Genomic DNA, 120,964 nt, shown 5'->3' with positions numbered 1-120,964 from the left:
AAAATATAATAAAATAAAAGCAAAACTAATAGAATAATAAATCACTAACACATTAAATCAATGATACTAAAATAATACAGACCTTAAACACAGATAGAAAATCGTAACATAAACAAGAAATAAAATAAATAAATAAAAAGTTTAAAAAATAACACATTCAACTAAAACAATTACAACAACTAAAACAAGATAATTAGAAAGTATGTTCGTAAGAAATTGGAGGCAGTAGTTCTGTTCCTCAATCAAACCTCTGAATGCACATATTCTATAGTGAATATTTTTATAGTAATTTCCAGTGTAGTTTCAGGTAGTGATGAGTAATGACTCCTGTGTGTGGTAGCACTGCCGGGTAAACGGCACCTCAGAAAACAAGGCTTTAAAGGAACTGAATGGGAAACCCACTGCTGTTTCATGCTACCTAAACTGTGGTGACATGCATGTAAAGTGCATGTACTTCTCTGAAACTCATAGGTGCATTCCACCTGCCCCGTGCTTTCCTGTGAAGTGGTCTAGACAAAGAATTCTGCCATTTTATAGGAGATCTGGATCCTCAGGGAATGACAACATTCCATTCGAAAGGAAAAAGGCCTAACCGCAAACTGGACAGTTATCTAAGTGTACAGATTAATTATTGTATGTCTCGTCAAGATTTTTCTGGTGAGTTTAGTTGGTCATTGGAGAGCAACAAATAAACAGGCAAATGTTCACTTAAGTGTGTGAGTGCTATTCATATTTCATAAAGTTTCGCTAAATATTATCACTAATGTAAAAGTAAACTTTTCAGAAAGGTTTCCAAATCTGCCAGAAAATATCTTGTTAACTTTTAGGCCTACTTAGTTATCCAGAGGTAAATATTGCCTGCAGAAAAGGTTTTTAGAGACATCAACCTATGGAAGCCCATTACCGCCTTTTGAAGAAGAAAGAAAAGGCAATTCAGTATGTCATAATTATGACTTATAATTATGACTCACTGTCTGATTATTATTATTATCTCATAATTATGACTCACTGTCTCATAATTATTTATTATCTCATAATTATGTCTTATTATTTTGTAATTATGACTCACTGTCTGATAATTATGGCTTATTTTTCATAGTTATGACTCACTGTCTGATAATTATGACTTATCTCATAATTATGACTCATTGTCTGATAATTATGACTTATTATTTTATAATTGTCTCACTGTCTTATAATTTTGACATATTTTATAATTATGACTCACTGTCTCATAATTACTATTTATTATCTCATAATTATGACTCACTGTCTCATCATTTTGACATTCTGTATGACATTCTGTATGACATTCACAATTAAATCACTTTAATCCAAGCTAAATCCACCCCTTTAATGTAAATCATGGAATGTTCCAGCGCGCTTTCTAAGGCTCGGGCTCTTCCAAAGCCTAGCTGCGGAGGGGGTGACGTTAGTACATATTGACCAGTTTGCCGGCTGACTGGTAGTCATTTGTGTTGATCAGACAAGGTAGGTTGTCTTTTATCAGTATATCGGCCACAGATCCGTTTTATCTGTTACTCTGTTGCCAGCAGCTATTTTAAGCATTCACGTTAAGATAGCTAGCTAGAGAGTTGGCGGTGGCTCGCGAAGCTAAATAGCTCGCGCGCTGACAGCTGCGCAGATCTGTAACGCGCTGCGTGCCGGAAGTGCTTCTTGTGTATGATATAGCGATCGCATTGTTTTTAGCATGGCTACTGTTTTGCTTGACTCCTTTATTTAGTTGCATTATTTTTCCAGCAAATAGTTTTTCAACTCCTCAATAAATCGGCCTCGGGCGTTATAAGCTTACACCTCCTTCTGTTAAAGACTAGTTTATAAGCGCGATAGGACCGTGTTATATAGTTAGCTTGATGAGTTTACATGTTAGCTCGATAGCTAACACTGCCACACCAGACACAGAACGCACACAAACGTAGTCCTCCTTTAATAAACACATTTAAAACTACTAACATCTAAGTTTGGTAAATCCTGTCTTGTTATGTTTGATTCGCTAACAGAAGATGTTGTGTATTGCTACCTCTTCCCCTCAGCGTTTACATCTGCCTGCCAACATGTCCAGCAAGCGGGCCAAGGGCAAGACGACTAAGAAGCGCCCTCAGAGGGCCACGTCCAACGTGTTTGCCATGTTTGACCAGTCACAGATTCAAGAATTCAAGGAAGCCTTTAATATGATTGACCAAAATCGTGACGGCTTTATTGATAAGGAGGATCTGCACGACATGCTGGCGTCGTTAGGTAAGATTGTTCCTTGGAAATGTGTTCACTGCAGTGATACAGAATGTTTGGTTTGGTTTTGTGGTTGCGTAGCTGGAAGCTGAGAGTGCCAACTCCATCGCCTTTTTGTTGTCAGGTAAGAACCCCACAGAAGAGTACCTTGAAGCCATGATGAATGAGGCACCAGGACCCATCAACTTCACAATGTTCCTCACAATGTTTGGAGAGAAACTGAATGGCACAGACCCCGAGGACGTCATCAGAAACGCTTTTGCTTGTTTTGATGAAGAGGGCACAGGTAGCTCTTTAAAAGACCATTGAGCCTGCTGACAAAAAAAAAACAAAAAAAACAATTATCAGCTTTAATGGGTTTTTAACTCTCTTGTATTGATCTAACACTACATTACATTTGGCTTTAATGCAATTTGTTTTTATTCTAAATGCATTATACAGTTGTCTGGTGTTGGTCCCTGTAGGTTTTATACAAGAGGAGTATCTCAGAGAACTCTTGAGCACCATGGGAGACAGGTTTACAGATGAAGAGGTCGATGAGCTCTTCAGAGAAGCCCCCATCGACAAGAAGGGCAACTTCAATTATGTGGCGTTCACACGTATCTTGAAGCATGGTGCCAAAGACAAGGATGACCAGGAAACGGACGCAGTTTGACATTACGCACATGCGCACCATGCTTATGTTGTTCAGAAAGGTCATACACGTGGGCAGTAAGAAGCACACGTGCAATTACAAGGCCAGATTAAGGTAGTTAGATGCTACCCGTTGACTTCTCTTGTATTAATATACTTGTATATAAATAACTAAGTATATATATGAGTATTTATGGGCTACCCTGGAGTGAAACTGAACTGTGTCAGCGTTTGGAAAAGTTTAGGAAATAAACTCTTGATTGATGGCATTCTTCATTATAGCAGTTATGGAGTTATGTTTTATTGCAGACTGGTTCCTTGGTTTTGAGTACATACCTGGAGTGCCTTTAGGCCTGGATAATGATCAATTAAGTGTCAACTGTATGATACTGGTGTGAGTTCACTGTCTGTCATGTTAAGTTTAATTTTGCTTTTGTAATTGTTTAATCAGTTGGCTTAATGTCACAAAGCCAAAGGAAACATGAGAATGTTGAGACAATAGTTACATGTTATACAATCTAAAGAGAAGACAGCATGGACATGCTCACATAAAAATCATCTGTCAAAGAGAACTTTGACTTTTTTTACCCAAGCTGTAAGGAGTAGACACTTGAGAAGCAGGGGGTGTCAATGACGAACTAGAAAACTACAGCAAGTACTATTTTCTTAGTTCAACTGTCATTACAAATTAATAGCAAGCTCTGCAAATGTGAATGGAGATAATTATTCTTAATTAAAAAGTCTTAATGACATAGCCAAAAAGGAAATTGAAAACCCGAGTACTGGACTGTGACATTACTGATAAAACCATATCAGTTTACTTTAACATAATTCAACCAAGCAATTTTTAAACCATGCATTTTTTAAATGTTTAGGAGTGCTCAGTGCACAATATTAATAGTATACTGTGCATCACCATAAAATATACTCATGAGTATCTTACTTTATGTAGTGCTTCCAACCAGTCACTATTAGTTTTGAGTTAATGATATAATTGGGGTGTAAATTTACTTCTGCATAGTCCAATGTCTATGCAAATAGAGGCCATTATGTTTCTTTGTTTTGGGAAAGAAATACACCACTATGAGACCCCTTGCCACTTCCTGTCATGTGTGGCTTTCTGAACCAATCTCTGAGGTAGAGAACAACTTCTTCCTAAATTGAACATTTTGTACTCCAGTATCTACGACCCTTGGTGTTTGTAAAAAGATCAATAAATCAATGAAAAACTGCATGTAAATGTATGAGAGAACTGAGATCACAGCGTGTTATGGGACCTCTCCACACCCACACCTGCAAGGCTGATTGTAAATCAGAATTTTGCAGCCATTTCATATTATATACAAATAAAATAATCAAAAACGTCTGAGTCAGGCATGAAATGTAAATATTTTCTAAACAATAGGTTATGGTGTGTGCGTGTGCATGTGTGAAAGACGTGTCACCGTGTACTTATGAAATTTTATGTGGGTCTCCCCCATAGCACCACAGTGACAAAAAGGGTGCAGATCACATTGTCAACGGCTCTGTGACCACAGATCTATTACTTTCACTGTGACTGAGAGCAAGAGCTTCGCACGAAACACTTTACATATAAACAAATGCACTGTGTGCGTCACTACAGGAACAAAAAGTTGAACTTACAGCCACCTGTTCTCTGATGTATGTGTGTGTGTGAGTGTGTGGCAGATCGACACTGCTTCAAAAATATAAAAAAGATATATTTTAACTGGAATTTAATTCATTCTGTTGGTACAAAAACAGCAGCATGTGCATGTCACAGTTGGCTCAGTTTGGTCCTGAACTCATTCGCACTGAACGCACTGAGCATACAGCAGCATAAAAACAGTAAACACATACAGATGTACAAATACAACATTCTTGCACCAAATTTACGAAATGGGCAAAAAAGCAATGAGTCCAGAATATTTTGCTTAGAGAAAGAAATGGAAGCTTTTCATTCATAGCTTTTAGAACTCAGTGTAAACAGAAGAAATATAATGCTAAAAAAGACAAATTCAATATCCTTTGAATTGAAAGGATTTAACTTAACAGTCCATCTTTAGAAAGGTGTCTGGATTTACCCAACATGTCTCACTGAGCTCGGCATTACCAGTCTTCAGAGGGAGGTGAACATTCCTTCTCAGCTTTCTGGGCTTCGCCGTCTCAATGTGCCCCATCCCACTTTTTCTAGAATGTTTGATTATCAGGTGTCACTCGGCATTGTTATTGAGCCCCGCCAGAACAGCAGGCGGCAAGTCCCTTGTTAAGATGGAGTTCGTCCTTTGAACGTGGAACACTGACTCTCCGTGCCCCAAAATCTTCCTGCGTGGGCCTTCACAGTGAGAAAGCCGTGGTGCTCTCCATATCGAACATCATGGAGGTGCGGTGCTTTCCTTTCTTGCTGCTGCCTGGCAGGCAGGCCTGGAACAGTCTTCTGAGGTCGTTCCTGAAACGAACGCCAACAAAGACGTACAGGAAAGGGTTGAGGCAGCAGTGTGTGTAAGCCACACTCTTCAGCACCTGGGTGGCGACGTCGAAGCTCTGCGCTTGGTTGCAGTTCGTGATGGTGGTGTTCACTGCCTGGGTAGCCGCCACCACCAGCATGGTGTTGTACGGCAGCTGAGAGAGGACAAAAACTGCCACGACCGCCAGGACAACACGCAGGGCTTTGTGCTTCTCAAAGTTCTTAGCCTTCAGCAAGGTGTGGGCAATATGGGCGTAGCAGTAGACCATCACCAGGAGAGGAATGCAGAACCCCACGCAGATCTGGAGAACGAGCACCAGTATCTTTGTGCGGTTATTTTCATTGTTCCAATAGACCATGGCACAGAAGCGGTTGCCTTCCATGTCCACTTTAGAGCGCGCAAAGAGGAATTCGGGTATGGCCAGCACCACAGCCAGCAACCAGATGACCACACATGTCATCTTGCTGCACTTCAGCAGGCTGCTCTTGAAGTTGTGTGCTCTGGTGTTCAGCACGATCATGATGTAGCGGTCCACGCTGATGCAGGTGAGCAGGACCATACTGCTGAAGAAGTTAATCTTGTAGACCGCCGACACGGCTATGCACAGAACTGTTCCGAAGGTCCAGCCGTTGACAGCGTCCGCAGCCCAGAAGGGCAGCGTGCACAAGAAGAGCAGGTCCGCCACGGCCAGGTTCAGCAGGTACACGTCCGTCATGGTTTTCAGGCGGTTCTTGAACTGGGTGTAGATCCAGATGACCAGAAAGTTGCCCATGGAGCCCAGGATGACGATGAGCCAGTAGAGCGGAGGCTCGTAATGTTTGCGAAAGGTTCGCACATCACTCTTGTCACATGGGGACTCCAAAGTGTTGTAATAGTCGGTCATAGACCCTTCATCATAATCGTTCTGTGGAGGAGCAAACGAGCCCACATCATTCAACAATACCACAGATTTGATCAGACAGAAACGAGCATGTTTGTATGATGCTCATTTGTGCGCTGCTTACATAGGTTATGACTGATTGCATGATCGTTGTTGCTAAAGTGTCTGTCACGTTTTTCATTCTTCCCTTTGAAATCTGAAAGACAAAAAACACTTCAAGCATACATTTTTTGCAGAGAAACATCAGAGATTTTAAAGAAATGTAGAAAGTAATAAAAACTTAAATGCATGTAATTTAAAATTGTTCTTACAAAATTCGGTTAACTGCCAAAAAACCAAGTCACTCGTACTGCGCAGTCAGTGTCTATGTCTGAAATGTTTTGTTGCGCTGAAGCTTTATACTCTCGGTTTAACCACAGTGACGTGCGCCTTTTTTCTTCTTCTTTTTCTTCTTCTTTTTTCTACAACAGCAAGACTGCAGACTACAACAACGTTGTCAATGCGTTAATGATGAACACATAGATACTAACCAATACATTCAGTTACGGATGTCCTTCACTCTAAAATAGATGTAAAGATGATGTTTCCAAGCAGTTCAATAGCGTGAGTAGATAACAGTAAGCGATATGACTAAAGTGAGCGATATGACTAGTGTTGTCTTGTTATTACTATACTGAAGGGTTTTCTTTTCATTTTTATGATGCAAGATTACAAGTTTGCTTTTGCAATGCAGTGGCAACAAATGGTGCATACAAGTTACAGTAGACTGTACTGTTCACAGGATTTATTGGTTAAAGACTGATGAGCTCTGTATTACTCTTGAGCCTTATGTGAAGGAAAAAGTTCCTCTCTCAGGTGTTCTGCTGAGGCCCAGTTCCCCCCATAAGTCCTTTTGGTTCACGAGGGTGAAACACTCTTCCAGGCGCAGCATGTAGTCTTTGGTTACTGCATCTTATTGTAGGAGCAGAAACCTCCTTCTTCCTGACCTCTGTTGCTTGGGGATGCAACTCTAGTCCATCCGGTGTTATTATCTGCTGATGTGGAAAATGAGATTTACATGCTATAGATTCCTGTTTAAGTTACTTCAGCCTGTTTGCATCCAGAAAAGCCTACAGTATGAAACTACCTACAGTATGAAACTGTCCATCAAAGCCAGAAGTAAGGGGGGACGTATAAACAGGCAGGAACAATTACGGCCTGAAGAGCATGACCCAAGAAACCACACGACTCAAAGTCCATGTGAGAAAGAAATGTTGACGTCAGTCTCTGGGTCAGGGGAGTGAGGTTGGACCCAACCTAACACATTATATGAGTAGTGTGAGGGGACATCACTCACACTACCCAACCTCATACATTATGAGAACTGTGAGCAGGAATTATTTGGGGGGGACATGTTCCATCCATCTGTCCCCAGCTACACCTATGGGTGTTACCCCAACATGTTCCATCCATCTGTCCCCGGCTACACCTATGGGTGTTACCCCAACATGTTCCATCCATCTGTCCCCGGCTACACCTATGGGTGTTACCCTAACATGTTCCATCCATCTGTCCCCAGCTACACCTATGGGTGTTACCCCAACATGTTCCATCCATCTGTCCCCAGCTACACCTATGGGTGTTACCCTAACATGTTCCATCCATCTGTCCCCGGCTACACCTATGGGTGTTATCCCAACATGTTCCATCCATCTGTCCCCGGCTACACCTATGGGTGTTACCCCAACATGTTCCATCCATCTGTCCCCGGCTACACCTATGGGTGTTACCCCAACGTTTCATGAAGCCCTCAGCTGATCAGGGTGGACAGAATGAGTAGTATGACCAAACCTTTGACCTCCCAGTGTCTCAGACCTCTGAGTGCCTCTTGCCTTTAGGCTGTGAAGGTTCAAGGGAAAAGGGCTGACCTTTAATGTGATGCTGGTTAGAACCAGACAAACAGGAAACCGGCAGCAGTATGCAACGCTTAATAGTTTCATCACCTTCTTCTTTTTCTGTGTTGCTTCGGCAGTTTTTTAAATGTTTATCTCAGTGGTCAGTCACGCATGTAATGGTGAAGAAACTCTGCGAAGGAAGCAGACATGTGGTCATAGGAAAGTGAGTTGTTCACCCTGAAAAGACCACAGGGTGAGTCGGCCACAGGCCATGTCCAGAGACGTGCTATACTGGTAGCATCTAGTTTCTCTGTGGTTTAGTGCTCGTGTGTTTCAGACGTTTTTTGTGGTTTTTGTTGTCACCAGTACTGATGTCTGCCCAAACGCTTTCCCATGTCACTCGCTTATGTCTGTTAGCATTATACCACGTTTCATGCTATTAGTTCCTCCTTTCACAGTTTTGATGCACCTCTCCATCTACAATTATGCAAAACCAACCAGACGTCTACTTTCCCTTATCAGCCAACACGAGCCTCAGCCCGTCCATGTCCCGACCAACCACACACTGTTCACTTCTGCTGACAACACTTACAAAGACACTAATGAAAATACATGTACATGTACATTTAGTTTATAGCACATTACCATATAGCCAAAGATTAGACATGGTACGACCTGGATTCAAGGAGCATGATCGGAGACCCTGCTCTGCTCTGGGGCTACAGAGAAACATGCAACCTGCACTCAATGTGATTCAGTTTCATTTAGAGATGAAACTTGATTTAAGGGAGATTCTGAACAATGACGCATGTTTATGTGACTAACAGGTGCTGTGCAATTCCAGCTCTGAGGAGCTTTGAAATGAAACATCAGTGTAGTCCTTCTGAACCAAACCTGCTCATTCTGGAACATCCTGTGGTGAATTTTTGCACGAGGGACATCGTGAGAGGAGACCACATTCAGAAAGGGCATTTCTGAGGACACTTCTGGGGACACTTCTGGGGACACTTCTGGGGACACTTCTGAGGCGCTGTTGCTCAATCACTCACCCTTTATATACACACACACACACACACACTAATATACATATTTATATATTTTTTTATTTTTCTATAATATATATATTGATAAATATATATATATATAAGAGAGAGAGAGAGAGAGAGAGAGAGAGAGAGAGAGAGAGATTCAGAATTGTAGTGAAGTACACAAGGTTTTGAGAGAAACATTGTATTGTACTGAGATATTTTTCTGGAAAGTCTGTGTACTTTCATACAATTTAGAATATGTATACATCTCTTACCACAGTACACTGCAGCCACGTAGAATCTGAATAATATGACATAAAAGACTTGAGATGTCAAAGTTCCCTTTATTCTGGGTGTGAAGCAAAAACATCACATGGTGTTTTGTGTTGAGTGAGGTCATAGTGGTTTGGTACGAGACAAACACAAAATAGCATGATCAAGGCAGAGGTGTCTGAAGCTTCCTCTGTGCTCGCTCTCAGTTGACAGAAAAAGGCAAGCAAAGATTAACATCTTAACAGACCATGTTTCACAAGTAAACAAATGCACTGTGTGCATCACTACAGACACAAAAGTTGAACTTACAGCCACCTGTTCTCTCATGTATGTGTGTGTGTGTGTGTGTGAGTGTGTGTGTGTGTGTGTGTGTGTGTGTGTGTATGTGTGAGTGTGTGTGTGTGTATGTGTGAGTGTGTGTGTGTGTGTGTGTGTGTGTGTGTGTGTGTGTGTGTGTGTGTGTGAGAGTGTGTGTGTGTGTGTGTATGTATGTGTGTGTGTGTGTGTGTGTATGTGTGTGTGTGTGTGTGTGTGTGTGTGTGTGTGTGTGTGTGAGTGTGAGTGTGTGTGTCTGTGTGTGTGTGTGTGTGTGTGTGTGTGTGTGTGTGTGTGTGTGTGTGTGTGTGGCAGATCGACACTGCTTCACAAATGGAATTATAAAAAGATCTTTTCTTATCAGACCATGGCCAAAGAAAACACTGGCTTCCTGAGACGAAAAAAAAACAGATCCTGACAGTGACGGACAGACAGTCAGACAGTCAGACAGTCAGAGAATGTGAACGTTAGCAGTGGCCTGTCTGATAGTCGTAACCCCGGCTGTCGTGTAAAGATACATGTAAGACAAGTGAAGGCTCTATTTCATGACCAAGACCTTGTTTGTACCTCACCATCAGTACATGGAAACTCATACCTGTAAACCACTTCCTCTTTTTAATACTAAAAAAAGTGTCAAATCTGCAGAACTGAAATATGATAGCAGAGTGTACGTCACAGCAGCATATACAGAGTTTAGTATAGTGTAATAGCAAAGAACATGTGTTGTGCTTTGTTGTGTTGTGTTGTGCTGCCTTTGAACTGTACAGTATAGAATCAAATGGACAAAAACAGAACTTGGGTTAAATCTGGAATGCAGACTTATTGAAATAAGGACAACTCCCAGGGGACCATCGTCATAACTCCTCAGGAGGACTCGGTGTCGTCTCCGTCACTAATGACTGAAGTTTCTGTGTGTGGAGGGACAGAAAGATAAGAGTGACATATTGGCTTCACACAAATGTGAAGGAGACATGATGACTAAGAGAAAAGTCTGGAGACATTCAGGGCGTCAGACACCAAGCTTCCCCCATAGGCAGGCATCTCTGAGTCATAGAGCATCCACATGAACAGTGAAGGCATCGCTAAAATGTACCTGTGATGATCTCCTTGATCTGTATTCCTCCTCTGCCACCTGAAGAGAGAGAGAGAGAAGGATAGAGAGGAGACAGAAAGATGACGAGAAGAGAGGAGCAAAAGATAAGAAAGAGATGGTATCTCTCAGCTTCACGTAGCTCATCACAGCTCAGTAAGAAACTCAACATGCGTTTCATTACTCGATTCCCCGGAAACGGACACTGACATATCCCTACAGGTGGGCTACAGGTGGGCTACAGGTGGGAGTCTGCCTGCGCTGCGCTGAGGCCCTAGTGCTCCAGTAGGACTTGCCTTTGCAGATCCATCTAATGTGTGTTTCCATGGGGACAGAGGCATGGGGTGAATCCTGAGGGGTGCTGGTTTGGGGCAGGGCACTCCCTGTGAGACGGAAAAGCGCGGATGAGACAGGCCCCGCCCACCACCACACCACAGGGCTCAGTCCCTTACCTGGAAGAAGTAACTACAAACACCTGTTGACCTTGTGTGTGTATGGGTCATCATATATGGTGTATACACTTACAACTTAATTAGAAACACCAGCCTTGCACATACACTTACAGGCCTCTTTATTTGGCACACCTTCTTATAGGTACACCTGTCCTACAGGTACAGCTGTCTTACAGGTACAGCTGTCTCACAGGTACAGCTGTCTCACAGGTACACCAGTCTCACAGGTACAGCTGTCTCACAGGTACACCAGTCTCACAGGTACAGCTGTCTCACAGGTACAGCTGTCTCACAGGTACACCAGTCTCACAGGTACAGCTGTCTTACAGGTACACCAGTCTCACAGGTACAGCTGTCTTACAGGTACAGCTGTCTCACAGGTACACCAGTCTCACAGGTACAGCTGTCTCACAGGTACACCAGTCTCACAGGTACAGCTGTCTTACAGGTACAGCTGTCTCACAGGTACACCAGTCTCACAGGTACAGCTGTCTTACAGGTACACCAGTCTCACATGTACACCAGAATTACAGGGACATCTGTTTTACAGGTACACCGGTCATCTGCCTCCATTAGTGGCAGGTAGTCATTTTGAGTGGTGTCAACACAATCTTTCCAGTGTATCTGTGGATAATTCCCCTGTGACTGAGAGACTTGTGGTGACATGTCACAAACAAAGTTTTTCCATATGATAACGAGACAGGGAAAGGCAGTTCAGCTTAAATTTACACCGTATTTGTCACTGGAGCTGGACAGTGGTTGCACATAGTTTCACTTCATGTTTGGTCGGGGGAGCAGCTGAAGGTGAAACTGTAATGGATGAGAGTCATTTGGGAGGTAAACCAGATATTTAATGAGGTCACCTACCATATCTGCTTAAACAAGGACAGTGTGGGGGATTATACATGCAGGCAGGTTGCAAGGTTATAGTCACAAAGTAAACACACGCTATGTTTGCTAATTTCACTAAGGATCGACCGTTGTTTCTAACCATGCTGTTGCCCGTTGCCATGGTAGCCAGAATCTCCCTGAAAGCCCATCTGCAGCCTGACAGGGGCTGCATGTCTTTGCTGAGATTGGTACCCTGCTTGTGGGTTTCTGATAGTTGCTGTGCACACCAGCTTCTCTTACCTGAGAAAGTGTAGGACGTCTCTGTGAATTCTGGCAGTCTGAAAACCAGAGAATGAGAGAGAGAGTGTCAGGGGGAGGTTTGGAGAATGTCAGGCCTTAGGTTTCTGTTAACAAAAGAGCAAATAATATAAAAGTTGCACAATCCCTTCATGCCAGTCTAAATGAAACATGAGCTGTGGCTCGTGTCTGTGGGTCCTGAGAGGTTATCTGAGGCTCACTTGAAGTCGTCTCCTTCCAGGAGCTTCTTGTAGGTGGCAATCTCTACATCCAGGGCAAGTTTCACATCCAGCAGTTCTTGGTAGGCTAGGATCTGTTTGTGAAGATCAGCTTTGGCAGCCTCGATGGCCGAAGTCAGCCTGGTGATCTGGGCCTGGTACTCTGCCACGCCCACGCTCGCCAGGGTGCTGGCCTCAGTCAAAGCTTGCTCCAGGGTCATGTTCTGGGAGAGCAACCCCAAATCAACCATGGGTCAGCATGCAATCAAAAAATGTTGTCGAATTTCTTCAGAACACAGTTAGTCAGCTTTGAAATGCTGCCGGATAAACATTGTATGAGCAGCACCTCATAAACTCCTTTCCTGTTGCAGTAACCCTCTGAAAAGTACCTACATTCTAAGCATCGCTCAAATCCCCTAAGTCTAGTAATGAAGTCAGACCATGTTTATGACTTATGGATGCGTCTGCAATGAGCAGCGCTTCACCTTGTGTCAAACCACTTCCTTTCTCACATGACTCATGTTTCCTGTACCAGGTAGCTGTGATTTATTGTGAAAAATATAACGCGATGGCTGCTAGGCTATGGTGCTTTTCATGCCAGCCAGACTCATGCTGACGTTGGGAAAAGCAACGTGTTGTCCTGAGCACCCTCACCCCAGCTCAGCTTCCTCACACAGCTTTTACTTCCTATTTTCCAGTTTATTTATTTATTCTAGCTAAAATTCCCCAGGAATCCCCAACTGGAAAAAAATGTTTATGAGGCACTGATAGGGAATAACCAGTAAGCCATTCTGTAGAACCAGAGTTAAACATTAAAAACGAATGATCGTCATATAGGTGCATAACAAAGTCAGTAGTGTAGCCACCAATGACACACATCTACTCTATCTTGATCAAAACACCCATTACGCACAAAAAGGGGAAGAAAGTCTATCAGTGTATGAAAGCTGCAAGCTGTTACTGTGCAAGATTCCAGAGTTTTGATGGGTAAGAAGTTAAGCCTGTATTGTGAGAATATAATACGTATGAATACGTACAGGTATGTGTAAATATATATATATATATTTGTAGACTATGTAGACCCTCACCTGGGTGACAATCCCCTCACCTGGGGAGCGAGCGCCTCAAGTAGTAGGTAGTGAGCCACTCACCTGGGTGATGAGCCACTCACCTGGGTGATGAGCCCCTGAAGCTCTATGCCCAGTGCCTGCAGTTCCTTCCTGGCTGCTGTGATTTCAGCTTTGGTTTGAGCCACGGCCTCTGTGCTCTTAGCATTAGCAGTGTGTATCTCATCCATCTGAGGAAAGAGGACAAAACATCTCTCGTATTCTAGGGACCAAACCAGTTTAACACTAACAATCAAATTCAGAAGTAATACCACACATACAGAGCATGTCATTAAATATTAAACTTGATGATTTTATGTCTTAAAGTAATCTTTCCACCTTAAGTTTGTAGTAGGCTTCCGCCTCCTCTCGATTCTGCTGCACAGACTTCTCATACTCCACGCGCATCTTGTGGAGCGCAGTGGAGATATCGAAGGATTTGCCAGTGTCCACTTCGATCATGGAGACAGAGGTGTCCATGGTGGTGGTGCCCAGTTTGGACTGCAGAGCAGACAGTTCCTGTGGAGCAGCAGTGCAACAAGGCAACACCGCCCATTTTCAGTACATTTTCAGTACATTTTAATCACATTATTGCATGTCTGTGTCATGTTAGGTACCTCTTCCTGGGTCTTGGTGACAAACGCTAATTCACTCCTGAGGCTAGAGAACTTTGCATCTAAATCGATTCGGAGGTCAGATGCTGCTTCAATGTCCTAAAGATGGAAAGGCCGAGGTCAAAGGTCAAATATGCTTTTAGTACCTTATGAACTTGTCAGGTAACCACAGCTACTAGAGCGTTACGAGGGTGACCTTTTTCATAGCAGCATTATCAGACTCAAGCTGGAACTTGACGCCTTGCTCAAAGTCGAACCTTAAAAAAACAAAAGGTTAAAAATGTAAAAATACAGCGTCATAAGTAACATATATCATTTTAATTAAATCACATTACTGTAGTTTATATGTTTAACTTAAGATAACGACTTTTTTAAAGCAGCTTGACTCACTTGGCCTTGAGCTCGTGGGCAGTGCCCCGGACGTTATCCAGCTCGATCTCCAGCTTGATGGTGTCCAGGGTCAGTGTCTGCAGAGTGCTGCGGTACTCGCTCAGCTGGGCCTCGTACTCCCCTATGTTGGTGCTGGATGCCTCGGGGGACGTGTCTGCCCCTCCGGTCAGCTGAGACAGCTTGGCCTCCAGCGCGGCATTCTCCTGCTGCAGAGTCCGGACTTTGGCCATGTAGGTGGAGAAGCGGTCATTCAGGCTGGACAGCGTGGTCTTCTCAGCCTGGCGGGACAGGATGGGCACCACAGCAGGTCTCGGGCCTCCAGCAGCAGCGAGAGCCGACCCTGCGCTCAGCCCCCCCGCGGCGATGGTCCGGCCCATGGCGAACGCTGGGCTGGCAGCTAGAGCACCCAGACCCGAGCCCGATCCCAACGCGAGCCCCGCTGCGGTTCCTCCGCCAAGACCCAAACCGAACCCAAAGCCCAGGCCGGCTCCGGCGCCTCCCCCAAACCCCAGACCCAGCCTGCCGCCAGAGCCGCCTCCGGCCCCGCCCAGTCCCCCGGAGAAGCCGGACAACCTGGAAGAGGATAAGGACAAAGACATGGACATGGCAGACAGCTGTGGGCTAATGCTGCAGCTGGAGAGAGCAGTGAGGGACAGATGCTGGAGGAGCTCCGTGGAGGCTTATAAAGACCCAGCTTCAGGGAGGGAGGGCAAAGAAATTAGCCAGGACTTGATGCTAAACTTTCTATGCCCCCTCCACATTCCACGGGTGCTAAGACCAGGGGCCCACTCACCCTGAGGGAAGGCCCTGTTTCTGGATGAGTAATAGTGTGAAAGCTCTCTGTCAGCTCACTATCAGTCTACTCGCACGCACACTCACTCAGTGTTGCCATCAGCACTGACTTCTCTGTCCTACTGTGACATATGTCCACTCTGTCTCTGTCCTACTGTGACATATGTCCACTCTGTCTCTGTCCTACTGTGACATATGTCCACTCTGTCTCTGTCCTACTGTGACATATGTCCACTCTGTCTCTGTCCTACTGTTACATATGTCCACTCTGTCTCTGTCCTACTGTTATATATCTGTATCGATCCTACTATATGAATGACCGATGGCATTAGTTCTGTGGCTGATCTGCTGATGGAGATCCATGTGGGACCTGCCATCCCAGAAGACCAGAGAAATGTAGACAAACCGACATCTGCTGCACATATCATAGGACGTATCTTACTACTGAGGAGACATGAGTTCTCCCTAAAGCTTATTTTTGTTACCGTTGTTCATAAGATGTGGAATTTGACAGGCTCTGCCTGGTCTTGAAGCCCTTGAGGAGTTTAAGCAGCTGTGTAACAGATCCCTACCACCTGCCTGCTTCTCTGACAGGTGAATGGTGGCATCTGTCTGCCCAAGGCTCCGCCCACCTTTACACAACTACAGCCTGCACCTGCCTGTCTGGTTGGAACTGGATAAACAGAACATTAAATACAGTACCGCTAACCATCAGAGTCTGTAGAGCAATGCAGGAATTCAGTGCCAACAGCGAATGAGGCTGCATTTACACTCATTAAAACCCAACCTGTCTATACACGGAGTGATTCTGCTAAAGTCTCTATTGCATGTGGCAGCATTAGCGCAGACACACATGTCTTACCTCTATAGCTTTACTTCTGAAGCATATTCAGACCTCCATATTTACACAAAATGTGGCGTACATGTTTGTCAGGGCAGGTGTCCATCACTAATGGCTTCGGCACTTCTCAGTCTAGCACAAGAGTAGCAGCTGTAGACCAAAATCTTCAGGGTGAGGTGACATCAGGGCCACTCGGCCGGCGGGGAGGTGGCGTAGCACTTTCAGGCCTGCTGTGCTTTCTGTTGCTTCACAAACAGATCCTTCTGCAGAACAGAAGCAACCGTGCATTCATGTCTCTTCATCTCTTCATGTCATAGATAGAGGCTAGATAAAGGCTTGCACATGAACATGCTTAAGCAGATCTCGCCAGCTGCTGGAAATAGACTCTACACGCCGTTCACACATGAGATTAATGTTCTGCATTTACAAGAAAAGGTCTGAAACCCTTTTAAATTTACTTGGTTTTCTGCATGAACGGCTGTTAAACTGTGATCAGTCGGGTATGGCAGTTCCAATGATAAAGATATATTATAAATATAATATAAATGATAAAGATATGGTATAAAGTATAAAATAATAAAATATAATTTGAGTTTGCTGTTATAAGACTTTGAAGCAAAAAGCAAATATCTTTAAAATGCTGAGGGTTCATTTGTGAAGACTCATAAAAGTGCCATGTGCACCTGAGATTAACGCTTGCGCAGAGTGTTGAAACCACAGTTCCAACGTAAGTGGTACTAAATGCAATGCAGCTTCCCTTCAAGTAAGAAAGGTTTGTGTTTCATGTCCTGGCCAGATCTTATCTGATCTGCATGTGTACATTTATTTTCACATCTTATAGGGTGTTATAGACCTGTACAACCATATCACTCCAGGCCTAACTTACAGTTGGATAACCAGCAGACTACATACAGTGGCAACAACCATCAGACTCTGCAAATAATATTACGTGTTTGTGTCTATTGATCTGTTGATCTGTTCACATTACCCTGTTTGCACTTTGTGATTACTTCCATCTTCCCACAACACCTCTGTGGACGACACTCAAAGACATGTTCGAAAGACAAAGGTCCCAGATGTCCTAACAGAGATTCCACCAGCCAATTGTCCACTTTCTTAATGGAGCTTAGTGTCCTGTCCCTCATCATATAGAACCAGCCTTTATGTCTTCGTCGGGTTGATCTACTCAGTCCTAAAGCTAAACATTTCAACAGACCTGTGTGAATGGCACCAACCTCTTGGTACAGCTGTAACATGCACTTCTAGCCTGAAGCTTTGATTTGGATGGCCTGTAATCAGATGTATGAAGTTTTGGCATAATGTATAATGTCTTTCTGTAATGTGATTACTTTTCATTTTAAGGACATTTTTACTAACTTATTTAGTAACTGTGGGGCAATTTTAGAGACAGGAAACATTAAGACTTCTGTACCCAAGTATGAAACAACTGCACCAATGTCTAATCAACTTAATATCTGACTATTGGTTGTTATCTTTAGTTTGAGTAACAGAGTAATGAGTAATATGATTAGTAGTATGAATAGTATCATTTCCATAAAATATTTTGAAAGCCATTACAGTTTGATAAAAGTAATCATTAATTAACAGATTACATTCCTTGAGTAACGCTGGATGTTAGATTTATAAAAAGGTCTTACTGGAAAAATTAACATCAAACAGTCGTGACAGGCCACAGTGAACTATATTAAGACGATGTGGAAATGGTACCGTCTACGTGCTTTCTGAAGACAGGCTCAGGTGGGTTTGCGTTGTACTGTACGTAAAACCAAGAATGAGCGCCAAGCACTGCAGGACTGTTACCGACTGCGTTTGTGAACACTTTCGGAGACAATTCATTTTTATTAGAGCCTGCTGCAAAAATACAACTCACTTCTTATAGGAGAGTTAGGGAGGAAAGACTGGCAGAGAGACAGCCATCTACCTACTAAAGTAAATCTACCGAATTTGACTACATCCATTCATTCCGTCACAAAATTGTATAACGTCTTCTACAACGGACGTGTGGTTTCTATTAGATGACACGCATAACTACTCTAGTGTTGAAATTACAATTACTTCAAATCCCCACACCTAGTGGTAGCCGTCATGAACCAGTTAACGTCTGTTAGAAGGGACCCAACGCGTTTGCTGGGGGAGTTTCTAACATTAATCCGTCTGATCCACGTCGTTTGGGTGCGTCCATACCTGACCGCCCAGTTTGTTTCGTATCTGGCAGCCCAGAATCCAAATGGTACTGGGAAATGACCAGTGAGCGCAACCACAGGCCAAAACACAAACAGTCAAACTAAGAAAAGAAGACCTGCTGAGTGTAGCACTCTGGTCAGAGAAACCTGCATTTCAACCTAGCGCGATTCCTTAGACTCTGTTGACATATGGTCATTTTATTATTTATTGTAGTCGATATATTGCATATTGTTCCTTTATTTACATTTCAGAACAGGTTTTCTCTTCCGTAAATCCACTCAAACAGATTCAAAGAGGCTGTGCTTTCACTGTTGACCGAGTAAAATGACATGCAGAGTATTATAATCTTGTACACGGCGGGTAGGAGCGTTCCGGGGGAGGAGAGGAACTGCTCAGTCAACCCTCGTGGAGGAGCCGCCTCCGCGTGATCGACTGCGTGACGTTTTCCCGTGTTGTTACGAAAGCGAATTTCTAGAGAACACCACGTGGGATTACTGCGTAGTATCAGATGAAATTTTTTTAAAATGTATTCAGGATTTTCTTTACTGAATAATATACAATGACCTCCGACCTTTCTGCTAACTGAGATGGGCTTTGTATTTGAGGGATGGGTTTCAAAACTGGGCAAAAAATGGATCATTTAACAATATTTTTGATCTGAGGTGCATTGTTACTGGTGACTTTTCACTTAGCATGTGAATATTAGTCATATGTTTAAACACAGTCTTAAAGTGAAATCTATAACGCTATCGCTTCCCTATTATTTAGCTAGTCTGTCGATTTGCAACAGTGACCACAAGAAAACCTCTCGTGACAGTTTCTACTGTGGTCATATACTGTCATATAAACCCTTCAGTAGTAGTGAAGTGAACTCAGATGAGAGGATTAGGTTTAGGGTTAGTCTGAGTCTCAGTCTGAGACCTGCATGAAAACATAATGATTCGAATAGGCCTTGATTCCATAATGAAACTCACTGTTGAAAGTTGACCTTAAAACTCACCCTAGTTTTCAACTATGTTCGCATGATCAACAGTTCTGAAGCCAAATCTCACTACCTCTGAAAAGCTTAATGTTTCCCAGATCGCGCTGATGTTATTTATACAGGCCATTTCTCAAGGGGCTTTTCATTTCTCAAGCAACTTGGCAGAGGTTTGACTTTTCTGACGTCAGCAAGACAGGACCATCACTGTAAAATTACAACATTCCCAAGAATAAGGAACAAATCTTGATTATAACCAAACCCCAAATGGGGAAAACGGCTTCTGCTGTCTGACACCAAGTAGCAGAATATTCTGAAATTGCATTTTAAAAAAGGAAAATTAGACTCGCAGCCAAATGAGACCGTGACCCATAACTGAGCAGAACAAGCCTAGTAGGCCTATATTGGTTCAGACTTGGTATGAATTTGTTACATAATTTCTACACAAATTCTACACAAATCTTTCCCGTGCTCTGTGTAGATAAGAGGTTAACTTATTGCATGAACTTTGGTACAATTTGTTTACTTTGAATGCAGTGTTATGCTCGGACGGAATGACTTTTACACGGGGAGCTGGGCTAATCTACTTATTAGCAGCACCTCTCCGTGCGGCGCCATGCCCGTCATCTGCGCACTCCCACGTCAATAAAGACATTTTCCGCAGTTTTTCCCCCAAAGTGCTCGAGGAGGCATTTAGTTCTGTCATGCATGGCACAAATCCCTCGGGTGTAAATTAGTCACAGGTGATAATCATGTCGATGCCCTTTCTGGGAGGCAGACTGGTACCTGAACTGTAGGACGGCACAAGCAGCGTTTTCTGGCTGTGAACAGCGCGGGGTCACGTTTTGAAGCCAGCAGCACCACGGTGCTCCGGGGTGTAATTGTTTCCACGCCTCCCATGGGCAGAGAACTCCTCTCGTAACACACATTCCATCGTCAGGCTGTAGTCTTAACACACCGCTGTTGTCCGCTAGATCAGTGAAGCCATCCTGGACAAAGCTCGACTTACACTGCAGACAGAAAATGTACAGGCCAGCACTGAAGACCTTTGAAACAGGTACATGAGGCCCGGAGAGGCAGAAAGGCTGGGACATGCTGCCTGATGACAGATTATTTCATGTGTTACTGGAATGACAACTGGTGCAATGAGTGCTTCTCAAAGAAATACCTGTAACATGAAATAACGGTCAGTACTCACAGCTGCTGGGGTGGTGTGGGGGGTCAAAACTTTAAAAGTCTTACAGCTGTGACAGAATGGGGACTTTTGAATAAGCACTTCCCAACGTCTCCATCTGTGTGAGTGTGTAATTATGCAAGTTAGAGAATCACACAGCTTTCCTGAAAGCAATAGAAGAGGACATTGGCTGACTCTATAAAGTGACTGAGGACGATCCAGAGTTGAAATCCACACTGATGTATGTAGCGCACTGGGTCAGAACGCACGTTCCCAACCTTGAGATAAGTCTGCAGAGTTTAGTTTGAACTCCAGTGTGTTTGCTAGACCTGATTGCACTACTTCAGCTCTTCAGAAGATTCAGATTAGCTGAACCAGGTGTGATAATATAGGCTGGGTTTGAAAGTGTGCATCTTCAGGAGGCTTCAGCAGCTTTAAGACCAGGGACGTGTACCTGGATCTTCTCAGGTAGTACACTTACACCAGAGACACTGAACCTTACCACAGGAACACGGTTGGACCCTTCCTCTCTCATACAGATTTATCCATGTAGAGTTTGTAGCATTTGCCACTGATTTTGTCTTGGCTGCATCAGTATGTTGTAAGAAAACTGTGTGTAAAGGTGTGCGTGATCACTAGGTTGAGAGGGTAAGCAGTAAGGGGTGTGAGAGAGACTATTAGGTTGAGAGTGTAAGCAGTAACGTGTATGTGTGTGTGTGTGTGTGTGTGCGTGATCACTAGGTTGAGAGTGTAAGCAGTAACGTGTGTGTGTGATCACTAGGTCGAGAGTGTAAGCAGTAACGTGTGTGTGTGATCACTAGGTCGAGAGTGTAAGCAGTAACGTGTGTGTGTGATCACTAGGTCGAGAGTGTAAGCAGTAACGTGTGTGTGTGATCACTAGGTCGAGAGTGTAAGCAGTAACGTGTGTGTGTGATCACTAGGTCGAGAGTGTAAGCAGTAACGTGTGTGTGTGATCACTAGGTCGAGAGTGTAAGCAGTAACGTGTGTGTGTGATCACTAGGTCGAGAGTGTAAGCAGTAACGTGTGTGTGCGTGTGTGTGATCACTAGGTTGAGAGTGTAAGCAGTAACGTGTGCGCGTGTGTGATCACTAGGTTGAGAGTGTAAGCAGTAACGCGTGTGTGTGTGATCACTAGGTTGAGAGTGTAAGCAGTAACGTGTGTGTGTGTATGTGATCACTAGGTTGAGAGTGTAAGCAGTAACGTGTGTGTGTGTGTGTGCGTGTGTGATCACTAGGTTGAGAGTGTAAGCAGTAACGTGTGTGTGTGTGTGTGTGTGTGTGTGTGATCACTAGGTTGAGAGCGGTAAGTTCACTCAAGTGGACTGTGAGTTGATGAGTTTGAAGGTCAAACACAGCGAGGCCAGAACAGATCCACAGATCTGGAGACACTGAGAGCCCTGGTAAAAAAGTTCAGTGCATGTCATCAGACTGGAGGAGTCCTCATGATGCTGAGAGCTTTGCACCAGTAATCAACAATCCAGAATCACATGAAGTCCTCATACATGTTGTTGTATTTGTACGTGACAAGACTCTCCGATCTGCTCTCAGATGGCTGGCTTCACGTGTCCAGCTGTGTCCCTGTGGTGCAGAAACGTGGCCTGGAGAATCTGAGTGACGCCAAGCACCGACATCGAAAACCAGAACATCAGCTCCGTGACCGGGAAGCTGAGCTTGCAGCATGTGTGCCGAAATCATGCAGCAGCAGCACGACTGCTAGATCCGGCTCAACAGCGAGGTGATTTTGGAGCTAGAGATCCTGGACGCTGAGGAGGACAGATACCAGCCTTCATAGTGAGGCAGTGAGCTGTTACTAACCCCCCGTCTAATGTCAAAGACATAACCCCCCCTCACTGAAAGAGAAGGTTTGCCATTATTGCTCTAACTGTTGTTCCTGAAATTGCTTTTCAAAACTTGCCATTTTTTAGCTGATTAAAAATCTTGTGAAATTATAATGAACCAAGAGTCAGGCTGTGACTCCAATGCCAGCAGCTGAAAGCAATAAAATTGACATTTCTACCAAATTGCTGCGTCCTCAACCTCCTGAATTTAAAAACCTTTTTCATTGCCAACATCAAAATTTAGTCACGCTTTGATCTCACCCAACTGGCTCTAAATTGAATCGACTCAATTAATGACCGTTGCTTTGTCGCCCTCTACAGGCGCCCAGGTGTATTCGCAGAGCAAGGAGGAACAGCTGCTCCTCCACCGCGTTTTAAGCAGCCGAGCACCGTACCGCCTGAAGGTACCACAGCTTCGCTCCCTTACAGACGCGTAAAAGGGGAATAAAGTTGTCATTCTCTTATACTGCCTCAGTTTGGCTTCCACCTGTGATTACCAAGGTAATTTTAATTTCTTCCCTCAGGTTCTAAACAGAAACACAAGTCTGACTCGTCCTACACCGCAACTGCACACATTTCTAAAGCTCGTTTTGCACTTCTTTACTCTATTGAGTGTAGACTGCATAGATACAAGAGTTTACAAGTTTAGAAACTAATAAAACTCTTTAAATTGAATACTTGTAATTTAAATAAAAGCATATTGTGTAAATAGAGTGTGAGTGAGTGTGTGTGTGTGTCACTGGAAGAAATTATTTATTTATTTATTTATTTATTTTTTGAGCAGGGTTACTGAAATTTTCTCTTCGTGCAGCAGACTATTTTGGTATTTGGTCTCATTCATCCCATTGTGTGAGAAAAACAGACCAAAATGAGAAGCAACTGGTAGGCTTAGGTGGGCTGGGAGAATAATGGACTTTAGTCCGGTGCTGCACCCAGACACACCATAATAACACTCCACACCTCTAATGACCCACCTGTGTGCCACGCTCGCACGTCATCCCATAATCCATGTCATCATTCAACCATTTAGGAAGTCCCCAAATTACAGTGCAGTAACGTTTGAGGTGCACTGAAAAACACGGTTCTTTCACAAAAACTGAAATAGGCAAGTTTATTCATCAAAGCTGAAACCAAGCAGGATGAGGGCCTACATATGTATAAAACAGGTAAAAAAAAAAAAAAAAAAAAAAAAGTCAGTCAACATACATTTCCCCAATTTAGTTTAAAAAATGAAATAAATACAATAAGTGTTATGGCTGTGGTCTAGTTGGGTCTCCTATGATGGAGAAGCAACCAGCACAGAAGCGGACAGGGACCTTTGGGATGACAGAGACCTCTCTCCTGAGCCGTGGGCTCTCGGACGGCGCTCTCCTGAGCCGTGGGCTCTCGGACGGCGCTCTCCTGAGCCGTGGGCTCTCGGACGGCTTGCTCCCACTCTGTAGGGGAGCAGGTGCAGCGTTAGGGACAAATCCCTGTGCCAACCCCAACACTTCACATCTCTCAGCACGCAATTAGCACTGACCCCTGCATCATCGTCTAGAGAGGCCCACCAAGGAGAAGGTTCCTACAGTATTTCAGCTGTAACGTATCCTCAGGGTGAGGGCTAAATATGTTTTGAAGAATAATTTCTTTCCTGATAAAAATTCTATCTTGATGAACATTTTATATCGTCTTCCACACTTACCTGAATGTCATCTTCAGGTCCTCTCTCCATGCAGTCTGACTGGACTCCTGCCTGAGACGACTGGAACATGTGGAGTGCAAGAAATCAGATAATTTCACCATTTTTTTTAATTTTTTTTTTTAAATAAAACCCATCATTTTAAGAAAATCTAAATAACTAAAGTAATGAACCTACCAGCTGCAGCCGGTCGACTGGGCCAGCAAGTGCAGAGCAGGTGAACACACAGAGAAGAAGGACAAACACCGCCGCCTTCATGCTGATGGGTTTCTGTCCGGTCAGTGGTAGCGTTGTGCCTGCGGCAGCCAAGTCCACCCCATAAAACCACCAGCTCTGGACAGGGGGCGGAGCCCAGCACTGATGTCATTTTTGCACCTCTCTGTCTCAAAGGCCACGAATAAGCCAGCAAATCACATAGCCAAACACGTTTGTCTCCTCCTCAAAAATAAGAAAGGCACTCGTGTCCATTAAACAAACAAACAAATCCCAAGATTTATTTAAAGACATTTAGGAATGATTTGTGAAGCGAATAAGTCCATTACAAGATTTCAGTCACAAGCCTAAAGATCCTTCAATTTAAACAGGAGAGCAGACACCATCTCGGAGCCCAACCCTGCCGGAGCGCGAGCAACCCAGAGGTAGATGAAGACAGGAAAGAGCAGAGACCCACAACCATGTGATCCTCTGTTCACAGATCACACATCTACAAAGTGTTCCACTTGATTATTAATTGACACAATTTTGAGAATTATCAAACTATTATGTACAATGCTATAAAAAAGACCAAAAAAACAACTGAAAATAAATAAAAACTCTGTGGTCTAGAAATCATAAGTAATAATAAAAAATACTGCACGATGACTGAATGTTACAACACATACCGTTATAAAACATCTGGAGGAGCAGAGACTCTCACCAAAGTCAACGTTCACAGTCAGAAATCCCAACGTTTACATCGGTTACTTGCAGTCAGACAGTTTTGCAGAGGGACGTGACCAGTGCTGGACAATCGTCCCCCACTACCACCACAGGACTCACGGCACACTGAACAGAGAGACTACTCTAATTATACTGGTCTTCACATGCCCTCAGTTTTATCTCTTTTTGGTATCAATGTTTTGATTTCTATCCATGTGGCCAACGAACAGAAACGTAGCGCGCGGTCTATGAGGTAAGTCCGGCCAATCATCGGTCAGAACGCTTCTCCCCCACTAGGGGGCACCGGAGCGTCTGTGTGCAAGCTGCAGGATCTCATGGGAACCCAAGGCTGGTGGCAGCAGGCACCAAACAGACATGGCCTGGACAAGGAGTCCCGCATCCTAAACCGAGTCGAGTCAGAACTTTATCCACGTGACTGCTGCTCGGGCTATGGCACGTGCAGTGCAAGCGCTCACGCAGTTGCATGGCAGTTACGTCGCAACGTTCAGTACACAAAACATCCTAAACATGTACACAACACATTAGAAAACAGAGAAAATTAAAATGGTCACGTATCTAAAATATGAGATTGTTATACTACACATCATTAGATCCTCCCAATTCAAATATATAAATTTGCTCATCGTAAACTTTCAGTGGTTAACTTTCATTTTCTTCTAAATACTAAATAAGATTCCAGTTTAGGAGTTAATTTTATCCCCCAAAAATTAGACTTTCTTCCATCATCACTTATATGTCTCGATCTCTCACACACACACACGCACGCACCCACACCAGAAGAAGTATATACAGCAGCACACACTACACATGTTTAACAGAATTAAAGTGGTCCATATCCCAGCTGTGTACGCAACACTCTTAGCACAAAGGCTCCAATACAAAAAAGTGTCAGTCAGTCATGTTTGACACAGCAAGCTGCTTTCCAGATGTAAAAAAACTTTAACCGTTTTTCAATTCTGTATTTTTTTCCTTCCAAACACACCTTCCCTCCTTCGTTCTTCTCTGCCTCCCTCTCCGTGATCACGATAACTCTGCCAACGACTGCAGTGGGCACCCACACACGCCCACGCCCTAAAGGAAAGGGTCTGATGTTTTTACTTTGACATTTTGGTTTTAAATAAGAGCAGTAGTACACGGACATTGGCTTGGCTTTCCTGTTTTTAAGGCTTTTCTGTAACAACAGAGCCAAGAACGTAACATCTCAAACAAAAACGCTCGGACCTAGGGCGAGACATGGTGACGATGAGCCCGCCACCAAACGTCGCCACACGGCGAGAACGTAAAACCTCAAACATTTCCCAGGCTATGCGGGCTGGAGAGGCACACAGCCCACCCCAACACCTCCCTCGTGGCAGCTCATAGGTGCCATGAATGTCCAGCGGCTGATCTCAGGGTCATACACCTCCACCGAGTTGAGGTTGGACTGTCCGTCGTAGCCTCCCACGGCGTACAGGCGGCCGCGAGCGGCCACCAGGGAGACGCGGCTGCGCCGTGTGTTCATGGCCACCAGCTGACTCCACTGGTCCGTCATGGAGCTGTAGATCTCGGCGCCACTCAGGAAGGCGGAGCCGTCGTAGCCGCCCACCACGTAGAGCTGGCTGCCCAGGGAGGACGCGCCGTGACGACAGCGCTTGTTCATCATGGGAGTTGAGGGGTGCCACAGGGCTGTGTGCTGGTTGTAGTACTCCACCTGGTGGACGGCAGCAGCAAACACAGCTACAAAGCGTTAAAATATTCCAACCTCTTCCAAACAAGCTGAACATTTGAGAAAGTAAAAATCAAACTTCTGTTACCGACATGGACAATTTAACAACCTCCACATTTCACCTGCAGCGTTCTGCTGTAGTGTGATGTTCTCTCACTAACCGTGTTGAAGATCTGTAGACCGTCATGGCCACCGGAAACAAATATCCTTCCCTCGAAAACAGTCACACCTGCAGCGCTGCGACTCGCGCTCATCTCTGTCACAATAGTCCACCTGGGCCAGGACAACACACACACAGTCAAATTATGGCACATTTATTCCAGTGTTATAAAACCTCCATACAGATGACATAACCCACCTGTCGGTTTCGGGGGAGTAACACTCCACGGAACAGAGTGAGGATTTGCCATCATAACCGCCGCACACGTATATGTGCCCATCCACTACCACGGTGCCCATCGCACTGCACACACAGGAAGGAGGAGGGTAGTGATGGAGTTAGTGTACAGACGCATCATTGTACAGTCCTAGAACGGAAACCTCTCCCCAATAACACCATACTGTTCTTAAATACATCACAAAATCAACAAATGTTTGGGCTTTTGGTCCAACATGAGGCAACACACCACCTATTCCTGCACTTTCACCTTTCTGTGGATGCCTTGCAGACAGACATCAGGCTAAAGTCGGCAACACACCACAGCCACTTCGCAGGCAGGCAATCCAGCGAAATGTCCGCTGAAGTGTTGAATTCTGATCAGCGGTTTGGACAAGGACACTCACTGTGTCTCTTTGAAAGGACTCAGACATGGAGGTTTGACAATGTCTCCCCTGAACAACACAACCTGCCCCAATTACAGCTACAGCTTTGAGCTGAACTACATCCAGCAAAGTCTGGGTGAAAGACCTCTGTCCATCATGTGAATCTGATATTCAAATGAGTTATATTCAAAGCTTAAAAGGGTTATGCAAATTAGGAAGGCTTTTGGACCACGGCTCTGCACTCTTTTGTAATTTCTGAATAATAAACCATTCAATATCTTTGATGATCAAAATTTGTTTTTAAAGCTTCCGGAGCGGCTACACTGCGCGGGATTGAACTCTAACAGGAAGAGGATGGTCTGAAGTTCCACCTGCGCTGGCTGTTCATGCTGGCGACTCTGTTCCACGCGTCTGTCTCTGGATTGTAGACCTCGACCGTGCTGAGCCGAGACTGCCCATCATAGCCGCCAATGGCGTAAAGCAGCCCGTTGACCACAGCCACGCCCACTCGGCTCCGGGCCGTGCTCATTGGTTGACAGCGCTCCCAGCAGTTACCAACTGGGTCAAAAACTTCTACGACGTTTAACGAATCACCTGGGTGTTGTGCGGCAGATCAGAAAAAGAAATTCACTCTATGAAATTCAACTGTGTGATCGGTAAACACCACAAGGGTCAGTTAGCTGATGCTCTGGGACATCCTTTGTAGAGTAACATTTACAGAGAGCCCTAAAGTAAAATCTGTTTTCTTTGTTTATTAAAGTCTCTCACCAGAGATGCGTTACTCAACCTGTATGTATTTAACTCTAAAGACATTCAGGTATGTGTTGGGGTGCGGAGTGCAGGGGTCGCACCGGCTCCGTTGAGGCCTCCGACGGCGTAGATGAGCCCTGTGATGGACGTGCAGCACCTCTGCCGGGTCTTGTAGGCGGGAAGGCGAGGCCGCCTCTCTGGCATTAGATGGTAATCCTTCGCTTCATCCACCAAATCCCTGTTCAGAGAGAAACACAAACAGCTGGAACCACACACACGCTGGGTCACGCCACCTGTGTGTGTGTGTGTGTGTGACATCAGCTTACAGCTACAGAACACATCCAGCTGTTCAACCAGCATCAGTACCATCTGATATAGAGTTACACACACATACAAAGGCCCTGTCATGTGGTGATGCATTTATTTAAAGTATATAGTCCATCACATCTCCCAGACCTTGATGCCACACACACACACACACACAGACTAAACAGTCCGCAAAGCACTTCTAGTCTTTTATACTATGTTTATTTCATGTTCTTTTTCATTTAAGTAGTTTATTCCCTATTCTGTGTGCTGTGTATCTGTAAATAGTCCGGTGTGTCTGTCGGATATGTTACACAGCCGGGCTGTGGGTGGGTGGGCAGCGCAAGCCTGTAGGGCTGTGGGTGGGTGGCAGCAGACCTGCATTTGTGGCAGCAGCGCACCAGCTCATCCTGCTGCACGCGGTCGGCCAGGAACTGGGGGCGGCACAGGGGCAGCCGGGTTTTAGAGAGCAGCTCAGGCAGGCAGGACTGGCGGTCTTCCCGCTGGTGCCGCACCCACGCCAGCACGGACTCAAACACCTGCACAGCAGACCAGAGGAAAAGACGCCCTGCCCTGAAAACGCTGCCCTCATCCGACAGTCTGGATCTAGAGCGCTCAAGACAGGCCGCGAGAAGCACGTGAGGACCATTTTGACATGACACTGCGTGGAGTCGGGGAGAAGGAGCCTAAAGCATAATCATAAACTCATCAGACATGAGACAGCATGTGCTGCACGACGAACATACATGGAGAGAAATATAAACGAATGTATGATCTACCGCTCAGAGGTACGAAGGCAGAGAATTAAAGACATGGCCCTGTCAGACACACATGCAAGCGCGCTCCTCCACACTCGCACATCAGATTGCAGAGAGCAAACCATAGCGGACCCCCAGACCTGCTCCTCGGCCTTGACGTTGAGCTCATCGCAGCCCACCAGCTCCAGCACCTCCTCGGGACGCAGGCTCAGGAACTCCTCCGACACGGACACCTCCATGAAGTGCTGGTGCACGAAGCTGTTGGCAGCGTCGTACAGCGTGGTGCACATCATGGTCTCTGCAAACTGCCGCACGCCCAGACAGTTCTTCGGGTGTAGCCTGCGGCAAGAAACACGAGGCCAAGGGGTTAAACGTGCGCATTTGCGTCTGGCAGTGTCATCACGGCGGAGGAGGAAAAGGAGCGTACCTCTCTTGGAGAAAGGAGCAGCAGGCATCCTTGACGTTCTGGAGCTGCAGGAAGCTGGCCCCGATCAGAAGGCCCTGCACGTTCTGCTGGTCTATGGCTATGTGTCCATTGTAGGCAAAATTGATCAGAGCTTCAAGTGCGCTTTGAAAGGGAATAAAGCAGAGCAGAAACAGGTCGATACACTGCCACTGATACCAAAACCCGACACTGCTGTGTGTCTAATCTACAGACGCAGAATAAAACACACTGGAGAAAATTCCTTTCTCCATTCAGTGGCACATGGAGTTTATTCCCGCTCTGGGAAGCCTAAGCGAGGCATCAAGAGCGTTACCTGGGATCCATGCCCTGCATGACGATCTCATCCTGTTTACATTCCACCATGTCGTTGGTGAACATGGCATGGAAGTACGGAATAGATGCAGCCAGAACTATCCTGTGGGCACTGAACTTGTGCTCGCCCACCTGCAACACACACACACACACTATTTACTCTTCCCCTCCAAGCATTCATCAAGCCCAGAAATGTACTGATAATAAAAGATTTAAAGCAATTGTGCTTTAGGTCACCAGAAACCTCAAAATGCAAATCAAAATGCAAAACAGACACACTGCTGCTTTGAACTGTGGAGAACTTGTGCGACGCTGTTCAACTGAATGCACATGTTGAGAACTGTACTGAGGGGATATTGAGGGCAGTTTTAGAAGCCACCAGTCAATAGTACTGGACTGGAATATCTACCTTTCCAATACCAGACTGTAAACCCAGTAAAGGTTATTTACAGCACAGAGAACCATTCACAGAAAGAGACTGACAAAAATAAAACTACACTTACCATTCAAATCTTACAAATCATGTATTTAGTACTCGTAAAGAAGCTTTGTGCCAATGTCTGTTGTAAAATGACTATAAATAAATAGAACTTTATGCTTTGACTCTCTGAAATCTCTCCTGCACAAAACATGGACTTGTCAACCTGCCCCGGTATACAAACGCTGTACACACAGCACTCCCTCGCCTTCTGAGTCCAGTCCGATCCTCGGCGATTAATGGCGATGTTACTCCTCTCCCTGAAATAGCGCGAGGGTCCAGACGGCTGCAGCACAGGTGAGCTGAGCTCGAGCGAGACGGGCCTCAGGATGAATCACGCGCTTGGCCCACACATGGGGCTCGTGAGTACAGCAGCTGTAGCACGCAGGGGCGGAGGAGAGAGTGGCTTATCACCATTCCCCTCGGCACTGGGGGCACTGGGAGCACTGGGAGCAAGCTATGAGTTGGAAACCTGGCAACTAAAACCTGTCAGGCGCCCCGGGGAACGGAGCTGTAACCGAGCTGACCGGGGGACGACGGCTCCTCATGCCCGTTAGACACTTGGCCACTTAACTGTTAGCGTTATGTTTTTAACTAACTAAATAAAACTGCTCAGCTATCTGACAATACCAGATTACAACGTCGTGTATAGATATACACTCAAGAGGGTTAACCTTGTTAGTAAGCACGTTAGAGTTGCGTTAGCTTAGCTAGGCTAGCTGGTTAGTTTGAGCACTCGGATCACCTCAAATAAGTGAGTATTAGTTAAATGTCACTGTCAGTGCTATTTATCACCTTTTCATGAGCTACCCTTGAAAGATATCGATCTATAACACTGACAACCGTTTACCAGATGTTTATTTATTCACTACAGAGCAGATGAGGAGGACCTGCTGCGCTAGTTAGCTGTTAGCATAGCTAAACTACCTTAGCTGGCAGGTTAGCAAGTAGTCAAACCTCCGGAAAACTGTTTCGGACAGACTATTAGTACCTTTAGGGTGACATCGCAAAGTTTCCCCTGTCGTCGGATCTCCTCCATGACCGAATATCCACGAGTTGGTAAATCGTGGACAGAAAAATGCATCAAGTCTTCTAGTTCTTCGAATATCATGTCACCCATCGTTACTGAGGGAAGGGAAACTAATTAGAAAACGCGGTATAACACAGACGTTTGAGCTACGACGGACTCCATATCCGGAGTAACGATAGAGTAACCGGCAAAAACCAAACGAGCGAAGCGTGGCGCTGCCTCTCCCGCCAGAGTGAAACATTACATTAATAATGACTTTGCAGTGAAAGTCCCAAATATCCTATGTTGTCGCACATCTTTAGTTCCCTGTCTAATAGGATAGTCACGTCGGATTAACGCTGCATTTGTGCTGAGACATTAAACTGCGCGACCCAGTTGTTGGGGATTAGGCTATATCAGAGGGATTATTTCAGAGCTAGAGGGAGAAGTGGATGTTTTATTGCCCCCACACTTGATTATGAAAATATACCCTAAATAAGAATTACATAGATGATAACTAGTTGCCATTAATTAATTAAAGTACATCTCTCTTAATTGTAATCACACATGAGGTTGAATGCACATATGTTTGCAGACTTGCTCTATGTAGAAAGACAATTGCATAAGTAAATAAAGACACAAATACATGGGACCTGAGAGGCCTGAGTCTGGCTGTGTGAGAGTACGAATGGGTGTGAGGACAGATCAGAAATTGCCAAAGAACTTCAGTTATAGTCAGCCTCTAACTCACATTTTAGTTAAAAAAGCTCTTATATGTCCCTGTGACATGGCAGACTGCTGAAGAATTCTGCACTAATGTGTTTCAGTGGTTAGAAGTGTTTGGATACAGATGATTTTCATTTGGCATCAATGCACCTTCCTGCTGCTTCTAAATCTGACTGATTCTCTCATGGATGTAACAGTGGGAAGGACGGCGACTTTGCTGGTGCCACAGGAGGTGTGGGGGGGCGCCCACCGTCTGAACACGTCTGTCTGCCACAGGAGGTGTGAGGGGGCTCCCACCATCTGAACACGTCTGTCTGCCACAGGAGGTGTGGGGGGCGCCCACCGTCTGAACACTTCTGTCTTCCACGGGAGGTGTGATGATAATAACTGTGGATTATTCTATGTGGCTACAGCAGGTTGACATTCCCTTTGGCAAAGCCCACATCTAAGATGATGTCATCTTAGATGCTTCTTAGATGCTGCCCAAATACACATGGTCAACAGAAACGAACAGCAATGTTTTAAACCAAAGCTTGTTTATTCTGGTCAACATTGGGTGGTCAAAATAAATAATTTTGTAACGGAGTTACCGTTCTTTTAAAGTACTGAATAAACTGAGTCACTTTCAACCAATAAACTACTTCTTTTTTAAACAAACGTATTCAACACTTTCAGACTGATTAATAATTTAAAGGTACGCATATGCCATTCTGTAATCTGCCATACAATAATGGCCCATCATGATTATTCTAAATCGACTCCCAAACACCTGCACACCAGGATGGTATACACTAGGATTAACATGTAAAATGTTATCTTAAATGGTTCATGATAATCACATTTGTGTCAAATCACATTTAGTTTGCATGACATGACCCTCACTGCATAAAAAGGCATTAGGTTTTAATATGTGAAAGTGTAGTGTGTGTGCGTATGTGACTTTGTCTGATCTGTTACACCTCGTGACCTCCTGATCCAAGCATGCTGCAAGTTGATCCTTCATGCTAACCCTCCAGCATTCAGACGTCAATGCTGCAGTTAGAGAACTGCCCTCCTGGGTTGCATTTGCCTTTTGTTCTTGTGTCCAGCATTTCCTCTGTCTGGTCACAGTCCTTTCTTTTGTTTCTGTTTCCATACTGAGGTGATTGTTTTATTAAACATTCATTATGATATTCACTGACTATCCTTAGAGACTGAGGTTTTTTTCTGTAGAAATTGAAATGTGGTCTCTCTTGTTGCTACCAAAATATAGTCCCTTGTGAGTACAAAAATGTACTCACAACTGTACAGAAATAGAAGCGCTGAATTTAGAGTCAAATAAACTGTCAGAAGTCATGGGGTCATGAGTCAATACGGAGCGATCTTCCCAGAAGGAGGCCACACCGTGTCCTTCATTTTAAACAGCTTGAAGCAATTGCACCAAACTAAAGTGATTGGATATGTACATAAAGCTGCTTGAAAGGTGAAAACTGGTGAAACTAAGAAGGTAGAGTGTGAGGTTCTGGGCTCATGCGTGTCTGCGTCTTCGTCTGACTGTGTGTCTGTCTGAGTCTGCGTCTGCTAAAGAATGACGGGTTTACTGTCTGTTCTAGTCATCTTCTCTGGGACTACTGAGGACGTGACAGAGCATCACTTCACCAAAGGCCCAGAGCGTCACCTGCTCAGCACTCAGTGCACTCCTGCCTTTTGTTTTTCTGCCACTGTTTGAGGACAACATTAGTTCTCATTGAAGGTGTAAGATACACTCTGACCTTTTCTCTTCTTTAGAATTTCGTTCAGTATTTCATTTTTACGTTTATTAATTTTCTCGACTCTCCACCAGAGTGGTGCAACAGAGACAGAGCACACACAGATGGTTCACACTTACACACGTCTGTCACCGGTCCATCTGCATCTGATTGTGAATGCCACAATAATGCGATCGTCATAGCCACTGTTCCAGAGCCGTGAGCAGGACTCTACACGTCCATGAAGAACTCTATCGGGGGCCGACCACGTCTGGACCAACAACAGGCGACCACAGCATGTTGTCCAGACAAACCTCATACTGTGAGAAAGAGAAAACACAAGAGAGAATGTCAGACAGAAAGCATAGGACTCCATGTGATAAATAACCCCATTAAAACATTTTAATTCAGTCAATTCTCTTTTTTCTTTAGTCAATTTTGGTCCAGATCCAAGGAGGACAGCTACTTTGCTTTGTGTGGCTGAAGACAAAGGTAGGCATGGCACAGGTGATACAGGTGAGCACAAGGAAGCCCCACCACCTGCGGACACAGCAGAGCTGTAACCTCGTCATGTACAGGCAGGCTAGTGGACAAGGACCCAGGGAGACTTCACAGGACGACACGTACCAGCCTGGTCACTGAGAAAGACCAGCGGGAGTGTGAATCACTGTTTATGTTAAACCTCTGTTTCCTCCACAGGTACAGTAGTCTGGCACTTAGCTAATACCTCAATGGCAATGTTTCTATTGCCTGCTGGGTTTGGCATCAGCATTTACCATCGAATTCACCGTTAACTTCCACATGCACAAACATTGTGATTTTTTCGTGCCAAACTGGATCCAGAGAGTGCAGTGAAAGTGAAAAATTGAAGAATGTTGTATTTGTAAATGCTGGTGTATGTAAACACGTCCAAAAGGGTTTTTAACCTGCAGAGGGCGCCAAAGATTGGAAACAACGTAGAAGGTTTCTCAATAGGCATTGAGTTCAAACATTCTGTAATCCTTTCTGTCATGGTGTTGTCTGGCACTGACTCTTATTAGACGTGTGACACTTGTGTGACACAATGCACACATTTTTTTTTTCTCCCCAGAAGAAAATATCCTGTGACTAATGTCTCCGGAAACGGAGATTGAGAAATAAATCAGTTATTCTACCACACCCTGTGGACACATACGATACAGTGAATTATCTTCAAAGGCTACTACTCGTTATTTAAAAATAAAAAACGGATGCAGTATATGAAATAAATAATTTGTTGCATTGATTGATTGATTGATTGACTGACCGACAGACCTACCCACCTTACCAAAAACACGAGAATGTAACATTTTCAGTATTTTGGTACTTTGTGTTAATTTTTGTATACCAGACCCAAAGTCAAGCGACACTGATACTGTTTCTCTGTCCTTGCCATTTCAGAAGAACTGACTAGGGTTAGTTATGGCTCAATATTGAACTTCTGCAAGACCTTTAGTGATTTAGCGAAAACAACGAAACATTAATTTGAATAAACATGCAAAAAAAGTGTTTACCGCAATGTTATTATAGTAAACTACAAGAAAACTGAAAAACAACAAATCCCGGTAAAGTAAAGCGACTCCTCCAATGCTGTAAGCGCAAGAGCGGAACATGATTATGAATTCATACGTTTGCTATGTCATTTGGCAGGGTGTCCAATTCTCTTCAGCACTGTGCGGAGGGGAATATGCTGTTGGCCACCCCTGCTGTACGGGGTGGAAACCTACCAGTCCGGCTGCGCAGATTGTACGAGATTTACGGTAGACCGAAAAAGAGGAAATTCTACAAGCACTCGACAGTGTGGAGAGCTGGACGGAGATGAAACGAAGCTGGGGCGCACTAGACTGGGCTGGACCGGGGCTTATCCGCGACTGAGTAGCTCGTACACGTTTCTCACGTGATGAAGCGCCCGAGCGAAGGTTTGCGTCCGTTTCTTTGCTTTCCTGGAGGACGGTAGTCGATTCGCTCGCAAGCGCATTCATCGCTGTTGACTGGATCGCATTCAATTGCATGCGCAGTGTATGATGTGAATTTGCATCTTTTTTGGGGGAATGTTTCTCTGACTTGGAATAATGATTAACACGAAATCGTAGCTAATCCAGTCGTTCGTGAGTTATAATTTTGCTGCAAATCCCAGCGCTGCACAGCCCGTGTGCGTAGTCGGGCTTAAAGGGACCAATAAGGGAACTCACCGCGCAGGGATAAAATGACTATGTCGGTCCCGGAGAGAATATCAGAGTCCGGGGGGAAAGAGGAGGAGAGCGAGGATGAGAGCGAAATCCTGGAAGAAAGCCCGTGTGGCCGCTGGCAGAAGCGAAAGGAGCAGGTAAGGTAATTTCTAAAAGTCCGATCACAGACCAGAATGAACGCGAATGTGCAGGGAATTGTGTCGCGTGAGGAACAGGGGACCTCTGTACCGCCGAGAAAATCAACGAGGAAACGGAACCAGCGTGAGGGGGTAGATCCACCTCTAAAGCCAATGCAGATATGCGAAAACTGTTATAATCTAAATATGTCTTTGGCGTTTTAACGGTAGAAACGGTCCCTCCCGGAGCACGCACACCACAAAAACCCTTTCTTGCAGGAGAAGCCCACACGCATTGGTTGAGTTTGAGAGGGAGATAACGTGGGTGTGGATGCTTTGTCATTGGAAGTTAACTCGGCGATAGACCCTGCTGGACGGGCTTCTGGCCTCCACTTCAAGATAACTGTTCGTCAGAAAGTATTAACATCTTATCTGTACGGGCAAGCGTGCATGGGACGTGCAGACCTACTACCTCTGGCTCGGGACATGTCAGAACGCGGTTAATGTGTAACCAAGCCGCACCATTGATCGGCAGTCATTTGTGCAGCCTATTACCGATGGCCATAAAGATCCTTCTTTGTTCGCGGTGTTTCCTTCCACGCCACTCCGTCAGTGTAATGCCCCTTTGGCGCACACGAGGTGGGCTCCTCAATCAAGACATGGAATTAGCGCGAGATCGCGGGACTGCGGCGAGTGTGGCACAGCCGTGCCGTTATTGCTCCCTCATACACCCGCCGGCAGAGTGTCGTTACGGTGCGGAGTCGCCTTCCCGTGCGGACGCGTCAGTGGCGTCGCTGCGCGCCCGAGGGCCACGTGCTGCAGGAGCGAGGCACGCGCGCTCCGGCCTCCCGCTCCATGTTTTCCACGAACAGGTGTAAGATAGAAGTGAAGTGTCCTCCCGCTACAGGTTGCTGCAGTCTAGTCCCCCTCGACGGATGTTCTGGGTGTCCGTGGCTGATGCAAATCCCACGGGCACGTGCTGTTTTGTTCATATGCCTCAAATGATGCATTTGATTTTTGTGAAAACCTACAAAGAGCTCGTTTGATTCATGATGCTGGTGGACGCACCTGTTCAGGACTATTCCCTCGCTGTACTGTATGTGTTTGTCTTCTTTTGAGTTGGGGTGAGATTCCGTACCAGTGTTATTTCTGAGTTGGTATAAAGCACTTAAGTGTGAATAAATATCGAGGCTGTGAAAATTGTCTTAGCACGCCTACAGGCGGACTGTACCATCTCCCGCGCTCCTGGGTTGTTTTATGTCTTTAATTGGTTGCACGATACTCGCATGTTGAGAGACGCTACGGCTAAAGTGCTGCATTTTGCAAACGAATTAACCCGTTTGGTTTTGGCGATTCTCTCCTTAGCGTTCCTCTGTGATGCGACTCCCCTTTCTAGGTCGCGCAGTGATTAACCTTGCCCAGGATTCACACGAGACTACGGCGGCTGACTCCGCGAGGTAGTAAAATGAGTCTATTATCGGAGCGCACGGTGATCACGGCCAACTTGGCACTGCTGTGTAGAAGCGGGCCTTTCCTTACGCAATAGTTTCCACCTTTTAGCTGTTCTGCATTGCATTTGACGGTTCTTGAGTGGCCAATACCGGACAATGCCCGCTCTGAACATTTGCGCATTTGTCGGTACATATGACACGCATGCTTTGACTCTAACGTATGACACTTGACTACTTGCAGTAACATTACCCCTGTAGCTAATGCAACCGTGGGCGCTCTGCCAACAGACTGTAGAGAGACCACTCAGCCTTAGATGGCTGGTCGAGGATTTAAGGCGCCTCAAGATGATTCCGTCGCTTGGCCAAGGGCGGAAGCAGCAGCAGCGCGAGAAAATTAATGAGATCGCAACGCAGCATGAACGTATTTGTTCGTGGACGGAAGCGGCGTTGGCGATTTAAGGTTCATGGTCTAGTAGGTGTGCGACTGTTGGACCTCAACCGAGGCAGTCGCGTGGCTTATATACCGTCTGCACACACGCGCCTTCATCTCTGGTCTGCAGTAGCATCCACGCGCGCCCACAGAGCCTGGGATCTATTCTATTCTAATTCTCCTCCCTCCTTCAAACAGCGCTACTGGCATGAAGTCTGTTAACAACTGTTGCCAAAGCAATTAACAGAATTATTCATATTAAAAGTGATATAACTGGAAAAGATGTAGATAATAAATTCTATCTATTGATGGAGAGAGACGAGAAAAAAGTATGTTTCCACTTTTGGTGCTTCCACCTTTTACTCAGAATGCCAGTCAGGGTGGAGTCTCCATCATTCAGGGACATACTCCCTGTTAGCAAAGCCACACCCAGTATAACTATTACTGTAACCGATTAAGTACTGTGATTTGTTATTGACTAAAATTATTATAGTGTAGTGTTTACCCTGTAATAATGCATCATATGATTCCTTAAAAGCATATTAAAATAATTTTACTATATAGTAGTCTAGTCTAGAGGTCCTTTGGTACGCTTCTAATCAGCATATGATATGCACGCAATGGAACAAAAATGCCTGGATCTTGGACACTTGATACTGTGACCAGATGAGTGCCATTAAAATGTAATGCCACATGTATGCTTCCCTGCTGTCAGCTGAATTATTGCCTGTTTTGTGGAGGTGGTACCCTGCACGAAGTACCCCGACTATGTCTTTACGCTTCCTGCCCCCCTCCCCCGCCTGCCGTGGCGAGTCAGAAGGGTCTTGCACAGACCTGCCTCCGTAATAAGTTTGTCTGCATTAAGACTTTAAGTGGATGTGGCACTTTTCTTTGGGGTTTTTTTTTACCAGCGGCAGGAGACCTTGAACTCTTTGGAACTCTAAAAGTGATGACCCTCCCACTCAGAAGTTTGGACTCTGTTTGTTTGCTCTCTAAAAGACAATATTGCTGCTCTGAGAAGCTTGAACTCACAGCAGCTACAGTAGGAGAATCTTGAGCTGTTTCACCATGTCCTACACAGTTAGTGCTGCCCTTCTAAAAGGTTCATTCTGTGCTTTTTAGGCAGCGTAACTGAAAATGTATTGTTTGTATTATTAAACATCTTCAGTGTAAATGCATAATCACGCTGCATCTCTCTTAATGGAATCAGAATGTTTTAAACTTTATGATGTTGCCACAGTGCAGGAAAGCAGAGGGAACATGAATGGCTGCGCTAAAAACTGTTGATGCTGAATAATTTATAATTAACATAGAGAACGTGATGTGCAGTGACCTGAGCAGCCTCAGAGAGAATGTGCTCTCAAACCATCTGTGCTGTGGTGTTTATAACGTTACAGAACATGATTCTTTCTGCACATGAACATTTTAATCTGTTTAAACTTTCTGTACTGCACCGCCTGCGCCTGCGTGATACCATCTGTGTGTGTCTGAGCCAGAGATCTCATTCTTGAAGTGGTCAGTGTTTTCCTTGGAGTTCGAGCGTGCCCGATACGAAGTTTAGTATTATTATAAACGAGGGGTTTAAACAAGGGGTTCTGCCCTATTACCTTAAACGAAGGGTTCTGCCCTATTATCTTAAACGAGGGGTTCTGCCCTATTACCTTAAACGAGGGGTTCTGCCCTATTACCTTAAACGAGGGGTTCTGTCCTATTACCTTAAACGAGGGGTTCTGTCCTATTACCTTAAACGAGGGGTTCTGTCCTATTACCTTAAACGAGGGGTTCTGCCCTATTACCTTAAACGAGGGGTTCTTCCCTATTACCTTAAACGAGGGTTTTCCGCTATCATCTTAAATGAGGGGTTTGCGCTGTTATCTTAAACGAGGGGTTCTCCCCGTTGGTCAGCAGCTTCTATTCTCCCAGAGTGACTCTGGCTCTGGGCCAGTGGGAAGACCGGCAAGGTCCATCTGGAATTCCTTTCCCGTGTGGTGTTTCTACATGAAGGGGGATGTTTTTTGAGTACATGCCCCCTGCTCCTAGGTTCAGGTTGGCAAAAGCTTTCTGTATATTAAATATATAGTTAGTAGGACATAAATGGACATCAAAGCAACAGTGTTTTCCTTAGTAGTACAGAATAGAAAAATAGAAAACTAGATTTCCACCATGACTTCAAATTTAGACAGTAGTGTTTTTGCAATGCATTCTGTAGGTATTAGTCTTTTAAAGTGGGTTGGAGTGTTTCTGGGGGTTGTACTTTTATTGTAACATGCCATGAAGTCATGTGATTAGCAGTGAGCCAGTAATGGGTGACTTGGGAATTTCCTTTTCCAGTGCCCCCTGGACCTGGGCCCCTGTTTGCCAGTGTTTTCCGAACCCTCTCCCAGGAAGATGTGGAAAGCTGGCAAAGGTTGTGTGTTTTGTGGAAAGCTCAGCCTCTCTTGCTGGGCAGAGAAGGTTTGTCCTGAAGAGCGCCAGTGCGCCATTATGCGATGTAGCTACACGTGAAAGCCAGAAGAGGATGGCCCCCGCTCTGAGTCTTGGTTCCTCTCAAGGTTTCTTCCTAATGCTCTAGGGAGTTTTTCCTCACCACTGTCACCCTTGGCGTGTTCACTGGGGGGCTTGGACCCGGACAATTGTAAAGCAGCTTTGTGACAACATCTGTTGTAAAAAGTGCTAAAGAAATAAATCTGACTTGACCAGAAAGCAATAAATGCTACAGTGTTACTGGACTGAAGTTGCTCTTCTATGAACGGCCCGTTATTTTTATGGTGGGAGGTTAAGTTACTGCATAAATTACTAGATGTGTTCCACTTAGAGCATCATCTGGCTTTAATTTGGTCTGACATTTCTGGGTAAATGTTTGGTGCACTAATATTCAATGTACATATGAAATCCATTCAGGTGCCCATTACATTTCCCCTTTGTAACTTGAGCTTGACGTTGCTGCTGTGTTTCTGTGGTGGAGGTGAAAACCAGCTGGGTTGCAGAGGCCTGAAGGACCAGATGGCTCATTTAAAAAGCGGGTCACCGCTCTGCCCTGCCCCTGGCTCTGAGCCCGTGTGCTGGGTGAGCACAAGGTAGTGGAGGGATGTTTATTGAGTTGGTACGGACTGTAGGAATGGCAGACGGGACTCCGGGCTGAGTAAAAGGGCATTAAGGCGCCACCGTGCTTTCTAAACGCACTTGGTGCATTTCTTGCATTAACAAGCAGACATTACTTGAATTTGCACTTTGATGTTTTTCTGTGTTTGCTTTTCTTTTGCCTCCGGTACCTACATTTCTGAAACATCTTCACCTGTGTGGCTATGGTGAAGCCAACAGCTTCTTCTCAGTTTTCAGTCTAAATTTCTGAAAGGTTTTCTTCTTTGATTTTATATGCAAAGGTGTTCACAAAATCCAGAACAGAACACATGTAGTCCTCTGCATCTTTCTTTGAACATGCTGTAGCAGGACACCGCGCTGTTTTGCTTCAGGTGGCAGATTAACGTCATCAGGCTAATCTGCGTTGACGCTGCTGTGAGTAACTTGATGAACTGTTTTCTTTCCCAGGTTTCCTAGAACAGGGAAGTGGCATGTCATCTTGGTTTGCTCAGCATCGTCAGTGCTGTATGTAGCTACAGTAAATTGCTTTTTGATGACAGATTGAATGTTGCACATTATGAAATTCTATGTATTACTTATGAAAAGCACATTACACTTCAATGTCATTCTAGTTTGGAGCAGTGGTGTCTCAGTGGTTAAGGTACTGGACTAGTAATTAGAAGGTTGCCAGTTCAAGTCCCACCACTGCCAAGTTGCCACTGTTGGGCCCCTAAGCAAGACCCATAACCGTCAATTACTCAAGTTGTGTTCAGTCATTATTGTAAGTTACTTTGGATAAAAGCTAAATGTAAAATGAATGTAAAATGTAGTTTTCATAGGCTTGTAATGTTGAAAAATGCTCAACATTATATAAGCATTTGGAATCTAATTTGGAATCTCTCTTAAAAACATCTGTCTGATTTATAGTTTTGGGAAAGCTCATGTAATGAGGTGAGTTTCTGTGACTTTGGTTCAGGTTCAATAACTGGATTGTGTAGGTACACACTGAATGTACTGTGTCTTGGACAGTTGATTTATTTGTGTGTGCGCAACACACTGAAGGTTCATATAAACCCATGAAAACACATTCAGATCTAAATATGAACCACTCTCTTACACATGCACACGCATTATAAATAATCTCAGATTTTTGTGCCTTCATTTCAAAATAATTTGGATCTAATCCATGTATTTGCATGGGAAACAATATTGTGTAAATGGAGGGCTATGATTTACATCTTGAATGGTGCATCATCCTCTGTATAATCTAAAAGTGTAATCCTTTAGAATTATTAATCTGAAACATCAGCTGTTTGAAAGGATGATTCTTGTCATATCTAATGTCCAGGCAAAGTTTAGCAGCTCAGATGCTCTCTGCTACCAAGCTTTGTTATTTTTTCTCCTAAAGTGCTGTGTTCTTGAGGCACAGGCATAATATATGCTGTCTAATGTTGGATCTAACGTTAGTGGAGGAGAGAGGAGGAGAGGGGAGGAGTGATAGTGGCCTCCCAAAGTCCCACTGCCACAAAGCGGGTTATTCATAAGACTTGAGAGGAGTGACCAGCACTCAGGAGCGAGGAGGTGGACATTACCAGCATTACATCACATCTTTAGGCTCCCTGCTTCTCTCCTGCTCCTAACTGTCTAAAACTCACTCCATCTGTCTTTGTCTTTCTCTCTCTCTCTCTCTCTCTCTCATTCTCAGGCATGTGTCTCAGAATTCAAGTTTCTTCATGGTTTTCTCATCACCAGTAAAGCAGGTTTCAGCACAATTCCCAGTTCGTGAACAGAGGACCGTTTCCAGGGAGGGAGACACGCTCATAATTCTGTCACAGGGCTGCCACAAATATTGCCACATTGAAAACCTGGTCAGGAGCAGAGGGCCAGTGGGTGGCTGAGTGTGCTGTAGCCAGTATCTACTCCTCTGAGCCAGACCTCCTCTCTACTGGCTGCATGCTGGCATGATGCAAGTGCTGCATTAGACAGACCCAGCACGCGCGCACAGCTCACTGTGACAGCTGGAGCAGAGATGTGCTTTTAGTGGCGTGGAGTGGTGGCACGGGGAGACCCTGTGAGCTCAGCATTCGCAAACGCTCCCAGACAGCTGGCAGGCGCACAGCTTGGCGCAGGTCGAGAGTGCACGTCTACCTTCGTCAGGCTGGTGGCTCTAAACTGCTTACAAGACTGTGGACTCTGTCCTCTTTCACATGCACACATCTGTGCCTGAGGGTCCTGAGGGTCAGCGTGAAACATGCAGTGGCAGAAAACTGCTGCTAACCTTAATATAACGGACAAAAAATACTGTGCAGTTGCTACGCTGTTACATTGTTGCTCCATGTATTGTGATATGGTTTGGAATATATGGAAAATACTGAACCCTTAGTGTGACACGGGTAAAGGTAACCTGGATTATTATTTTGCGGGATCATGTGAATGGCTTCCATTCACATTCCCAAGCACGGTCTCGTTCCCGTCCTCATCTCTGCCGGCTGTCTGTGCCGGCTGCCTTTAATTTTCCATATAAAGGATGAGATGAAAGGATCACTGAAAGTACTGATGCCCTTCAGGCAAACGTGGGAAAGTGCTTCTAATTCTTTGGCACTTTCCATGAGAAGAGGGAGGAAACTTCGACATTCTGAAGTCAGTGAGTGTGAGTCTCAGGATGGAGTGTCAGTGGTGAGTAGGTTCCAAGAGAACTGCTACCTCCCACTCGCTGGACTCCCATCTGGGGCTGCTGTCTCTCCACTGTTCCCTTGTTTGTGTGTAACAGTGGTGTTGCATGTTTTGTATGTAACAGTGACGTTACCGATAAGGAAGGCACTGTTCGGTACAACCCGGAGAACTGCTCGGCCTGTGACTGGGTGTCTGATGTGGCCGACACACCTTGATAAAATTCCTTCCCTGAGCACCAGAGCAGAAACCCTAACCTTGACACACGCTTACCTACACCTACACCATAACATCCACTGTTCACTGTCTCCTGTGTCTGATCTCAGACGTTTGATCTCAGCAGTCTGATCTCAGTGGCTAGTCTTAAATGATGCTGCTGTTTAACAACGGGCTGTTTGTTTTCACATGTGGAGCCGAGCTTCTGAAGCCGGTGTCCTGCTTGGGCCGTAACACAACTTGCATTGTTCCGACCGCGGTCACAGAGCAGGGGTTGCATGCAGAGACACCGCACGCATGTCAGCGTGCAGCCCGAGACCGAGCACACGTCAGCCAGAACCACGCCTCTATGGGCTGGGTGGCACCAAGGAGGCAGGTCTCTCTCTTACACACATGCACGCACCCTATTGCAAAGGAGAGAGCCATGTATTCCAAAATCTAGGTGCCACCAAAAAGCACAAGGCTGCTGGCTCTCCTAAATGCTGATCACTTTTGAACATGACAAATCCCTGATTCACATGAGCCTGTAGCTCATGTAATGCACTGACTCACACTCAGCTAGTACGACTCTTACACACTGAAGGTCTACTGCTGGTAGACTGTTTCCCATGGGGGAGCTCCAGGAATACATGCCTAATGCATCACACAGAAGTGTAACAAGAAGGCGGGACAGTCTGAGCCAATCAGGCAGGAGAGCAAGTCAGGGCAGGAAACTGTGGCAGCAGCATTTGTTTTCATGGGGGAAAGATTGCATGGGTTGATGGCAGTAGGATTTACGAGGGCTGAGCACTAAAGACTTAGGAGCAGGCTCGATTTACGAGTTTATTGTTCCCCGGTTATTGGACCTCTGGCGTTTGGGTCTGTTTTTCACAGGGTTCCGAGAGTTTGTTTGGTGCAGAGTCAGCGGTCTGTGCACACACTTCTTCACAAATGGGCTGTGAGCAGACAGCCCCTACTGGTAGTGAGCCCATGCACCACAGGTTCCAGCAGGTTCCAGACCTCTGGGAGGGGCAAGAAGTTTTGATTATAACCCAGTATTCTGGGTCACATCAGTTGAGAAGAAAGAGACCCTCGAGTTTGCAGGAGGAAGTTTTCTCGTGTTGTGAATTTTACTTTTACCAAATATTCTTTTTCTATATAACCAGCAATAAGAGGATGCATTAACCCCAAATGCAGGAGTTTTGAGTGTCAGACTTTACCCTTGTTATGGCGGTGTGTTCTCTGGCTCCCAGGACTGCAGGGTTGAGACTGCGAACTGGGGCAGTTGGGGATTTTATTGATTTGGCACATAAACAAATGCCCCTTTGTGTTTGTATGCATGCGGGTTTATTCTAATGTTCTTGTAGAACATGGGAACAGCTGCAGTTCCTTTTGCCAGCTATGTTATGTGCTAAACCACTAAACGGATTGCAGTAATTAAGGCTTTTCGTGATTAACTAAATTGCAGTGGCCAAAAGCAGTATTTCACTTGACACTGGGTTAACTGTTCAGGCTCGAGACAGTAATGTAAAAGTGCACTAGATCCCCTCCTAGTTCTGTGTCTAGATGTTGCAGGTTGTTTTCTTCTCCGGCCATCTTGTTTATGACGCGCTGTGTGAGGCTTACGCAACCCTGAGGCCACACTAAAGCTTTTAATGTGTTTATTTAAAAGATTGCCCTTGGCCCGTTCAAGAGATGCTGCTTTGTAGACTAATCGCACGTTGCTCTGGTTTCAAGAGCCCAGACGCTGCATAAATATGCGTTTCTAAGAAAGGTGCATACCCAACACTCTCTGTCCAAGCCTTCGCCCATAGCAGCCACGTTCTGAGTCCACCAGCTTGGCTTTAATGGACTTTTTGTCCTTGCAGAATGTTTACTCTGTTGTTTCATTTACGTGCATGATCACTGTGCAAACATTTTGAACCGGTCTGTGCCCTCTTTTCACCGCTGCTGGACACTAATGGACGAGAAAGTGGAACTTAGGTTATAGATACTGAAAAATTCCGCTCTTTGAAGAAGCAGATGTTCCTCAGCGTGAGAGGACCGTATTTTGAGCGTCTCCGGGCCAGTGGTGTCCGTCCATAACAGCTGCAGCACGCGCTTTGTTTACAAATAAAGACACTCGCAGTGGAAACATCAGTGGGGAAGGATTTTTCTTTTTCTCATAGTTTTTAGATTGTTTAGGACATGTTTTTGTTCATGCAGGAAAGGGATAAAGGACTAAGGTAACTTTGCAAACTAACAATTCATAGGTTGGTCGTTGCTTTGGGTAAAAGTGTCTTCTAAGTGCTGTAAGTGAAATGGTGGTGAAACTAGATTCTCTGGCTAAATATGGATTCATCTTGAATGTAACGTGTAGGCTTATGGTCCTGGGAGCGGTTAATCATAAGTTTGGTCCCTTGTGCTAATGCAGTAAAAACATTGGCGTTCACACAGGCTCAGCAATCTTGGACTCAGTGTCGCTCTCCTTCTCGCAGGTCAGCCAAGGCAACGTCCCCGGCATCGAGAGCGCTTCTCTGGCCATGGACACAGAAGAGGGAGTGGAGGTTGTGTGGAATGAGGTGCAGTTCTCAGACAAGAAGGTCTTCAAGGCACACGAGGTAACGCCATGGTCACCCCGCCATCATCACCCCAACACTCCCACCCTCGCCTCCTGCTTCTAACCCAGCTGTTCAGGTCCTGTTTCTGCTCATTAACACATGTTCCTTCTCCAGTGCAGTCTTGTAGAATGGTGTTAGTCAATGGCAATGTGTCATTGTTAATGAAACACTGTGGCAACACAGAGGAAGCTAAGAGATTGCCCTCATCTCTCTCTCTCTCTCTCTCTCTCTCTCTCTCTCTCTCTCTCTCTCTCTCTCTCTCTCTCTCTCTCTCTGTGTGTGTGTGTGTAGGACAGAATCAGGGAGATGTTTGAGAACCTGATGCAGGTGGAGCACCCAAATATCGTCAAGTTTCATAAATACTGGCTGGACACCAGGGAGAGCCGAGCCAGGGTGGGACCACAGTCCACAAACACACAGTGCTAATAACACATTAGCCCAAGCACAGTGCTAATAACACACAAGCTGTATGCTAAAGATGAACAGAGTGCCATATATTTTAATCTTCATTTCACAGGTGATTTTTATCACTGAGTACATGTCATCTGGAAGTCTCAAACAGTTTTTGAAGAAAACCAAGAAAAACCACAAGACAATGAATGTGAAGGTAAAATGTCACAGCTCCCCATATATCTCGCTAATGATTTAACATGCAGTACAGCACCCCCTAGTGGTGTAAAAATAGAATCAACGTTATTGCACCCTCACATCCTGTCTACAGGATCGCCAAGTCTCTCTAATTCTAACCGTGCGTGTGTGCGTGCGCGTGCGTGTGCGTGCGTGTGCGTGCGCGTGCGTGCGTGTGCGTGTGTGTGCGTGTGTGTGCGTGCGTGTGCGTGCGTGTAGGCATGGAAAAGGTGGTGCACACAGATCTTGTCTGCCCTCAGGTAAGATACCACACCAGTCACTGTTGACTTGTAAATCCAGTTTATATTCACAGACTTAGTTTGTTTCATTAATGCTTGACATGTCAAGGTTCTTTTATGACCAAATGCAGTCATTCACATTAAAAAGGGCCCAAAACAAAATTTAAGCTTTTAATGGTCTCAACAGCAAATAAATGGAAAGTTTTGACCACCCAGTCATGATAGTTTTAATGCTGTATCACAATCTTTATATCTTTTTGTGATTTTCCTAGAAGACTGTGTAAGTGAACTTGCCATTTCCAGCTTTTACCCCCAACAGTTTACTGCAGCCAACAAGCAAACAGAGTTGCAGCACTCAGGAGTGCTATTTAATCTGTTTTTATTTTTTGTTAAGAATGGTGTGTGTGTGTGTGTGTGCGCTGAGCTCTCATTTGGTCAGTCTAAGGCCACTCTGGGGTTGCCAGTGTTGGATTTGTTTGAGTGGTGCTTTTGGACCATACGTGTCACCGGTTGCTGTGATGTTGCTGTCCAGTTGATGGCTGCACCTGTCCTCCTTCTGCTCCTCCCAACCCCCACAGTTACCTGCACTCTTGTGACCCGCCCATCATTCACGGAAACCTGACCTGTGACACCATCTTCATCCAGCACAATGGCCTCATCAAGATTGGCTCAGGTGCGATCCTAGCCTGTTTAGAGCAGAACTCATACATCACACACCCTGTCGTGTTTGTCTACGCTTTTATGCAGCTGCACCTCATCTTTCCTCTGACTTTCTCCACAGTATGGCACAGACTCTTTGTCAATGGTAAGTCCATTCTCCTTCTTCTGGGTGTGTGTATATTGTGCTGTGCGTCTGTGGTAACACCATTTTCCTTTATGGGTCGAGATTCTGTGTATCCAAGCAACTATCTGTTTACCCTTCTGTAAAGCTGTGTCTGTCTGCCTATATTTATCTACAATTGCAGCTATTAGTTCTTATGTGTACACCACTGATGGGATTATTGTGAAGAAGTTGCGTTTGAAATCTGCTTCCCTATATAAGTATAAAGTAAACAAATAAACAAAAGACAGCAATCATAAACAGGGTTTTTCTGTTGAAGCCATGGGTCTGTGTTCCCAGTGTTCCCGGAGGCCATCCATGGAAATGTGCATCAGCATCGAGATGAACTGAGGAACCAGCACTTCTTTGCTCCGGAGTATGGGCGTGAGTGTCTTGCCAGTCCTGTCTCTCTCTCTCTCGCTCTCTCTCTCTCTCTCTCTCACTCTCGTTTCTATGAGAACTTCACTCTGTTTTATCTTTCTCCCCAGTTGCTGAGGATGACTATTCTATTGATATATATTCCTTCGGCATCTGTGCTTTGGAGGTACAGAATGGAACACTGCACAAAAACACACTTCCTCTCCCCTAAAGAGGAGACGCACTTCCTCTCCCCTGAATCTCCTCTAAAGTGCAGGCTCTCATGACGCTCTCTTTTTTACCAACTATGTTTTTGTTTGTTTGTTTTTGTTTTCTTGCTCAAGATGGCAGTCTTGGAAATCCAGGCTAATGGTGACACTGCTGTTTCTAAGGAGGCCATAGTGCATGCTGGACTGTCACTGGAGGATCCTCTCATGAGGGTAAACTACTACACACCTGTTTTACTCACTGTAGTACAAATAAGACTGGCCTTAAAAAAAAAAACTACCACAAAAAAGTCTCAGGTCTATAGACTTAATAATCTCTTCATAACTCATACAGAACTTGTTTATAAGGCATAGATACACAGAAAAATACCCAATGTGGATTGCATACCTATAGTATTAAACACAAATAAACAGTGTTGGAGTGTATTCAACACTGGAGGTGAAGAGGCTGCTGTATGAACACTTACATGCCTTTGGCACGTGTGAAGAAAGTGCAGATCCTCAGACACAGTGTTGGCAGACAGGCAGGGGTGGGGGCGTGGATGTTTGTAGGAGTTCACAGTCCTGTGTTTGCTCTTTCCTCTGGGGGGCGGGTGTCATTAGGAGTTCACACAGTCCTGCGTTCGCACTGAGGCAAAACTCCGGCCTACCGCCCATGACCTGCTGTTCCACAGGGTCCTGTTTGAGGTCCACTCTCTAAAGCTGCTGGCTGCACACTGCTTCATCAACAACCAGTGTAAATGGCCACCCACAGACATCAATACTTACACACGTGTGTTTAAGATCATTAATACCGCCACACGTGTATTTAGTATCATTAGTACTTATGCGTTCGGTGACGCATATTTAAGTTCCAGTTTCAAGCCGCTGACAAGTAAGCTGTGTACCCCGTAACCCATACCCCCATGCCCCATACCCTCTCCTGTGAGCCCACAAGGTCACAGTATATATCTTTTCATTATGCCTCTTAAAGTTCCAGATTGTAAGAATTTGTAAAACATTATTTGATCCACAATAAATCACGATTATGAAAAAGCCTGAATACACATTAGGTTGCAGCCACCACCACAAATGTAGCTTTTATCCAAAAAAGCTTTTTGTCTCTCACCTCTACAACAGTGTTGTTTTTTTAAAGATGTAATTGATTATAAATCCCTGATGTAACAGATCTCCTCCCTGAGAACTGTGTGGAAGAGAAGACCAAGTCCATTGACCCTAATGGCATCATGGCAGAGACCAGTCACGGAGGCCGGCCTGGCATCCAGTTAAAGTAGGTTCCTCGTGTCAGGTTTATTTTCACTGGCGACCTTTGATTCCCCTCTTCACTGCCCTTTCTTTGATATTTGAAAGGTACTCTCATGTCTCTCCACTGGAGCTGGACAAGTTCCTGGAGGATGTCAAGTAAGTGCGGTGGCGACCAGGAGGACACGTCTGGTGTTTTTAAACTATATTTACATTCCCGTGAGGGGTGTTTGATGATACAGTGACTTTTCACCCCTAATGTTTGTTCAGGAATGGAATCTACCCCTTAATGAGCTTTGCATCTCAGAGACCCCACCCGCTCCCTCGCACGCTCTCTCTCTCCCAGGAGCACATGGAGACTGTGAAGACTCCAACCCCTGAACCTCAAGAGACAGAGACCAGGAAGGTGCGAAGTTCTGGGGAGCAGAAGGGGATTGTGGGCAACTATTTGGTGTAGGCTTCATGGTTCTATTTGGCAGCAGTTCAGATTGCCACTGACATTTTGGTGTCCCTCAGTTCTCAGAGTGGACAGACTCAGTATGTAAAGAGTGAAACTCTAGCAGAAAACAGCTTGCTCAGATTTTAAAGCAAGTGAGAAATGCTTGAACAGTTTGAGTAGGTTTAGGGTTAGGGAAAGGATGGGGTCAGGTTGGTGTTGGGGTTGGGGCTCAGGTCGGGTTCGGGGTCGGAGATCGTGTACAGACATACAGTCCCAGCCTGGTCATGATCTTCCATGTTTTGTCTCATACAGGTTGTCCAGATGCACTGTAATTTGGAGGCTAATGAAGAGGGGACCAGGAGCCACGTGAGTGTGACGTGCTTACTTTAGAGCTACTGTAACACACTCTGATGGCACCTGAATGCATCAGTTCTAAAACTAAGTGTGTTGTCTTTGGTATACAACCAAGGATGTGATGTATTAGTTGTTTATCACTTGTTTATTGTATTTATTTTAGTCTGTTCTGTCTCTTTAGCTGTCTCTCTTTTTGAAGATGGATGACAAGCTTCACCGCCAGCTTAGCTGTGATGTTTTGCCCAGTAAGGCGACAGGGGTCTCTTATGAGGGGGTCTCTTACAGGAGGTTATCTTGTCACACCTGTGTTGCTTTGTGGCTGTGAGGTTTTAGGTTATACTATTTTCTATATTATCTTTGGATATCACTACATTGTTTGTTTAATACTCCACAGTTACCTGGATGAACTGAAGTAGTTTTGTACTACAGCATCTTAGCCAGTTGTCCTGTTTAAACTTGAACTTTTAAATCCATATTTTGGTATGTAACTGTATAACGGCTGGAAAATAAACATGATGTGATGTCTTTCAGCCGACCGTCCGAGAGACCTGGCCAGTGAACTTGTCCACCACGCCTTCATCAGCGAGGTGGGTGAAACATGCACAGCATGACTCTGCACAAATCATCAGAACCCGTCCACTGAGTTGACCACCTAAACATTATTACTGATGGTTTTCCACATTTTTTCTATCACATTAGTGTGTGCTGGGTGCTGGGTGTAAATGAGGGCTGCAGTCATGAACTGATGGTGGTCTGACCTTTCACAGGAGGACTGTGAGAAGCTGGCCAGCTTTCTGGAAGAGGCCCTGGGCAAGCACTGGGCTGGGGCTTCACCTGCTGCAGTGGTGCTGATGAACTGAGAGCCGTGTGAGCACCGTTGTGGAGCCGCAGAATTGGCCTGTAACGGAGAGAGAGAAAGGGAGAGAGGAAGAGGGAGAGATGGAGAGAGGGAGAAGGGGAGTAGTTTGGGGAGTGAAGAGGGAGAGCTGAAGAGGGATTAAAGAGGCAAAGTGAGCAGGGACAAATCTTGAAGAGGGTGACAGAATCTGAGAATTCCATTTGGGAATTCCATTCAGGCTCCATGAGTCCAAGGCTTCAAAGAGTTCATTTACTAAGTTATTGAAGTGGGAAATCTAACCATTCCCATTATCCCGCAGCGCGCTGGCACCAACGGACTCAATTCCATATGTTTGTACGTTCTTTGTGTATTTGATGGATTTTTGTGGGTGTTCCCGATGTCTCACCTTTTGGCAATATTCATTCCCCATCCCAGAAGCTCCTGCCATGGAAAAGGGACCACAGAAGCAGAGGAAAGGAGATTGGCGAGCTGAATAAGTGTCTCTTGGGACTGTCAAACCACATGTTGGCTCTAACTGTCTATGTGTTTTTAACAGACATGCAGTAATTGTCTATTTATTGTTTTGAGCTATTAAACATGACTAAAAACTGACTTTTTAAAAAGCTCCCAGTGAGGGAAGTCTGTCTCCCAGTGAGAGAAGTCTGTTTATTTCTACTTCCCTGTAAAAATATGAATATGATTCTAGTTAGTAAGCTCTGGCTAAATACCTAAGGGGATGTTGTGAATGTACTGTAATTTAGCAGAGGACCCTTAGTGCTTGTAACACCTACGTTACAGCCCCCCATGTGAGACCTTAAACCGAAACACTTTCCATCAGTTCAGACTCGTTCTTACAAAGCACCAAGTGCCTATGTGAGAAAGGAATGTCAGATGTACTTAATATGGAGTCCTCCTTAATTGTCATTATTCCATAACATTGATAAAGTTCAGTTTCATTCCTTTATAAATGCTGGCAATAATAGTAGCACCTTGGATTAGCTAGGGCTAAGGAGGTGTGTGTCTGTGTGATAGGCTTGATGTGCTTTTCACAGTGTAAGGTGTAACTGCATTAGGAGCACTGGCCTCTAATAAGGACCTATTCGACTTGGGAAACAAATACATCCAAGTGCAAGTACACCATTTTGGGCAGGTAGCAACACACTAGCAAACACGGTCCTAACAGCACTATGGAAGAGGAGCTGGCTAGTGTACCCCGCACCACATACAGGCACTTTATAATGTCAGGGCACCCCCTCAATTCACTGATGGTTTAAGATGTTTGACGAGCGGACGCTTCCTAAAGGTCTACTAGAAGTCCCTCTATCCTGCTAAAAGGGCTGTCCTTACTTGGAGATTACGCATCATGCAGCAGTATTTGTGCTGTCTTGTAGTCTCTTAAACCTTCTCACTTTCTATCAGAGGTGTTTACATACACATAACATAAAATGTGAATGCCAAAAGATATAACTCCCATTGACTCTAAAAACACTGGATGTAACGATGGCAGCTGGAGTTGGGATAGTTAAAGGAAAAAGACATTTTCTACACTGACCATGTCTTTATGACTATTTGGTCTTGCTTTTGTAAATCAGTGATCATTCTGTGATCAATCTTTGTCATGCTGTCCCTGCCTACACTATCAGGAATTGCTTCAATGACCACCACCTTTAGTGCTTCACCTTTAGTATTCCATAATGGATATGATAACGTACAGTTACATGCATCTTGCTTGTTGATCATGAGGTCCTCATGGCTCAATTTAATTCCTGACTGGAACTGCAAAGATGTTTTAATACTAATGCTACACTATGCTATACTATACTTATACTATTCTATACTAATGCTTTAAAAGACTCCTGATATCTCAGTAAAAATGTGCATGTCAACACTAGAATATTATCACATTTTTGGTAAGGTGGAATGGCAGAAGTGTCATATGCCCTCAGATGTAAATTCCTAAGGATTTGTAATTGTCAATAATCCCAGAAGAATAGATGAATGGGACCATACATGGCAAACTCTTCAGAATATTACAATGACCATGTCTGGGTCCCTGTCGTGACTTCGTTGGGTAGAGTGTGCTCCACTCTGGGTCCCTGTGGTGACTTTGTTGGGTAGAGTGTGTTCCACTCTGGGTCCCTGTGGTGACTTTGTTGGGTAGAGTGTGCTCCACTCTGGGTCCCTGTGGTGACTTCCTTGGGTAGAGTGTGTTCCACTTTGGGTCCCTGTGGTGACTTGGTTGGGTAAAGTGTGTTTTGTAACATCCAAATACCTGCAGTCTAATCATTGGGTTTGCTGCACAGCTTGCATCTTGATTTATGCATTGATTTGTTATTGTTTATTTGTTTATCCATGTCAAAATGTACAATAACATGATTTAGCACGACATATTCAAACTTATTAAAATGTTCAGAAGCAAACATGTCAAATGTGAAGATTTCACTGCATATTTTAAAATTATTTTACAATGTTTAGCTTGGACGTTGTGTTTAATGTTCTTTTAGCATTGACGAGGGCAACAGAGAGCAAGGATTTTCCAACCCGTGTCAAGAAGTACCTAACAAGTTCCCAAGGGTGCATCCATGCACACTAACAACAATAATAATAAATTGCAGTTGTTTTAATCTACACAGAAGACGAGGGCAATTTATACACACTTTTTGTTTGCCTTTTGGTGTGGTATTTTGGAGTTTTAGCGTAAAACTGCGTTGGCTTAGACCTCTCCGGTGGGGAAACATACCTTCACAATTGCTTTATTGAGCAATTGAGAGAATGACTGTAAAACAGCAACCTTCCCATCACTGGATTAAACACACGTTTGGAAAACTCTCCAGTAGTTGGATTAACTACACCTCGGAGGACTAGTTTTGACCCATAACCACTCCATTCTTCCCACTAACACTCACCGCCCTCACACTGGCTCTTTCACTGGTTTTTTTCGCCTTACACATTTTAACATACTGTACTGTTTACCCGAATGTATGTTTCAAATACACTGGAATAAACAGGACAGCGGAAAACGATCTGGAGTATGTTTACTTTCTGAGGGAAAAGTCTGGAAACATGATGCAGCATCAAATCCTTGCGTTGGGAAAATCTCGCGAGCACAAGTTGAACACCCTACATGGGTGAGATCACAACATCGCGATATTTCATAGTCTTCCTCGCCATTGACTTAGCCAGATACGGGACGGTGTGCTTCATGGCGGTGGCGGTTTCTGCGGTAAATTAAGAGCAAATTTGCTTTCACAAATATTTGTTTGGGATTCAGCGCATGAGTACATGTCGTTTATATGCGCATTTGTGCTGTTTCGGTATACGTTTATAGAATATGCTATGTTTGAACAACTTGCATAAGCTTGCCGCAATTCGAGAGCGGGATTTTGCTCGTGGCCTGCTGCGCGTGCAGTTAGCTAGTTAGCTTATTTGAGGTTGGTGGAGTTACGCGGCGGTTTCGACACGCTTACTTTCTGCTTCACATGATTTATTAAAGCGTAACTAGCAGGCCCGAAGGGTATCTGCTCATATAATCTCATCTAAAGCATCTATGCTGTGTACCGCTGTTTAAATTAGCTGGCTAGCTAACGTCCCAAAGCGCAGTTAGCGGTGTCAAACGCTTTGGCTTAGCTAGCTGGTTAGCATGCTAGCTCATATTCCACCTCTAAATGCAGTTAGCTGGTTAGCTGGACGCGTTTCCGTTGTTTTAGCTCGCGTAGATTTCAAAAATATGCCTTCATACGATAGCTGGGTTAGCCTAGCTAGGTTAGCTCAGTGTGTCCATATAGCTGGGTTAGCTAAGTGTGTCCATATGTGAAGGTATGAATGGGTGGCTAACAGAGTAGCAATGTGAGCTAACGTCTACTGGACACCAGAAGAACAATGTTGTATTTACGTGGTAGTTGACTAACTACCACTAAAACTGGTTGCTGGTTAGCTAACCAATAAACAGTTTACTGGCAGCCGGTTGGCTTACACCGTAAGTTGGAAATGCAGTTAATCACTTTAGCTATCTGATATCTTTATTCTTGAGACTGTACCTGGGGCTACTACGATGGTAGTACAAACTGCGGTCTTAATGAAAAAAGAATCCGATTAGTGTATGTGCTAACTTGTCGCAGCTCTGAATCGTGAATGTTTTGTCCCGGTGCTTACTGAGTCACGTTTGGCTTCTGCTAGTGGAATTAAATACATAAGTCAAATAACCTGTGATTGAGCAACATCGTCCAGAGACAGCTGGGTTTAAGTTTTGTAAGGTGGTGTGTTGTGCATCAGCAGACTGTGGACGAGGGCTTCCCCAAGCATTTACCTATATTAGTCTGTCTTTGTGTTCGTTACTCGATGAAATTGTCGTGGAATAACTGGATTATACCAACCTGTCCTTACAAGTTTACACATGTATTTTCGAGTAACTCATTGGTTACTGGTAGATGTTTATGGGTAACTGATGGTCTGTCCCTCTTTTTCCAGACTCAGTTTTGAACACTAAAAGCTCTCCTAGTACGTTATTTCTTCACGTGCACCCTACACCAGGACACCCCAGCGAAGAGCAGGCGCTAGGTAAGGAAGCCGTGGTCGCGTTCATTTTATAACCGCATGTTCTGAGTTTGTCTCTGACAGGATCAGAGCCTCCTCCTCCCCTGAAATTTTTCCTCAGCGTTTCCCAGTGCTGCTTTCTGAAAAACGTCAGCACCTCAGAGGGAAAACCTAGTAGCCAATGGGCAGAGTGCTATTCTATACACTGGTAACTGTGAACGGTAACCCTGATTAGCCTGTGTTGCTAATCATCTTGTCAGGGTTTTTTAAAAACATACTTTGCACAATTTCATGATCTGGAGCTTGACCTAAGTATGGCATGCTGGCGGTAAAGTTGTTAAATAACCACTAGCCAGGCGCTTGAGCAGTAAAATGCATATATTGTGTGTTTTCACCATGCCATCTTCTGTAATCAGGACCAAACAGCTTTCAACATAACATCATGATCATCTTAAGCACTCCTCAGAAGTTATGTAAATGCTTAAGTAACATTCAGTAGGTATTGGGATGTCATGTTGGACTTTATAATGTCTGGAATGTGCAGAACTTTCCCTGAATTTATAATGTCCTGAATGTTGGGGGAAGCGTTCCCTGAGTTTGGATGTCAGTGTTCTCAAATTGTTGTCTCCCTATCCAGTATCTCTTGTTCTAAGTAGGTTTGTGTTTTTTCTTTTCTTTCTTTTTTTTTCTTTTTTGTCGTTTCTCTCTGTGTGTCGTCTGTGCTGTAGAGCGTATCTCTTGACTGTACTATATTTCCAAAGACAATGGCAGAACCATTTGGGTTCAAACCTCCTTAAGGGGGGGCACTGCACCACTGGAGTTCATTTGAGCAAAGGTACTTCAGTTTTCTTCTGTGTAGTACTGAGTAAGGGGGCTCACCTCACCACACTTACTGTAGCATTCGCACTTTAAGGAAGACTGGCTAGCGCCCCCCTCTGACCGCCAGTGTTCATTACCTTTTTCCCTTTCTTGCTTTCTCCCTTTTCTGCTGAGGGGAACTATCGTGATGTACCATGACTGTGTGGTTTCCCTTTCGTAACCTTTACTGTTGAGCAGTATATACAGCGTCCCAAAGAACTGCAGTGTTACAGTTTTAAATGGCCAAACCTTAGACTTCACACATGTTAACAGCCATAGCTTTTCACTTTAATGTCTTCATACACTTGTAGGCTTGATTGCAGTCATGTAATAAATTTTTGTGAATGGTTCCAGAGCATGCACAGTAGTGAGACACATACATGTGCATGTATTCATTGTTATGAAATTCAAATTAGTTGAATATTAAATTCACACATTTTAGTATGAAATATCTTAACTGTATTGTTAGTTCAGTTTTCAAGACTTTTTGTTTATATATGCATCATATTTTAAGCCGCATCGTGAGTTACCAGCTTTAAAAACCCATGACTGTACTTGCTCTGAAATCAGGAGAGAACCCCAAAGTTGGGTGTTGTATAGCGCATGTTGCAGACGGCACTGTAATGACGCTCTCACATGCCTCAGTCCTCACGTGTCTCTCTCTGCAGGGAGGCGAGGCTCTGACGATGGAGAATGGACAGAGCACTGCCTCGAAACTTGGCCTGCCGCCCCTCACCCCCGAACAGCAGGAGGCGCTGCAGAAGGTGACCGTCTTTACATGTCCCCAGTCATCCCTCTATCTGATCTGTCTGTAAAAGTGTCCTCGAGTCTGAGAGGTACTATAGAAAATGTAAAACAATAATTGCCAGGCAGTGAAGCTGCAGTTTTTGGATGGTTAGCTTGATTTGATGGATTGGTTGTTGATGTCTGAAATGGCCTGCTGTTCTGTCTTAATCCTCCACTCAATTGTTTGTGTTTTTAGTGCTAGTCATTAATGTAGCAGAGAACAGGCAGTGTGGTGCCTTCATTGCATGGGTGTGATGTGCCTGTTAGTACTGCAGTCTGGCATACTTGCAGTGAGAGTCTGTGGAAGATTGGTTTACAGTCTCACTACTCAGACGGTCGTGCTCACAGGAGTCTATCTACAGGCTGAGTCTTGTTCAGGGGCCACAGTCGTACTTCTTGCTGCATTGTTGGATGTAATTTTTTGTTTTGTGCTGCAGGCAAAAAAGTATGCGATGGAGCAGAGTATCAAGAGTGTCCTGGTCAAGCAGCAGACACTCGCACACCAGCAGCAGCAGCAGCTCAACAATCTCCAGGTACAGCGACCACGTCGCCCCACCTGGGCCTCTTCCAGCGGAAAGCATCTCACCTGGGCCTCTTCCAGCGGAAAGCAGAGTTTGGTAGCAGGTTGTGCATGGTGGTGTGCACAGGGTGTAGTTACGGGCATTTGCAGCGTTTCACATTAAAGTCAAGTGTGTTTTGTTGGTTTCTCTCCCCCCCCCCCAATTGAAAGCGTTCTGGTTCGTTCAGTCAGCATATGTTGGCTAGCCTACTACCTCAATCTGAGGAAGGCGTGTGTAAATTGTAAAGGCACAAAGTCATGGCAGTGAAACCCATGGTCATGTGTCTCCTCCCTCTCCCAGATCCCTAACTCCATACAGATGGCATCGCTGACCATGGCTGGCTTTGGAGATGCTCTATCTCCCTTACAATCGGTGAGCTATGGCCTTTTTCTTTCCTTGATGTGAAGTGGTCCTGTATTCGGCTGTTAATAAGAATCAGGAGTACAGCAGGGATGTTTCTCCTCCGTTTCTTGGCGAGCGCGTCGTCACGGTGCTCACGCGTGTAATGTTGGAAGGTAAAGCGGAGCCAGCAGCATCAGTCACGCACTCAGAGAGCAATCTGGGGTAGCGTGTGGTTGCCAGGGGAACAGCACGGCGCCTAGGTGTGGTTGCCGCGGGGAATGGACTACTGCCTGTCTGACGAGGCGAGCTGCTGTTTTCAGGTGGCGGCTCAGAGGCAGCGGGCGCTGGCCATCATGTGCCGCGTGTACGTGGGCTCCATCTACTACGAGCTCGGTGAGGACACCATCAGACAAGCCTTCGCTCCCTTTGGGCCCATCAAGAGCATCGACATGTCTTGGGACTCAGTCACTCTGAAACACAAGGTCTGAACCCATGTGTGGGGGTCCATGTCTGGATGTCTGTGTTCCCTGTCTGTTCTAGGTCCTGAAGGCCTAACCAGAATCCCCTCCTCTCTCTGCAGGGTTTTGCATTTGTAGAATATGAAGTCCCAGAAGCAGCACAGCTGGCTTTAGAGCAGATGAACTCGGTCATGCTGGGAGGCAGGAACATTAAAGTGAGTTCAGTTCAGTTTATTATTTTAATGGGGACTTTAACCAAAAAGGTCAATCCCATGATCGTCCTCTTAAAGGAACTGGATAGAGTTTAGATTACGTGTATTGCGTTAAGGATTGCTGTAATGTGGAATTAACTAAAAATGAATAATGCTTAGTTTTGGTATAAAATTTGCCTGTAGATCTGTTCTGACCGTCCGCCATGTCTCTTAAGGTGGGACGGCCAAGCAACATAGGTCAGGCTCAACCAATCATCGACCAGCTAGCGGAGGAAGCGCGCGCCTTCAACCGGATCTACGTGGCGTCCGTGCACCCTGACCTATCAGACGAGGACATCAAGAGCGTGTTTGAGGCCTTTGGGAGGATCAAGTCCTGCACACTGGCGCGGGACCCCACGACGGGAAAGCACAAGGGATACGGTTTCATAGGTGAGGAGCAGGCCCCCCTCGGTTCGGTTGAAAATACATGTATGTGACTGCGAGCGAGCGGTCAGTCATGGCGGAATGCTGTTCTCTACATATGTCTCACAGGGGATAGAGATGGGTGGGGGCAGGTTCCTCACATGCTTTCATAGTAAGTTTTTGTTTTTGTTGTTGTCGTTATTTTCTTAGGCTCAGTTGCGGACAGTTTGTGCCATAAGTGCCCTCTGGTAATTACACAGTAAATGACACAGTGCTCTGCTAGATGAATTAAGCTGAGCCTTGTTGCCGGGCTGTCGGAGCCTCACGCCGCTGTTCCTTCCCCCTCTCCAGAGTACGACAAGGCCCAGTCAGCGCAGGATGCGGTCTCCTCCATGAACCTGTTCGACCTGGGTGGGCAGTACCTGCGCGTGGGCAAGGCCGTGACCCCTCCCATCCCAATGCTGACGCCCACGGCGCCCGGAGGTCTTCCTCCCGCTGCTGCCGTTGCAGCCGCCGCCGCCACGGCCAAGATCACCGCCCAGGTGAGTCCCTTTCACCTGTCTACCACGTATTGCTAGTCAGGGAGTGTGTGCGTGTGTGAGAACCTGCTTTCTTTTGGCACTAGATTCGTTGCTTGTGTAAAATAAGGCAGCGTGATTTTTTTTATTTAATTTTTTTTATTTTATTTTTTTCTTTGTTTTTGTTTTCTTTTTAAACGCATAGCAAGGCTAGCGCAGACACATGGTGCTGTATGTGAGGGCTATGATTTAAGTCAGATTAGGTGTTGAGTGGCATGAAGAGTCAGTATGACACAGCATTACTTAAATGAGACAGAGACTTTTACATGCAGAAAGATAACATAGCGTGTAAACTCCAAAAACAGATGGCATGGAATCTTTCCACTCCGGAGAATCGGACAGAAGACTTCCTCAACTGTCTGGTAAATCCTTCAGGCAATTCTGTTCCAAGCACGCTGGTGCCTTTTTGTTTTGTGTAGACTTTTAAGTGTGGGGGAGGGGCTTGTCTTCAGGACCTCCCAGTGAAGCTCACATAGTCTGCCAGTTAGAGAATGTTAATCTGGACAGTCACGTAATTTCTGGATGCTTATTGGGCGGCTGTAGATCAGGTCACTCAAGGTCCCAGGTTGCCCTCGTTTCTAAATCAAAGGCAGTTTTATGCCGTTTTGTCCAACCGGGCACTTTGGATCTTGAAGTTTTGCCTGCACATTTTGTTTCAGTTTGGTAAACACAAGACATGCATGTGTTCAGCCTTAATCTCATGATTTTATAAGTGGACGCGTCAGGACATCCACTTAATCTGTAACTTTTAATTTTAGTTCATACATACTGATTGTGATTTTTTAAAAACTTTAACAAGTTAATTGCCTTGGATTTCATTTTCTGGATATTCAGTCTTATTTCATAGTATGTATTTGACCAAGTCTATGCTACAGCATAGAGCATTAACATGTAGGCCATATTTAATATTTGATCTTGTGAATTTATAGTCAGTGATGACTCTGTCCTGTGTTGTCTTATACTTGTCATTCATTTTTAAATATACCAAAAATACAATGGAAAAAGTAACTGTAATACAGATTTAAAACATTTAAACTATTTCTTTTCTTTTTTTTAGCTTTTCTTCTAAATGATTAGATTGACTGGCTGTGTCTTGTCTTGGTGTTCTGTGTTTCTTGGCTTGGGCCTGGTTGCATTGAATATACAGAGTGGTAAACTAAATGCTAGCATTATGTTTGGGCTGGTGAATGACAAAGGTCTCCTTTACTCTGAATGAGGAATGCAGGTGAGGGGTACAGAAGATGGCAGCCTTGAGCGGTAATGGACTTAACATGGTCATCTTTAAATTAACCATTTTGTTACCAACCATGAAAATGAAATGTGTTTACAAGGCAGAGCTGAGGTTATACAGGCTTCAATGCTTTTTGTTAACCGGGCTGTATGCTTAGAATTTGTAGGGAGTTTAAATTGAGTTTGGTGGGGGGGGGTTGCCTATGCACATTTTTAATGTTAAATTTTTCTATTATGTAAATGTAAAAGCGAATGAATCATGGTTGTCATCGCACATTTGCTAGTCCTTGTATGCTAATGCTTTGCTATCTGCAAAGGCTCTGTTCAGATCCTCAGAGCTGTACTGAGTAAATAAACCAGCTTTACACTTCTGAACAGCTTACAGTGAAGGACTACACGGACACGGTAGTGTCAAACCAGACATGAACGTTTTGGCGTCGGTCTTTCTTTGCCTGAATAGACCTTAATTCTCTAATGGCCAAGGGAGCCTTGCAGAAGTGAGATTTAAGTTTTGCACACCTGAGATTTCTCATTTAACCCAGCTTTGTCATTACCTGCCTGAGTACCAGGTGTATTTAAAACCGCTTGCACCTGGCTACTGCGAGGGTAACTTACCTGAGACCGCATTTCTTTCGTAAAGGACCGTTAACTTGTCGTTAAAGTAATGCGCCCAAAGGCTTCGGGACTTGAAGCACATTTGCAAAGCTGACACTTTGGCAAATCACGAGGTTAAGCGCACTGCTTGTTTGTCCGTGGTGTGCGGTGAAAGGCCTTCTGCGGGGTCCGTGGTGAGGCCGCCGTCTCTCCGGACGTGTGTAATGGTAGCCGAGGGCCTGAACGGACGTTCCAAAATGGCGCAAAGTCGCACGTAAATCAGCCCTAGTAACTATGGAAGTGTAACTACACAGATGGCCAGTAGAGGGCACTGTTGTACTGAAGGTCTGGCATTCTGACGGAAGCCGATCACAGGTCTTTACCCTTGATTACACAGAACATTGTTACCAGAGATCTGACATTTCTGACGAGTTCTGAAGAAAATAAAAAAATCCAGCTCCATTGGCTGATCTTAAATAAATCAACTTGCTTTTAATTAAATTGCATCAATCAATTGTAAAACAAGCAGCTGAAATAAGACACTATTTGCCAAAATGTCAGCGCTGCCGGTCGTTATCCAAACTACTATTTTGAAGCAGCAACTCATATGCAGCCGGCCCAGGTCTTTCCCAAACGCGTGTCTGTCTGCACGCGTGTGTCTGTCCTGTCCTGTCTGCGTCCCTGTGTGTGCTGGTTAACGGGCGCTGTCTGGGCGGAGGTCCTACATGTTCCCCTCTGTTGTTGCAGGAAGCAGTCGCAGGCGCGTCCATCCTAGGGGCGATGACTGCAGGCTCTGTGAATCTGCCCCAGCAGATCGGCGCCCTGCCTCAGGCTGTCATGGCCGCCCAGGCCCCAGGGGTCATCACAGGTAGGCCGTGGGTTCGGGAACACCGCGGGCACGTGTTGGAGGGGACATGCTGATGGCATCGTTGCATTGAGTGCCTAGCATCTAGGGCTGTGTGAGTGACTGACTGGCATGGAGATTGCGTATTTTGCGCAGGTGATGGAGTGTATGTGAATGCACAGTAGAAATGCATTTTGAATTTCAGATGTTTTCTAATGCAATGTCAAGGTTTCTTTGCATTCAAACAATTCTTCGTTGTTTTGCCAGTGCACACTAAAACTAAAGTTGAAACACTGGCTACTTTCTTTAGGCGTAATTGTTCATGTTGGTGCTAGATCAGTGAAGTTTGCACCAACCAGTAATCGGATGAGAAATTGAGCGCACTTTATCAAACAGCTAATTTGTGCTTTTGTTTCTCAGTATCCCCTTTTAAAAGTGCAGTGGTAGTTTGTGCTAAACCCTCTCTTTCCCTTAGGTTTCTGTTGTCTCCTACACGTTATAGTTTAACAGCCTGTCGTGGGACCTGTCCACTAATAGATTCTTTTTTATTTTCTCTTCTCTCCTTGTCTCTCTCTCTCTCTCTCTCTTTCTCTCTCTCTCTCTCTCTCTCTCTCTCTCTCTCCCGCTCTCTCTCTCTCTTTTCCCCTCCCTGTCTTTACTCTCAACAATCACCCTCAACGTGGCCTCTTAACCCCTCCCCTTTGCTGCACACTGACCAACCAAGTGTGAAGAGGACTGTTTCTAGCCCCTCCCCTCATAAACAAATCTCTCATTACCATTGGCCAGTGAGTCTCAGATCCTGTGTCTTTTGTGGAGTTGATCTTGGTAACCTTTCATCTGAACTGACAGACATGAGGGGCAAAGGAGTCTAAGGGCAGTGATGGGTGGAGTTCATCAGTCCACCTGGAGGAAGACTGAGACCCACCTTCTCCACCCCTGTTTTGTAAACCACCATTTAAGCGCCTCCCTCTCTTTCCATATCATTTTAAGCACTCATGCACCACAAATGACTGAAAATATGTTCACAGAGGCAAGTAGCCAGCACTCATTTAGATATTATGTTCCACATTAGAAGTCGCCAGCTAGCTCTGGTGCATCTGAAAGGCGTTTTTAAAAACGAGTTGACAATAAGAAGAAACTGGTCTGATGCTTGTCCTACTTTTTATTGTCTTACAAACTATTTAGATGTTATATATCTGGTCAATGTTGTCCATGAAATGCCTGTAGCAGATTTCGTGCCTACATCCTCATGTATTTTTAAGGGAGTAGGATGATTTTAAGCTTGACAGTTGTATCGGAGCCCCAGGGGCCTGGTGAACAGCTCCTCGCTCCACACACACTCAGAGGGCTTTCCAGGCACTACGGGGCTCTGTCCTGTCTCTCCCTCCCCCATGACCCAAGTGACCCCGCTGACCCCTACGTCTCTGTGCAGGTGTGACCCCGGCACGGCCGGTGCTGCCCCAGGTCGGCCTGGTGAACCCCGTGCTGGCCTCGCCACCTGTGCTCTCTGCCGCGGTGGCAGCAGCCCAGGAGGCCAAGGAGAAGAAGGACAAGGAGGAAGAAGAGGCTGCACAGGACAGCACGGGCCAGGAGATGCTCAGTGAGCAGGAGCACATGAGCATCTCGGGCAGCAGTGCCAGACACATGGTCATGCAGAAACTTCTGAGGAAGCAGGAGGTGCGTCTCTGCTCCCGCCAGAACAGACTGGAGTCACTGTTCCTACCTTTACCACCAAACTGTAGCAACAGACCCCCACGTATCAAGATTGCAACGCAAAAAAGAAATTGGAATGAAATTAGAACGAGTTAGAATGTGTGTGACAATGTCACACATTTTAGGTGATAAATTACAGCATTGATTTGTTTGGGGAATCTAAGCTGGTAGTATTGACAGGTTGAGAGAATACAGTAATGAAAGCCAGTTCCATTCCTTCATGCACATGCTCAGTAAACGCACTCTGTAAATTGGTTGTCAAACAAACATGTTGGTGTTTCGCCTGGTTCAAAGATCTATCTGGAATATTATTTAAAAAGATCTACACTGTTTTTCTCTACAAGTGGTGTGTCTGGATTGAGTAATTTAAGTACTATAAGTGACTTCAGAAAGTGTTGGTGTGCATTGACGTGGGTTTTTAATTGGAGGTGCTACTGTATGTGGGCACTGTTGCACGTGGCTACTGGCAGTTTGTAACGTGCTGCTCCTCTCCACCCAGTCGACCGTGATGGTGCTCAGGAACATGGTTGGCCCTGAGGACATCGACGACGACCTAGAGGGAGAGGTGACGGAAGAATGCGGCAAGTTCGGCGCCGTGAACAGGGTGATCATCTACCAGGAGAAGCAGGGCGAAGAAGAGGACGCTGAGGTCATCGTCAAGATCTTCGTGGAATTCTCAGCAGCATCCGAGATGAACAAGGCCATCCAGGCGCTCAATAACCGCTGGTTTGGAGGTCGAAAGGTCGTTGCTGAGGTGTACGATCAGGAGCGGTTCGACAACAGTGACCTCTCAGCATAGACTTGAAAATGCGTTCCTCATGACCTTCCATGACCTTCCTCTTGCTTCTGTCTCACACACTCACAGACACCGCTGCTGGCCCCCATTCCCAGTGGTGCTGGCCTCTTTTTAACTTGTAATTATTTTTTATCAATGTTGATATTAATGTTATTAATGATCCCATTTCGGGACAAAGGCAGGCAAATGCTTATGGAATTTTTTTTTTTTTTTTTTTTATTTTTTTTTTTTTATTTATTTTTTTTTTTTTAAATCACTGTTGCCTACTGTGAAGGACTTGATATCTGGATATTTGTTTTTGTATTGGTTTTGTTCCCCCCTCAATTAGTTTTGATTTGGTTGCAATGTTTTGTTTTTTTTTCCCACCCCCCATAATTTACTCTTCAAAGAATTCATCATCTTGTTATAAAGCCCTTGGTTTTGAATGCCTGGAACAATAAATTCTTCAAATATGACTCTTTGGTTTTCAACACTCTTGTTTTCTAACTAATCACTTTTAGCATTTTAAGTAAGTGTTGGAAATGCATTTGAGTTTGTCCAAGAAATACCTAAAAGTTTGGTTCAGCCTAAAATGTGGAGGCTTTTATAAGGTCAGCACATTCTCTGGTTTAACATGCACAACATAATCTCCACAATGCCAACTTTTCAGGTTTTATTTTCTGTGCCACTTAAAGGTGAACGTTTCAGGCTATGCCAACTCAATTTCAAGCCCTTCAGCTGTGCTTGTGTTCAGTCTAATTCAGCTATTTTCCCCTGTGACATGGGTTTGTATTGTGATGGGCCTCTGGTTATCTCCTACATACTGGTCATGAAAGACAATTATGTAGAGATGACCGTCTCCTCTTCATCTAGCCACTGGTGAACAGTTTTCAGTGGTGTGTTGTGGAATACTATAATGGGGGTTATTGGTCTGATAGTACTGGGTGGTGACTGGCCTACTTAAATCACTTGAACCAGAACTTGATTTGGGTCTGTTAGAGGAGGTTTCAGTACACATCACTACTTTAAAATAATCCACAATAAACGGTGAAAGTTGGAAGTGCTTCACCTTTCCTTGTTTTAAATAAAGTCTGGTGTGGTCTAGTGCAATTCAGCATTTTTAATGTCACTGAAGTGGCTCAGGTAATTTACCACATGTTGACATTATGTGAGATTGTGTACATGTCAGGTCATGCTAAATTAAGTGCAAATGAATGAATGTTCCTTTGGTGAGAAATTGTGGAACATGCCAAACACCCATGTTGTGTATTGTCAGCCAGTTCAATTTCTGTAGCCGCATCCAGGCCTGATTACTGCCACACCTGTTCTCAATCAAGAAATCACTTAAATAGGACCTGCCTGACAAAGTGAAGTAGACAAAAAGATCTTCAAAAGGTAGATGGCGTTCTGTGATCCAAAGGCTAATGCTCCAAAACACCAGCAAGTCCACCTCTGAATGGCTTAAGAAAAACAAAATGAGGACTTTGGAGTGGCCTAGTCAAAGTCCTGACCTGAATCTGATTGCGATGCTGTGGCGTGACCTTAAAAAGGCGGTTCATGCTCACAAACCCTCAAATGTGGCTGAATTACAACAATTCTGCAAAGATGAGTGGGCCAAAATTCCTCCACAGCACTGTAAAACACTGCCAATTATCGCAAACACTTGATTGCAGTTGTTGCTGCTAAGGGTGGCCCAACCAGTTATTAGGTTTAGGGGTTCAGAGAAAAAATCAATTGGACTCGAGTCAGATGAGTGAGTTTTATTGGATCTGTCCCTTATGCATGAAGGGAGAGAAGCCTCAAACTTCTCTCTCACATGAGTTCATATACCCCCACCATTCCCCGTTGTTCTCTCATGAGGTAATCTCGTGACGCCAGGTGTCTCAACCGTCCTTGAACATTCTTTCCTGCTAAGAAACAAGTTGTTACTCGCTGCTGCACCCCTGCCCAGCAACAGCTAAGCGATAGCTGTCATACTCCATCACTTCCCTATTTGCTTTTCTTGCAGACTGGGGGCAGTGGTAGCTCGGTGGTTAAGGTAATTGACTTGTAATTGGAAAGGTGCTGGTTCAAGCCCCACCACTGCCAAGTTGCCCCTGTTCAGCCCTTGAGCAAGGCCCTCAACCCTCAATTGCTCAAAAGTTGTACTCACTCATAACTGTAAGTTGCTTTGGATAAAAGTGTCAGATAAATGTAAATTATCAAGACAAGGGCAAAGGTCACATTTCTTACTTTCTCTTTTAAGCAAGCATTAAGCATTGGGCACCAGAATACATGGGCACCAGAATACTGGTGGTGCTCATGGACTTAGTAAAGCTGCTTTCTCCATTGTGCTGCTGTGCAAGAAAGCCCTGAAGATCTTGGAGAGATTTAGTCTCAGGACAGTCCCCTCGCGGTTGTTCTAATAATGGTAATTGTTCTTTTAATTTTCTGTAGACTATACAGGGTCAGAGATCTTTCTCCTACTGTCTGAGAAGGGGGTTGTAGTTGCCTTTTGCTTACTAAAGACCTCTGTGACGTTGTGGTAGATTGTGGGAACAGAGGACATGTCCAGTGCTAAAGGGCTTTTTATGAAATTCAAAAAGCAAGGGTAACATAGGATTGACCCCTGGGGGTCTAGTACATTATGTCATTCTTTGACCAGGGAATGAGTGTCTACATCACCAAGGTAAGCCTAATTTTAACATATGTATCAGTCTTTGAGTCAGAATGTCATTCATGGTGGGAAGCACTTACAGTGATCCACAAAGTCTCAGTGGCATGAGTAATCTTTCTCCTTCCCAAAATATGGCTGCCAACAGCCTGGCTATGCAGAGGAGAGATTAGCCTGAAGCAGGGAATTCAGCAAGTGTGCATGAACTCCTTGTTGATTAAATTCCCTGCCGCATCTGAGTCTACAAGCACTGTGGAAACATGAGAGCCTGATTAGTGGAGAACAACTGGTATGGTACAAGACTTAGGCGCCACACGTGGTTCCCTTATCCTGGGGTCAGCACACTGAGCCCTCTGGGTGCGGACTGAATGGTTGGACAGCTTGTGATTAAGTGATCCCACTTGCCACAATCCAGACATATCAGATGTGCGTCTGTTTTCCCATTGTGAATTCAGGTGTGTGGTGCCCTGCTGTACAGACTCAGGTGGGGTAATACTGTGGATGGCTATGAGTGGTTTGACTTCTCTCTTGTAGTAAACTGTTGAGGTGAACTACCATGTTGTTTATCTCCTCCAGGTCATCCCTCCATCTCTGTACTGACATCCTCTCAGAGCACTCTCTCCAAAAGCTGAGATCAGATCTTGGTTGTTCCGTCCTCTGGGAGCAGCAAAGGTGTGGAACTCTATAGTGTCATCAGAGGTGGGTTGTTGACCATGTCTGAGTGAAAGCAATTTCTCAACAACTTCTCTTTGTGACGCTGAGGAGTTATAGCAGGATGCGGGGACGAGTCATGTAAAACTGAAACATACATTTCTTATGACACAACACAACACAACACAACACAACACAACACAACACAACACAGACGTAGCATGCAGGCTATCGGTCAAACATCGACAATATTCACATTTAGACAAAAGACTTATATACACCCACACTAATGATACACAATGAGGAGCAGGTGTGAAGCACAAGGCGGAGCCTTGGGCGGTTTCTTAGGTGCCAGAGGCTCCTCGCTCCGGGAGTCTGCAGATTCAATGTCACTGACAGAGGGAGGGCCCCTATGGAAGACCTCCTCCAACTCCATTGCGGGATCCTCACCACGGTCGAACTCCGAGTCCGTCTGCAGACTAACGTCGCTGCATTCCCCTCTCTCTCCATACTCAACGTAGCCCTCGTTAAAGTCCCTGTAGGGGTTGTAGGACCCAGCGGAGTCCACCTCAGAGTGCCGGTTCTCATAATCCAGCTGGTCTCTGTAGGACCCAGCGGAGTCCACCTCAGAGTGCCGGTTCTCATAGTCCAGTTGGTCTCTGTAGGACCCAGCGGAGTCCACCTCAGAGTGCCGGTTCTCATAGTCCAGCTGGTCTCTGTAGGATCCAGCGGAGTCCACCTCTGAGTGCCAGTTCTTGTAGTCCGGCTGGTCTCCATAAGACTCAGCAGAGTCCGACCGCAGACCATACACAGGGCCCCACCAAAATCATCCAATGGGTTCTTCCCCTGTTGTGGACCCATGGATCGAGGCCAGGATGAGGGAAGGTCTCTCCGCAGGACAGGAGGAGTCCAGGGGAGGAGTCCATGACTGCAAAATAATGGTGCATAAAACACAGAACCTTGTAGGAGGAAACCTTGACATTTAGATGGATTACCATCGTACTTATCCAACACAGTGAGTCTGCCTTTTGGTTTAGCGTGTACTGGTGTGCACAGGGTGACTGCAGATGACAGGGGCTGTGGTGACTCTGCTGGTAGCAGCTGGTTGTAGCCACTGAGCAAAGATGATGAGTACCCAGAACATATCTGAAGTGCAGTTGCCTAGCACATCCAGGGCCTGGTGGTTGTCTTCTAGCAGCAATCTTTGCTTGGAGATGGTGAGGTACACCAGACTCAGGAGGACCTCCCACTGTATTCATGGAGAGGCTGATTCTTTTGTCACTGAGGCACACAGAAACTGGGTATAAGTGGAGGGTTTATTTAATAGGTTGTGCGAAACAAAGATGAGTGGAGACAGACTGGGTACTGGAGGCTTAGGGAAAGGTTTAGGCGTTTAACAAGTCATGGTTAAGTCAGACAACAGAGCAATGCAGAGCAGGCTAATAGCATCAACAAAGTACTGGCAGGTGGTCAAAGAACAAGCAAACAGTGCAGTATAGACATAGGTACAGAATTAACCTGAACAAACAAAAATAATATTTGGAAAAGTATGATCAGTACTAAAGGTGGGAGTCATCTACTGGCAACTCAGTATCCAACTATACACATAATAGAACCTGAAAACTGTTACCTGAGCTCTGCTGTTTTTATTCTTGGAGTTTTAATCTTGATAAAGTCAGTAAGTCTTTTCCAAGATATCTGAAGCAGATTTGTACTGCTACCAGAGGAGACAAAACCTTGGATCAGTGCTAGATCTATATCTCAGTATCTCATGCTGCTTTGCGACAGTTGGATGATAATATTATCTGTATTATCCCAAGATACCTCCAGAAACTAAAGACCATCAACAGAACCACCATGCAAATGAAACAGTCAACACAGGCTGTCAAAAAGTTTAAAAACTGTTTGAAAACAAACATTTGTACAACCAGATGTTTTCAAAGATGCATGCATGGATGAACTTGCACAGTTCATATATTAGTTTTTCACAGAATGTTTGCATCACAATTTAAATGAATGTCATGCAGTGCTTTATTCCTACTCACACTAGTCACATGCAACACTACAACTCCCAGAATCCCAAGCACAGCCAAGGAGACTGATCATACAATCATCTAACACTTTCCCGTTCCTTATCACTGGATTACTGAATACACCCACCTCTCTACAATTACACCTGTATAGGTCAGCTTATCGATGTTTGAAATAACCTACTATATACTGAATACTGAATACCAGTCCACCACTATTGCAAGAAGGGATGCAGTACACCATGAAGACAACTCTGGTCATGAACGGGAACATTTGGCCAGAGTAATATGTCTTCCAGCTATCTTTCATGTACTGTAAAAAGTTATTAGGTTGCATACAACATACTGCATACAACATACTGATTTGGGGTCCACTGAGTACCGAGTAGTGTGTAGTAGGCTATTTCAAACACAGCCTTTGTCTGTTCTTGTCTTTGTGAAGTACTGTCACTACTCCCAGTGTATACTTGTCATGCCACCAGTGTCCCAAGCTCAATACAGTTCCCAACATTCGTCACCCAGTTAACAACCCAGCCAATCACAGACAGTTCATCCGATCATCATCACCGGATTATTGACATCACCTATTTCCCTGTTTCCATTGTATGTAAGCCTGCCTAGTACAACTCAATGTGCAAAGTATTGCCTCCTGTTCTTTCTGTGCATACTGAGTGTTCTACTTTCTTCTCTACTCTGTATTGGATCTGGTTTTTGTGTTTCTCTCTTATGATTTTTGCCTGCCCCTTTGGATTTGTCTGCCTGGTTTCTGATTGCTCTCTGGTTTTTGACTCAGACTGTTTCTCTTCATGACTGACCCCTGACTTTGTTTTTCTGGTTGTGACACTGGCTTGTTCACCCACCACTGATTTGGATTACAATAAAACACCAAGCTCATATCCGCTAGTGTCTGACTTTGCTTGCCCCGTTCATTTCCACTGCCTGTTTATTGTGTTAACCCTGCTTTGTTGTAGGTTTTCGAAAGCCTTTTGGGTTGTCATCTCTCTAATATTGGGACAGACACACACCAGTTTTCATACTGGGTGAACGGGTCTGTTGTATCACAATCTGTTTTACATCTTTTGCAACACTTGAACGCAATAGGTGCATATGCACGTATTTTGTTTTTACATTACAGTTCAGCTTGTAATACAATACCACCATTATCTAACCCTAACCCTTTAGCCAAAACCAACCCTTTACCTAACCATTTATCTAACTGTAATCAACCCTAACTCTAACCACCTTCAAGGCGTTTGGACAAACTTCAACGGCCCCGTGTATTTGTGCTGCGGGACTCTTGATTATTTTATTTTTTTTGGTCAAACAGAAATTAGGTTGTTGAAATAAATAGTGTGGTTTCCACACCTAAATTTCAAATCAGTAGATTGGACAAGGTGACACTCAAAACTGTTGAACAATACCCTTCTGCTATAAAACTGTTAAACTCCAGCCTACAGTTTATTCTGTGAGTTTTTAGCAAAGTTGTAGTGTGTGTTTGTGTGTTTCAGATTTGGATGTTAGTTGTCTGAGGGGTAGCTGGAACAAGCCCTGACTGATATGTCTATAATGTATTAATGTTCTTTGTGCTAAAATGCTTATAGATACTGTTTGTATTAATATGCTACTGTACTAAATGAACATGAGTTTTTTTGCCTGATCCTTTTTATTATTTCTACTTAAGTATCTGATTTCATCGTGAAATTGATCCTGCTGCTCCGCTGCAGTCTCATTGTCTGGGAAAGGTACGATGAACAGTCACTCACACCCTGGGGAGATTACATGTTATGTTGATTTGTAAGTGGAACAATTTAATACAACCTCTACATAGAACAGATGTTTTTTTTTTTGCAATATGTCAAGCTCAGTAAATAAATAGATATTGTGCTCTAAAATTTAAAAAATGGCATATTTAAGTTCTTTGCAGAAGATGTGCTAACTTTTTTGTACTACAAAAATAAGTGAAACCTGAAATATTACAGAGTGTTCAAATGTTTTCATATGACTCTATATTTATATTTATATATATATAAAGCTAGCATTCCAGATATGGCTAACTTAGATCTCCAGATTTGTACACCTTATCATAACTAGCTGTCACGGTTGGCCCCTCCTAGCATCCTGTCTCTGTGAGTAATCACGTATTTGTTTTGCTTTACTTCCATGTTCTTCCAGCCCTCATTTGAGTTACCTGTGTTTCATTTGTATAACCCGTGCCTTCTTTCTTTCTTGTTATTTAAACTCTATGTTTTTCCCTGTTAGTTTGCTGGTCATTGTTCTAGCTTCTGTTCCTTTGTGTTTATCCTAGCCTGTGCCATGTTCTCCCAGTTTGGATTTAGCATTGTTTTATTGCTGTGTTGTCTGCTCATGTTTCACAATTTATTAATCTGTTGATGTGTTCCCTTGTCGATGGAGCTAGTCTGTTAAAGTATAAAGTATATTTTAAAGTAACCATCAATCAGGAACAACCCATACAACATAAGAGGGTTCACTGTACATTAGAATTAAATAAGAATGTTTGGCCCTTGAAGAATGTTGAGTGCACAACTCTACTGCATAGGAGAGTGTTAACGCAAACAGGAAGGAGACTGCTGGCCTGGGGTTCGGTTTTGGTTTTGTACAAAGGTTGTTGCATCACATATACCTGTGAAATTACTATTTTGATGCTTAGATATTGAATCACTTTACTCTCTCATCCTCTGGGGTGAGGGGTACCGTCAGGACCCTCCGCTCCTCTGGAGTGAGAGGCACCGTCAGGACCCTCCGCTCCTCTGGGGTGAGGGGTACCGTCAGGACCCTCCGCTCCTCTGGGGTGAGGGGCACCGTCAGGACCCTCCGCTCCTCTGGGGTGAGAGGCACCGTCAGGACCCTCCGCTCCTCTGGGGTGAGGGGCACCGTCAGGACCCTCCGCTCCTCTGGGGTGAGGGGCACCGTCAGGACCCTCCGCTCCTCTGGGGTGAGGGGTACCGTCAGGACCCTCCGCTCCTCTGGGGTGAGGGGCACCGTCAGGACCCTCCGCTCCTCTGGAGTGAGAGGCACCGTCAGGACCCTCCGCTCCTCTGGGGTGAGAGGCACCGTCAGGACCTTCCGCTCCTCTGGGGTGAGAGGCACCGTCAGGACCCTCCGCTCCTCTGGGGTGAGGGGTACCGTCAGGACCCTCCGCTCCTCTGGGGTGAGAGGCACCGTCAGGACCTTCCGCTCATCTGGGGTGAGAGGCACCGTCAGGACCCTCCGCTCCTCTGGGGTGAGGGGTACCGTCAGGACCCTCCGCTCCTCTGGGGTGAGAGGCACCGTCAGGACCCTCCGCTCCTCTGGGGTGAGAGTGAACGCTGTCAGCAGTTGCCCTCCTCTGAAGAAGTCATGTCTTTTTTTTACCTCTGTGAAAGCACTCTGAAACACTGCACACACTAAGGCTGTTGGCCTTTCCTTATTCTCTGTTTTGTTAGATTAAAACAAGATGTGTAAGTGGTACTTCTTCGTATTTTTCAACCTCCTCCAACAACTGATTTATTTCTTTTTTAGAAAAGTGTTGTTTTCTTTTAGGTTTTGTGGCGTGAGTTCGTCCTTATTGATGTAGGGAGGCGACGTTTAATTTGGGGTATGATTATATACTAGAAATTTGACTAATGGATTGACTAAAGGATTTTGTGTGTACATGTCCTTGTGTAATAAATGGTTGTTTTCTTCACTATAAGTTTTACTAGTTGTTAATTACTTAAGCTGTTAATGACTTTAATAGAGAATTAATTTCTGTGTGCTCATACGCGCGTATATACTTTCAGACATGACTCGGTCGGTCAACCTGTTTTCGTGTGTAATTAAGATATTGTGTTTTTGACGGCGCGTTATATAAGGATCACTTGTCCGCTAGTGTTGCGCTTCCCATCTGGTTCAAGGAGGAGTCTAGTAACAACGTTTCAGATTACGAAGGCTTTTGGAAAACATTCGCAGAATTCACTCATTCCTTTCTCACTTCACGTTTTCAGGGAACGTACTCGAATCAATTTACTGCATAAGTTTTGTGCTCAGCCCACACTGGAAAACGGAAAGCGTGCCGTGCAAGATGAACGGTGCAGGTCTTTTTTTGTTTCTCTCTGCAGTGGTTCTGCTCAGTTCTGCTCACAAATGGGACAATTACGACAGTTTTAACAAGCACCTGAAGACGCACATCGACAAGGCCATAGTCGAAGCAAATATGAAATTCAGTGCTCACAGGCGACACATTAATTTTCACCGCCTTGTTGGTCGTCTATCGGTAAGTGATCTCTTCCTCAAGAATAAACAGCATTTAGAAAATTCAACATTGTGCCAATAACTGTTATACAAGCTTTGTTTTCTAGAAATTACTGGTAATGCTTCGGTATCAAGACTTTCGCTTTCTGAAAGACAGTAGACTTATGTTGTAGCCATGTTTGGGAAGCAGGAACTCTTCGGACAGCACAAAACCGTTCATCTGTTTACAGCTGACCGGTTCATTCCATTCCATTTCTTTAAGCCATGATGTTCTTCAATTATAATACAAAAATCACTTTGAAAAGCAGCTAGACATGTACAAGCTCTCCATTTTCTGTAAAAGAGAACTTGAACAAGTAGTGGCTAAATAAATATATGAAAATACGAGTCAATACTGGTCCATGCTGTTGATGGTTGTTAAGGTCAATGTGAGCGCTTGACACACTGAAACAGGAATCAGCGGCTCAGCTGTGTTCTATAGTCTATAATGCAAAGCACAGGAGTTCAGCACCTGTGGGCTTAACACCAGAAGAGAAAGTGCCAGCAGGTGAATGGGCTCACTAATGAGGCGGAGATGAAGAGTGGGGCAGGACTTGGGCGTGTGTGTTCCTGGCGTGACAATCAGAATACAAGAATAGACGAATAACATGTAGACAAATAAATAATTAATATAATTTTAAAAAGTACTAGCGCTTTTAACAACAAAGAGTACGTTGATGGAGGACGCAAACGCTGAAATGGGCGACATTAATTCAGGGCAAATCCAAAATCTCTATCCAAAAATCCAAAATCTCTATCCTCACAGCAGTCCGTGCTCGAGTAGCCGGGCACGAGAGAAACAGATCCAGAATACATAACGAAAGCAAAGACCAGAGCAGAGACAGAAACCAAAGCAAAAACAAACGCACATGGCACTTAGTGCCATCAGCAGTGCAAAAGGGCAAAACCATGGTAGCAATATTCCTTTTGACATTTACAGATAAAAAACACGTCATATTGTTTTCTGTCAAAATAGGTCACATCTCAGAACTACTTTGTCAATGTGATGTTACTCCCCACCATATGTGCTAAAAATGAGACTGAACTAAGACAGCGCAAAGACTGTCCATTTCAAGCCAAGCCGACGGTGAGTATTGCCATTAGTCCTCATTTCCACACCAACAGTGTGTCATCACTTTGTGGAAATTTAACACACTCAAGTTTAGTCATTTGACTAAAGTTACCAAATTATCTTCTCTAACTTGGCAACATTACACTGTCATAGTGAGTTTACTAATGTTATAAATATTACGTTATAAATACGTTATAAATATTCTTATTAAAATCAATATGTGATATTGCATATGCTTTCTGATCCACTCCAACATGGATGTGAAATAAGTCCTGTTTTCCACAGATGGTGATTAACTGTGTTGTGTGTAGTCGACGTGGTGGTACGGAACTTGTTAACTGTGTAAAGCATTTGGACGTGAAAAAGGTCTGTTTCACTTCACACTACATTCTGTGCTGATGCTTTTCTGTTAATTTATTTATCTACCTTGTGCAGGCCTTTAAAGCTATGAACACAAGTAGGCCACTGCAAAATGGATAAAAAAGAGTGCATGTTTCTCTGAAGTTTTCAAGTAACTTCAGTGGAAATGTACATGATTTTCCAGCATGGAAACATAATGTAGTGATGCGTCCACGTGTTCAAAGCACCAATACTGCCTGGTTGAATACTCAACAATGCAAATTTCCAATTTGTCAAAAAATAAATTAATTTCAAATTGCTACTGAATATCTAACAAGCTGATCTGGGAATGTGACTGAACTGGTCTACAGTTTGTGGAGAAGTTTCTGGTGTACATACAGCACCGCAGGTACACATCTGTCGTCTTAGAAAAAACAGGTGTAGAGTGGAATGTCCAGTGAAGCGTTTTCACATTAAGCTTCCCAGTGTTTTTCATAAAGTCCTCATCTATTTGGTACTGAAATGCTGCCAAAAACAGTAAACATGTTTTAGACTGTGATTTGAGTAAATTGTGTGTGTGTGTGTGCTCTTCATCTCTCCCTAACTAAAGGTGAACAGTTTGATGAAACACTGATGACTGTGAACTGTGTTCTTGGTTGCTAAATGGTTTTATCCTAAGTGACTCTTTAGGACGCTTACTCACACAGTTAATTGTCTTTTTTTTTTTTATCTCAGTCAAAGGAGATTCGAGCTGAGTGCTCAGATGACCACAACACTGGGGGAGCATCCATCCTGTCCCTGAAAACTAGCCATAATGAGCAGCCATTTGGATGTATTGGCTGTGTCTGACACTATGATGTCTGAAAATGCACGTTTGAAGCGGGAACAACACAAATTCTAAATGTAAAGGAAAGTTGAGTGTTGAGAATAAGTAATAAACCTGTGGTAAATCTGCTTTACATATAAAATACATGTAAGACATGGAGCAGACTCTTGGAGGATGTGCTTTTCAGTACAACAAAATAACAGTCATTAATCCTACTGTCTTTGTCTGTGCAAGCTTGTTTTAACATCATTATGAAATACCTTGTTATCAATACTCTTACATTTTCACAATATAGTGTGTTTCCAGTGTAAAAGCTAAACATGCTTTGGACTTTGGTATATTTAAATGCAAATACACCTGCTGTAGCTGTGGTTGCATTTTTAAACAGGTTTGTAGCAGTTAATATTCTTAAATAAACATTTTAAAGCATTTGTCTTTTCAAATCATTAAACTTATAAACTCAAACATATTGTTAAAGAAAATAATTTGGATCCATTTTAATCATTTTCCTGAAATCATGTGACCTGCTGTCAAACACACAACTTGGACTTTGAACTGAACTTGCAACTAAATATTTTCCCAAACACTGATTGTTTCATTCCAAAGACCAAAACACATACTAATAATAAAATGAAGTATTTTAAAGCAGGCCTTTATATCGTACTCTTTATATCTCACTCTTTAAATCTCACTCGTTATGTCTCACTCTTTATATCTCACTTTTTATATCTCACTCTTTATATCTCACTCGTTATGTCTCACTCTTTATATCTCACTCTTTTTTGTTGCTGTCTTCTTTGATATCTGATTTAAGGAAACCTGATTGGACCATTAAGCTTAACCATCAACTGTTGGCTGTTATGTAATAAAACATGTTTTTTCAGACAGGTTGAGGACACCAAGTTAATTGTTAACTCACACAGAAGGAAACAGAGACCCCGAAACACACTCTGGCTAAGTCCTGATGTGCAAGATGAGCAGAGTGTTGATAATCCTGCTGCTCTCTGCAGGGCCTCTGCTGGCTTCTGCTCTAACTTGGAAAAATTATGACACCATGGATCATCTCCGACAATACGCTGACAAAGCCGTAACTGAAGCAAATAAGGAGTTTAGACATCTCGGAAAGCACATTAACTTTCACTCATTTGAAAAGACAGTGGTATGTGCTCTTTATTTCCTAGATGAGTTGGTATTTTTTAAATGTTGTCTCTAAAATGTTGTAATTCAGATATCTGCCTTTGATGCTAGAAATTAATGATACAACTTGAATATCAGATACTGCTACTGAAAGTAGTTTGAAAGTGTTTTTACTAAATTACCTTTCCCTAATACATAGGAAAGTCATTCAAATCCTCCCCAAACCTAAAATTGATAGCTTTCAAATGTTGGTTAAAAGGTTAATGTTGCTTTTGTGGGCACAAAGTGCATGTTCATGTTATGAATAATTGGTATGTGAGGGTGTGCAAAATATACTGCACTTATATACAGTACTATTCAGTACCATGTCATTCTGCACCAATGAAAAATGAGCACTATCAATTTGATAAGAAATCAAATATAATGTTTGTGTCCTGTTATAGATCAGTAAGAACTACTATGTCAGGGCAGACTTGAGACTCACCACATGTGATGCAGCAGAAAGTGAGACTGGATACAAACAGCGCAGAGAGTGTGTTTTCAGTGATGGTCTGAGGGTGAGTGGTCCCGTGAGGTCTTCATTTTCACATCAGAACACTGGAGTTTGTCACATTTTCTACAGTAATTTAGTAACATCCAGTGACATTTTATTTGTGTCACATATTTGCTGGTTTAAAAACCTGAAGGTGTCTGGTTGCTATTAGAGCTAAACATAGGCTGCCTTTTCCAGCCGAGGATAAATTGTGTTCTGTGTCGAAAAGAGGATGGACAAGAATTTGTTGACTGTGTAAAGAAGAAAGATGCAAAGAAGGTGCATAACCCTACATACTACATACATACTACATACATACCACATACATACTACATACATACTGCATACATACTACATACATACTACACACATACTACATACATACTACATACATACTACATACATACCACATACATACTACACACATACTACATACATACTACATACATACTACATACATACCCACACATACTACATACATACTACATACATACTACATACATACCCACACATACTACATACATACTACACACATACTACATACATACTACATACATACTACATACATACAAACACATACTACATACAGTACCCACACATACTACATACATACTACATACATACTACATACAATACCCTACATACTACATACATACCCACACATACTACATACATACCCACACATACTACATACATACTACATACATACTACATAAATACTACATACATACCCACACATACTACATACATACTACATACATACTACATACATACCCACACATACTACATACATACTACATACATACTACATACATACTACATACATACTACATACATACCCACACATACTACATACATACTACATACATACCCACACATACTACATACATACTACATACATACCCACACATATTACATACATACTGCATACATACTACATACATACCCACACATACCACATACATACCCATACATACCACATACATACTACATACATACTGCATACATACTACATACATACTACACACATACTACATACATACTACATACATACCACATACATACTACACACATACTACATACATACTACATACATACCCACACATACTACATACATACTACATACATACTACATACATACCCACACATACTACATACATACTACACACATACTACATACATACTACATACATACTACATACAATACCCTACATACTACACACATACTACATACATACCCACACATACTACATACATACCCACACATACTACATACATACTACATACATACTACATAAATACTACATACATACCCACACATACTACATACATACTACATACATACTACATACATACCCACACATACTACATACATACTACATACATACTACATACATACCCACACATACTACATACATACTACATACATACCCACACATACTACATACATACTACATACATACCCACACATATTACATACATACTACATACATACTACATACATACCCACACATACCACATACATACTACATACATATTACATACATACTACATACATACTACATACATACCCACACATACTACATACATACTACATACATACCCACACATACTACATACATACCCACACATACTACATACATACTACATACATACTACATACATACAAACACATACTACATACATACTACATACATACTACATACATACCTACACTTACCACATACCCACACATACTACATACATACAAACACATACTACATACAATACGAACACATACTACATACATACCCACACATACTACATACATACTACATACATACTACATACATACGAACACATACTACATACATACTACATACATACCCACACATACTACATACATACCCACACATACTACATACATACGAACACATACTACATACAATACCCACACATACTACATACATACGAACACATACTACATACATACCCACACATATTACATACAGTACCCACACATACCACATACATACCCACACATACTACATACATACCCACACATACCACATACATACCCACACATACCACATACATACCCACACATACTACATACATACCCACACATACTACATACATTACCCACACATACCACATACATACGAACACATACTACATACATACCCACACATACCACATACATACGAACACATACTACATACATACCCACACATACCACATACATACGAACACATAATACATACATACGAACACATACTACATACATACGAACACATAATACATACATACGAACACATACTACATGCATACCCACACATACCACATACATACCCACACATACTACATACATACGAAGACATACTACATACATTACCCACACATACCACATACATACGAACACATACTACATACATACCCACACATACTACATACATACGAACACATAATACATACATACGAACACATACTACATACATACGAACACATAATACATACATACAAACACATACTACATACATACCCACACATACCACATACATACGAACACATACTACATACATTACCCATACATACCACATACATACCCACACATACTACATACATTACCCACACATACCACATACATACCCACACATACCACATACATACGAACACATACTACATACATACCCACACATATTACATACATTACCCACACATACCACATACATACCCACACATATTACATACATACCCACACATACCACATACATACCCACACATACTACATACATTACCCACACATACCACATACATACGAACACATACTACATACATACGAACACATACTACATACATACCCACACATACCACATACATACAAACACATACTACATACATACGAACACATAATACATACATACGAACACATACTACATACATACCCACACATACTACATACATACCCACACATATTACATACATACCCACACATACCACATACATACCCACACATAATACATACATACCCACACATACCACATACATACCCACACATAATACATATGTACCCACACATACCACATACATACCCACACATACTACATACATTACCCACACATACCACATACAATACCTATACATACTACATACATACCCACACATATTACATACGATACCCACACATACTTCATACATACCCACACATACCACATACAATACCCACACATACTACATACATACCCACACATATTACATACATACCCACACGTATTACATATAGTACCCACACATACCACATACAATACCCACATATACTACATACGTACCCACACATACTACATACATACCCACACATATTACATATAGTACCCACACATACCATACAATACCCACACATACTACATACATTACCCACACATACCACATACAATACCCACACATACCACATACAATACCCACACATACTACATACATACCCACACATATTACATACAATACCCACACATACCACATACAATACCCACACATACTACATGCAGTACCCACACATATTACATACAGTACCCACACTTACTACATACATACCCACACATAGCACATACAATACCCACATAATACATTCAATACCCACACATACTACATACAATACCCACACATACTACATACGATACCCACACTTACTACATACATACCCACACATAATACATACAATACCCACACATACTACATACAATACCCACACATATTACATACATACCCACACATACTACATACATACCCACACAAACTACATACAATACCCACACATACCACATACAGTACCCACACATACCACATACAATGCCCACACATATTACATACATACCCACACGTATTACATATAGTACCCACACATACCACATACAATACCCACATATACTACATACGTACCCACACATACTACATACATACCCACACATATTACATATAGTACCCACACATATTACATACAGTACCCACACATACCACATACAATAGCCACAATTCTGTCTGCTCATCTATCTACTACAGTCAAGTCAAGACCCTCAAGGTCTCACTGAATATATGAATGAATTAATATATAAGGTGAATATATGCATTAATAATTAATTAATAATTCTAACTTCTTATTTCAGAGAGATTTTCTTCGTAATAAGATATGTTCTTTTTCCTTACATGGAGAACATCACTCATTTGCCTCTGGGGATAAATAATAAACATATGTGACCACATATGTTGGATGTGTTCCAGTGTTGATTTCACTCAGAAATGCAAAGATCAATGCTAATAAAAAGATGGTAAAATGATTCTGACATCTTATTTAACAAATAAATGAATTAATAATTGTACAAATAAAAAATTAAAAAGTGATGTCATCTTTTTGTGTTTGGGTTTAAGCACTGTAATTAAAGAAAAAGAATCACACCATTATTCAACCCCTGTAAAGTTCTTTAAAGCTCTATTAATTTCTATAAGCCTGTAAAAAAGGTGATTGAACAATCTACTCATCATACTTGTAATTTAGTGTTTTGATGACTCTGGTGTTTTAATAAATAATGGAACCATTGGGCTTATGGGCTTATCTAGATCTTATCCAGGGGAGAAGGAAAGGTTTTTGTATTCCCAATGCTTTTCTATCCAAGCCACGCTGAGGTTTGTTTAGTTAGTGTGTGTGTGTGTGTGTGTGTGTGTGTGTGTGTGTGTGTGTGTGTGTGTGTGTGTGTGTGTTTGTATTATAGATGACATATCAAAAGTTCACACAATTCACACCTGATCACTTCTTTAAAAACCTCGGAGTAAACAAATCGCGCGTACTTGTGTTTGTTCCCGTACAAAAACACGTGTTTCCGGCTTGCCTCTGTTGACTTCCGGGAACATGGCGCAGGCCGGGGTCGCGGACCAGGGCGCAGGAAGGCCGTGGGTGTGACACCGCGGACACATGTGGGCCGTGCGCGTGGTGCAGAGCTGAGCTTACGGTCCGGTAACTTGTAGGGCCACACGAGCCTGTGCGCGTGTGTGTGAGCGTGGATAGGCCGCGTGTCCTGGCAGGGTTTGTATCTCAGCAGGCGTCGTGCCGCTCGCAGGTGTCCGAGTGTGTGGGGCTGAGCAGCCTCTGACCGGCGCACGTTACCAGCGTCTCTCACTTTATCTGTTTTATCCTCTGTTAGCGTCGCAGCCTGCTAGATCGCTAGCTCGGGACACTCAGCTCGTCTTTGTGCCTCCATTTTTCCGACCTGCGTAAACTACCGAGTCGGGGATGAACTCATAAGGCGTTTGGTGTAAAATTCCTGACGAAGCTGCTGTTGTGTTTTATGGAGTTTTTAAGACAACGACTGCGAATGTCCTCTCATGTCACGGGTGATCCGCAGCGCCCTCGGCTTCCCTCGCCGTCCTGTAGCTTAAACATGTAAGTAAAACGTTCTGACTTCTGCAGAAGAACCGCCAGGCCTGTATCGTATCTTGCACACCCTCTTACTGAATTACTGACACAAACGTCTGTGTCAGTGTAAGTACATACATACGGTTTTTTCCTAGAAGCTGTTTCATAACTACATCCGATGTAACCTAGTAGAGGCAAAATATAATCGTAGACTAAGGATCCCACTGACTGCTTTACTGCTACATAGCCGTGTGGACTTTTGCAAGTATTATTAGATTTATTATATTCTATGTATTGTCTAAGCTCGCTCTTCAGTATTGCCGGGTTGCTCTTGGCGTGAAGGGTTACTGCTTCGTATGATTACGTAGCTCAAGTTCGGTTCTCTGATGTCAGTTACAAGCTTGTGCATTTGTTGGTTTATGTGCCGTATATGTAAGTTACAGCAACACTGATTTTGCTGTTATTTGAGATTGAGTCCCTTAATGAAAATCCCCAGACTCAGGTTAGGGTGTGATTAGTGCATGCTGGCTCAGCGTGAGTTCAGTTCTAGTCTTGGCTGTTTCTGGAAGAGCTCCCCGGTTACAAGAGTGAGCACTTTGTCTGCTGCGTTATCTAAGGTTTGCCAGGTGATTTGAAGATGATGATTATTACGTGCTGATTCTGTAAACTTGCAAGAAACATTTTAAGCATGCAGTGTGTTTGCTAGACATGGATGTTGCTATAACGATAGATATTTCTGTTTTTAGGTATATAGCCTTTAACCTGAGTGTTGGACCACCCTGTATACCATGCAGGGACTTCCCTCTCGTCTCCTCGTAACCTGCGGGAGATTTTACTTGCCTCCCTATCCTTCCTGCCTGCCGGCTCCAGGAGCTCTTGTGAGTATGTACGCCGCACGCTTTTGTGGAGGTGGAGGGAGCAAGCCACGTCGTCGTGTGGGTCTGATGGGGGGGGGACCTGTGCTGGAGGACTGCCCCCTCACTGCTCACCCCTCCCACGTCACGCCGCCCCAGAGTTACCCCCCGCCCTACCAGGGCCGTTTGGAAGCCCACCGGCCCCGCTACCAGCCCCCCCAGCGCTACCACGCTCTCCCACAGCACCATGCCCACCTGCCCCCCCCGCACTATCAGGCCCATTTGCACCACAGCAAGAAGAAGACGTGGAACTTCATCCACGAGAAGATGAGCTACGACACCTTCTTCACGATGAAACGCCTGATCGATCGCTCGCGCAGCGTGGACGAGGTGCTGCGCTGGGTCACCCAGAATCCGGCCAAGGTGTCACACAACCACTACCCCATCGCCCTGCAGAAGATCGGCCAGCTGCTGGTGCTCCAGCAGGGCGGAGGACCTGGGAGCGGGGGAGGGGTCATGGGGAGCGGAGCAGGCCCCGGGGACGGCGTGCTGTCCTCGCCCCATGCGGGCGGGCCGGGCGACGGTGTCTCTCGCTCCATGTTGGAGCACCAGGACTTCCAGACACTCTGTGACGCAATCGTTAACGACTGCTCCAAGTTCGACAACTTCAGCATTGTGAACTGTCTGTATGCTGCAGCCACGCTCGGTAAGCCTGTGTGAGCTTAAGAGTTTTCCACGCTTTTTTTTTTTTTTTTTTTTTAACTATAGCTGTTTGATGTTGACAAGAAGAATAGCGTTTATCATTTTGAGAAATATTATTGTAATAAATTAGTACTCTTCCCTATAGAGTAGGAAGAGCACACAAGTTATTGTTCTGATTTTAACCAGGAGGTTGCTGATGTGATTGTCGGAATACTACATTAAAAATAACCCTATGGTGATAACCGCAGTTTTGATTAATACATGACATTTGCAAATCTTTATTCAGAGTACAAGGAAATTAGGTTAGTTGGTAGGACAGACATCTGCTGTCATGCAAAACTCTTCACCTGTGCCGTACCTGCGTGGGCGTGTTCCTGCAGGACTGCCCAGTGACTCTCGCATAGTGCAGGTGCTGGAGGCAGAGTCCCAGGGCCGCCTGGCGCAGTTCAACCAGAAGGACATCTCCATGGTCTTCAGCAGCTGTATGAAGCTTCGCCCATCCAGCCAGCAGCACCCGCTCATCGAGTCCTGCCTGGCAGCACTGGAGAAGAACATTGAGCGAGAGCGCCACCCACAGACGCTCTTCCTCCTGCTGTCATACTACCGCGCGCGGTGGCGGACTCTGCAGGCGGCCGACGGCTCCCTGGCCGAGCAGCTGGTGGTCAGCCGCAAGATCCTGCGTCTGACCAAGCACACGCTAGCCAGCGTGAGCTGCGTGCGTGACCACGAGATGGCGCTGCTTGATGAGATGCTGGCCGTGTGCGCGCGAGAGGCCAGCAACAAAAGTCTGGAGCTCATCTTCAGCTCACACCTCTTCTACCAGAATCGGCAGGAGAAGTTTGTCAGCAGCCTGGCTGGTGAGTGCACGCCGCCCCCCGTCTTATGCCTCTACTGGGTGTCCATGTAGGCATGGTTTGGAGGGAACAGGTTGCGAAACCACCCAGTCGTGTGGTGTCCGTGAGGTGCCGTTCACTTTGCGTTTGTTTGTATGTCTGTAAATATGCGAGTCTGGGTGCTCAAAGCTGGCTTTGTGTCTCAGAGGAGCTGCCTAAGAAGGTTGACAGCATCACTCCTTACACCATGGCCCTTATCGCCAAGTACATCGCACGCCATCGTCTGCGCTCCACACGCCTGCTCGACACCATCGCAGACTTCCTCGTCAAGAAGGGCGAGTACCTAGACAGCAAGGTAAGACCCATGGCCTGCAATGGCTGGGAGGTGAATGCAGCCAATCAAAAGCCATGTTATTTGTGTGCAATGCGTGTGTCTTTCTAACCATGGCCCGATGGGGGGGGTCTCTGGTGCCGTTTTGCTGTGCAGGTCATCCAGAAGCTCGTGTTCCCCTTCAGCCGTATGAGCTACAGGCCTGCGAACGATGCCCAGTTCTTCTCCAAGCTGGAGATGGTGTTGGAGCTGAAGGCGCTAAGCTCGCCGTTGGCCACTGTCAACATCCTCATGTCCCTTTTCCAGCTGGGTCACTTCCCAAGTCTGGTGCTCCACCGTGTCTTCTCTCCCTCCTTCATCAGCAACGTCACCAGTGAGTGCCACCAGCCCTGCCTCCACGCCAGCATCAGGGCATTGTAATAGGCTGCTGCTATATGCTCTAGCTGGTTTGCTCAGTTTCAGATCGCAAATGGATTTTAATATGACCAGAATTTTAAATAATTTTGATAGTTGAGTGTTTGTTGCTGTACACTGTGCCTGTAGTACAGTAATGTGCATGTGTGAGACTGCAGTCTAGTAGCGCTAGGACGGTTTTCCTTGTCTACCTGCTTCAACACCTCTGACCACACCAGCTCATTAACAGGCCCTTGGTGAGGGAATCAGACACGATAAAGGAATATTCTATCAGTCTCAGTCGCCAGGATTTTGTTTGTTTTCAGGAATGTGCTCCATGGTCATCGATCGTACGCTATTGACGTGGTAAATAGATTTGAATGAAGAATGCAGGAATATTTCTTAACTTTTTTTTGGGTCAAATACCATAGTGATGTGAAGTGATTAAAAGCCAGACTGCGCAGCAGTGACCCCTGGTGGCTACTTCTTTGTAGTGCACTCCTGTTCCAGCTGCGTGGCAGTGAGCTGCTGGTGTCCTGTCTGTGTTGCTGTGCAGACAGCCCGTATGCGTTGATCGTGCGTCGTTACCTGTCCCTGCTGGACGCAGCTGTGGAACTGGAGCACCGGGAGTATGCAGGACCCCGCCTGCAGGATGTCCACAAAGTGCTCATGTTCGACCATGCCCTCACCGCCGATGAGGTGAACCGCAAGTACAGGTGAGTGTCTCCTGCAGAGGAGGCAGAGCCTCCGCACTCGTCCAGACTCGTCCTACGCCAAATTATCCAGTCGGTGGACAGGTGAAAGACAGACAGGTGATCATTCTTAGGTGATGGACAGACAGGTGATCATTCCTAGCAAATGCTTTCATCAGACTTAATTTACAACACAGACCTTGTAGATAAACCCTTGTTGTTGTCTAGTTGGAGGTTATACCCCATCTGTTTTTGTTTGACCCCATCTGTTTTTGTTTGACCCCATCTGTTTCGTTTGACCCGCTCTGTTTTGTTTGAGCCCCCATCTGTTGTCCATCCTTTAGTTCATTGTCAGTAATCAGTTTCTGACCACAAGACCACTGTTGGCTGGATTTGTTTGGCTTGTAAACCAGTGTCAGCCCGGCATGTTTACCCTTAACCAGCTCAAAGCCTACTGCTGTGTTGGTCCACCCAGATAATATCCAGTAATAATACCAGGGGTCAGTACTTATGCTAGAACTGAATTTTCCATGATAACTTCATAGTTATCAGTGTTGTGACAGGAAGGAAATGGTAGGAGGAGGCACGGGAAGAGTGAAGTAAGGAGAGAACGGTCCACAAGCTCCGCCCATGCTGGCAAGCAGACGTGGGATTGGTTAGCGGTCGGGGGGGGGGGGGGGGGGGGGGGGGGGGGGGGGGGGGGGGGGATCCAACCCCCCCAGAGAGCGAGGCCAGTTTCGCTCTCCTGGAATCCCAGCCAGAGACGGCTCTGGTGTCAGCGGGGTTTGGACCGGCTGTCACTTGATGACAGGGTCAGCGCTTAGACCACTGAGCCACTCAGGAGAAAATAGCAAATCCCTACGTCCTGAAACCGTCTCCTGAGTAACTCTGTGACTCGGCGCACAGTGTCCTATGCACACTGTGTTCGTGTGGAAAAGCAATGGTAATGATTACCGTGTTCAGCCCATGTGGTGGAGAAGAGCATGAGAGTTAACCAGGGTCTTTGGCAAAACAAAGTAAGTTTAGAATTCATAAGGGAGTTTTAGGAAAATTTTCATTTTCTTTGAACTGATCCTTCTAAAGGTATGGAAATGGCAAAGGTAAGTTCGTCTTTCTCTAACAGTCGAGCTTCGTTTCAAAAAGTAAAAAATTAAGGTTTAACGATAACGAATCAGATGAAAAAAGACTTTTTCAGCCACGTGCATTAGACGAGCCCAAAAAAACACATCTGTCCATACTTTTCCAGGCAGCTGCCGAGGTGATGGGACAATGCTCCTTCTTAGGAAAATGTACTCTGTAATCAGAGAATGTGAGAAGTTTACCAGAGCGTTCCCAACGGAAGGAACGCTTGCTGATCTATAGAGTAATAAAAGAGCATATAGCACATCATTCATCACTGAAAATGGTTTAGAGATTTCCTCTGACCCGTGTCGGGAAATTAATCTGTGTTGTGTATTGCTTTGTACTGTGAGGATTTTTGCAGTTTTGTAACTGGTGTCATGACTGTGTATTTTGTGTTGTAGTTACAAAGGACTGGTGGCAGAGGCCTTGCGGCAGCTGGTTGGAGAACACGGATACAAGCAGGATGAAGTTCTGGCTCCAGGATATTACACAGGTCCAGACACACACACACACTGTCCACGTGTCTGCATAGCGCCAGAATACCGTTGTCCCGTGTCAGGTTTTTTGTTTCTGTGTTCTTGTTCTGCTGATGTCTTTAACACGCTCTCTGTCATTACCCAGATTTCCTGCTGTGGCTCGACCGTACAGGCCGCGTCCTCCCCATCCGTGCGGGAGCTCCGGTGGTCCCGTTGAGGGTGGACTCCCCTCCGTGCACCGTCACAAACCCCAAATCCCCCGAGGGCTCCAGCTCGGTCACGGCCCTCACCTCCGACTTCCAGACGTTCTCCCCCTTCTCTCCATCTTTGAAAGAGACGGCCAGCAAGCAGGCTGGAGACGACACGCCCTTCCTGCCCACGCACGTGCGCCAGCCGGCACCGGCCGCACAGAGGCTGGGTGCCAACGGGACGGTGCCGCTGGACTACAACGTCTACTACACCACCTCAGATTACTACGCACCACTGGCCAAGGAGCACTCCCTGGAGAGCCAGGACAGCTCCACGCTCAGCAGCCCCTCAGACTGCCTGGTGCAGGGGGGGCCGGCTGTGGCCGGGACCGCCACGCCCCACGACTCCCTCTTCCAGTTCTCCATCGGAAAGATCCTGGAGGACGAGGGGGGGGTGTCCATGGCAGCGGGGGGTGACCCAGGGCCAGTCTGTGAGATCGTGCCCTTCTACGAGGGGGTGACCTATGAGGGGGATGGCGGCACGGTGAGCACCCCTGTGCCCCAGATGCACCCTGCCGAGCCGCCGGACATGGACAGGACAAGCGGGGAGCACGTGAAGAGGTCAGTCTGACATCATTGTGTCCCTCCAGAACACCTGTTCTGGTAATGAGTTTGACGATTCTCTCGGTAGTTCGATGTTCCTCTCTGTAGCCGCTCTGGTGTTGGTAAAGCCCAAGCCAACCGATACCCCAGAGGATTAAGAATCTCAGGCAGACAGAAAACACTCTATCTGTTTAACGTGTCACTGTGGCTGTCTTGATTAAAGACATTCACGTGATCTAATGAGTGGAAATATTCCAGTTCCTTGTTATCTGGTACACGGGATTGTGTGCTTACTGGGGGCTTTTCTGAGTGTACATGTCCTCTGTGCACAGGGTGATCATGTCAGTGAATGACAAGTGGCATTACTGCCACAACTCTGACGTGCTGGTGGGCTCTAGGACCATGAGGGATCGGCACCTGCAGCTGCTGGGCTACGTCATCCTGCAGGTGAGAAGCAAAATCTGGGAGGTGTCAGTGGGTTGTTTCAGAGATGGTGCTGTCTGCGCTTGAGTAAATTTTGTGTGTGTGTGTGTGTGTGTGTGTGTGTGTGTCTCTCAGTTGCCCTACCTGGAGTTGGAGAAATTGAATGGAATCGAAGAAGTGAAGCAGTACCTCCACAAAAAGCTGCTGGAAGTTCCGTTATGACAGTGGAAAAGTACAGCTGTGTGTGCGTGCGTGCGTGCATGCATGCATGCATGCAAGCAAGCATGTGCAACCTTTAGTTTCAAGAGGCTTTGCTGTTTTGCAGAAAGATGTGTGTGTGTGTGTGTGTGTGTGTGTGTGTGTGTGTGTGTGTGTGTGTGTGTGTGTGTGTGTGTGTGTGTGTGTGTGTGTGTGTGTGTGGTCCTAGTTTTTAGGACAGCGACACTAAGCACTGTCTTACTTCCTGACTGGGGCAAAGGGATTTAACACCTCTGGGCAAAATCTTAAACACTGTCTGTCTGTCTAAAGACACACAAAAACCTGAATACCTTTACGCTGAGATTTCTACCAGTCATGTGACCGGAGTCACATGACTGGAGGCTGGTGACTTTCCTGGTGTTTCTAGGACACTGCTGCTTCTGAACTGACTTCAAAACCGAAGACATTTGAACGGGCTGACTTGAGATCATACTGACCTATAAGAAAAATGGTTTCTTTCTAAAAGAAAAACAGTTTTTATTACACCATAAATTTAGGAAAAAACACGACATGATGCCAACCAATTATAACAAAATACAAGTAAATATAGCCAAATAAATTTTTAAAAATTTGTGCCAGTGTATTGATACATGTATCACCAGTGATTTCATTTTGATATATTGCCATAGCGATATATTGATCAGAGCCTTAGTTCTAGGTGGGAAACTGATAATTCCTGCCTGTGCTTTGAATTCAGCACTACCTGGACCAAATGCCTTTCTCCCTCGATGTCTGGTAGAGCTCTCAGTCTTGGGCTGGATGAGACATGGCTGCTCTGTACCTCAGAGTCCCAATACTTCCCCCTTGGGCTCACGTAAAGGTGTTGGAAGACGATGTGTTGAGAGCAAGTTATGCAGGACGAGGGGGATGGGGAATTGCGCTGAACGTGGAGGCTAGACTCTCAGCTGCTACTCAGACCGCTGATTTGATATTTTGTCCAGATTGAGTGTTCCTTGGTACTTTTACTGCCTTTGATTTGCTAATAAAGGTGAGGCACACTGTTTCTTGTGGATGATACTGTGCCACACACTAAATCTCTAGCTTTTTCTCCCAGGTTGTTGATCTGTCTCATTAGTGTTTTAAACCATGTGGGGGACAGGCTGGGAAGAGACACTATGATTCACCCTGTGTCTAGCAGGATGAAAGGGTGCTTTTACGGAATAATGAACAGCAGATGGGAACTTGTTGCTGGATTTCAGGTGCCATCATGGACACCAAGCCCTGACCATTGCAACAGATCCCCCACACTGGGTCATGGCACGACAGCTTAATGTTATCTTACAAAACTTGTCCAAGATGGATGAAACAGACAAAGCAATGGTAATGGAAATGAATCCGAACAGAGTGTTTATAGAGCGTTAGGAAAGGATCTATACATTTTATTTTCTCAGAATGATGTTTGTACTTTGTCATGTCAAGGAGCGCAAAGCAACGCACTCAGCAGACGGCTGGAGTAATAATTACATGATGTCTTTGTTGTCAGACTCCTGCTAAGCATGTTTGCGTGACTGTGTCCCATTACATCAGAGGTGTGTTTTAATGAACAGTGTCCAGTCCAAAAGGTATTCTGTCAGATGGATAATGGCTGCATCAAAGTGCATTAGTGGGAGAACCTAACAATTTGAAACAGATTACTAAGACAGATCAATAACCATTTGTGTCAAAAATAAGTAAGTTTGTGTTGAGATTTTAAGATTATATAATGAGGGTTAAAGTATTTGGGGGAGGGGGGTGTTATGGTTTCATGCACATTTTGTCAGATGTGTGGATACGATAGGGCCGTGATGTGGAAGCTTGTGTGTGTGTGATCTCGTTCTCGTGGCACTGTTGCTGTGTGCGTTTGCTTTGCTATTTTTGGGGAGAGAAATTATTTATTATGGCAAGTGTTCCTTTGAATGTAAGAGGATGGATGTCTGTTGGGGTGTAGGTGGGAAATTGATGGAAATCTGTTTATATATACATATTAAAATGTCTATATAAAATCATTATTAAAAAAGCAGAAAGCAAACAGCTTTTTTTTCAGTTGTGTCTTTTGTGTCCAGACTTTGTTGTATTTACACTAACGTTACATTGCATGGCCAGTCAGCTCCCTTCACTAGTGTATAATGAATAAAACCCAGTGTTGGAGAGACAGGAAAATGATGCATCCTCCTCCTAATTTAATGTCTCACTTGTTCATAGTGTTCTCTCATAGAATGCATAGTTGTTTACCTTAAAAGAAATACTAATACTAATTTTCCCTTAAAAGGAATACTAATTCCTTCTCTTTCGAACAGGATCGTTTAAGCCTACTTGAGAAGCTTCTTTTAAGATATTTATATTTGGTGGGTCAGGTGGAACTGACAGCATTGAAATGGTTCTCTGAGGAGAGGCACCTGTGTAAGACAGGGCCAAGGATGCTTTTGTACACACGCTAGCAAAAAAACATGATAGGACTTTATGAAATAGTTGGAGTTAAACTCAGATTCTTCGCAGTGATAACATAAATGTTGTTTTGTAACATTTCATGTACACCTGGGATATACCTTCTGGCTAACGTCATAGTCTGCCTTACATATTGATATTTAGAGTACACATCATTGCTCACTAAAGGACAGGTCTGAGCACCAAAGGAGAGTTCTGAACACCAAAGGAGAGTTCTAAACACCAAAGGAGAGTTCTGAACACCAAAGGAGAGTTCTAAACACCAAAGGAGAGTTCTAAACACCAAACCCAGAGTGTTCGTCTGAAGGAGCTCGAGCCTTTTCTGTGGAGTTTTTTGCCGGAAGTGGTCATTTGACGTCTATGCGGCCACTCTGTCCGCGAGCGATCAGGAAACACAGCTAAAAGTAAAACGGACTAAATTAGCGATGTGCCATCATGTGGTGTGATATGTCAACAGTAAGTTGTGTTCCACTAGCTGGTAAACGTTTCCTATACTTTTATATAGCTGTAGCATGTATATGTGTATTTAAATAACCGCTTTTATCGCCGTGTTTGGGTCCATAGCTGTTGGATCTGTGGTATTTTGAAATGTAGCTAAGCTAGCTCTCGCGCAGGCTGCGGCGGCCAGCTGGTAGTTCGCGAGTCGTTTAACTAGTTTTTGTTGTAGTCCAATAAATAGTATTTACTTACTTACTTACTCAGCTCGATATAACTCTTACAAAGACAGGACTATCCAGGACAAACCAGCTAGCCTAGCTACCCCAGTGTGTAGTTAAAGCGAACTTATCTTTGTCCAACTCCTTGTGATTGATTACTAGCCTGCTAGCTAACGTTAGCTAACTCAGTCCGCAGAAATCACGTCTAGTGCCTCGTTTGTATCTTAATGCAGATATTTGTCATGTCCTGTTCGTTGGCCTGATTATTCATCTAGCTAGATAATAAAACATGAGTGTTCGCCTATTTCGATGCGAGGTATTGTGATTTCACCTTTACCTGTAAGTGTTGGGTTAAGTTACCTTAAACGTTTTGTCCGTAACGGTTAGGGTTGGTAACGTTAGACAGTATACGACAACTACACAATAAGCTCTCCTGTACAAAGAGTTGGGTGGTCGTTTGATGTCCGTTAACATTTGATGTCTTTTTAATAGCTACTGATATCAAAAATGCAACATTCCAATAATGACTCTAACAAATCACATATTAATCGCGGTGCGAGTTTCCTGACGAAACTCGCGGTGTTCTGTGGATATTTTTAATGAAGCACAGCGGTCACTTGATCTATCCATCCAAAACATTTATGCAGTAAACGCAGCGTACTTAACTAGTGGATGTACATGGACAATGGCTCATCCAAAGCTGCACGAGGTGAAACCAGTTGGTGTTCAAATATGTGTCATCGTTTAAAGCATAACTGAGTAGCTGGGCCTCTTAAATTCCAAATTCCAGGAGTGTAGATGAGTTAGGCTAATCCGCCCAGGTTAGCAATACTAACAAATACCACTAATATTAAGTATAGTCCTGGCGTAGTGTCTCGGAAATGACAAATTCATTTTGATGGTGTGAAGATTATTAGGTGAAACAGCCAGCCAGTCCTCAATGTGCAGTTTTGTTAATGTACAGTTTGCTGCAACTCGTGTTTTGATGTGCAAAGGTTGTACCACATACATGCACCTCATCTGTGTAACTTTACAAAGTTAATGACAAGCTGTTTTCCACTGACCCAGATCTAGAGCTGGGTGGAACTTTTCAAAAACATGCGGTAGACTGCGTCAGCACCATCAGTCTGGGCAAAACTTGAGATCTGAAATGTGTTTTTTATGTTTGGTTTGGGGAGGGAGTCTTCTCTTAAGCAAATCTTTGCACCATTAAACCCAATATAGTAGAACTAGGTATACCCGCTTAATGTGTGAGTTATTATGAGGATTATCCAAAGATTGCCTCTGTCTCTGTGCTGTAGGTGCCTAGTTTGAAGTTGCCTTAATCCAGCACACCGCAGCCCAGGATGGCTCTGATAGAGGGTGTGGGTGATGAGGTCACTCTGCTCTTTGGGGTGGTGCTGTTCGTGCTGGTTCTGGTTCTGGCCTGGGCCTCCACTCACACCTCCGAGTCCCCTGAGCACTTCCTCCCATCAGGCCCGGGCTCCGCCCCTTCCTCAGAGACTGAGAGCCAAGAGGCCGTCCCACCTGGTGACGTCACGGTGCCGTCTTGTGGCTTGGGAGACAACAGCAAGACTGAGGATGACTCGGGAGGTGGAGCCGAGGGCGGCGGCGCAGACGGAGGCGGGGATGGGGACCTGTCGGGGGATGCCGTTCTAAGACACAGGAGCGGGGCCGGTCCGTCTCTCACCACGCAGCCTCCTGCCAGCTCCTTAAGTGAAACTCAGGTGTCCTCTTCCGGCGACGTTCCCAGTGACACAGCGAGAAACATGGTGTTGAGGCTGAAGTTCCTCAATGACACGGAGCGAGTAGCGCAGGTCAACCCCGATGACACCATCGGTTATATTAAAAGGTAAAAACTGGATTTATTCAGAATACAACAGCCCTGATTCACTGGGATACTTCACTGTTCATTTCTGCTAGGCACGGCTCTCACTTCCAGAGTTGAAACAAAGCCCTAAAAGTGTGTCTCTCCCCACCCCCCCTTCTATAGGAGTTTGTATATAATAGTTTGTTTGATGTAATACCTCGCTTCGGGGTATTTGGTTTTCTTGGGGGCAATTTCTCCTCGCTGTTAATGTACGTATCTTTCAACAGAGCAGTTTAGAGTATTCTCAGATTTGAGGTACATATTCATAAATAACCTTGAATGTTTTTGATGCTGTCATGGCCCTCCAATGCCCTCCAGTGACCTCCATCTGTCTGTCTGTGTGTCTGCAGTACATACTTTGCTGGGCAGGAGCACCAGGTGCGGCTGATCTATCAGGGCCAGCTGCTCCAGGATGACACCCAGACACTGGCCTCCCTCAACCTGGCTGACAACTGTGTCCTGCACTGCCACATCTCCCAGCACGCAGCGCGGGGCGGCTCCCCTGGCACCCACGCTGCCGACCAGGTGCACGTGGCCCTGAACGTGGGCAGCCTGATGGTGCCTCTGTTCGTGCTCATGCTCTCCGTGCTCTGGTACTTCCAGTTCCAGTACCGCCAGTTCTTCACTGCCCCTGCCACAGCTTCCCTCGTGGGCATCACCATTTTCTTCAGCTTTGTTGCGTTCGGGGTGTACCGGCGCTGATGGCACACACGTGCGACTCATATGCCCATCTACACACGCCCACCTGACACACACAGCCACCTGACCCGTATGCCCGTCCACACACACCCACCTGACACACACAGCCACCTGACCCGTATGCCCGTCCACACACGCCCACCTGACACACACGTGCACTTGAAACTTATGCCCATCCACAAACACACACATGCACCTGACACTTATGCCCATCCACACATGCCAACCTGACACATGTCTATCCACACACATGCCCACCTCACACACACACCTGACACATACTCCCATCCATACGTGCACTAACACATGCTCTCATGCATTGGTTCTTCTGGAATCTTTGGACACTTTTGGGCTGTCTGAAGGCTGTGATTTTGGAGCGTTGTTCTCTGATTTTTTGGTTTTGCTAGTTTTGTCCCCCTCCCTGCATATTATTTCTTGCATCTGCAAGTTTATGCTTGTCACAGACAGAAAACTGTATACTTAGTTTTTTAATGTTTAGTGACACTCAAGGTGCCTACCCTAACACTTCTCTCATTCTGGGGTTTGCAGGCTGCCAGTGTGTAGCTGGCACGACATGTAGGATGGCTCATGCTTTGATAGTCATATGACTGTTGGAGTTTCGGGCAGGTTTATGTGTCTGTCTGTCTGTCTGTCTGTCTGTCTGTCTGTCTCACACTTGTAGAGTAGAGCAGACATTGCTGCTGTTATACGTTGGGACTCTTGAAGTACTTTGTGTAAAAAATGGCTTTTGAAACAAAGAAATAATCTATTAAATCATTCTTTTATTTGTTACTGACTGTTGTCATTTTTGGAATGTTTATATGTGCTGTAGACGCTCTCGGATTCAGTCGTTAGATTTAACAGCATGCAAATCAAACTTTAATATACAGGGTATCCGGTACACAAAAGCACTGATTCTTCATGGCAGTTCAATACAAAGAGTTATACCAGGTAAAAGTATTTTTTTTTAAGTATTTTTCCTTCATCACGTTCTGAAGGTAGCATATGAAACCTCCTTTAGTGCCAGTGCCGAGAGGAGTCTTGTAACTCACATTCTACGGCACCTTTTCAGAAACGGCAGGTTTTCTGTTGTAAAAACACCTTGTAAATACGCTGTAAACGGCAGCTGCCGCGTGCACAGCCACTGGAGTTTGTCGACGTTCCCTTCTGCTCGTGTCTGACGAGTCCCGCGCGTGCGCCGCTCCGTCTGCCGCACTAAGCGCCACCAAAGCCGACTGGTGTCCGCAAGCGCGGGGCCCTTGCTCGCTAGCATCCACTCGTCCATCCGTCCAGGGCGAATTCCCGTGGGAGGGGGGGAGGATCCGAGGATCTGCCTGCAACAGCGAAGAAGTTTCCAGTGCCGGACACGGAGCGCCCGTGGCTCAGTGCGCGATGGAGCGGAAGGTAGGAGCGCACCGACATCGCCGCGGCTTTCCTCCGCCTGCACCTCTGTAGCTTCTCTCTCTCCATCCCTCCGAAACCTGACCAACATTGTTACGACGGAGATACGGTTTAAGGCCTCTGTAGAGATTCATTACATAGTTTTGGGAATGTCACACGATATCTTGCTAATAGTCTTGTGAATTTATAACCAGTCCTGCACCTAGGAGACTAAAAACTAGTCTGTCCTTCGTTAAAATCTGATATTTTTCCAAAGCGTGATAACCCACAGAGTTTATTGTTCATTCTATACAGCGGCGTCTTATGGCTGCCAGACATCTGCAAATGTTTATATATGGCAAACAAGTTATAGAAAAACGGCACGAAGGGGAGTCGAAGTTTGCACGGAAAAACTTACTGTCCGCAGCTGAGGACTGAGGTAGCCATAGTCCAGCTGTGTACAGGAGCCCCAGCGTTACATGGCACCGTTAACAACTGCGCTGTCCAAACCCTCACAGTCGTAGCCTGGGACGCTCGCCTATTCCCCGCTAGCACACTCCGCATTGTTCGGACCGCGTCTAACTTGGTAGCTGTAGTGTCGTAGGCCTCTACACACGGGGGCGCTGTTCTATTTGATTGGCCAAATGTGCTTGTAATGTGTTCAGTAATGAGTACTTTTAATTCTGTCCTGTTGTGTCTTTAATATGCCCTAACACTAATACCGTTTATTTCTTGATTCCCCCCCCCCCCCCAGGTTGTTCTTGTCAGTAGATCTATCTATAAAAACAAACTGCATTTGAAACGGCATAATTAATGTATTAAAACTAATCATGACTGAAAAATGCCAAAAGTACATGAGTTTAATGTTGTCTATAAGCAGGTGTCTCATCGAGCCTTAGAAATGGTTGAGCTCAGAATGTTTTCAGCCATGGTTCCCCCTCCAAATCCTCTGCTCTGATTGAATGGGACATTGCTACTCTATAGTATCGCCTTTATGGGGGTCCTGAAAGGGGGCGTTCAACTGGCGGTTCAGGTCTTTACTCAGAGATATTGTTCCTAACAATTGTGGGCTATTTTTAGTGCACATACATTTAAGCCACAGAGGGTGAATATTGTCCTACTGTCTTTAATCTGTTGAATGAACATGGTTCCTTATTTTTCAGCCCATATTGATTCATGGTCTGCATTGAGCTCTTTCTTTCTTAGAAACACACAAAAAGAAAGGAGGTATTTCTGTGCATGCATCTCTGCTAGAGGCCATATCATATTTCCTGTTAGTAACATTATGATCAAAACACTGTATTATGATCAAAACACTGTATGATATTAAAAACACTACATTATGATCAAAACAATGTATGATATTAAAAACACTACATTATGATCAAAACAATGTATGATATTAACAACACTACATTATGATCAAAACACTGGATTATGATCAAAACACTACATTATGATCAAAACACTGTATTATGATCAAAACACTATGATATTAAAAACACTACATTTTGATCAAAACAATGTATGATATTAAAAACACTACATTATGATCAAAACACTGTATTATGATCAAAACACTGCATTATGATCAAAACACTATGATATTAAAAACACTACATTTTGATCAAAACAATATGATATTAAAAACACTACATTATGATCAAAACACTATTATGATTCAAACACTGTATGATATTAAAAACACTACATTATGATCAAAACAATGTATGATATTAAAAACTACATTATGATCAAAACACTGTATTATGATCAAAACACTGCATTATGATCAAAACAATATGATATTAAAAACACTACATTATGATCAAAACACTATTATGATTAAAACACTGTATGATATTAAAAACACTACATTATGATCAAAACACTATGATATTAAAAACACTACATTATGATCAAAACACTGTATGATATTAAAAACACTACATTATGATCAAAACACTGTATGATATTAAAAACACTGTATTATGATCAAAACACTATGATATTAAAAACACTGTATTATGATCAAAACACTATGATATTAAAAACACTACATTATGATCAAAACACTGTGATATTAAAAACACTACATTATGATCAAAACACTGATATTAAAAACACTGCATTATGATCAAAACAATGTATGATATTAAAAACACTACATTATGATCAAAACACTGTATGATATTAAAAACACTACATTATGATCAAAACACTGTATGATATTAAAAACACTGTATTATGATCAAAACACTATGATATTAAAAACACTACATTATGATCAAAACACTATGATATTAAAAACACTACATTATGATCAAAACAATGTATGATATTAAAAACACTACATTATGATCAAAACACTGTATTATGATCAAAACACTACATTATGATCAAAACACTATTATGATCAAAACAATGTATGATATTAAAAACACTACATTATGATCAAAACAATGTATGATATTAAAAACACTGTATTATGATCAAAACACTGTATGATATTAAAAACACTGTATTATGATCAAAACACTGTATGATATTAAAAACACTACATTATGATCAAAACACTGTATGATATTAAAAACACTACATTATGATCAAAACACTATGATATTAAAAACACTGTATTATGATCAAAACACTGTATTATGTTAAAACACTGTATTATTCAGTGATTAGTGCTATTTGTCACCAGAAAATAATGAAGTTGTCCCCCCCCCAGCTTGCTAGTTCGTTTGCTTGCTTCCTGTGCAGGGCACCAGGGTCCAGTGATATCTCTTTCTTAATGTCCAGCTATACATGTGCTGCTATCTGTCTTGTTTGTTTGTTTGTTTGTTTGTTTGTTTACCACAGTCTTTGCACTCCTACTTTTATTTGTATTCTCCCCAGTTCATTATATAAGCTAAAGTTCGCATGTTGGAAACCTCATTTTGAGAAAGTGTTTTTGACTCTCAACACTATGGCCATCCTTACATCCTTACAATATATGTTTATGGTGTAAAAAAAGACCTATTTTAGGTAGATTTCTAAACCATTTTATGTGCAGGTATTGATTCCTCCCACCCAGTTCATGTGAGTTGGTTGCCTTGTGTAAGATATTATTCTAGCCTTAGTGTTGCCTTAGTGTAACATTAGTGTAGCCTTATTGTAACCTTAGTGTTGCTTAGTGTAACATTAGTGTAGCCTTAGGTGTGGCTGTCTGTAAAGTTCTTACTGGATCAGCACACCTGAGAAGGTTTTGTCTTAGAGGTGCCCTTGACACCTGCTCCTGGGCACTATAAGAGAGGAAAGAAAAGCTCCTGATCATGAGACATCAGCACAGCTGGGGCGGGAACGGTACCGACCCAGTTCACTCATCAGCTGAGTGCAGCAGGCTTTAACAGTGGGCCGGCAGAAACCCCCTTGTAAGCGCCCCAGTCTACCTTCCCTGAGCCTGAGAGGGAGAGCTACATTAAAAAAGAGGAAAAGAGGGAGTGAGAGAGGGAGGGAGCGAGGGAGTGACTTTGGCCATGCTTTAAAAAAAGAGAGAGAGAGAGGGAGCACCGGGGAGAGGAGGGAGAGAGTGAGCGCTCACTTCAGGAGGAGAGGGAATGTCGTGAGAACAGGAAGGAAGGCAGAGAGAGAAAAGGTACTAGTTAGACGTGTAACGCTGGTGAAATTACCGCGGTTGCAACGGCCACAATGGAGGACTCTGCCGACGGGACTCACAAAGCCACAAAGAGTAAACTGTTTGAGTTTCTCGTCCATGGAGTGGTGAGTGAGCAAGCTTAGCTTCTGTGTGTGTGTGTCTGTGTGAGACAGAGAGAGAGAGACATGCTGCATGTGCACAGTGTCGCCGCTCTAAAGGGACGACTGGGTGATGCAGGATCGTGCGTAGCCAATTGTCACCACCACTGTTTTGATTGAGTTTAAGGGGACAGAGCCTCAGAAGGAGGGAGATCAGAGTGTAGGGGATATGAGTGGAGATCAGAGTGTAGGAGATATGAGTGGAGATCAGAGTGTAGGGGATATGAGTGGAGATCAGAGTGTAGGGGATATGAGTGGAGATCAGAGTGTAGGAGATATGAGTGGAGATCAGAGTGTAGGAGATGTGAGTGGAGATCAGAGTGTAGGGGATATGAGTGGAGATCAGAGTGTAGGAGATATGAGTGGAGATCAGAGTGTAGGGGATATGAGTGGAGATCAGAGTGTAGGAGATATGAATGGAGATCAGAGTGTAGGAGATATGAATGGAGATCAGAGTGTAGGGGATATGAGTGGAGATCAGAGTGTTGGGAATATGAGTGGAGATCAGAGTGTAGGAGATATGAATGGAGATCAGAGTGTAGGAAATATGAGTGGAGATCAGAGTGTAGGGGATATGAGTGGAGCCAGATTTGTTATGTTTTACTTGGTAGTTGACTGGATGTAATATTACATTTGTTATTGAATAATTGGATATTACTGATGTCATTCATTTGCAGGTGGGTGTCTACATATCCATTAGGAATTAAGCAAATAGTAGGCAGTGTTTAATGGGTTTTTTGTATCTCATGTGGAGTAAAATAACATAATTTAAATCCTGTTCTTTTGGTGAAGGCCAAACAGCTGTAAAATCATGGGATTTCTGTGTTGAGTTTGTGAGAACTCTTAGAACTGTTCCCACATGTATCTCATTTCCCAGTGCAAAACAAATATGTGTAAAATCTTTGTCTCATGTGCTGATTGCACATGTCGGGTGACGCCCCCAGAAGTTCTTTTGAGTTCTCAGGTCCTACTGTGTTCATAATCATTGAAAATATGCATTGGAATAAGGACCTATAAATGTATGTTAATTTCATGAGTCCATTTCAGAACCTCCCTTACACTTACACACACACACACACACACACACTCACACTTACACACACACACACACACACACACACACACACACACACACACACACACACACACACACACACACACACACACAAATACACACAAGACCACATTCAAACTCTACAGCCACAGGACAGAATGCCTTGGAGGAACAGCATCCTTTAATAAAACATCTCCTGAGCTTGGTGAAGTCATTAAACACATATATTGCTGAACTCTCGTTTAGTCGTCCCAGAGTTGGTTCAGCTTTGATGGTGACAGACTACACAGCACTTCTGTAAGTTGGTCTGGACAAGGGCATCTCCCAAACGGTCATGGTCTCCCCCCAGTTTGGAGTTTCTACTGTTGCCCTGAGCTACCGCAAAGCTCTGCTTCATCTCTGGCACCGATTCCGTAGCGATCCCTCAGTGACAGTCTGGTGCCGCTGCACGACACCTGCTGCCCAGCGTCCCTCTGTGCCCCGAACCTCCGCTGCAACCTTGAGAACCTGGTGCTTGGCAGAGAGGCCTGGCGCGCCCTGCCGCGTCCACATGTTCACATCCCAGCTCTGCCTGATTGAGCCAGGCCCAGGAGCGGGTCGAAAGGGTCGAGGTGCCGCACGGTGAGCTCTGGAGCTGTCTGCGTTTGGCAGCAGTTCCAGACGTTTCTGCAGCTCCTGCGCACGTCCACAGAGTTCGTGTGACTTTGAGAGTTTGAGTCGTCTCATCCAATTCTTTCGTTATGCAGGTCCGGATGGTGGGCGGAGCCTGTTACAAGGTTCAGAAGAATGTGGCACACCTTTAATACACCATATAAGGCCTTTAAAAAGATCTTTTACTGCAGGGGAAATGTACAGACCTTCCCCATATCAGTGGACAGCAGAAATAATGGGTGTGTTTAAGTAGATCTGTAAACTGCATTTGACAAGCATTCTCTACTTTATGGCATAAGCTAATATCGGATTAGTATATAATAATATATAATAATATGCTTCATTTATATAACATTTTTATAAAAGGTGCTTTTCTGAAAGATTCAGTATAAACAGAATACTATAAGATTCAGTAATCTAGAATACAATTAAATAAAATATAAAACAGAAAATTGACCATTAGTAGACCATTAATTACAAGTGAAGTAAAAGCTAATTGATATGGAATGTATGTATGTGTGTAAAACTGGGTGTCATTTTAGTAGTTTTGTAGTTTTTCCCTGTTCATCTGTAGATTTATCCATAACTTTAGTTTGTGTTGTAGAAAAGGGCCCCAGTGTAAATGACATTTTTCTCATAGTTGAATCTGTTTAATAATTAAGTGAAAAATCCACACTGTTGTGCTGTAATCTTGCATGTGAGGGACAAAAATATTTGCATAAACGTTCCTCCAGATTTTTTAACCAATCACATGGCTGTAATATGGTGACTTAGTCTGCCAGGGGTCCTAGACTGACTCTCACAGTAAACCGCTACTGTGCTCTGCTGCTGTTGCTTCTCTCATAGGGTTTGGGGTTCAGAGAGATGACCTGCAGCAGTGTGTGTGTGTGTGTGTGTGTGTGTGTGTGTGTGTGTGTGTGTGAGAGAGAGAGAGAGGGGGGGGGGGGCGGACATGTATCTGTGTGGACATGTACAGATGTCACAGTGCACTTATTTTAATATTATATTATTTTTATTGCAGTAGACAGACATATGTACTCTGGAGATAAATAATATAATAATATAATACATATATTGTATATAAAAATAGAATAATCATAACATGATATATAATAATATAATTAAATAACATTCAAAGGAATATTTCCCTGATCTCTCAATCTTCCCGCAGCGTCCAGGCTTGACGTCAGGGGCGCGGATGCCACATCAGGGAGCTCCTATGGGGCCTCCTGGACTTCCGTACGGAGGAACGGCCCCAGTGCGGCCAGTGATGCCGAGTCCAGTGCTGGACCCCAACCGGAAACGTCCTACCCCCACCCCGCCTGTGCAAGCGCCCCCCGTCCAGAACCGGCCCAGAAGGTTAGTACTGTCTGCCACCCACTTGCCAGGCTGGACTCGGGCATTTCTCTACAGCACGTCTCCATGGAAACACAGCATGTCTCTACAGCACATCTCCATGGATACACAGCATGTCTCTACAGCATGTCTCCATGGATACACAGCATGTCTCTCCAACACGTCTCCATGGGTACACAGCATGACTCTCTAATATGTCTCCATGACACAACATGTCTCTCCAACACGTCTCCATGGAAACACAACATGTCTCTACAACATGTCTCCATGGATACACACTTACCGTGAAGAAAACCAGAGCTTGTCCTTTTCCAGAACAACCTCTACTCCTCACAAGGTAAGAGTGTATTCAGTAGTCAGGAGCCCAGAATGCCTCACACACCAGGAAAGGGGCAGCGCATCATCTTGGACTGGTCGCTTCCCATTTCTGGTCACCGAGTGAATCCACTGCATAGCTGCAGCCAAGACTAGATTAAGATGAGACACAGATTAAGCCTAGATTAAGATGAGACACAGATTAAGGCTAGATTGAGATGAGATGCAGATTAATCCTAGATTGAGATGAGACACAGATTATACCTAGATTAAGATGAGATGCAGATTAAGCCTAGATTGATATGAGACACAGATTAATCCTATATTAAGATGAGACAGATTAAGACTATATTGAGATGAGACATAGATTAAACCTAGATTAAGATGAGATGCAGATTAAGCCTAGATTGAGATGAGACACAGATTAAGCCTAGATTAAGATGAGACACAGATTAAGATGTAGGCTAGTGAAAGTAGTCCCAGATACAAGATAAGATGGATGTTTTAGATATGAGTATGATGGCATTACATTCCACTGGTGAGTGGTCAGAGGGACTGAACCAAGGCCATGGTCTATGATCAAGATTGACTGTGGTCTATGACCAAGACTGACTGTGGTCTATGATCAAGACTGACTGTGGTCCATGACCAAGACTGACTGTGGTCTATGATCAAGACTGACTGTGGTCTATGACCAAGACTGACTGTGGTCTATGATCAAGACTGACTGTGGTCCATGACCAAGACTGACTGTGGTCTATGATCAAGACTGACTGTGGTCCATGACCAAGACTGACTGTGGTCTATGATCAAGACTGACTGTGGTCTATGACCAAGACTGACTGTGGTCTATGATCAAGACTGACTGGTCTATGACCAAGACTGACTGTGGTCTAGACTGACTGATCCCAATCAAAACTTGTCCAGGGCTTTACGTAGCCAAACCTGCTGTTTTAATGACTAGTTAGAGGCACTACATTTCCACCTGTAGGAAACCACTGGGATTCTCAGAAGCCAGTGAGACTTTGCCAGCACTTGTGAGAGTCTGAGCTGACAGTGGGACCCAAGTAGCCAGTTTGCTGTGCTGCATGTTTCACTGATTTAAAGTTATCTGAGACTCTCCACTTTACACTGAGCCCATGATGAGCCCATTTCTGCACAGAACATGAGATCCCCCAGAGGAGATTCCTCTCCTTCTCATATTTACATTTATGGCACTCTTATCCAGAACAAGGATAGACATCTCAAACACTTTCCTCATGAATGTGTAGCATTTTTTGTCAACTGTTCACAGTCTCCAATCCCCCAGCAGGGTAAGGGTTGACACATGCTTCCTCCAACACACATGTAACAAACACCTGGATTGGTTGGTGCCATGGTGAGGGATGGGGGCGGAGCCATCCAACCCCCCCAGAGAGCAAGGCTGGTTTTGCTCTCCTGGACTCCTAGCCAGAGACGGCTCTGGTGTCAATGGGGATTGAACCGGCAGATACCCGATGACAGGGTCAGCACTTCTCCCACATGACGCGTTCCATCCCCGTCCCCCTGAACCAGCCAGTCCCGGAGGAGCTGCGTGGTTTTGGGGTGGAGGAGCTGGACCATGAGAAAGTTTCACCCCACTCTGAGTGGGTGGACGAACATGGCTGCCCCCAGCAGGGCTGGCTGTTGGGGGCGGGGCTTCTTACCTCAGCAGTGCTGTGATGTGTTGGTTTGGGAGAAGCACTGTGTTCACAGTCCACATAAATAACGTGCTGTCTGCACGGTGCAGGCTGGGACATGAATAGTAAAGATACTCTGCGTTAACGTTTCAACACGAGATCAGAGGCAGGAGGTGAATCGATTGCCTTTGTTTCAGTCCCTCCTAGTGACTGTACTCCATATTGTGACTGCGTAGGTTTCACACACACACACACACACACACACACACACACTCACTCACACATTCTTCTCCCAAATTGCTCTCAATATTACATTTTCTTACATCTTTCTGCCTCTCAGCCATCCAATATTGCATGCTTTTTTTTGTTCTGTCTGCTCCCTCATTCTCTCTCATCTCTCTCTCTCTCTCTCTCTCTCTCTCTCTCTCTCTCTCTCTCTCATCCCTCTCTCTCTCTCTCTCACACACACATACACACACACACAGCTGGAACAGTATTTGGACGGGTACCAGTTATTCGGCAGATGGCCTGTAGACTCTGATATCAGTCACCATAGTAACATGCTTTTCCTTTCTGTCTCTTTCCTCCTATCCACAGTGCTAAGAGAAGGAAAATGGCAGACAAGATTCTCCCTCAGAGGGTGAGGTGCCGCACTCTGTCTGTGTCTACCTGCCCTCTCTTTCTTCAGCAGGGGAGCGAGAAAGGGGTAGGGAGGGGTCCTGTGTGTGCAGACAGCGGGGCAATGTCTCGGGTCCAGCGGGAGAGAGCACATCTGCTCTCTGAAGCTCTCTGGCGTGGCAGCTGTTCCGAGAAGAGAGAATGGAGCAGGCTCAGGTGTAGCGCCTCCGTTGGGAGGTGAAGCAGCCAGAGTGCTGCTGCTGCAGAGCGAGTGTTTCGACGCAGGACTTTTTTTTTTTTTGTCCCGCTTTTACTTAGCATGCGGGTTCCACATCCTCTCAGCTGCTTTACTCCTTATTTTTAGCTTTTACAAACATGCCATGCGCTCTGGGCTTTCTGTGATTTTGTTTGTACATTTTTGGGAGGCAGAATGATGCAACGCTACGACAGCCTGGAGCGTCTCGGATTAGGCTTATTATTATTCCTGTATCCTGGGTGGTTATTGGTTCATCCCTGCACTGGTATCTCACAGCAGAAAGTAATTATTCCTTAATGAATTATTCCTTAATTAATTAGTCCTTAATTAATTAGTCCATAATCAGCATTAATTAATCACTGTGAGAGCAGCGTTCCGCCTCTAGAGAATTTGATGTTTTTTTCCTGCTGTTCAGCACCCTCCCCCTTCACATTTATTCGCATGGAACCTTCTGTCATTAGATCCGTGAGCTGGTGCCTGAGTCACAGGCGTACATGGACCTTCTGGCTTTTGAGCGCAAATTGGACCAAACCATTATGAGAAAGCGGGTGGACATCCAAGAGGCCCTGAAAAGACCCATGAAGGTATGTGCTGCCTCCTCACTCAGGGCGGGGAGGACTGGACAGGATTTGGCAGTGTGGCACACAAATAACATCTGTTTTAGCCAGATATTGATTTATAGGTGGTTTAAACACAACAATGCTCTGGGGATATTATCATCTGACAAATAAGAGTTCAATAGATTAAAAACAACTATGAACAGTACAGAAAAAAGTTGATATTGCTTTGGTGAATTAGATTAATTTTATATAGCTCAATTAATGTGACCACAGTGCCAAACAGATGTGTAGGGTTGAGAATTTGCCACAGCTTTCTGACGTCTGGCTGTGCTATAACGAAAATTTTAACCGTAGCATTAATGATTTTAGGAGACACCTTAACATGTTCTTTACCGTCATGGTAAAATCTTCATCTGTGTGGACAGCAAAAACGGAAGCTCCGATTGTACATCTCCAACACTTTCAACCCCTCGAAGCCGGATTCAGACGACTCCGAGGGCAGCATTGCATCCTGGGAACTAAGAGTAGAAGGAAAACTGCTCGATGATGTGAGTGAAGGCAGCACTTACTGAAATAAATTACTGCTATACATTCATACTTATGTTGAATGACTGTTTAATATTACACAAATTATTGTAGATTAAATTAGTGTTTGAGCTGTTTTTCTTCATTTGGATTGATTTGTTGTGAAGGTTATAGCAGTGAACCAGTATTTAAATATAAAGAATCTGATTGGACCGTCTGTTTCTAACTGTGAGAGCAGAACCGTAATGGGAATAATATTGAATAATGAATTGAATATGACTGGTACAGTCTTCCACAGTCTTGCAGAATTTTGACCAAAAAATGTTGACATTTAGACATGACCACTTTGACTTGTGTATGTAGGTACAGGCGTATGTGCACACTTGTGTATGTGCATGAGTGCATGCTTGTGCGTGTGTGTTTGTGTGCTTATGCATGTTTATATGTGTGCACGTGCGTAAGTGTGTATCATGGAACACTAGTATGAGTTGTACAAAATGTTGGAACTGCAAGGGTATTCCTTCCTAAGTGTCTTTGATCTTCAATCTGTCAGAATTAGACGCTGACATAATGATGTTTGTTTTTTAGAGATGTCTCTTCACTTTATGTTGATGGGCGTGCTGTATAGATGTTAAATATCTGCCTTCCTGTTACAATGCAATGACTTCTGGGTGCACTGAAAATTGTTTTACACACGCGCGGCCACACACATACACACAATCATAGTGAAACTCTATGTTTATGCACCAGTGAATGAATGTGCAAGTGCGTGCATAGGCAAGTTTAAGTTATACACAAATGTAAGTAGTAGGCTATTTATGTGAAAGTATATATTTTCATATAGGTGTTTCACTGATTTCTCCATAAAAGGCTTCCATAACTTTATGCTCTGTTTCTTAGCCTGGAAAGCAGAAGAGGAAGTTTTCGTCTTTCTTCAAGAGTTTGGTTATTGAGCTGGACAAAGACCTATACGGCCCTGATAACCACTTAGTGGAGGTGAGGCTCCACCTAAAATTAACCTCAGACTGTTAGAACTTCTGGGGCAGAAATATGTTTAATAGTCACCACTTTCTTTTAGGAACAGTTGGGGATTCCAATAATGAACAGAGTCGGTGAAGTGGTGATATGGGAGTGCAGGCTTGGTGTGTGTGTGTGTGTGTGTGTGTGTGTTCTGGGTGTGTGTGTGTTCTGGGTGTGTGTGTGTTCTGGGTTGGTGTGTGTGTGTTCTGGGTGGGTGTGTGTTCTGGGTGTGTGTGTGTGTTCTGGGTGTGTGTATGTGTTCTGGGTGTGTGTTCTGGGTGTGTGTGTGTGTGTGTTCTGGGTGTGTGTGTGTGTGTGTGTTCTGGGTGAGTGTGTGTTCTGGGTGTGTGTGTGTGTGTTTTGGGTGTGTGTGTGTGTTTTGGGTGTGTGTGTGTTCTGAGTGGGTGGGTTTGTGTTCTGGGTGTGTGTGTGTGTTGGTGTGTATGTGTGTGTGTGTTGGTGCATGTGTTCTCTTGGTGTTTATGTGTGTGTTCTTGGTGTGTGTTCTTGCTAAGTCATTTGAGTAAGGTCAAATAAGGTCAAGTACTCCACTAACAGACGCTACAGGGAAAGCAGTGTTAAGATAATTCTAGGAAATAACTGCTGTGTAGAATCAATGCTTAATAATGCAGGAAATTCCACCAAACCTCACAAAAGGAATGTCTTCCTTGCAGTGAGCAGTTACTAGCAGTAAACATTCACCCTAACACTTATACACGGAAGTGCATCAGTAAGGAACAAGCAATAAAGACTGAGCTGTCAGCCATCTTAGTCTGGTTGAACAGACTCAAACATTTGCATTACAAAAGAGAACGCTCCCAGAAGAGAAAGGGAACGCCGTCAGAAAGGACCACTCCCAGTAAGGACCGCTCCCAGAAGAGAACGCCACCAGAAGAGAATACTCCCAGAAGGGAACACTCCCAGAAGAGAACACTCCCAGAAGGGAACGCTCCTAGAAGAGAACGCCCTCGGAAGGGAACACTACAAGAAGGGAACGCTCCCAGCTGCCTTGTCTCCACAGGCGACCCACCCCATTTTGCCTCCGCACACTTTCGCTCCATTTCTTCCTCTCCGTTATGTTTTTGTCCCGTGGTGCCGAGGACAGGGAGCCGTCGCACTGGGATTCTTTTTTTTTTTGTTTTGTTTTTTTGGTGCTTTCACTGCGTGGCACTTTAAACCGTCCTTGGTGCCTGTGGGTTTTCATGCCGCATCGAGATGCGTAATAAAAGAGTGATTTACTTGCACAGAGTGGCTTTGAAAACCCTTCCAAAGTCCTGCAAGGCTAATTGCATTGAGCTGTGAGTCACTTCCATTATAATGTTCCCTTCATACATCGAGTGGGCAAAATTGACTGACATGCCATAGCTCCAGAATAACAAGTGCTGTGGAGGGTAATGTAATCCTCACTCAGACCGGACAGATGTCTAACCCTAACCCTAACTAATCCTAATCCTAACCCTAAGATTAACCTTAACCCTAACCTTGACCCTAACCCTAACCCTTATCCTAATCCTCAATCACACTAGACAGATGGACAGACAATTCTTAACCCTAACCCTAATCCTAATCCTAATCCTAATCCTAACCTTAACCCTAACCCTAACTAATACTAAAACTAACCCTAATCCTAACCTTATTACATCTAAAAGCCCAAGGTCGTTTAATGACAGTATGTCATAATTAGCCTCCAAAATCCCCTGTTTGAAACTACAGTGATCTTTGCAGAGCAGAGTAGAGACACAGAAGTGCTGGTCTGTGGTGGTCTAACTTTTTTTTCTCAGAGAAATGTTTTTCTCAAGATCCTGGCACCAGGTAATTCCCTTTGGGTAATTACTTCCTAAAATTCCCCCAAGTAAAATCAGTTGTTTGTTTTATTCTTGTTTTTGTTGTTTGTTCTGTTTGTTATATAAACAGTGGCACCGCACTCCTACAACCCAGGAGACAGATGGCTTCCAGGTGAAGAGGCCAGGAGATGTCAATGTGCGATGCACTCTGCTCCTCATGCTGGATTACCAGGTATATGCAGAAACATGGGATTATTATTAGGGATTACTCCTCATACCTTAACCAATAGAGAGCACTGTTGCTGTTGCAAATGCCATGCAATGCTTACTGAAGGTTTACTGTGTAAATAATAATAATAATAGTTACAACTTCACATATTCACAGATATTATGCGGGACATTGTTTCTGTATTGCGCTTCATGGCTCAATTATGATCTCTTAGGCAATTCTACAAAAGGCCTCAGAAATCCATCTCCATGCTAACTGGATTTGTCACTTGATAATGAATTTATGCGTGAAAGACAATTAACCTCAACTTTTGAACCGCTATCTTAAGTTTCAGTGACTGTATTTTTATGCACAGTGCCCATTGTTACATGTCCAGTCTTGTTCTGATGGTAAGATTGTGAATTTACATTCAGTCCTGGTTGTTCAGGTGACGATGTTCTTGTCTCATTTGACAATGACTTTGCGGTTGCTACAAGCAAAGACAGAGGAGAAAAGCATGAATCTGTCAGGACTGCAGTCGACGCCCCAGATAAATTGTTAAGGACCTTCGGGACTGAGTTTTTAATAGTCTGTGATGTGTCTGTTTGTCCCCCCCCTCCCCATACGAAGCCCCCCCAGTTTAAACTGGATCCCAGGCTTGCTCGCGTGCTGGGTATCCACACGCATGCCCGTTCCTGCATCATCCAGGCCCTGTGGCAGTACATCAAGACCAACAAGCTGCAGGACTCCCATGAGAAGGAGTACATCAACTGTGACAAGTACTTCCAGCAGGTATGTGCCCATGGTCCCTGCTGCCTGCCCAAACCTTATCCCCATCCACAGCTCTTCTCCGTGCAGCGCAGCAGCTCCCTGGTCAACCTTCTGGTTCTTCTCTTAGATCTTTGACTGCCCACGTCTGAAGTTTTGTGAGATCCCACAGCGGCTCACCAACCTGCTGCTGCCAGCCGACCCAATTGTAATCAACCACGTCATCAGGTACAGAACAGCTGTGTCTCGGACATGAGCACAGGGCTCAGGAGCGGAGCTGCTGCTTTGGAGGCTTAAGAGCTGTTTTACAGTTATCTCTCACTGTGCCTTCATTTAACAGCGTGGATCCTAGTGATCACAAGAAGACGGCCTGTTATGATATAGACGTTGAGGTAGATGATCCTCTGAAGACTCAAATGAGTGGCTTTCTGTTGTCAACTGCTAATCAGCAGGAGATAGCATCACTTGAGAACAAGGTGATGTTCATGGCGACAGCACCGCTGGGCGAATTACTTGAACAGTTTGTGCCTTCAAAAAAACTTAATGTCTTTCTTGGCCTGGCCTTCTGCAAGAGATCTTGCTTGAACTCACTAAACTGCACAGAAGGTGTTTCTTCATTGTATCATCCAAATGTCTCCTTAGATCCATGAGACCATTGAGTCCATCAACCAGCTGAAGATTCAGAGAGATTTCATGCTCAGTTTCTCAAGGGATCCCAAGGGCTACATCCAGGACTGGATCTGTTCCCAGAACCGGGACCTTAAGGTAGGACTACGTTTATTCAATGCCTGTTGAATGAACTACACTCATCTGCTTGAGCTTGGACCGCACACATCTGCATTTGCGGTTGTTAGTTTTAGAATTACGATTTGTGACTACATTCCAGAGTGGCTCATAACTTTGTAATTTAATTAAATAAGTTCCATAGAGTCAAAATTTTGAATGTCAAAGAAAATAAAATTCATTTAAATTCAGCTAGTTTAATTAAGTTTAAATTTAAAGGTTATCTATATTAAATTCAGTAGTATAATCTGCTGTAAAACTGCGTTATAGTGAGTACGTGCTGACAATTTGCTTTTTATCCTCAGACAAGGAACATTTCCCAATTTTCTTACTGGGTTAAGTTTCAAATGATCTGATTAAATGATCTGATTTTAAAGCTCATTCTCTACGTAATGGCGTATTCCTGCAGCTAATGACAGACGTGTTGGGGAGTCCTGAGGCAGAGCGCAAGGCTGAGTTTTATAACCAGCCCTGGTCCCAGGAGGCTGTCAGTCGCTACTTCTACTGCAAGGTAAATGGGAATGGAGCTTGACCTGTGACCTCCAGGAGCATAACTTGACCTGTGACCTCCAAGAGCATAACTTGTCTTCCTGTCTCTGCCGAGCTTTTCTTTAAGTGATATGAGTATTTTGTATTTTGTTACATTGGGTCAGTTAAAGGTTAAACTCTATTTGTGTGACAGCCATGATTGCTGGTTTTATGTAGGGATGGACATTTGTCTAACAATGTACCATCTACAGCGAAGCTGACAAAGGACTCAGGAAAGAGATGTAACAGCCTGTTACATGAATACACAAATGTAATTTGTGTATATGACAAGCACGCAGACTCACAGTGGTCTTTCTAAGTGTTACGGGTGATCTATGCTAGTCAATAAGCTTTTGTTGTGCTTTATATCTTCTAATACAGATCCAGCAACGAAGGCAGGAGCTTGAGCAGGCCTTGGCCATGCGGACCACTTAAATGAACATCAGTCAGTTCCAGCGTGGCTCTTCAACAACCAGCCAAGAAACCTGCAGAACTCTAAACTAGTGATGAATTTTCAACATACTGGGCAGCAAGATTCTTATCTTTGAACAGTAAGAAACACTGTTGGCCAAAAAGGTGTAATGTACAGTTTGTATATGTTTTGAATTGATGTAGTTTTGAATAATGAGTTATATATATATGTGTGTGTGTGTGTGTGTGTGTGTGTGTGTGTGTGTGTGTGTGTGTGTGTGTGTGTGTGAACATTTTAACATTTTGAATACCAGGTTGTCTAAAAATTCCAATGCCACAGAGCAGAGAAACATCGGCCTATGTCCAAACCATTTTAATGACTGCATGACAATGAGTCAAACGTGTCCTTTTTGACTGAAAGCTTTACATTGCACAATATCATCTGTCTCCTGTGCTAAAGAATGATTTGAAGCTTTGAAGCCTTGGGCAGTGTGAAAAGGGATGTGTACTATGAGGTCTGTACTATGAGGTCTGTACTATGAGGTCTGTACTATGGGGTCTGTATTATGAGGTCTACATTATGAGATCTGTACTATGAGGTATGAATTTTCCAGGGATACGTTTGTTTTGTTAGCTGACTGTATTTGTGTACCTTAAACAAATGTGAATATGTCTGAACAGGTGTTGGATGTCTGAACAGGTGTTGGATGTATGAACAGGTGTTGGATGTATGAACAGGTGTTGGATGTCTGAACAGGTGTTGGATGTATGAACAGGTGTTGGATGTATGAACAGGTGTTGGATGTCTGAACAGGTGTTGGATGATTCAGTCACTTTATCCTCATCTTTGTTCTTTATCTGTTGTGTCCATGAACTGAAGCACTGTGTGGACTTTTGAATGAACCAGATATTATTTATGAATATGTGGATCATATCTTCCATCACCTACTAGTATTCTGCAGATAACAGACAGCTGACTTAACTGAAATGCATTTTCAGTGTGTTACTGTCAGGTATTGTGAGCACATGTACAGGGAAGCCTGGTAGAACAATGTAGAAGGAAATACTCTGATAATTTAGCCCTTGTTTCTTTAAGACCAGGACATTTAAATGTACTTTTGTCAAAGGCTTTAATTCCAGTGAAATTAATTATGGACAAAATATTGTAATGTGACACTATGGAGAAATTATAGTAAAATAATGTCTGGTTTTAAAAACAGCAGAGTATGCTGCTTGGGAACATACATACAGGCCTGATTTTCTGAAACACCTTCACATGCATCAACTTATAAGCTCACAGAGGCCACAGAGGAAGCATTAACCAAAGTTAATGTAGTTAATCCTGTTTTTACTGTCATTATTACATATTTTATTTGAGGGGGCAGGGTCTCAACTATTGATCTATTTCATTACGTCTACATAAACTCAGACACGTTACGTGTGGCCTTGGAGAAGAGAATTGAGACAGCCCCACCTACTTAATTATTTGCTGGCTGTCATGAAAACAATGTTAATGTGGTCTCAAAGAGGTGTTTGTCACATAAACAGTTACAGATGTAATATATGATATGTATTAGTTGGCTAGACATTAAGACTAATGAAATGTCTTGCATGATTGCCAGAACCTGGGACACTTAGTCCTGTAACTAGTCCTGCAACTACTTTTAAAGGTTCAGGATGTTTATTTATTATTATGCTCTTTATTTATGTTTAAACGATTATGTGGTCTCATGTCATAAACATTTGATATGTGTAAATAAATGAAATACAAAAACAAATGACTGAAAACTATCCTAACTTGTTGTGTACTTGATGTAAACTATTTTAATTTTTCTGAGTAACCGAAACAGTGCATATACTTGCTATTGTACAAAAGATACTCCATATTAATCCACCAGGCTGTTTTCATTCATTGTTAAGTTAGATATTACTGCCTGCGACGCAGTTCACGCTAGTGCAGCCAGATACCTTCCGTACTTACACAACTACAGCTAACGTGTGTGTGTGTATATATGGTTAAAAGTAATGTTTAATTTCACTCATACAATCAACATTTGGTTTAAATCCAAGTTCCTTTGTAATAATGAATTCTCATCCTGTCCAATCAGGCTCCGGCGCCAGCTCTAGGAGGCGGAGCCTCGATGTATCCGAAAACGTCATTGGCCAGCGTACCGGTACGGAGGACACGCGCTGAGCGACGCCGCGATGTGTGCCACGAGACCGCTGCTTTGCTGCTAGCGCGCCGGGAGTGTTCGAGAAGAGGAAGAAAAGGTACCTACGAGGAGGCCCGCTTTAAATGACCCAGTTATGGCTGTAGGCAAACCAACGTCTGCTGACGCATTAAACGTTTTGTCTAGCGAACCTCGTATGATGTGCGTAATGAAGTTAGCTTATTTTAGCTCGAGCTTCAGCGTAGGCCGAGCTTTGCCGGTGGTGATCTCACAATGCGGCTCGTGGCCATCGAAACACGCGCAGCGACGTGGTCGGGATGTCTGTATAAACCGGTTACTACGTTTGCTGGCTTCAGTTAATCCGAGTTTCGCGGTTGAGGTGTGATGATCCTCGGCGTGAATCCATCGGTAATCTCGGTTGGCTACGATGGAGTTCCTCCGGGCTGACCAGGCTAGGTTAGCTTAGCATGGCAGCACGCGCATCGCGGGCCCTGCGCTATTACAGCGTAACAGATTTCAGGAAGCGGGCTGGTCACGCGTCTTCTCGCAGTGTTTACCTAATAAATGTAGTAGCGACATGCTTTTAACTTGGCCGGTCGCGCCATTTAGCGCCTGTAAAATAACTATAATGTATTTGGAGAGAGAAGAGCTTGCATAGAATTTCCATCTGCGTCAGTTGTAGGTAGACGATGATATACTAGCCGCTAACCTTACCATCTCTACATTGTCCAGCCGACCTACCCATGACCAGAAAATATTCACGCCCTAAAGTAACAGTGGCCAGCGTGTGTTCTCGTGTGTTGCTTCAGATGTTGGACTCGAGTTACAACCCCAGTGTGTTCAGAATTCTGCGGAGATCGGAGTGAAGCGTGTAGGGTGTGTGGTGATACACATCTGCTTTGGCACATTTTCTGGATGTTTCATGTTTGTTTGCGTGGAGGCTGCATGTGTTGATTGCTTCTGCCCTGTTCCTCAGATTGCTGTGCCTTCAGGGCATCTGTCTCTTACCTGAGGTGCCACAGCCGCAATGCCATCCGATTTAGCGAAGAAGAAAGCCGCGAAGAAGAAACAGGCGGCCAAGGCCCGACAGCGCCCCAAGAAACCCGAGGAGGTGAACGGGGACGGGGACAGACCTGGAAGTCAGGAGAATGATACATCTGAGATTAACGGTGAGGATGAGCCCTCACCTGAGGTTAGCATATGATGTTGAGACCCCACTACACTGATTCAGGTTATAGTGAAGCATTTAGTATAAAACTTTTAACTATGCCTAACATTAACATAAATTACTTGAAACTTAGTAAGATTTCCTAAGAGTCGTGTAAAAGGAGGTTACTGTTCGCCTGTCCCTCCTGCCAGGGGTTGCCAGCCTCACTCAGGAACTGGATGAGTTTGAGCTGAAGAAAATGGAGGCTCGTGCCGTAACAGGGGTTCTGGCGTCCCACCCCAACAGCACGGATGTGCACATAAGCAGCCTGTCGCTGACCTTCCACGGCCAAGAGCTGCTGAGCGACACCTGCCTGGAGCTCAACTCCGGTCGACGCTACGGCCTCATTGGGCTGAACGGAACGGGTGAGTTCTCGGGAAGGCGCGGGGCTCCTGTGGGGCTGAGGGTCGGGTCGGTCAGGGGGTTGTGGTTGAGCATCGTCCCATCCCTTCGTTTTGCCGTCCAGGTAAATCCATGCTGCTGTCGGCCATCGGCCACAGAGAAGTGCCCATCCCCGAGCACATTGATATTTACCACCTGACGCGCGAAATGGCTCCCAGCGAGAAGACGGCGCTGCAGTGCGTCATGGAGGTGGACAGTGAGAGGATCCAGCTGGAGAAGGAGGCTGAGAGGCTCGCTCACGAAGACTGTAAGATCTGCACTCCTCTCTGAGGCAAACTGCTGATTTCAACTTGGCTCTGCCTCTCAAAAGGGCGCACCACGTTTTCATGGGAGCCGTTCTGTTGGTGATGGCATCCTTTCCTAGGCGTGGTACAGTAGGGACCTCCTTCTGACTGCTCGCCTTGATGGTCTCTGTTGTCAAGGAGACACTCATAAATTGAGTGACAGATGCTTGTCAGAATGGGGTCTTTGGTCTCCTTGCGCATTTATTAGGCAAACACTCTTATTCCAGCTTTCTCTTCCGTCTCGTTCCTGCCTCTTAGCGGAGTGTGAGAAGCTGATGGAGCTGTACGAGCGTCTGGAGGAGCTGGACGCGGACAAGGCAGAGATGCGTGCCTCACGCATCCTACACGGCTTGGGCTTCAGCGCCGCCATGCAGCGTAAGAAGCTCAAAGACTTCAGTGGTGGCTGGCGCATGCGTGTAGCCCTTGCCAGGTAACACCCCGCCGCACGCGCCTTCCCCACCCTCCGCACGACCTTTTGAACACAGCTGAGCTTGTTTCAGTGCTGCTGAAAGATGATGCAACAAAAGGCCGAATGATAGCGTCGCCGCCTGGTGGAAACCCGCCACTGTGGTTGCGCGATGACAAAAAAAAAGTTAGAAGCGTGTATGTCTGATTTCTGCAGCTTTATTTTTTACATCCAAATGGTTTTCATGGTTGTGTCTGTCTTAAGTCATGCTGGTGGTATTATGAAGAGAGTCTAATTGTGTGTGTGTGTGGTCCCTGACCTCAGAGCCCTGTACCTCAAGCCCTTCATGCTGCTCTTGGATGAGCCCACGAACCACCTGGACCTGGACGCCTGCGTGTGGCTCGAGGAAGAGCTGAAGGAGTAGGTTTGCTCTTCTGTTCCCTCACTTTTGTCTGTCTAGTTTCTCGGGCTCGCTGCAACTTGCATGATGTGAACAAAAGGCCGAATTGTAGCTCCGCCGTCCAGCAGTTTGTTTCTTAGTGCGGCTGGCGCTTTGACAAAAACCAGACCGAAGCGTTTATCTGATCCGTTGGCACGGCCCCTCCAAAGTTCACCTAGAAATCTCTGTTTGTTGTTTCTATTTGTGCTATAATCCTTCCTTTGTCCTTCAGATTCAAGCGAATTCTGGTCTTAATATCCCACTCTCAAGACTTCCTCAATGGCGTGTGCACTAATATCATCCACCTGCACCAGCGCAAGCTTAAATATTACACGGTAAGAACCGTCTTACGCACTCACACCCGTGTCTAAGGGCAGGGGTAACTGATGGGGTCCGTGTCTCTGTGAAGGGTAATTATGACCAATATGTGAAAACGAGAGAGGAGATGGAAGAGAACCAGATGAAGCGATATAACTGGGAGCAGGACCAGATGGCTCACATGAAGGTGAGCTGTAACTCACGCGTTCATACAGACCAGCCATCTTGCCTTTATCTTTGTTGGTCGGTCTCGGCCTGCTAAAACGTGACTCCTCTTGCCCCCCTAAAGAACTATGTAGCGAGGTTTGGCCATGGTTCAGCCAAGCTGGCCCGCCAGGCTCAGAGCAAGGAGAAAACGCTGCAGAAGATGGTGGCCTCGGGGCTGACTGAGCGCGTCGTGAATGACAAGGTGAGTTGCAGCTGACTGTCCTGATGCAGCCTCTGAAGTGGTGGGTGCAGTATGGTGAAAACCGCTGTGTCTTCTGTCCAGACGCTGTCCTTTTATTTCCCTCCCTGTGGGAAGATACCCCCTCCTGTCATCATGGTCCAGAACGTCAGCTTCAGATACTCTGATGATTTGGTACGGACGCGCACGACACTTCATCCCCGTATCCGCTAGAAGCTTCTTTTCACACCATGCTAGAACTGTTAGGTTTGCTTGTTTGTTTGCAAACTTCTCTGCTAGAGGACAATAGTTGGTTTTCAAATGA

At 44.5% G+C, this 120,964-nt stretch overlaps 11 protein-coding genes and 2 long non-coding RNA genes across 27 annotated transcripts in view; 10 read left to right on the top strand and 3 right to left on the bottom strand.

Moving 5' to 3' along the window:
- The first annotated feature begins 1,404 nt into the window (after nt 1-1,404).
- LOC113579113 (myosin regulatory light chain 2, smooth muscle minor isoform-like) lies at nt 1,405-3,167 on the top strand. 3 transcript variants are annotated; one of them, XM_027012830.2, is made up of 4 exons: nt 1,405-1,491; nt 2,055-2,259; nt 2,375-2,536; nt 2,715-3,167. In XM_027012830.2, exons 2-4 carry the CDS (start codon nt 2,076-2,078, stop codon nt 2,903-2,905), a joined length of 537 nt encoding a protein of 178 aa, XP_026868631.1. In that variant the 5' UTR covers nt 1,405-1,491; nt 2,055-2,075; the 3' UTR covers nt 2,906-3,167. The 3 variants fall into 3 exon arrangements, with proteins under 3 accessions (XP_026868631.1, XP_026868633.1, XP_026868630.1); XM_027012832.2 differs by lacking the exon at nt 1,405-1,491 and adding an exon at nt 1,688-1,936; XM_027012829.2 differs by lacking the exon at nt 1,405-1,491 and having other exon boundaries at nt 1,946-2,259.
- Nucleotides 3,168-4,602: 1,435 nt separating this feature from the next.
- Nucleotides 4,603-6,634, bottom strand: ccr9a (chemokine (C-C motif) receptor 9a). The gene is made up of 3 exons (XM_027012817.2): nt 6,543-6,634; nt 6,356-6,427; nt 4,603-6,255 (listed from the first exon to the last, which is right to left on the bottom strand). The coding sequence occupies exons 2-3, from the start codon at nt 6,410-6,412 to the stop codon at nt 5,221-5,223; spliced, it is 1,092 nt and encodes a 363-aa protein (XP_026868618.1). The 5' UTR covers nt 6,413-6,427; nt 6,543-6,634; the 3' UTR covers nt 4,603-5,220.
- Nucleotides 6,635-10,585: 3,951 nt separating this feature from the next.
- Nucleotides 10,586-15,324, bottom strand: zgc:136930 (uncharacterized protein LOC563946 homolog). Its single transcript, XM_027012849.2, has 10 exons — nt 14,720-15,324; nt 14,526-14,586; nt 14,333-14,428; nt 14,055-14,234; nt 13,781-13,906; nt 12,613-12,833; nt 12,395-12,432; nt 11,114-11,194; nt 10,815-10,853; nt 10,586-10,629 (listed from the first exon to the last, which is right to left on the bottom strand). Exons 1-10 carry the CDS (start codon nt 15,322-15,324, stop codon nt 10,586-10,588), a joined length of 1,491 nt encoding a protein of 496 aa, XP_026868650.2.
- An 8,239-nt stretch (nt 15,325-23,563) lies between these two features.
- Nucleotides 23,564-31,879, bottom strand: klhl18 (kelch-like family member 18). Of its 2 annotated transcripts, XR_003410838.2 has the most exons (13): nt 31,696-31,879; nt 30,228-30,358; nt 29,897-30,037; nt 29,610-29,808; nt 29,090-29,250; nt 28,507-28,643; nt 28,027-28,249; nt 27,252-27,356; nt 27,055-27,166; nt 26,171-26,878; nt 24,427-24,582; nt 24,253-24,312; nt 23,564-24,004 (listed from the first exon to the last, which is right to left on the bottom strand). XR_003410838.2 is itself a non-coding variant. In XM_027012840.2 (10 exons), exons 1-10 carry the CDS (start codon nt 31,822-31,824, stop codon nt 26,492-26,494), a joined length of 1,725 nt encoding a protein of 574 aa, XP_026868641.2. In that variant the 5' UTR covers nt 31,825-31,879; the 3' UTR covers nt 24,713-26,491. The 2 variants fall into 2 exon arrangements, 1 of the variants encoding a protein (XP_026868641.2); XM_027012840.2 differs by lacking the exons at nt 23,564-24,004; nt 24,253-24,312; nt 24,427-24,582 and having other exon boundaries at nt 24,713-26,878.
- Nucleotides 31,032-35,384, top strand: LOC113579086. Of its 2 annotated transcripts, XR_003410827.2 has the most exons (4): nt 31,032-31,066; nt 32,637-33,925; nt 34,032-34,488; nt 34,599-35,384. It is a non-coding gene; the product is annotated as an uncharacterized LOC113579086 (long non-coding RNA). The 2 variants fall into 2 exon arrangements; XR_004777105.1 differs by having other exon boundaries at nt 34,032-35,384.
- A 559-nt stretch (nt 35,385-35,943) lies between these two features.
- On the top strand, nt 35,944-55,082 carry nrbp2a (nuclear receptor binding protein 2a). Of its 3 annotated transcripts, none has more exons than XM_027012785.2 (18): nt 35,944-36,103; nt 46,794-46,916; nt 47,208-47,309; nt 47,434-47,523; nt 47,763-47,803; nt 48,361-48,455; nt 48,564-48,587; nt 48,903-48,986; nt 49,091-49,146; nt 49,304-49,399; nt 49,790-49,922; nt 50,354-50,456; nt 50,537-50,587; nt 50,699-50,834; nt 51,180-51,233; nt 51,403-51,466; nt 51,753-51,808; nt 51,989-55,082. In XM_027012785.2, exons 2-18 carry the CDS (start codon nt 46,839-46,841, stop codon nt 52,079-52,081), a joined length of 1,356 nt encoding a protein of 451 aa, XP_026868586.1. In that variant the 5' UTR covers nt 35,944-36,103; nt 46,794-46,838; the 3' UTR covers nt 52,082-55,082. The 3 variants fall into 3 exon arrangements, with proteins under 3 accessions (XP_026868586.1, XP_026868585.1, XP_026868587.1); XM_027012784.2 differs by having other exon boundaries at nt 35,944-36,510; XM_027012786.2 differs by lacking the exon at nt 35,944-36,103 and adding an exon at nt 45,100-46,541.
- A 136-nt stretch (nt 55,083-55,218) lies between these two features.
- On the top strand, nt 55,219-66,172 carry puf60a (poly-U binding splicing factor a). 3 transcript variants are annotated; one of them, XM_027012798.2, is made up of 14 exons: nt 55,219-55,282; nt 56,527-56,616; nt 57,321-57,427; nt 58,119-58,214; nt 58,674-58,769; nt 59,097-59,168; nt 59,459-59,620; nt 59,719-59,811; nt 60,024-60,237; nt 60,562-60,752; nt 61,094-61,150; nt 63,360-63,480; nt 64,889-65,133; nt 65,669-66,172. In XM_027012798.2, the coding sequence occupies exons 4-14, from the start codon at nt 58,137-58,139 to the stop codon at nt 65,966-65,968; spliced, it is 1,629 nt and encodes a 542-aa protein (XP_026868599.1). In that variant the 5' UTR covers nt 55,219-55,282; nt 56,527-56,616; nt 57,321-57,427; nt 58,119-58,136; the 3' UTR covers nt 65,969-66,172. The 3 variants fall into 3 exon arrangements, with proteins under 3 accessions (XP_026868599.1, XP_026868601.1, XP_026868602.1); XM_027012800.2 differs by lacking the exon at nt 57,321-57,427; XM_027012801.2 differs by lacking the exon at nt 61,094-61,150.
- Nucleotides 66,173-75,168: 8,996 nt separating this feature from the next.
- LOC113579107 (cystatin-like protein) lies at nt 75,169-78,215 on the top strand. Its single transcript, XM_027012818.2, has 4 exons — nt 75,169-75,530; nt 76,524-76,634; nt 76,905-76,985; nt 77,694-78,215. Exons 1-4 carry the CDS (start codon nt 75,339-75,341, stop codon nt 77,805-77,807), a joined length of 498 nt encoding a protein of 165 aa, XP_026868619.2. The 5' UTR covers nt 75,169-75,338; the 3' UTR covers nt 77,808-78,215.
- Nucleotides 78,216-78,718: 503 nt separating this feature from the next.
- On the top strand, nt 78,719-83,972 carry LOC113579125. Its single transcript, XR_004777140.1, has 4 exons — nt 78,719-78,943; nt 79,365-79,478; nt 79,652-79,732; nt 83,590-83,972. It is a non-coding gene; the product is annotated as an uncharacterized LOC113579125 (long non-coding RNA).
- Nucleotides 83,973-84,329: 357 nt separating this feature from the next.
- On the top strand, nt 84,330-93,719 carry fastk (Fas-activated serine/threonine kinase). 2 transcript variants are annotated; one of them, XM_027030370.2, is made up of 10 exons: nt 84,330-84,860; nt 85,580-86,393; nt 86,770-87,246; nt 87,429-87,577; nt 87,710-87,926; nt 88,503-88,662; nt 90,162-90,253; nt 90,382-91,045; nt 91,360-91,474; nt 91,586-93,719. In XM_027030370.2, exons 2-10 carry the CDS (start codon nt 85,622-85,624, stop codon nt 91,670-91,672), a joined length of 2,733 nt encoding a protein of 910 aa, XP_026886171.2. In that variant the 5' UTR covers nt 84,330-84,860; nt 85,580-85,621; the 3' UTR covers nt 91,673-93,719. The 2 variants fall into 2 exon arrangements, with proteins under 2 accessions (XP_026886171.2, XP_035392179.1); XM_035536286.1 differs by having other exon boundaries at nt 84,330-85,459.
- A 769-nt stretch (nt 93,720-94,488) lies between these two features.
- On the top strand, nt 94,489-98,149 carry tmub1 (transmembrane and ubiquitin-like domain containing 1). The gene is made up of 3 exons (XM_027030372.2): nt 94,489-94,588; nt 96,090-96,640; nt 97,009-98,149. Exons 2-3 carry the CDS (start codon nt 96,135-96,137, stop codon nt 97,358-97,360), a joined length of 858 nt encoding a protein of 285 aa, XP_026886173.1. The 5' UTR covers nt 94,489-94,588; nt 96,090-96,134; the 3' UTR covers nt 97,361-98,149.
- Nucleotides 98,150-98,732: 583 nt separating this feature from the next.
- On the top strand, nt 98,733-116,786 carry smarcd3a (SWI/SNF related, matrix associated, actin dependent regulator of chromatin, subfamily d, member 3a). Of its 4 annotated transcripts, none has more exons than XR_003412085.2 (14): nt 98,733-98,761; nt 105,409-105,596; nt 108,164-108,206; nt 108,902-109,024; nt 109,426-109,548; nt 110,426-110,521; nt 112,460-112,561; nt 113,168-113,329; nt 113,436-113,533; nt 113,646-113,781; nt 113,948-114,070; nt 114,498-114,599; nt 114,998-115,167; nt 115,342-116,786. XR_003412085.2 is itself a non-coding variant. In XM_027030371.2 (13 exons), exons 1-13 carry the CDS (start codon nt 98,750-98,752, stop codon nt 115,049-115,051), a joined length of 1,362 nt encoding a protein of 453 aa, XP_026886172.2. In that variant the 5' UTR covers nt 98,733-98,749; the 3' UTR covers nt 115,052-116,786. The 4 variants fall into 4 exon arrangements, 1 of the variants encoding a protein (XP_026886172.2); XR_004777133.1 differs by having other exon boundaries at nt 114,998-115,708; nt 115,766-116,786; XR_004777134.1 differs by having other exon boundaries at nt 114,998-115,784; nt 115,842-116,786.
- Nucleotides 116,787-117,194: 408 nt separating this feature from the next.
- abcf2a (ATP-binding cassette, sub-family F (GCN20), member 2a) overlaps nt 117,195-120,964 on the top strand; it is a 5,582-nt gene continuing 1,812 nt past the window's right edge. The window contains exons 1-11 of one of the 3 annotated variants that reach the window (XM_027030382.1): nt 117,217-117,298; nt 117,931-118,074; nt 118,175-118,367; nt 118,558-118,770; nt 118,872-119,054; nt 119,350-119,521; nt 119,822-119,917; nt 120,169-120,271; nt 120,346-120,441; nt 120,544-120,663; nt 120,745-120,834. In XM_027030382.1, the coding sequence (XP_026886183.1) occupies nt 118,226-118,367; nt 118,558-118,770; nt 118,872-119,054; nt 119,350-119,521; nt 119,822-119,917; nt 120,169-120,271; nt 120,346-120,441; nt 120,544-120,663; nt 120,745-120,834 (1,215 nt within the window). In that variant the 5' untranslated portion in view covers nt 117,217-117,298; nt 117,931-118,074; nt 118,175-118,225. Of the gene's footprint in view, nt 117,299-117,930; nt 118,075-118,174; nt 118,368-118,557; nt 118,771-118,871; nt 119,055-119,349; nt 119,522-119,821; nt 119,918-120,168; nt 120,272-120,345; nt 120,442-120,543; nt 120,664-120,744; nt 120,835-120,964 lie in introns of those variants that run through there. The other 2 variants (XM_027030381.2, XM_027030383.2) reach the window with 2 other exon arrangements.

Source organism: Electrophorus electricus, chromosome 18, assembly GCF_013358815.1.
Source record: "Electrophorus electricus isolate fEleEle1 chromosome 18, fEleEle1.pri, whole genome shotgun sequence".
In the NCBI taxonomy this organism is placed as follows: Eukaryota; Metazoa; Chordata; class Actinopteri; order Gymnotiformes; family Gymnotidae; genus Electrophorus; species Electrophorus electricus.
The sequence above is the reverse complement of the archived record's forward strand: the minus strand, read 5'-3'. Positions and strand labels throughout refer to the sequence as shown.

Bases quoted from the DNA above. Each gene is read 5' to 3' on its own strand.
- LOC113579113 (XM_027012829.2), top strand. From the start codon at position 2,025: ATGTTGTGTATTGCTACCTCTTCCCCTCAGCGTTTACATCTGCCTGCC. The intron at 2,260-2,374 runs GTAAGATTGTTC...TTTTGTTGTCAG, and splicing joins CGACATGCTGGCGTCGTTAG to GTAAGAACCCCACAGAAGAG. The intron at 2,537-2,714 runs GTAGCTCTTTAA...TGGTCCCTGTAG, and splicing joins TTTTGATGAAGAGGGCACAG to GTTTTATACAAGAGGAGTAT.
- ccr9a (XM_027012817.2), bottom strand. From the start codon at position 6,412: ATGAAAAACGTGACAGACACTTTAGCAACAACGATCATGCAATCAGTC. The intron at 6,256-6,355 runs GTAAGCAGCGCA...GCTCCTCCACAG, and splicing joins TGCAATCAGTCATAACCTAT to AACGATTATGATGAAGGGTC.
- zgc:136930 (XM_027012849.2), bottom strand. From the start codon at position 15,324: ATGTCCATGTCTTTGTCCTTATCCTCTTCCAGGTTGTCCGGCTTCTCC. The intron at 14,235-14,332 runs GTACCTAACATG...GCTGCTCCACAG, and splicing joins TCACCAAGACCCAGGAAGAG to GAACTGTCTGCTCTGCAGTC. The intron at 10,854-11,113 runs GCAAAGGCAAGT...CTCTCTCTTCAG, and splicing joins AACACACATTAGATGGATCT to GTGGCAGAGGAGGAATACAG.
- klhl18 (XM_027012840.2), bottom strand. From the start codon at position 31,824: ATGGGTGACATGATATTCGAAGAACTAGAAGACTTGATGCATTTTTCT. The intron at 30,359-31,695 runs GTACTAATAGTC...TGTGTGTTGCAG, and splicing joins TTTGCGATGTCACCCTAAAG to GTGGGCGAGCACAAGTTCAG. The intron at 27,357-28,026 runs GTGGAACTTCAG...CTGTGTGTGCAG, and splicing joins AGCATGAACAGCCAGCGCAG to TGCGATGGGCACCGTGGTAG.
- nrbp2a (XM_027012784.2), top strand. From the start codon at position 36,391: ATGACTATGTCGGTCCCGGAGAGAATATCAGAGTCCGGGGGGAAAGAG. The intron at 36,511-46,793 runs GTAAGGTAATTT...TCCTTCTCGCAG, and splicing joins GGCAGAAGCGAAAGGAGCAG to GTCAGCCAAGGCAACGTCCC. The intron at 50,588-50,698 runs GTAAGTGCGGTG...ATGTTTGTTCAG, and splicing joins AAGTTCCTGGAGGATGTCAA to GAATGGAATCTACCCCTTAA.
- puf60a (XM_027012800.2), top strand. From the start codon at position 58,137: ATGGAGAATGGACAGAGCACTGCCTCGAAACTTGGCCTGCCGCCCCTC. The intron at 60,753-61,093 runs GTGAGTCCCTTT...CTCCAAAAACAG, and splicing joins CGGCCAAGATCACCGCCCAG to ATGGCATGGAATCTTTCCAC. The intron at 63,481-64,888 runs GTAGGCCGTGGG...GTCTCTGTGCAG, and splicing joins GGCCCCAGGGGTCATCACAG to GTGTGACCCCGGCACGGCCG.
- LOC113579107 (XM_027012818.2), top strand. From the start codon at position 75,339: ATGAACGGTGCAGGTCTTTTTTTGTTTCTCTCTGCAGTGGTTCTGCTC. The intron at 76,635-76,904 runs GTGAGTATTGCC...TGTTTTCCACAG, and splicing joins CATTTCAAGCCAAGCCGACG to ATGGTGATTAACTGTGTTGT. The intron at 76,986-77,693 runs GTCTGTTTCACT...TTTTTATCTCAG, and splicing joins AGCATTTGGACGTGAAAAAG to TCAAAGGAGATTCGAGCTGA.
- fastk (XM_027030370.2), top strand. From the start codon at position 85,622: ATGCAGGGACTTCCCTCTCGTCTCCTCGTAACCTGCGGGAGATTTTAC. The intron at 90,254-90,381 runs GTCCAGACACAC...GTCATTACCCAG, and splicing joins GGCTCCAGGATATTACACAG to ATTTCCTGCTGTGGCTCGAC. The intron at 91,046-91,359 runs GTCAGTCTGACA...CTCTGTGCACAG, and splicing joins AGCGGGGAGCACGTGAAGAG to GGTGATCATGTCAGTGAATG.
- tmub1 (XM_027030372.2), top strand. From the start codon at position 96,135: ATGGCTCTGATAGAGGGTGTGGGTGATGAGGTCACTCTGCTCTTTGGG. The intron at 96,641-97,008 runs GTAAAAACTGGA...GTGTGTCTGCAG, and splicing joins ACCATCGGTTATATTAAAAG to TACATACTTTGCTGGGCAGG.
- smarcd3a (XM_027030371.2), top strand. The intron at 112,562-113,167 runs GTATATGCAGAA...CCCCATACGAAG, and splicing joins TCCTCATGCTGGATTACCAG to CCCCCCCAGTTTAAACTGGA. The intron at 113,534-113,645 runs GTACAGAACAGC...TTCATTTAACAG, and splicing joins GTAATCAACCACGTCATCAG to CGTGGATCCTAGTGATCACA.